We start from the raw sequence: 144,179 nt of genomic DNA on the forward strand, positions 1-144,179 counted from the left end.
TCATGGGAGTCCCTGCTTTAGTCAGAGACAATTTAAAATTGGTGCTGTTGTGTGCATGCTTGAATCTTGACAGGATTGTGCCTTTGGGAGGAGGACTAAGGTGCTATATATCACAAAGAAGTCTTAGTAGTTCTTGTCAGATGATGAAATCAGCACAAAATGCCCAGAACAAACAAAATTCTATAAAATTATGCAGGTTTTAACATCTGCAGGATGAAGTGACTGCAAGGACTGAATAATATATTTGTGAAGAAAACAACAGAAGAGGCACAGGTAAAAATAACCAACCAACCAACCAACCAACCAACCACTAAAACAAAAGACAAACCTTATTTAATGTGGTTTATTCTGTCTGGCTATTGAATTTATATATAGATTTCAATCCAATTAATTTTTCCAGGATTTTTGAATTAAATTAATTTCATTGCAATGTAACATGTTTCCCATTAAACATCATTTATTTACATGGATTTCCAATAAATTCAGAAATTATTTGCAAATATAATAACCAGAGAAAACGGCAGAACCTCTTTTAAATGCTTTCAGAGAATACAGTACAGAATCTTATGATTTTTTTTTTGCATATAAACAAGTAAATATTAGGATACTACTGTACATAAATAAAACCTGTATTTTTTATTATTGACCTATGTCCTTACTTTTATATAACTGCTTCATATGTTTATGTAGCATTTTTAACCCAAAAAATATTTACATAAACTTGTCTACATTTACAGTAAATAACCATAATTGCCTACTGTGCTTTCAGCAGCCAAAAGCTGAATTGGCTATAGAAACATCTGATGAAGATTCTTGGAACAAAGGTATGACTAAATGACATCAACTTGTGTATACTATTACAAAATGTTGAGAGGAATTGAATAGCATTTGTTAATTTACAAAATACAATTTAGTGTTGGATCTGAACTGCTCTAACAGTAGGATAAGCCCTGCAATTACAGTTAAACTACAATTTATGGAATGTACATTCTGCAAAACTACAGTAATTCAGTGTTTGCAGTGGTGTTGATAAAAGCGTATCGATTTCAAACAGGTAGCAAGCCAAATAACCCTTCATGTAGCAAACAAACCTTAGCTAATGCCATCTCCAAAGTCTGCATACATTGACTTCAGGTGTATAGGGCACAGTCACTGAATCACTGAGCTGCTCTCACTGCCTACAGGTCTGAACTGAGTGTATTTAACTGTATCCACTCTAAGATAGCTGGGACAGTTCTAAGCCTCTCTTTTCACAGCTCATACTGGTTTGAGGATGTTTTGCAGTTCTGTGTCAGTGATCAGAGACTCAAATTGTTGTCCAGAAAACACTTTTTGTTGCTAGAACACTGTGTAAGAGAACTTTGCTTGGAGATATTCCAGTAATACATATTTTTCCATTATAAAACAATGGATAAAATAAACAAAAGTGTCTGTATTTACAAATTATTATCCACTATGTTCTTAGTATGCAGTGTTCCATATGTAAAGCAATTTTATGCTGAAGCTCATATAGCACCCAATTTTAAGTGACTGTTACTGAGGCATGATTTTAATAATTAGCTATTAGACATAATTATCCATATAACTATTTTTTGTTGTTCTTTGTTGATACGACTTTTTTGTTATTCTTTATTCTTTGTTGATATGACTTTGTTGGAAGTCATATCAATTCACTAATATAAAAGAAAGAAAATACACTTCACTGAAAATACAAACAAAAGTACCTATCACTAAACCAAACTTCTAAACTCTTAGGGCCCAATCCTGCAGCCTTGGCTCATGCAAAGAATGCTATTTAAATAAAATAATCCAGTTAGAGTTGGGTTTTTTTGTTTGTTTGGGATTTGCTAAAAACCCAATCAACCCCCATCATGCAAGTCCAGATCTACATATGGTACTTATTTTAGTGCATTTACATTTGTCCATGCTGGGTTTGTAATTGAACAAAAACATGTATTTAGGATTTATTTATTCATTTCAGTTCTGTTGATATAGAGACTTGATAAAAGATAATCCAGCTGCATCATGGTTGGGTGGAGATGACTTGCCCTCACCTCTCTATGTACAGGGAATACTGAGAAGAATAAACATCTCCCGTGAGACTCTCAGCAACTTGTTTACTGTAACCTTTTCTACTTTAAAAATCTTTTGTAACAGGTCGTCTGTGAGATGGGGGAAGTGCAAATGAAACTTAGCTGTTGTTCCTTTACCTCTTTCTTCCTAGCTGCTGCAGTGGGCTGTACCTGTCTTGCCTTGACAGTGAATGCTCTTTTGTGGGTCTGAAGGTGGGCTCTTAGCACACCTTCATCTAGAAAGACCAGTCAGACTGAGGAGAAGCAGCTCACATCCCCTTCCTTAAGTTAAAGGGGTTGGGACTGTAAAGCAAAGGGCCATTCCTAAGTAGTCATCGCCACAGAGATGAGAGAGATGAGATGAGATGAGATGAGATGAGATGAGATGAGATGAGATGAGATGAGATGAGATGAGATGAGATGAGATAGGCCCTGCTGGAAATCATGTAGAAAGTCAGGAGCCACCACAGTGGCTCATTCAAAGACCTGTCTGCTGGTAGGATGTTCTGAGGAGACTGGTTATGTGACCTTTCTCAGTCTCAGATGTAAAGAGCAAATTCCAGTATCCTCAGACACGTGAGAAGGAAGGTTCTTGTGCTCTTAGGTGTTTTTTCAACAATACATTTAAACATTGTGACAATTCACATCATATATGTGTCTTTGAATGTCATGTGAGTGCTTGCAAGCTACAGAATTTCTTGCCTTGAAAGTGAAGACCTCCACAGATGCTCTCCATCAGGAGATTGTGATTGCCCCAAAACATCTGACTGAACTCCAGGCTCCTAAATCTCACAGGCACATTTAAAAGGTCCCATTCAGAGGTGTTATGTGATGCAGTTTCTGTGCCCTCTGTACAATTGTCATATTTCACTAAGGACAAAAGAGATACTCAGATGCTGACAGCTGAACATAGTGGGGAAGAGCAGTTTCATAAATAAGAGGGTAGTCCACATCCAACCTATGCTGAAAGTTAAACTATGAGTTAAAATTGTTCTTTTTGTAGACATTAGGAATTGAAAACATCAGCACTGTCTCTTTTTTTTTTTAGCAATAGGATTTGTAAGGTTTAAGCCCCCCTCCCCAATATAACAAGATTTAAAGGACAAGAGTTGGTTATATTGTCTTGTAGTGAACAGGAGGCATTCTGAAATCTCAAATGAAGCATTTTGAAGTCAAGCGATACTTACATACTTTATAAATAATCTAAGCCGGTTGTTGCATTATCATAAACTATAAGAAATAACATGGCTGCTTTCTAAGCAAAACAAAATTTCATTTTGTATTTTCTGTACAAACACATGCCAGTTAAGATTAGCCAATGAATTTGCAGAGACAAAGTCCTTGTCAGACTGTGCTATTATAACAATAAATGAACATCACAAATGAAAGCCAGTATTTAGGAATGTGTATGGCAAGAGAGTACCACATACAGTAGTCAACTGGCTGTGCAATAACAGTGAGCATGTTTACCTTTACAGAATCATCTGTATTTTTAGGCACTTTGCTATCATGTTTGTATGACTGTCCTTCTGGCCAGTTTAAAACAGAAGACCTCCAGAAACAAAACCTCGCAGCTTGAAAAAACAGAACTGTAAGATTTATATTATCCACAGACTGGGCACAGACCAATGGGTATGTAATGCAAAGATAATCTGTGCATTTGCTATGGAAATTGGGGTGCTGGAGCCAAAATATATCTACATTGTGTAGACACTTGCTGACCTTTGGATTATATGTAAATAAAGTTTTATCAATTAATCAGTGGGAACCTTGTATTACAAATAAGTTCTCATCTTTCTGCTGTTCAGGAGAAAAGAACAGTGTCTACTGTATGTGATATCCTAATGCACTCCTGGAAAATCACCACATAGGCAATTAATTTGTTTAATACTTCTTGTAAGCCTTGGATATTTCATGCTGACCCAACCAAGGGGTTTCTCTCTCCTTGAAGAAAGGGAACCCTGTATTTTTAGCTCTGTGATGTTCCATTGGCAGCATTTATCTTTAGCATAACCCTGAACACATGTTGCTTGCTAGCAAGGGATATATATTTTATATTTTTATATATTTTTTCTTTTCTGAGGCTGAGATCTGCTCTGGCAATGTCTTCAGCCACAACCATCCCAGAAGAGATGCTACAAATCAACTTCAGCACCAGGGTATGAAATCATATTAACAGTAATTATGTTCCCTGCTCCCAGGAAGAGACCTGCCCTTGAAAGTCTTCAGCACACCACCAAAGGAGCATCTGTCAGGCCAATCATCTTTCTGCATTCTTCTGTTTTGCAGCAGACTACCACACCAAATTACTCGTGAGGCACGTAAAAGCCTTATTCAGGCATACTCCAACCTCAGTAAATAAAAGTCATCTGAAATAACTGGTTGTTTGCCTGAAAGCAAAAGTCCCTCATTGGAGTGTGGTCCAAATTAAAATGTTTGTTGCAGAAGCAGATTTCTTACAGTCACATGGCAAACAAATGTATATGCACAATAGGAGACAGAATAGAAGTCCTTGAGCTGGGCTATGATGTTTCCAGTCCCGCAGCGCACAGATGAGAGTCGTGTCTCTAGCTGCTTCCAAGCCAAGCTGCCTGGCCTGAATGGCTGCTTTTAAACACCTGTGTCCCAGCCTAGGCAGGCCTGTCACACGTGGTGACTCCACTCTGGCTGCAGTGAGATGAACAAGAGACAGGGCAGCACTGTCAGCTTTTGTAGTCAAGAGTTGCACAGTTAACGCTAAGTTCTGGGAAGCAGACAATACCAGAGAGAGCACTCTGTGTCACAGCTTTACACATCACTTTTCAGAAAGCACATGCAAACCATTTATCCAGCATCTTATAAAAGCACCATTGAAAGGTTGAACAGAGAGCACCGTGTATACGGAATTGTGTTCAAAACAGCAGACAGGAGCTGTTCAGGGAGCCATGGAGAAGCATGCAGCCCAGAAGCATCCCTGCAGGATGGATTCCTTGAAGGCACGATAGATGAAGGCTTGGAGAACAAGGCAGCTGGTCATCAGCCAGTTGAAACTATGGGGATGGCCCAGCTCTGGGCTACTCATGAATCCCCACACCTACTCATCCCTCACTCCATGGATCCTGCTACATGTAAGCAAGCCTGCAATTTATATTAATAGAAAGACTGAAGCAACTAATTGTTCACAGCTGGCATGAACACCACCTCCCTGAATGCTCACTATTGTAAAACTTAGGTTCTTCAAAAGAAGACTAATAATTCTTATTGCAAAGCTTAGTCATCGTAGCTACATAACTGGGCTTTTTAGTGGATGTTTGAATGACTATTGCTATTGTAGGGCTAACTGAGGTCCAGTACATTAAATGTGTCTCTATAAAGATGTTTCCAACTTGGGACAAGTAAACATTGGGGTTGTCCCTTTGTACTTTTGAGTTAAACACTTACAGTATGGAAAAGAGTATGGAAGTACTAGCTACTTTGTAGAAAAGGCACTATAACTGATCTAACTGTGGTAATTAGGTACATGCCTGTGCTACAGGTATCTGCAAAGAAATTATTTCTCTGTGACTGAGAAAGTTACTCTACAGTCATGGTAGAAAAGGATGACTGGTTTACATATTGGATTAGCACTGGTTTAGGTATGTGGTAAGAACAACTCTCACAGGAGACACAAATTCATGAAATGTCTGAACTGCATTTCCTATTTTCTACCAGTTCCTAGAGAGAAATCAAAAAGACCTTTTCACTAGTTACATACACATTACAGCTTCCCTTGGCCTTACCGTGGCAATTTGATGTGAGATCTTATTATACAGTTGTGCCAAAAAAAGGAGGCAAAGAAATAGACTGTAAAGCTTCCCCAGAAAACATCACCAGGTAACAAATACTTCATTTTGGATGTTGACATTTTATTTAGGGATATGGTGAAAGAGTTAAAAAGAGCAGTAAAGAGACAAGTAGAAGAGACTCCCTTTTCTTTACAGTCAGATTAATCTCTTTGGGGATTACTGCTGGAAATATCTTTCCATCGAATACATTAATGAAGAGAAAGCATTGACAACAGCCATAAAGGAACAGATTTTACTTATTGGAAGAGGGAACTAAACCAGAAGCTCAATTCTTTGTCAAGAAATGTAAACATTCACTTAACAACCTTGGACTGAATTCTGAACCATTTTCCTTTAGCATTAGACTACATAATGGAGATTGCAGGGGAGTTATGGACTCCCCTGTACATCCTTATTCAGGAGGGTAATTCTCTTTTGCAGCTCTTAAGTCCAGTGTGTGTGGGTCTCAAGGGTGAGGGCATCCCAAAAGCAGAAGTCCAAAATGTGAACTGCTTCTCCATGAGACTAAGGTCTGATGGACCATTAAAAGGTTGTGACCAGCCTGAGAGACATTTAAACAGGAAGGATTGTGCCACTGCTACAGGACTGCAGACATGGTACCAGCTCCCAGTGCAAGGCTGTATGAGGCAGGTTAAAAACAGAAACCAAAGAAAAAAGAGAGGGGGAGGAAAATTCTTTCATGTTGGAAAGAGGGATGTCTGGGGGATCTCAACAGCAGCTGTCAGAACAGAGGAAAGAAAGGACAGAAGGACTTGTGTCCCTTCCTACAAACCAACATTCTTAATCTGGCTGTGAAAGACAACAGAATGACTGGACAGTCCTCCACCATCCTTTGACCTGCTGGTCTCAATGGAAGCACTTCTAGAGTGATGTTTGCTTTTCTTCTTTTGCACCTTAAAATTTTACAATCAAGAGTTCAGTGCTGTTCTTTGCTATCGCCTGACATATCTCTATCTTTGAATTGGTCTTGAAATTGAAACTAGTGAACATGGCAAACCTCATGTTCCTGCTGTTTCTCCAAAAGCAGTCGTCTATGTAAAGGGATAACTACTACATCTTGAGATGTATTTGGGAATTTCAGGAGCTGAGGTATGCCTGCCACTAAGCTGCAGGAGTCAGACTGAGGACTACATATATATATATATATATATATAAACTGGTACCCCTGAGCAAGGAACAGACAGCAAACACATAGTTAAAGACTAAAGAAATTCTCAAGACTTAGCACAACAGATCTTCTGAAACATGGTGCATCTTATCTTTGGCCTTAAACAGGGTGAAGTAGAAGGAGAGAACAGTCAAAGGTGAACTTAATGAATTCACATTCAAGGAAACAGGAACAAAAACTTTTATAAAGGGAAAAACTCCAGAAAGCAAAACCGAAGTCATCCTTAAAAAGCACTGAAGTGGAAGCAAAGGGTTTACTGGAGCTGTCAAAACATGGCAGCATGGTCAAGAACAGGATGGATGTAGATTGGTCTGAACTGCTTCTCCTCCAAGGAAGAGAGTCATAGACCAAGTGTGCTGCACTGTCGCACAAGGTCAGGATCCATGAAGTTTGAACCACCCTGTGGGCAGAGGCTGCCTGCACACTTGCACTGCTCCTCAGAGCTCTCCTAACAGGAGAGGCTGCTAAATCAGCACACTTCTTTCAGTTATGAAGCGATTTCTAATAAATGTGTGTAACCAGACCTCTGTTTGCTCCTTATAGTACCAAGTCATGTTGAGCCCTGACCAAGGATCCAAGAAGGGCTCAACCTGGTATATCAAAACCCAGCACCAAATGAGCTGAAAGTAAACCTGTTTTGTTTACTACAGAATAAGCCAACCTCAGTTTATGTACTGCTTATTTTGAATTAAAAATAAACTGCTCTTCAAGCACATGCCAGGTATTACATATGTGAATGTTGCCAAGCTTGGACTATAACTTGTACTTGTGTCCAAATTACAAGGGTATGCTTATATACATGGGGATATGTGCACATGCATGTCACACAATGCTGGTTCTCTACTGTTGGACTATTCTTGTACCATTGTACTATTTATTGTACTATTCTTGAAGAAAAAACGTACCAATCTAGTACCTGCTTATTTCATCCAAGCACTGTACTTTGTTTTTCACAGTAACAGAATAATTTGGCATTTTTGAAAAGCCAGTGGCTTTCAAACTGCTTGTCAGAGGCCCAAGAAGGTCTTGGTTGCCCTCCTGCTCCTTTTAGCAGAAGAACAAGGAGGACCAGTGGCTATGACTGACTAAATCCCACTATCTCTTTTTCCTCTTTTTTGCCCTTTGGCAGTGTTCTTTTACATAGACTCCATGATTTTAGCTTAAAAACAGCAAGGCATGTTCCATATCCCTGCTCAAGGAGACAGAAAAAGCCAACAAAACAACCCCAAAGCAATTTTCATTTATCTACTTTTGAAATAGGAAAAAAAAATTAAAAAGAAACCAAATAAGGGCCAAATAAAGAATGGGATTCCTCCTGTTACAAACCCCAGTAAGTTAATCTACAAAAACTTCAAAGATGAAAAATATGTTGTAAAAAATAAAAATACTATCCACTCAACACAGTACCTAATTTTTTCTATATAGGAAACTAGACAAACATACTAAAATATTTAAGTCTTTAAAAAGGGCAAAATTCTGCAAAAAAATTACTCCACACTACTAAGGTTAGACTACACATTATGCCAATGCATTCATTTGCACAACTTTTTTCAACATGACAGTGGTCTGGGGTGTGTATGTGTAGGTGTTTATGTCCATTTGAGGGAAACAGTGCAAGAATGCTAAGGGTGACCGTTGCCATTTTAAAGGGATATTTCACAAATAATCAAACAAAACCCCTACAAATACCAGTACACATCTCAAATACTGCAAGTCACATTCTACAGCCCTTGACATTAAAAAAAAAGAAAAAAGAAAAAGCCAGCACAATTAATTCAAGTACATTTGGAGTCGGTCCCTTGTGAACTACTGTTGTTTGCACTTTAGTTGCAGTGAATGTGGACAGAGCTCCCCAAAAGACACAGAAGTGAGTGCATCTTCCCCAGCCCTGCAAAGTCTGAGTTGAGGTACAATTATCTGTGGTTTGCTCAACATTGCGGATGCCAAAACTTGAATGAAAAATTATGCTTGAAAAACACTTTGAAAAAAATTACATAAAATAATCTCTTAAAATGAGAAGCTAGTTTTGTGTGAAGGCAGTCTTTTTGGTACATAATCCTATCAGAACGACAAGCATGGCACTCCTTCCCGAATTACGTTTGCCTTGGAGCTAATAATAATAAAGAAACCTTTATGTTGTCCTGGTCATCTTTCTGACCTGACGTACCCTTTCCCATGAGCGTTGATCCACCACCCAAAAAAGCCAGCAGGTATCACACCCTGGCTGAAATGTACATTGTTTCTTCACAACTCGTGTTCTAAATGTAGCTTTGTTCCTCAAAAGGAAAAGCACTTCCCTCTCCACGTCTCACTTGTCATTTGAAAGTAACAGTGGGGAAATCTGCTGCCGGAGTAGTTAAAGTCTGGTGAATTCCCTGTGGTGCTGCAAGTCCCCTATGCTCTCATAGTCATTCTCTCCTGAAAGAGCAGTGTGGTTTGTGTTAGGCACGGACAAGGTCCTGTCTTCCTCTTGGCTCACTGACTGGATAGCTTCATAGTCTGGCTCCAGCTCCCCGTTTGGTCTGTCCGCTGACTGAGGCACAGTGGTAGAATTTAGGGTGTTTTCAAAGTCCTTCACACTTGCATAGAGGCCACTGCAAATAGACGGGGACCTCTGAGATGCAATTTCTTGAATACAGGTATAAGGAGAATCCAGTGCCTTGATGGCTTGTCCCGGCTTACTCACCGACGAGTACATGGCTGAGATCTAGGAAAAGGAGATACCAGCTGAGTATCCAAGCATGGCATAAAGCTTGTGCACCAGTCTTGTACTACAAGGATGTTGGTTACTTAAGAAAAGACGGGATCTTCTGATAAAAACATATCCTTTCTAAAACGGTATGTTTTTTTCCTTGAAAAAATATAGAAATTATTTCTTACAAATCCTTCCTTTTCTGGCATGCATTTATAAATCGATCTTCTTTCAAAAAAAGAATGTTTTATAAAGTAAGTTTATAAATGTAAAGCTTCCTTGAATATAAATCCGTGACAAGAAAATTTAACCTGGGTGAAAGGGAATAGCTTTGTGAGCAGGAGCTCTTGTAAGTTTTGCTATGGTCCTGGAGTCAGTTTGGACTCAGGAGGGGGAGAGGCATCAAAGGGAGGATCAGGTTGAACTGCTGTAATGCAGGAGAAGGATGCTGTCTGATCCTTAGGGCTTTTAAAATTATTATTGTTACTATTTCTAATGGTAGTGGCTACTTTTCTGCTTTTAGAGACACTGCAACAGAAGACTAGTTAATGATTGTCTCTATAGGCAGGACTAAATAGGCACGAACACACGTGAAGACAACATTAAAAATCTGTAGATAAATTACTTACACCAGATAACAGCAAATAGTGCCAATACTGATACGCAAGGTCTTCTCTGTTGGCAAGAAGAGCTGCTTCTCAGGCACTGAGTATCTGAACTTTAGCCTGGAGACTGAAACCTCTCAGCTGTAAACACCAGAAAGGGAGCCAGCATTTCATTCCTAACTCTGAAAATCCCCTCTGGTGAGGTGATACACTTCAACAAGTGCATGAAAAGTGGCCCTTCATGAAAAGGTGAGGAGAAGCCCACATCCACACGTGTCCTTCTGCTCAGGGCTTACCTGGGCTGGTGCCAAGCACAGTTACCAGTCTTGATTCCCTCTCCCAGGCCAAATGGATACTAGCCCTTGCACAGGACAGATGGCTGAAATTCCCTGCACTGCTTCTCTGGTACTCAACATCACAATGCAAAATAGCTCTTCTCTTACATTTAAAGTCTTTCCCAAGCATGCAAGGCCACTTTGGGTTTGTATCAATCCAACTGAAAGAGTGGATTGGCATGAAAATGTCCATTACCATTGGGCAACGCAGACTGATGCAGATGAACCAGAACACTTCTGATAATTATGGGATTTATTTTTTTTGTGTGTGTGTGTGTTGGGGGGGGGGATTTGGCTGGTTGGTTTTGGGGTTTTTTTTGTTTGTTTTTTGTTTGGGTTGGGGTTTTTGGGGCTGGTTGGTTTTTGTTTATTTGTTCGTTTTAGAGGGACATCAACTTGGAAATGGCAATACTTCTTACTTTTTACTGATTTCAGCTGACGAAACAAAAAATGGCTTTTCTGCTCATCTATACTTCAACTCTTCTCAGTATTAGATTACATTAACCCAGTTCAAGATCAGTTTATTCATTAATGTCTGGGAATGCTTCTCCCAGCAGAAGGCATTAGCTCACTTAGCTCATTGCCAAGTTTGTGTTTACTTTTTGGTCCAGAGAACATATTTATAAATGGCATGGGTGTACTGGAGATGATCACAAACAGCCTTATTTATGTTTAACTTTTCTCTTTGTTTAACTCTCCTCCATTTATCTGACCAACAGACATTTTAAAGAACAGTTTATATTCCAGTGCTTTTACTGTGCTTCAGTTTACTTCCCAGAGCCCTAAACACTTTGCATGGGGACGGTGGAGCATATATTTCAAAAGGCGACTGGTTATTCTTCTTGCGAAGATCCTGTCATCCAAATCAAGAAATTACCCTAACAATCAACTAATTGTGGCCTCCTAGTGGCCTCCTATTATTTTCTGACACCATTTTTAACCTATGGGCCTGATACAGCCATATGTTAGAGTACTTCTGATTTTAGGAATATGGCAATAGAAACTCTGTGCAGAGAATCTTGGGCTTTCATTTTCCCTTCACACAAGTTTCACCTTTATTAGATTCTGCTTAATCATGCAGACCTGATACTAATTTCTGCCTAAAAACTGGTCTCTAGTTAGTTACTGAATTTCATGCAAGAAACCTACCTCATCTTCTGTAAGAGATGGATCTTCCTCTCGAGACTTATAAGACACTGAACTAAGCCTCTGTAAAGAAGGAAAAAGAAAGAAAGAAAAGGCTCATTACCCATCAACAGTGTGAAATCTGTAACAAAATCCTCCGACTACAATCAATACATTGTATTTTATGGTCATTTGCTCTCAAGTTCCATTATACATAGCTAATATCCCCACTATTCAGAGTACTTTTCTGGAGATAACAGCCCTGAGGTTAGTAAAGCTTTTTAATGTATCTGCTCTTGTTCTGACCTGGAAAGGGTAAAAATAATATAATGGTTAAAACAAACTCTGCACCAGTGTATCCATGCCTTTACACTTCTTATGAAGCGTCTGCAGAGGCTTCTGAACAATTAGAACTCAGCTGTTGGGATACACCAGTTGTCCTTTCACAGGATTTTCAGATATACTTTTAGATGACGAACAACACTCAGCTGACACCTTCCTGATGATTATTATCCTTCATTCTGTAGACCCTGGAAGTGCTGCCCAGGAGCTCTGTGTCCTCCCTACCCCTGGAATGCAGCCCCTGTGCAGAGGTGCTCAGAAGCCTGGCCTCACAACCACTCAGACCTGCTGTAGCCCACCCTGAGCTGGAGCCAGGTCATGCAGCAGAGACACTGAAGGATGGAGGGCTTGGTTTGGTATCAAGTCTAATTTCAAGCACCTAAAGTGTTCTGTGTAAAACAGGTCATGAAACATCAGGGGGAAAGCATTTTGCTCTTATGAAAAATGCCTTCAGACCTTTACAACAAGAAAGATCCTGCAGCTACACAGCAGCCATGGGATGCCTCCTCTCTGGGCAAGAAAGCTTTCCTGGACTCCTGCTCCACAGTGATTCAGAGGGAGCCTTCCAGCACTGTAAAAGGCCGTATTTTGGACTTTCACACAACTTCTCCAACTAAAATACTTCATACCACCTCCAGTACAAGCCAACATGTAAAGACTAGACCTATTTTTAGCACAGTCAATAAAATACCACTTCCAGGCACACAGAACTTGTTTTCTGTTTGTTTTTTTTTTTTAACAGAGGCTCATTATGATAGATTCTTTCCTCCTTCCATTTTCTTGTTGTTTTTACTTCTGGTAAATACCAAACCTCAGGTTCCTGGCCACTTCTGACAGACCCCGGCCCACAGCACACTGAAGTTCTGCCTGCTGCTCCCGAAGAGCTTCCCTCACACAGACTAACTCCCTTGCTTCTTTCTGACGGGAGAACAGTGCTCTTTAACCTGTGGTTTGTTTACTCTTAAAAAAAAGAAAAAGAACAAGGAAAAGTTCAAATATATTTTGGCCTTGTATTAGATCTGCTTCACTACAGCAACTTACTTTAGTCTTTCCTATCTGCAGCATTATTTTTTGTGCTGAGGAATAAGCTACTAATTTCATCCTCACACATTAAGACAAGCATGTACTCATAAAATTCTTCAGCGATTTTTCTGTTATTGAGTGTGTCTACAAGCATCATGTGTCAGGACCCCTTCTACAGTTTCCCACTCAAGTATGATAAATACCCGACAGTGTTTGCCATCCTGTGCTGTTCCCCTGGATATAGCATTCTTTCTTCTAAATGTGAAGCTTGTGACACATCAGTTTTGGAAGATATTGTTATATTGGAAACTTAAAAAAATCCCACTTGCTCTGAAACATTTTGTACCTAGCAACATTATAAACTATGCTGAAATCTCAACAGCAGCAACACAAACAACATGTGTCCTTATTTGCCTTCCACTTTCCTTTCATTCCTCGACAGCACTTGATTTTTTGCTCTTTGGCTCAGCTGCTGCTCCTGACTTGGGCACCAGAACAAGAAGAACATTCTCCTCTGGTGCATTTGTAAGAGATGCTTTGCCTATCCTCAGGCTGTGCAAGGCTGAAATCAGATGGCAGCAGTCAGATGGACACACAGAGAGCATTTCTACCAGTGTTCACTCTGGAAAGACCTGGGTGAAAAAGGAGATCCATGCTTCCTTTTTAAATAAAAGAAGGAACTAAAGAAAATCTATTCTGCTTTTCCAATATTATTAGAAGAACTATGCTCAAATTTTTGCAGGGGATAGAGGCCTGTAAGAGGCCTCATGCTATTAAAGGTGTCTTTCTTCACCAAGTCCTTCCAAAGGATTTGGCTGGGTCACAGCCAATAACCAGTTTATGTAAATTTTCATCCATTTATTGCTCTTAAAAGGATGCTTTGTCCTTTTCATGCTGTTATATATGGGAATGGTCTCTGGCTTGGTCCACCTAGTTCTCTCCCAGATTTTTGTGCTTCAGGAACTGGGTGCACTCTTTCAGATGGTGAGATTGAAACAGCTTAGACACAGTCTATTCTTTCAGTTGGCAGGTACAAGCCTTGGTTACACAGGTGGCCTCCCTGCCTGTCCCTCCTTTGTACCCTCATTGTAGTGAGGGAGACTTGCACGACTTACACACAACCTCTGTCTTCATCAGGGTCAGGGCAGAAGGTTGAAGAGTTTGGGATACAGATGTCATGCTAAACAAAGCAGCTAAGTAGACTCACAGGAGAGGAAGCAAAACCAGAAACACCTATGGGGTCTAACTAAAAGAGTTATCAATATAAACATACATTTCCATAAACATCTTGGTTTTGGTTGCCACATTAAAAAAGCCAGGCATTGCTCTGCATTGCTTCAGGCAGCAAAATAAAGGGAAAAATTATCATCATCACAACAGAAAAACAATCCCACAACCACCTCCCCACACAATGCCAACAATAATGACATTTATATATTCCATCAATTACCATCTCCAACTCTGCTGCAGCTGTAGCTCTCAAGGACAGGACAGGCGCACGCCTCAATGCATAATGCATATACCCGTCAGCGAGCACGGGAATGATCTGATGCTGCCGAAGATTTAACTCGGGGTGGCTTCAGCTCTGAATAAATTTTAATTAGACAAACACCTTTTTTCTGGCACTTAGGGGACTGCATGTGTCATCTCCTGATTAATCCTTCAAAACCTGAACCATTTTAATCAATTCCCACTCCTTGCAGTTACTGACACTGCATACATGGTGTGCTGGGGAGCTACAGAGCAGCACAGGCTTTTCCTTTGTATCGGTGCCTGGGAAATACAATTACTGTCTGCAAGGCTTTTCACACCTGGTAGGAAAAATGTCACTGTTATGCAAAGCTGTTTATCTAAAAGTTTAACTAGAAATTACTTATGGCCTGAATGTGGGAGGAGGGAGTGTTACTGGATTATTGTTGACAATCACATCCTAATTTTTTACTTAACAAGCTCATTATTTGTAAAAATGTGCACTGAAGAGTCCAGCTAAACAATTTTTATATTGTGAGTGGTCTTCATTTTATTCATTTGGACTCTACTGTGCTTTACAAGTTACATGGTTAGTTATTTATTTAACAGGAGATTCTTCTGCCTTCTTCCTGGATTACTGAAATTCTTCAAATAAGAGAACAACCAAAACCAAGTAACAATACCTCAGCTCTGCAGTGATTTTTCAGGTATATGTTTACATTAAAAAGTCACATTGCATCTTGAGAATTTTTTTAAAGTTTTCATCAATACCTACCTAATATTATTTGATGACTCAGACACCAAGAATCTGCTAAACCTACAGTTCTTTGACTCACAATTAATAAAAAGATATGTAAACATTCTGGAAAATGCAAACTCAACAGTTTATGAAAAGTCTCTGCTATGATCTTAAAGGATCCTTAAAATGACTTCCAATAAAAAAGACAAATGGGAAAACAAACTGTTGAAAATGTCGTAATTCTATTTTTCAAGGAATTCACCACAACTCGTTCCTAGGGAGGAAGCATAAACTGCTGAGAAAACGTAACTTTTGGCTCTGATTCCAGCACTTAGAAATTCCCTACTCTGTCTGTATGTGACACACAGAATTTGACAAATATAAAAGCGTACAGCTGTGATCTCTCTTTCTCTATCCCTCTCTCCTACAGCAAAAGACAAGGTGAGTCACTTCGAGCAGGTGCCTAACACTTGCACGGCTAAGTCAAGGTGTCCCAATGAAGGAGGCACATCTAAAGTTAGGATATCCGCCAAGGCTGCCCCCCTGTCCTTTTTGTTAGTTTCATTAGAAAAAAAAGAAGAGAGGGCTTCTGAAGGAAATAATAGATGCTGACAGAGATACTGGACACCCCTTGTAGCTTCCACAAGTATAATACCATCAAACAAAGAAGCAGAGGCCTCCTATGCAATTCCTGGATAATATTTGGGAAAAGCCTTAGGTAGAGCATAACTGCAACAATCAAAAATATGGGCTGCAACAGAATGAGCATATGCCCCTAATACAAAGACTACACTGTACAATATCATATTTCCATTTACAGTCTTGCTTCATCTTGAGCGGGGTTCTTTTCTTATTATTTTTTGTTACTGAAAAATAAAATCCTCTCCCACCCATATGTTCGCTATCATTATTTGGCTGTTTGATGAGGACAAGTATTTGCAGTATTTACCTTTTCTGGTTTACTTGCTCCTTCTGTCACTTCTTCTTCCACTTCTTTTTCTTGCACATTCTCATTTTCATCAAGAAGTTTCATGGGTACTGGAGGGGGAAGCTCATCCTCTACATCTGGTATATTGTCGAGAGGACTGTCTGAATTTGCACTTTGGCGACTCTTCTTATTTCGGTCAACAGATGCATATTCTGCTGACTCAATTCTGCACTCAGGAATCTGATTCTGACCTTCAGAAACTGTCAATGAAGCCTTTGATTTGCTTTTAGAGTTCCCATCCATGCTGACTACTGCTCCAACATCTTTAATTTCCTTCACAGTTTCATACAAGCAGTCTTCAACTATGTTCTCCTGAGAGGAGCTGTCTTTCAAGACTTCATAAGGCCCTTCCATTCCAAGACCTTGATCATTTTCTGCATTTCTAGATGAGATGATAGGTTCCATGGGGTTGTTAGGAGGAATACTGGGTAGTTCCCGGCTCTGGTGACATTTTATAGACTTTCCAAGACTATCTTGTTGATCTAGTAGGTCAGATGTCTGTACTTCTTCATAAGGCTGAATACAGGCGGCTGTACTGTCCTCAGAAAGAACTAAAGAAAATTACAGAGAAGTATTACAAACAAATGCATAACTGAAAGGTGTGATTTGGTACTCTCTACATCACCTTGTTTTTGTGACATGCTGGAAAGGATAAATGACACTAATGCCTAGAAATGCTTAGTGATCAGCATGCTTTTTGCTTATCAAAAGGTTTCAGTTACAGACAGTTCTGCACTCTACTGTTAAAATATCTTTCTCGCAACATCTAAAATAATCTGTACACCCCCAAATCACATTATATGGCAACAGCATTCACTGTGCATGGATATTCAGCTGCCTTGTACTCAGTTTCACTGAATGATTACAGAGTGCTCAGTAGTCTCAGATGGGAAAAAGGTGTGAGGCCTCAAACCAAGATAAAAAAATCCTTGTTATATTTTCCTCTTTGCATTTCCCCATTCTTTGGAATCCAAAGGAAAGCATTCCTACTTCCTCCCTACCATCCCTCAGCTTGTTTAACATGCTGGCCAAATTCTCGTTGGAACTGCACTTTGCTCAGCCCTCCCTGCATGCTACACCAGAAGCTCCCCACCAAAGGCTGTGCCATACTTCTCTTAGTCTCACAGCACATAATGTAGGTTGACAACCTACTAACAAGCTGGCCATATGCACAAGAGAGAAGACTAGACTTCAGAAGGTAATGTTAGGCAGAACATGTTGTTTTAGGTCCCAGAAGCAGGCCACATGTCACTGTCACTAGAGAGTATTAGGGACTGAATCTATGGGGCTTCTCATCTTACACCACACGTGTGATATTTGCATGCATTCATGGGGATATACAAGCACGTTTCATGTAGTGCATGGTACATAACTTTACCTCACACTATTTCTTAAAAAAATCACTTCTGAACAGCTTTACTATTCTTAGTACAGTTCCTATGGCACTATCTCAACAAAAACAACCCATTCTTCTGTGTCCTTCAGTGTGTTTGACATGGTGACAAAAGTGTTGCCAAAGCAATCAGTGCCCTTGATTTGGTGGTTGCCATGGACATTACCTTCTCTTGTGTTCAGGGCATGCAGATGCAGTCAGCACCTGCAGGGAGCCATACCCTGACTGCATAATTCAGGCCAGAACTGGAGGTGTAAGATGGTAATCACTGTCTGAATGGGAGATGGGAGTTTTCCCTTTCTGGTCCTTCATTCTAGGGATTTCTGTGCTGTGCTGAGCACCTTTACAGAACCCAGAGAGCACACACCCCATTCAGCCTGCAAGGGATAATCAAAAGCAATGAGAGCTCAAGTTTCTGTGCTTCTGTGGTTATGGGTAGCAACACAGAAGGGGTTTGTGTAGCTGAAGGGTTGGCATAGGTTGACAATGCTGGCAGGTTGGGTAAGGGAAAAAACCACAGCATTTGATGGTTCTGCTTCCATAGCCCTGCCCCTGCTCAAAAAGCTAGCAGAAACAGTAATAAAAAGAACTATTAACAAAAAAGTGCATAAAGTATAAGTAAGAAATCAAAGCACAGGGGTTTCTGTTATTCAGAAGGGCTGTTATGCACAGTGTCAGCTGAGTATAATATCAGACAGTCTGAAAACTGTCTGCTGGTTGACAGCACACGTTTTAGCAGCAGCTCTGACAGCTGCACATGTGGTGACTCATGGCAGAGAGAAATACTTCCATTCTGCAGGGCTTTGCTCTGCACATCAAGTCCCTCAGGGAACCACACACCTACATACACAGCAAGCCAACGGATGGCAGCAGCAATTAGCTGCAAAAACAAAGTTTAAAAATTACTTTGGATACTTGTCTCTAAGGAGTGAAGTCTGATAGCTTAGCCTCTGTGTGCAGGAGACAAGGAGAGAGCTGAAAGTTGGAGTGCAGCCCCTGGTGTTGGTGTTAGTGTGAAGACAACAGTTGGCTCCCAGTGGCTCTGAGCTGAGGGTGAGTTTATTTTTAGGTTCAGCTGAGTAAAATATTTTCCAGGGATACTCCAGGGTGAATCATTTTGAGTGTTCAGCAAAGCAAAGACTAAGGAAAAAAAAGGAAGCCTATTTATGTTGCCTGTTTTCTAAAATATAAAAATATAAGTGACAGCACACTACAGGACTGTGATCCAAAGCTGCAATCCCTGAAGGAGGACCTGAAATATTTCCACAGCCTCCTGGAGCACTTCTGAAGCTCTGAGGTGCAACTTCATCTTCTGGCTTTATCCCTGTTCCATAGGTTACCAAGATTAGGGAATGTCCCATTCTCTGCCTGATGGCCTTGTCGATCTGCAGGTATGGCTTGGTGGCCCAGACCTGGTGGCCCAGGAGAAGAGCTCAGCACCTCCTAGTATTGGCTGGCACGGAGGATTGGGAGCAGGGGAGTAGGGCTGTGCCAGAGCATGCCCAGTAGGGAAGTGGAGATGCAGCCTAAACCACCAGAATGTCCATGAGGTGATCACCTTCATTGACTTTCCAGCAAGGCAAATGACTTCATGGCATTTTTTAACTTGGTTGTACGTTCTGTGTGATCTGGTGTCAGACCTGCAGAGGTGCACAGAGTATTCAGACAAATGACTTGCCTGTGTGCTGGGAAAGCTGATGGCTAGAAACCTGAAACCTGAGGGATCACCAGGTGCAGCTAAGGTGGGAGCTGTGAGCACTGGGGCGGTGCCGCTGGCTCATCCCACCCGCAGGGGCTGCCACTACTCACCCTCCCCATTGCTGAGTGCTCCGTTCTGTTCGCTGTTTGGGGGAGGCTCCGTAGCCGAACTTGTGATGGAATGGCTGAAAACCTCCTTGTCGGAAGGCTGCAACACAAATCAGTGACCACTGGATCAGAATAATGAATAAACATGCAAGGAATTTCATTCTCATCTCCAGAGCTCTGACTAGCAGGTATTATTGGCAGGAGAGCCAAACCATGCCAACTAGATTCAAAGATTTAAGTGCCTGTGTTTACAGATGTTAAAAAAGATGAATGCAAAGATGTCCAGAGTGATGTCCTTTCCAAGCTTTATGCTAACAGACATTACTGTGGCTTTAACCCGTGAGAAGACAGCAGCTGACAAAGGGTACGCTGCCCTTGGGCTGCAAACGGAGCGAAGGACAGGCAGGAGAGCTGGAGAACAGTGGTGTCAGAAAGGGCACTGAGAAAGTGCAGATTATCAGGATCTACACAAGTTTTCCTCCTCTTCCTGTTCTGCAACTTTTAAAGTTTCCCATGCTCAACCACATCGAAATTCCTGAGCTGTTTTCTAATTTGTGGTATTTTGCAAGGAGCTTGGTACAAACCAACCACAAGACAGACACAAGCTGCCAGAAATAAATACTTACCACATTCATCAGATTTTCATGATCTCCATTCTGATTTTTGGCCTTCTTTTCCCTTAATGAAAAAGGCACATGAATTTTTACTACAAATTATGCTAATATACAAATGCCAATCATTAACAGACTTTACACTCCTGCAGGGAACAGAACTATGTTTCACAATAATATTGAAAATGGAATAACTGAAACTTATTACAGGAACTGGTATGACCTCTGTGTAAGGACACCATTGAGGCAGAATGGAGATAAACATAACTGAAGAGGTACAACAAACACACACAACCCTTCTTCTCACTCAGTGTAAGATCACAGTGAGGACTGACTGATGATAATTACAATATAATGTAAATAATTATGTAGAGATAGGACAAGGGGGAATGGCTTCCAACTGAAAGGGAGTAGGTTTAGATTAAGTATTAGGAAAAAATTCTTTACTGTAAGGGTGGTGAGACACTGGAACAAGTTGCTCAGAGAAGTGACTACTTGTGGCTGCCCCATCCCTGGAAGTGTTCAAGGACAGGCTGGATGGGGCTCTGAGCAACTTGGTCTAGTGAAAGGTGTCCCTGCCCATGACAGGGAACTAGATGATCTTTAAAGTCCCTGCCAACCCAGGCCATTCTGTGATGATAAAAATATTATTATCTTCAATTTAATCATATCTGAAATTCTCAGATACACATTCTGGTGACAGACCACTTGGGAAGTCCCTTAAACTGTGTCATGAGGAATTAGAAAAGGCCAACAAAATCCAGGCCAACTTCCACTAAAAATGCTAGTCAAATTGATAATAAGCATGAGCAGTTCAAAAAGGCCTACAAATGTGATAGCAGCAGAGGCCTACATTTTTAAAGGAATCCTGCTTCCCTGGGTCCTTCACAGGAGTCTAAGTATGGATCACGTTTCCAGTTTTTACCATCTGGGAAATACAGCTCTTATTCAGAATACTGCAATAAAGTATGAGCTTAAAATAATGTTAGTCCTTCCCCTAGATGAAAAGTCAAGTTAATAGGTGAGAAAATATTGACAATATGAATTTTTTACGTCTTGTAAAGTCTGCAGGGAACTGTAGACATTAGCACACTTAAACTTCTACCTAATTGGGAAATAACAAAACAGCAAGTGAGCCTGCACCAATGCAGAGCAGAGAAAGTTAAAAGCTGAATTTTCTCTCTGGAAGTTTTTCCGATTCTGGTATTTTATAAAGAGCAATTATTATTCAGTTTTCTATGTCCTTATCCATTTTTGAAAAGTAAGCCAGGAAGAAATTCTGCATAATTGCATTTATGCATGAACAACCTGCCCTACAGAATGACCTGAAACAAAAGATACTATATCCAAACTAGCAACACATGAATTTATTAAAAAGCATCACCAATGTTCCAGGCAATGTATCTCTGTAACTGCAAAGACTACTCAGTGGTTTGACTCACCTTTCTAGAGATGTTTCAAGGAGTGGTATGTTACAAAAAAACACACAGAATTATAGAATCATTTGGGTTGGAAAAGGCCTTAAAGACGATACACAGTACCTAAATGCAGTATTTGTGGGCCAATGAATATTTAAAATAGTCTTTCTATTTTTAAATCAATTTAAAATGTAACTATTTCTACTATTTTTTATACAGATATCACAGGAAACTGTGACAATAAGAAGATACTGAAGTGTCAACTTACAGTTTATGAAAGTGTTTCTGCTGAATCACATGAAATGACAAGGTCCAACTTAGGCTTTTTAGGGTTTCAACCAACTTCTGGGGCCTGTTTTTGCCCACAACTGCTTTTTGCATGGTGGGCATTAGATAAATCCTGCTGAAAACCAGGGCCTTCCACTGTAGACATATCTTGTGCCAATACAGTGCATTTTATGGCTGCACAGTTTCCTCAGTGCTCTCAAAGCTGAAGGGGTGAAAGCACATGCTCCTTATAGGCATATGCATCCAAACTGAAGATTTTGCTGCTGTACTGGATATTTTTTCCCCCCATATACTTGGCTGATTCAGCTATGCTATCAAAACATGGCAATATGGACCACAGCAGTCCCACTCCTCACAGTGAAGGGTCTGACTGGTCTGGCCAGTGGAAGGGCACCATGGACACCTTCCCTGTGCAGTTAGCAGGGCTCAGCTTACATGTCATGAAGGAGCATGAAACATGCATATACAAAGTCAGTAGAAGTGCCTGTATTGGTGAAATTGAATCCTCTCATGGAGAGGAAAATAAGGATAAGGTGTAAGACATTAATTAGTATCACTATTTGATCCTTACTCATTTTTGTTGGAAAGGCAGGATCAATTCTCTATACTTCAGGAATGGCCAAAGCAAAGCTGAAGTACATAATCACTTCCCTTTCCTTTTTACCTACACTTTTCTTTGTCCTGCTCAGCCCACCTAATGTTCTCAGTTTCAGCTTAGGGGTGTGATCTGCTAACCCTCAGTGTCCACCTGTGCTCCAGGCTTTTGTTTAGGGGAAACCACTGAACAAGCACAATGGTGTATTTCCTTCACAGCAAAAGAAAAAAAAAAATCAACTTTAGAATTAATGGAACTGTTCAAACTCAGGTTTGCTCTGAAAACTGTACCTTTTTTTTTATTTCTGTACCTAAGTCCTCAGTATTTCCTGCTAACTATTTATACATGAAGCTATGTACAAAGTAAATCAAGAACCATTAAGCCCTGGAGCCTTACCCATTGCAGCTGGAGCAAAGGAAGATGAGGAAGGTGAGGAACAACAGTGTTGTCATGGCTGCCAAACTTCCCCACAGGATCATGTGCATCTGTCCACTGCCTAAGAAACCACCCTCTGGCCCCATGGTACTAGCAGGAGCTGGTATCACTTGGGGTTGAAGAGGTTACTCCTTGAAGAAGACTGACATCTGTGCTGCATGCACTTTCTGTTTCTGCAGAAAGAAAAACACCATCAGAGGTTAAGAGAAATTTTGAAGATAATGAATCTGACAGCTACAAGTCTGGCAGGAGAGATTTTCAAATCCAGATCTTACGAAAACCAGTTTCAAGTACAAGCCAGCCAGCCAGCCAAAGAGATTTGCAGTTACATTTCTGACAGCAACATAGAACAGATTTGTCAAATATTAATGGAAGCTGTTACCTATCTACAATCTCAACGTGAATAAAAGGTAGTACAGCATCTCTGTACTTGTATTTTCAGGAAAAGATTTATAAATACACTTTGAGGGACAGAGTAATCTATTTTGTGGTTATATTTGTAAATTTCATTGAAAAGTGAGCTTTCGAAACCATCTACAACTTCTGCCAAGTTAACAAGCCAAAAAGAGAGCAGCAGCAGGTGTTCACCTCATTCCCTCTCAGTCTATCCTGCTTGCACATGATTCAAGGCTTGAAGCGCAGTGACAAATAAGCTAGCTAAGTGTCTGAAAGGAATACCCCAAAAACCTTTCTCACAGCAGGTAAGATCTAGTCTTATTTCTGTGTGATATGCTTATTTTCTTAATAGTATGTCTGGACAGTAACAATATTGAACCTTCTTTTTTAGCTTCTCCCCACCTGAGTCTGAGAAAACAACAGAGCAAAGTAAACAGGGTGTTTTTTGAGAACTTGAATACACACAACTTTCGCTACAGCACAGCAGCCCATGGGGACACATCCTGGGTAAACCCTATTTATGACATATAAGTTTTGGTATACAATATATTCTAAAATTCTGTACATATTTTTAATGTAATACATTGTTGATGTGACAAAATTAAAAAGAAGTTATTAATTCTTCACTGATGAAGGTATCAATTTCTCCATAATTTGGGAACAGGTTATGCAAAGCCTACTTACAGGTTTTCAGCCTGACTTCAAGATTGATAAAAACTGAAATAGAATACGATGGCTAAGAAATGAGCAGATATATTTTGGGAATGAAAAAGTAGCACAAATATAAGATTGAAAAATGTCTAAAGCCGCTAATGACTTACTTTAATGCATATATTTTCATAGATATATGTTTTGTGTAGGAAATATGTATGTACATACATTTATTTCTTTGCAGCAGAAGCATTCTTTGTAAAAACAAATTCAATTAGGTACTAATATTGTACTTGTATATAAAAACATATCACCATCCTGTTATTAAAATCTCATGAGAAAAAAAGATTTATTTTCAGAAAAAGGCCTTGAGATCAAAGAAAATCTGGTGAATCAGAGAAGATACTTAACAACTAAGTTATGTGACTGGGTAGCTCTTACAAGCAACATTTCTGTCCCTGCATAAAATGGGCTCATTGATTTCAACCATGGAGGGTCAGACTTCTGAATGCCTTCCAAGAAGAACCTTACTACGCTATCTACAGTGGATAAAAGCTTCTTTTTTTTTTTGTTGAAAAAAAAATTCTTTTAGATAATAATGGCATTGAAATTGAAATGGGAAGAAACAAACCCAAGATGGAAAAAGTTGCTTATCCTGAAAAGACAAACTTCAAGGTGTAGTTAAATATTTTTAGTTTGGACAAGTAACAAGAAAGGCAGACAATCTGTAACTTCTCCAAACCCCTAAATACAAAGGGAGAATAGGTGCCACACACCTTGGCAGAGCACATACATCTTACTGTTAGTCTTGTCCCCTGACACCCAAGAGCCACTGCTCTTCAGGCATGACCACTGCCAAACAATGTGCCTCTCTGGTTATCTTGGCAGAGCCTGTGAAATTAAACATTTAAAAGCAGTGGCAGATCACTCTAAAATTATGTATATGGCAGATGATACAGCCCTGCCTCATCCTTATTTTAAAGCAAAGTTGGGTTATTTCTATGCTGAGTCATAGTCATTTCACTGACTGTGAAATGGAGAGACCTTAAGAGAAGCTGAATCAGATTTAGTCAGAAGAAAACTTGGTGTAATGCCTGCAAAGACCTCTGTGATGACATGCAAGGGCACTGTGCATTGATATGGATTCCAGTAAAGGTGGTGGACTGTCCTCATTTAGAAAACATTACAAGGCACACTGTGCTGGCTGCCTTAACTAGCTCCAAACCATTGTTAAGAGGGTTGAATAGAAAGTCCTTCCCTTTTAAACTTTTTTTTTTTGGTGAATTTTCAAAGACACTTCCTGCCCGCTAAAACTCAAAAAAAATTCTTAAAAAAATCTTTTCATTTCTTTTGTCCATTACCTTTGCCTTCAAAACCCCCTAATTTTATTTTTTTTCTTGGAAAAAAATGATGAAATGAAAATGGAATGTAAAAACAAAGGAAATTGAACCAAATATCTTTTCAGCATTTTTGTTGTCTTTTCTTCCTTGGTTTTCCCAAGAAATAAAAAGAAAGCAAATGAAAAAAAGAAACTCTTTTTTTTTTCCCCCAAATATTGGTCAAAGAAAAATTTAAGAAAAAGAACGGGGATTTAAAAATCTTTTTCTTAAAACAGAAACACATTTTTATTCTCTTTTAGAGCAGACACAGAGCTGTCTTGAAAGATATGTAAATTATTTCTACTACTAAGTTCATAATTTTGTACCTACTCTGAAGAATGGTACTATACTCTTCTCAGAAGACTAAGTAACATAACTTAAGCTAATACTGTAAAAAAAGCTTTTTTTTTTTTTCTAAAGATATATTCTTAAGGCTCCAGGACTTTATTTAAAGATAATATTTGAGCTAAGGAAAGCTAAGGACACATGGGGAGCAGCCCCATGGAAAAGCTGCGTCTTTGAAGGCTTTAGTACAGAGTTAGGAAGTGTTGGGATGAGCTGGAGCAGATGGAGTTCAGACTGAACTTCAAAAGCAGTGAGATCAGAAACAGTCAGTCAAGGAAGACCTACGTGTGATGTCAGGAGTGAAGCACAAGACTGATGCTACACACGAGGCATCCCACCAGGCAGAAGTTGAAATAGCAAAGGGAATGACCAAGGGCAGAAGATGTAGTTAATTTACAAGAAAAAAGCACGAAATGCTTTGACTGTATGTTGAGAGAAAGAGGTCAGAAACGGACAGAAAAACACAGTGGCACTTGAACCAGGGGAAGCGACTGCTGGAGACACCTGTGCAAGCAGAACAGAGTGATAACTAGGAACAGACTGATGACAGGTGATGCCCTGAATGAAGGAAGCTGAGCAGGCAACATGTGACCAGTAGCTCCTTGAATGGCAAGAGTTTGACGAAAGTGCTAAAGGACCTAGAAGCTGCTCAGCACACAGAACAATCAGAAGTAAATACAATTGTAACACAAAAACATCCCAGCCTTCCAGTACCTAAAGGGGACCTACAAGAAAACTTGTGAGGGACTTTTTAAAAGGGCATGTAGTGATAGAACAAGGGGGAGTGGCTTTAAACTGAGAGTAGGTTTAGATTAGCTATTAGAAAGAAATTTTTTACAGTGAGGGTAGTGAGGCACTGGAACAGGTTGCCCAGAGAAGCTGTGGATGCTCCATCCCTGGAAGTGCTCCAGTTCAGGTGGATGGGACTTTGAGCAACCTCATGTAGTGAAAAGTGTCCCTGCCCTGACAGGTGGGTTGGAACTGGATGATCTTTAATGTCCCTTCCAACCCAGGCCATTATATGATTCTATGGTTCTAGATTCACCCTCTGTGAACCCTTATCATATAGTGACATCAGAGGGCTTGCTCCTTCTGTTTAATGCCTCCCAAAAGATGAGGCTGAAATAATATTCACCCAGGCTGGTGCTTTTAACACAGGAGAGTTTCTGAAATGCCTGAGGCTGGACCAGCCCCCATCAACTGCCCCAACCAGCCCTGGACAGAAACTTGGCAAAGACATACATTGAAAACACAACTGCCTGAACTCCCTCTGCTTCCACTAGGTGAATGCCTGGACACTAAAACATCAATGCCTAATACCTTGAATTTAGGAGCTGCTCCAGAGGCTAGCTTTAAAGAGAAATTTTTTTGAAATCATAATGATGGAACAACAAGCAGCTAATTTCTAAGAGCTCTCTGACTGCTGAAATGTTTAACTCCTGCTTTTACAATAGAAAATTATATTGTGCTGCCCTCTGGTGAAGCTCTCCGTTCGGGGACTGGGAGTTGTGGCTCTTATGAGGGTGCTTCAGAGCTCGGTACAAACTCTGCTGCTACAGATGGAGTTCACATGGGGCTCTTCATCTCTCAGGCTCAAAACAGTCCACCCTTGGAAGGCTGTCAGACTCCAGTAGTTCAACCTTGCAGAGAGACATTGCTGAGACAGAATAATGGTCAGTTGAACTGTTTGGGCTTGTTAAAATGATTTTCCTGTGTGACAATCCTTTAAAGATGAAGATTTCTTTCACTGTACCCTTTCCACAGAACTCTCCACAGAAGTTGTTGGGGATACTGAACTTTAAAAGAGAGTAACAGTGACAGGCCTGGAACACCTGGGTAAGAAACCCGGTTATTTCATCTATGGCAAAATTTAAATGGCAAAATTTAAACAATAGTCTGCATTCCCATTTCAAAGTCACTACCAGTTCAGAACACTAATCTTTACACTATATTGATACAATTTATTTTTCTTGTGGGAACTTCTTGCTTTTCAGACATCAATATTTGCCATTATTGGAACCCATATGATAAATGATGCCTGTAGCCATTCCTCAAAATTGCACTTAAATGCCCAATTATATTTGTGGTTTCAGAATTACAGGTACTTTGTTACATAACCCACACTTTTATGGTGAATAATGTGCTATTTTTGCTTGTGGCTGTTGCAGCGATAAAGCAGAGCTGAGGCAGTTCAGCCTGACTTGATGAGGAGAATGCAATTTTGGTTCCAAAAAGCCTGTATCTGTAGTGAAGCAGATACACAGGCTGCAAATTTGGGGAGCACATGAAGTGTGAATTTTAACTGGTGGGGAAGCTGCTGCAGAAGTTTGGAGTGAGACCCGAACACCTTTGAAGACTAGCATCCAAAAGACCCAGTGCACTTCAGGAGCACGATCTGGCCAGGATTTTCTGAGCAATGTCCTGCCTGAGTTTATGGTGGTGCACGTACAGGGTGTGCTTGCGAGAGGCAGATGCCATGCTCTGGTGTCCTGGCAGGAGATGGCAGCGTGTCCCTCTCCCACCACCTTCCCCCCTTGGCTTCTGGGTTTAGAGCAGTTTCATTCATGTCCTGCTGCAAACAACGCTCAGCCCACACCTTCCAGAGGGAGAAGAGTGGGAAATGTCAACAGCTTCACCTCTCTGGGTTTCTTAATGAATTATAGATGGAGCGTAGGCAAGAGACTAAATTGTTCTGACAACTGAGTGCCTTCGAATGTGAGAAGCCAAACGCGACAGGACAGGAGAGACTCGTGGAGGCTGCGGGGATTGCAGCTCCCTGTCCCGGGCTGTCAGGCTGTGTTCGGCTAACAGGGGCACTGCCCAGGTGCTTCATGGGCTCACCCCCGAGCTTTGTTATAGGGCTCCCTTGTGAACTGCTCAGTCTCCTACTGCTCTCTTCCCCTTGCCACCCCTCTGGCTAACAGTGCTTTCAGTTATCCACTACTAAACTGCAAAACAGATCAGGGAGATGACATGATTTGGAAGATCCCCTCCACTCCACAGCAGAGACAGGGCAAGGAGAGTGGGAAAGAAGGTTGGAATTTTTATATTATATTTTTATTACTCTGGTAGCAAGCCCCCGGAGAGCTGCATTAAACCAGAAAACGGGGAAGTACAAGATATGTGGACCCACAAACTGAGACAGGGGCTGAGAAGTATGAAGCTAATGTCGCCTTGTCGACGTCCAGCTGCAAATGCTGTTATTCAACCACAGAACCAGACCAGAAACCTGGGCTACAACAACCAGGCAACAGCAGAAATTGTCCTGCACGTGACTAACACCTCGCAAGAACCTTTCCTCTTCTGTTCCTCCAAATCCTGAAAACACACTTTCTCTATGAAGTTAGCATCCCACTGGAGACCTGAGGTATGTGACACCCTCAAGAAGGAAAGAAAGAAAACATCTGAAGGCAAGCAATCCACCACTCCTGCACCCACAAAAGCTCACACCGAACTACACACCTCATTTAGAGATGGGGGAGGACATGGCAGATGCACTTTGCTCAGTCCAGAGCCATTTCCATGTCAGAACTGTTCTCTGTATGTAAATACCATGGCGCTGGCAGGAAAACACCATTTGTGCTCCTATACAACCTTATGTGTACCACTATGCTAAACTGTGTTAAGATGAAAATAAAGCACCCTTCCTTCACCCAAACAACCTTCCTTCAAACCTATTGATTTTAAACTGAATGTGTTTTCTGACCTTTTCTGCTATGTGGCCTAACCGAGCTTTAACAGCAGAGAAGCTGGAGGCAGCTCCTGAGTGCCTCCTTTCTGTAACTTGCCACAGTTGGAGGATTCCTGACAGCATAACCTGATATGGCATTACACACACATTTTATGACATCAACAGGGCTGCATTTGTTCTTGTGTGGGCAAAATACTTGGGTCAAACTTTTCATAGGTATCTCCTACTGCAAGTCCTGGTTTGGAGCCTGTCTGCAGAAACCAGTGGGAGTTGTGCTTTGAACATTAATGTTGGGCCCCCTGCATTAAGTTAAACATGCTGGAGATAATTGTCTTGTACAGCCCAAGCCCACAATCTTATACTTTCTTATTCTCCACAGAATGGTGGTTGTATTATCTTCCAGGAGTGGTTCCTGACCAGAGCTAACTCCTGAGTGGTGCATGGGATTGGTTTTGAGAAAGAGCCTTTTGACTGCAACCAAAATTATGCTTCAGGCTGTTCTAACTTGGTAAAACCCCATCTTTTGTGTTTCAGAGTGGGCATCTGATAACAGTGGGTCCTTTGGACCTTAATCCCCCTGTGCTACAGATCCTGCTCTCCGTACTTCTCCACCACAGGACATATCCAACTTTCTAGCCACTCCAGCTCCTCTTTCTCTCTCAGTTCCCAGTTCTCTTTGCTCTCTGAGGCAACCATCTCTGCTATAGGTGACAAAGACTACATTAAGATATCAAAATAGGAATAAGTGTGCATGAGAACTAGTAAAATAAATACAAAGATGTCAAAATTTCATCAAAAAGACACATTTCAGATAATTCTCAGGCATTGCCACATTAAAACAGATGATACTATGGAACAGCCTGAATACACAAACACAATCCTTGCTTTATATTGGTATTAAGTGAATAAGAGCAATTAAATGCTTCTGGAGACAGTAGGCGACAGGATTGCTGTTGGGACTGAAGTGCTGCCTGGCAGAACCTCTCCTAACACCACACTGTCACTGGAGCCAAGATTGTGAAGTTTCTTCAAATGTACTATAAAAAAGTAGTAAAACGTATTTGTAATTGGTCAAATTGCTGCTTCTGCATCTGCAATGCCTTCTTTTGGCCTCTAGCTGTTTAAATGTACTCAACTACACAAACCTTAAGACCAAGATTGCCTTTCTCACACAGTACCTAGTGCATTTTGCTTTTGGGGTTCCTATGCACTAAATCAGGACAAATCCTCTCCTACAACAGGTTAAAGCTCTTGGTGCAGTTGTGTTTTGAGCTGCTTGGCTTGGCAGCACCCATTGAACGAGAACAGTCCAAGACAGACACATCTTACTCCAAGCAGTGAAGACCAGATGTGCACATAATTAAGGCCTGGTCCTGAAAGCCTAATGCTGGAAGGAATTACTGACATGGTCTGAACTGCTCTTGCAGGCTTTCAGATGAGCCTTGCAGAGACTGTGCACACCATAAGCCTTCAAAATAGTTCATGTTTCTGCTTTGCGAAGCAGCAGAATAATGAGGTTCTGATCTAATTCCCCTCTGTACCTACTTCTTCAGAAATCATGGCTGGTTTATCAAAGGATGTGTGTGCTCTATAATGTAAAACTGAACAGTCTCAAACCACTGGTCACTTTTAACCCCTTCTAAGTCTTAACATCTTCTAGAGGGAAACCAAGTCTCTCTGAACCCATCTATCTGTGGCACTGCAGAAAAATTAAAAAGCTTCTTGCAGCAGTAAAAGCTGATCTATGCCACAATCTGCATTCATTCTCCAAGCAACTCATTCATGCCTTGTCAGACCACGTCACCTCAAGGTTAATGTATTCAAAGTTGACCTGACTTCTCCTGCCACTCTTTCCTTTCTATTCCTACTAGAATTTTAGCAAGTCCACACGAGTCTGCAGTGCAGGCAGCCTCTCCTCAGAAAGGAAGGAATTTGGGAAAGTATAAAGAATCAGAAAAGTTTTATGAACAATTAAGTGTGTGAATTCAAGAGCTTGCTTCAAGACAGTGGAATACTTTTCTTAAAATGGTGGAGAATTTCAGAAAATAAGAGATGTCGCTAGCAAGGTTTCCCAGCAGGCTGTGAAACTAGATTTTCAAAGGAAGGTGAGCATAATTGCATGTGAATGTGGTCATGTCCCTGTGAAACAGTCTGCATCCTGGGCTTAATACACATGCATAATTGTGCACCTAACTTGTCACAGAGCCATCACATTTATTTCCCACATTCACAAGGTCTTTCTGTGTATAAATCATACGCTCACAAATCTCTGCCAAAGGCAGCTTCCATTATAAATCAGGCCCTGAGCAGACAGGTTTTTAACCAGTAACTTAAAGCTCACATATTCATTCCACAGTGGCTAATAGGGCTCCCCCATCCCACTACCAGCAGCACAAACGTCCCCAAGCACAAAAAGGGAGAAGGGGAGTGCTGAGGCCACAGCTCTCAAATGCAGAGCACTGGCTGGGCTTGGCCAGCTGCTGAGGAAGAAACCCATAATGAAGCCTCTGTGCAACAGTTCCTAGGAACAGCACCACATATTTTCCCCAGGCTTCAGCAGCCAAATAATGACTGTCTCAAAAGCGACAGCAGAAAAGCTTTATCTGCTGAGTGACCATGCCAAAGATTACAGCTTAATTGTAGCATTATTATGCTCTTTCCCACACCCCCACAATATCCCATATTGCTTTCTGGCTGCAGTGAGGTAATTAGACCACGATTACTGCATACTTTAGAGCATATAGAAATGAAAGCTGTCTTTGTGAAGTGTTTTCCAGCTCTGACACAACTACTTCTGATAGCTTTGCTTTTCCTGGAACTAGATGCTCTTTCATATTAAACAAGGCCTGTTTATAATTGCACTTTGCTGTTTATGTAATTCTACCATGCCAAGTCCCCTTCCAGTTTTTGCAGTGCAACCTCATTTTGAGCAACCCTCTTGCGAACTCAGGTAATAATAATGGAAACTGAGAAATTCCCCCTAGCCTAGGAAGTAGGCACACACACAGAGTTTGCCTCAGTCATCTGACCTAAAAGACCTCTAAAATCCATGGCAATCATTCTTGTTCTCAAACTGGTGTTTGAATCAGGCCCATGAAATACAACAAATAGATGGTACTTTTCCAGAGGCTACTTCCAATTTCCAAAGGACCCCAACCATATAAAATTACAAAAAGATTGCGAAATATGCAGCAGCAAAACACAATGCTTTGATTGTCCCCAATGAAATATTGCCTTTTTTTTTCTAAAAAAAAAAAAAAGAGACTTCTACTTAAAATGAGATTCCACTTCTGTATGTTTACATTTCTAAACCCAGACTTTCATTCACTCAGATGCTATGTACAGGGTCCCACCTGAGAGATCTCACCTCTGTTCTCATCACAGGAGAAGACTAAATGACTTTCACTAGTACTGAATTTTTAGATTGCTCAAATTTTATTACTTATAGTGAGAATAACTCTACCTAAAATGAGAAATTAATAAAATGTCTTGTAGCCAACTGTCAGGACAGTACAGGCTTTTAATGTGCCTCGAGTGAGATGCCCCCCTGCAAAATGAAGCACACGAAGATCATCCCAATTTAAAAAAAATTTAATCAAAATAATTTAAAATCTAAACAGTCCAGATTACTGAGTGCCAATACTATCATAAAATCTATGGATATAAATGTCTGGAAGACAGGAGTGTTCCAGGGATGCAAAGTGATGGTCCTTGGAGGTAGAATACAAATTAAATTGGAAGGGCCTGTTATATTTAAGATTAAGTAATCTTGAAACAAAAGCCCACAGCAAGAGAGGCAGCAGTGACTGAACTTGGTGACAGACCAATTTGAAGAAAACAGCGTTCACCTTACAATGTGCTTTGTAAAGGTAAAAAGCTATTTCAAGCTCAAATTTCATTTCACTTTAACTTATTCAATAAAATAATTTTTAACCTTTTAGCATTTGTATCTCATTAGGAATGTCAGCTTTTCTTAAGTATTTGGCACATACATGCAGAGCCTTCTTCATTGCTGGAGATTGTCCCTGTCTTGAAGAGTTTACTTTTTGTCAAGATAAGACCAACACAGCACACAAGAGAATCCCTGTCTAAAGAACTTCCTTTTCATGAAAAGATGTTTGAGATAAGGAAGGATTTGGTGGTTTTTGAAGGGTTTTTGCAACTTATCCAGATGCCTGGTGTCCCCATTCCGTGCCACCTGTGATCTTTGTTTTCTCCGAGTTGGAAACACAGCCACGTGTTCCTCGAGGGAAGGTGCCACCTTAACTTCACTCATGTACAAATAATCTAAACTGGCTGCCTGTATGCTCTGCATGGTCAGTAAAGACTCACTTCTGCCTGTGGAGAGAAGGGTACCTTCAAAGTTAGCTGAGAAGGTCATACCTCATCTCCTCTGACAGACCAGTGAACTTTCAGACACCTAGAATTAGGAGAGGAGATATCTATAAATCATGGACAAAACCAGGGGGATGAATGTGTGCTGACCCACTGGGAAGGGCCTCAGATGCACTCTTTGGAGCTGACCTCCTTGGCTGACCCATCAGACCAGACAATGTGGGCCTGTGGGCAGCAGGAGCAGCACTGACAGACCACACCTTTTCACAGCCTCACGCTGTGGCACAATTTCATTGCAACTTCTCCCCGAGACCAGCATAATGACATCATTCTGCCCTTTCACTTGGAAGCAGAGCTGGGATAAATGAAAATGCCACTTGCTTTTGACAGTCCAGAATATCCTCTGGATTCACCTCCCCACTGAGCCACGGGTCCTGCTTGGCACCTGCAGCAGCATGGAGTAGGGAGGCAAAATAAACCCAACTCCGTCCTGCCCCCCACACCAACATTGTGACATGTGGTGCATTTTATCTACCTTCTCTCCTGCTCTGGAGAGGGAAATATAAAAACCCTGGGCTTGATCCCAACAGACTGAGGCAGCAGAAACTAATCACGAGTCCTGCAGGAGTGATCTACAAGCTGGGTACCATCCCCCTCAACACACCCAAACCCCTTACTCCCTCATCCTGACACACGGCAAATACAATTATAGGATCTAATCAACTGCAACTAATGTAATTCTGAAAGTCTTCACAGCTAATGAAAACCAGGTCTTCCCCTTCTTGATCTAATTGAGATGTTTGGTTCATACACCGTGGAAAAGAAACCCTCCGTAAAGCTATGTATGAATACTGCATTTACATATCCAGCCTGTCACAGTATTGGGCTCTTTTTCCTGACTGTTGGATATTGCATGGTAGGAAACTATCTGTGAAGGGAAACGGACTACAGAAAATAAATACTTTCTCACGTTGTTTCAAGGGAAATCTCCAGTCTGAATGTCATCTAATAACTACCACTTTGTAGTCTGAACTTGGCATAAAAACCCCCATTTCCTTAACATGAATAAATCATGATCCCTCCTCTTGCATTAAAGCAAGAATCAGAAGACAGAATTTGGCCTATAGCTTGTAAACTCAAATTTGTTAAATAACCAATGACTAAAAAAAAAAAAATACCTTTTCCCCCCTTCCTTCAGGGTGTTCTTCTTGTTGCCTGTTGGCATCAGTTTTTCTGCAGTTTAAGCATCACTAATGCTTCAAGACTTCCCCTGCCTCTGTGCTTCCCCATGTTACTATCATTAGCATTGTTTTTGCAAGAAGCTCTACAATATGGGCAGCACTGCAGAGAGAAAGATAAATACATCATGCCTCCTGCAAAAAGTTTTGCTACTACGTTGAGTTACAAGCTGCCAAAGCATGAGGACAGAGAAGCAATGGCTGGTAGGCAGGATAAGCAGAGCATCACATCACTTCATGCAATCAATAACCAGCTGGGCTTTGCTTCTTTCAGGTTTCTCTGCTGTGCTGACCCAAATCATTACTTTTTCCTCACAGAACATAGTCTTGTTAAGGTTTTGAAAGAGAAGAGTAAGGCTGAGATTTGATGAAAGCCTGTCAGGATACAGGAAAACTGCTCTCCAGGGACAGGAGAGACAGTCAAGACAGACCAGGTAAGAACAGTCTTTCACTAGTGATGTATGAGGGAAGAACAGATAACAAGCTCAAAACCTTTGTACGACTGATCAGCAGTAAGCACGTGTCATTCCCACAGCAACTGAGAAGAGTCTTCCAGCTGGGTAGGTGTGACTACAGCAGGGACATGCACATGCACTGGAGGCCTGGGCTCACATCCACATGCACGCTCACCACAAAAGCAGGTCCTGCCTCTGCTCCTGCATAGCCAGGAAGCCTCCATCCCTGTTGTCTTGCCGCCTCTTGGCACCTTCACCCACGCTCTGCAACACATGGGACCTTGTTCTTCTTTCCACAGCTGCCTCTTCCTCCTTTCTAAAGGCCATGCCAGTGTTGCCACAGTGCCACAGCTCCACAAACTGCCACTGGCTCTGCATTCACCTTGAGGCTTGGTGCTTCCAGCAGAGAGCACAGCCATTCTGGCTATTCACTGAGTATTTCCCACCCTGGGCAGCCTTTTTGGTTCAGCACTTCTCCTTTGAATTATTTTTCTGTCATAATGTACTGATCAAACACCCCTACAAACTCCTTATAAAACTACCAGTGCTGATAACAACATATATTAATTACTTTGGTTATGGCCTATTAGTATCAGGATGCCCAAGTAGTGAATAAAGATAGGGCAGATGCTGAGAAATATATGGAAATATTCTCTCAGAGAAAGAATGAAATTATAGGAATTAGGCAATAGAAGTGCTCACCTAAAATATGCTGAATAACCTTAAGCACTATACCAGACACAAACATACATGATAATGAGAAGTCAGCTGAAGAACATACACAGCTACAACACACCACATCCCACCCAGTCATTCCAACAGCTACTTACTTTTTACAATTTACTGTTGGAACCCTGAGCTCTGAGAATTTCAGCCTTTCAGTGCTGACAGACAGTGATCCTCAGAAGCACACTGCATTTGACCTGAGGCCTTGGGAAAGGCTTCCTAAATTGTGTGATAACACTGCAGTTGTTGCTGTGTAATTAAAAGTTATATCACTGGGTGGAATATGTAAATATGTAGAAAAATTAGGTTTATGCGATATATGTAACAATATGGAGGATTTTGGGTGTGGATTTGTTCTTGTTCTTTTCTCCTTCTTCTTCACAAGTCTAGGTGTTCTGGTATTAGGTCAAAAAACGCGCAGTGCAGATCATGAATAGTTATTGGATTATAAGTAAAACCAAATTAATTGGTATTTCATAATTGGGTGATTTGGACCTTGAAAGACCTTGAAAGTTAGAACTCAGGGCCATTTTTCCACCTTGTTAACTAAGAGGCACATCCCGTGCAGCTGTGCTATAGATAAGAAAATAATAACCATCTAAGTCCAAAGATAAACTCCCTGTCTCCTGCATTTTAATTTGAACTCTGAGTAAAAGAACTCACAAAACAGAGGCAAAGAAGAAAAGAAATAGTAAAAGAGAAAATTAATAACAGGAATTAATATTTACCATTACACCACTGTTTTAACACCCTGTTCAGGTCCGATTTTCCTGAACCAAGCAGTCTGGATTTCATCTGCTTTATTTTTTGAGAAATGTGCCATGCTCAGGCCTCTTGTAATATCTCCTGAACATGGCTCATTTTAAAGGATAACCTAATGCTATATGGTGAAAAAACCTTTTTTATCCTTTTTTCATCACTTAGTAGGGACATAGTTTTATTGCAAAGCAATCAGATTCTGCAGAAGGAAACAGTTTTCAAAGAAACCATTTATAAGTCAAGAGAATGACCATTAGTTATTGAAAGCGGAAACATTTACAGGTTGATTTGATGGCAGTGATACTAAATTAATTTTTCCTTTTGTTGAAAATTTTTCTTGACTACAATGAACACCTGGCAAACTGCCTGAAAAACAAAGGTCATCCAGCTCTGCATTTACTTAGGTTCAATATCAAATTTATGTGCTACTTTCAGGAAAACAACCATGTCATCCTTTTAGAGAGTCCTTTTTGAATTTTCAGCTGACTTGAAACATATGATTGCAGACCTTAGTTTGGGGCAGATGGTAAACTACTTGCTTTGCTATGTATTTCCATGAGTTATTCAACCAACAGGAGAATTGCAAGACTTAGTTCATCTGGAAGAAAGCAAAAACAACAGAAAGACTCATCATGCTACCCCAGTTTCACAAGTATAAAAATAGCAGAAGGTGCTAACAGATATTATGTGGGTAAGAATGAGAACTAGATTGGCACTGGAGAATTTATTCTTAGAAAATCCCTCCTTTTGGAATTGTTACAGACATGCCCTGACCCAAATAGATCATGGCTCCTATCATTCCCTAGTGCATGCAAACAGATAAAATGCTGACATGCACCAAAAAGGTTTGGGGCAAAAAAAAGCAAGCACAATCTGCACGGAAACTGCCAAAAAAAGAAAAAGCACAGCAGCTGGTACACAACTGCTAATAGGCAAAGACAGCACTGCTGGCAAACGCAGGTGAAGCGAAGGAAAGGAAAAGGCAATATGATGTTGGGAAATGATGTCGGCCCAGAGAGATGGAGAAAACAAGCCAGTTACATAGGGTACCTACTGCTGTCTCAGAAAGGCAGTAATCTGAGCCATTTCAGGATACACAGTTGATTCCACTGTGATGGTGCTGCCCAGTGATCAAGCCTCGGGGCCACTGACGTCCCTCTAGTGCAGCTTTCTGACTTGGCTTGATTGCCCAGTGGCCTTTTTGTGGCTATGCAGATAAGGCAGAAGGACTGGGAGACCACAGATCAAATCCACAGCATGTCTCACCAGCTGAGTTACAGAGCATAGCACAGCAGTAACATGTGCAGAACTAGTTTTCTCTCCTTCCATCCTCAGCCCTTCCACAGTTTTTTCATTTTCTCCCGACCAAGTCCCAGGCAGCTCTGCAGGCTCAGTGAGGAGTCACGCTTGTGACAGGATGCGTGGGAGTCAGCCACCCATCATGAGGTGCGTGAGATGCCCAAGTGTGTCTGTGCATGAGTGACGTGTCTGAGCCTCCTGTGTTTCCAGGGGTACCAGGCAATGGAGCCTCATCAAGGATGCAGATAACCAACCCAGGGGGCTGCCATTTAGTTGCCTAAACACTGGCAGCTAGAACCACTGGAGCTGCCTAAAGGCATCCAGGATGTCTGCATATTTATGCAGATACGTCCACAGAGATGAACAACTTGATGCATGAACTGCAGGAGATTTGTGCCCTTCTGGAGTGGCAGATGGAGGCCAAAGGGCACAGTTTATGGCATTTCAAACACCATTCAATTCCCTCTCTTTAGGCAGATGAAACCTGCACCTGGATGTGGTCAGCAGACATGGCACAGGACCGACTCTCACACTTCTCAGATAGCTATTAAGAAACTATGAAAAATGTACCAGGGCACCTCAAATGGCAGCAACTGCTTCTGCATGAGCAACTGAAGGGGGCTCTGATTGCCACTGACTATAATGGGGCCTGAAGGTGCCTTGCAGATACTTGCTTAAATTTAGGAGATTTCACTTGCACTTGAATCTCACACCAGTAACGCCACGCTTCACTATTACACAGGTAAAAACATCTTCCTCTAAAATAATTTCCTACACAAGGCTGAATGCTCTTAGCACTCAATCCTTCTCAGAAAGCCTTAAGGATTTATGCAGGCATGAAAGGTTTTAGTCTAGTATCAGAAAAACACTTTTCTCCAAGTAAAACCATGCCAGAGTATCACACTCTTTCCAGCTGGCAGGACAAAAAATTAGTGTCCAGACTTTCAGAAACGTTCACTATCACAGACCTTGTAATGTTAACTATCTGATGGTGCTTAGGACTCTGGGTAGAAAAGAAAAGAAGCAAATAAAACAACAGAAATCTAGTCATCATATGAATATTTAAGCCCCCTCTGCTGGAGCATCCATGTGTGGGCTCATATCAATGTTGTGTTTAATGTCCCTATGCAGCTACTGAACACGTGTAAGCATAAAATTATCAAACAACTATCAAAAGACCTCTATTCTCCCTTTATGAACATTTTTAAACAAAGTGTTCTTATTTCCTGTAATTTTTCCCCATTAAAATTCTATGTTACTGCAAAGAGATAGCAGGCAGGGAACTTCTGGCCCAATTTGGTTCCCAATGGCTCTTGTATAGTAACTGGAGGCAGAATTTTCTTCTCTCTGTAGAATTATGTACAACTGCAGATTTGCTTTTATTTAATGCAACATTAACATACAGATATACAGACTCAAATATTAAAACTGAATTACAGGCAACACTTCTCCAATTAGCTCATATAAAAGTAGAATAAATAATAAAGCCTCTTACTATCCAGTTAAAGAGACCAGCAACATTTCTAAAGCTACAAGAAAATGCAGAGATGTTAAGAAAAATAAAAAAATATTTCTGCCGCATCAGAAAGTTTCCAGGAATCTCAAAAATTTGAAGTCCAGTCATGGACTTCTTTTGTAGGCTATTCTTGCTTTGTCTTTAATATTGGTGTGCTGTTATTAATAAAATAGCTAGGTGTCCTGCAGTTAGTGCTGAGGATTAATCACTATTTTCTGAAAGTAAGTTGCAACTGAAAATGTCAGCCTTCAAAGTAAATCTGCCATGATCGAGTCTCTTCCCAGAGTAAATCTATTATATGTCAGTAAATAGATGAGATATAAATAAAGTAGGAGCTCTGCAGAGTGTAAAACAGGCATTGCCACCATATTAACAGGCTTATGGCAATGTTACTTAGCAGTATTTCTTTTCAGCAGGCTTGTCCTGCTGAATGTTTTGTGTAAAATCATCTGCTGAACAGACAGAATCGATCTCCAAGTGTGTCCTCCTTGGTTTGTAAATTTACCTACTGTGACTAAGTACATAACTCGTTATTAAAAACAGTCAGACCTGGTCTTTCCTGAGGGTAAACTAATGTTTCTCATCATCCTTAAAAAAACAACACTCAACATGAGATAAGGAATAAGTAAGGCATTTAAATAAGAGCCGTTATTTGAAAGACTCGCTCCTGTGGCCTGAATCAACATGCAAACGTGGACTCCCAATCATCTTCAGAAGATAATTATAATTCATAATTGGCACTTTAAAGCGTTTTCTCCGAGCTGTGCAAATATTGACTAATTAGCCACACCAGAATCCTGTGGGGTAGGCAAGCAGGTACCCTAATCCTCTTTTTATCTGTGCAAATTCCTGGGGAATAAAACCCCAACCCTCGCCTGCTGCAGGGGATGAGAAGGTGGGGAGGTTTCCAGCCCCATTCCCCTCACCCAGCCCACACTGCTCCCACCACTGACATTTTACCTCCTCTAGAGAGGGGATGAGATGAGCTCTATACTAGCAGAGCTCTGGAAATAGTGGATGAACCTCAGTTCATTAGCTAAAGTCCTGTCAAGCATAAGGTCTAGATATTCAAATGTCAAAATAAAGCCTGAGGATTTGATACAAGCACATGCAGTATTTACATGAGGATGTTAGCCTCTTCTGCCAAGGAACACTTAAACAATGATGTACTGCACAATTATGGCTTATTCCTGGAAACAAAATATTACACTGGTACTTGTAACTAAATAGTAGGAAAAGAACTCTATATGTATGGAGTAAGATACTTCTTTACCTAAAATTCAGAGAAATCTTATTATTCACTGTGTGCCCAAGATTAGGGGGAAGAAAGTGTGGTGTCCTTTTAGAGCCTCCAAGAGGCTCTACCTTCACCATACAATAAAACACACCAGGCAGACAATATCTTCAAGATAGGTCTAAAAATGGACTGAAGATCCTTGGAGACCACAGCAGCTAGAAATAAATACTGAATACATCCTCCATTAAATCCAGCTCTTTAATTAAATTGCCTGTAGGAAAGCAACAATTAGTCATTAGTGCCTCAGGTTTTCTGGTTTAAACCTGCAAACACTAATGATGGCTTTATTCTAGAGCTTTGTTACGAATCACCACATTCAGAGGCACTAAGAGGTCTTTTCCAAACAACTGTATTACTACAAGCTTACAATGTACACAAGATATGCAACGTGAACCATTTTTATTTGGTGTAATCCTGCTTTGTCTATTGAAATAATTGGTTATATGTTGTGTCTAATTTCAGCTACAATCTCTTTAGGGCAAAGATTGTGTCCCTGTGGTTTTGTAAAGCCTCATTCACAGTTATAATGGTGTATAAATTAAATAAATAATGAGAAATTATGAACTGTGGGAATTTATTCTGCATTTATCAGGAATTCACAAGTGAGGATTTACATATTTTTAAAATGGATTTTTTTAAAAGATCTTCCAGAGATCTGGTTCTCTCCTCTGTTTTAGAAATTAGAAGATGCCTTTCAACTGCAGTAACTATTTAGGTAAAAATAATAACAGGGAAAATCAGTTTGGTGTGGTGACTGGTTGAATTCAGGATTATTCCACTCTGGAGCTCATTCTTCTGCATGGTTCATGTATAACTGCTTCTGAGACAAGCAGGTTTTTCATCCATGGTAAAGAGCATTAAGATGATGGTATTTTAACTACTGCATTAATTATCTACTCTGAGCAAGGCTAGACAAAACAAATAGTAGGAATAGAACAGAACTCAATGCCTTAGTGAGCAAAATTAATTTAAAAATGCCCAAACCAGAAGAGTACAGATTAGGTGGCTTGGGCTGCAATAAGATAAAAAAAGCTTCTGTGCTTAGAAGGTTTGGAGAATCATGAAACAGTTCAACAAAAATTAGTATTTTATACATTTGGCACTGCTAGCTACTCATCCCACATGAGTCCCCTAAATGCTGGAGCAGGGGCTGGGGGATCATGGCCATAGCAAGAGACACACTGTTGGCAGTAACAAGCCAGTCTTAAGCCAAAGCAAGTCCATGCTAAAGCTCTGCATGGTATACCATTTTGTGTGTGTGTGTGTGTGCACTCATTCTTTTCCTTTCAAGAAGGAAGAGGAGGGTGGGAAAAGCGAGAATTTTTATTTCAATTAAGAAGTATGTTCATGCAAACAAGCATTGAGCCTGCTCTGAGGATTCACTGAGCAACTCAAAGGACCTCAGGAGTCTGCTGGGCTCCCACACCTGGACCTGGCAAGTTAGTGAGAACACAGGGTGACTTGGGTCTGTAAGAATAAAAGACAAACACTAGAGTGAGTGCCTCTTTCCAGGTACCCCAGTGCACACCTACAGTAGGTAAAAGACAGCAATGAAGTAAAATAAGTCAGCTGTGTTATTAAAAATGTTAATTGTCCTGGCTGGCCTTCTGCCCTTAAAGACCTGCAACTTCACAAGCCTGTAAGGTGAGAGGTCTGGTCCCCACAGCCTAAGCATGTAATTACAGGTGGACATTCCCCATCCTTCAAGATGCTAACCCAAACTCATCAAATGCATGATTTTTCTTTTTTTTTCTTTTTTTTTTTTTTTTTGGTTAACAGAAATAAAACCTGCAAAGGGAACAGCATGTGAAGTCAACTCTGTACACCAAGATGGAAAATGCACTGATTTGCACAGAGTTAATAACATACCCTAAAATGGCCATTCACCCTCAAAAGACATTAGCATGTAATAGCAGCTGCTTATCCTCTGAGTGCAGACGAATATTGGAAAGAGGTGCTGAGAGGCTTTGTCCCAGAATTACATGTCACTGGTTTAAACATGATGTGTGGAAATTATTTTAATTGCCCATATTAGTCCAGGGCTGAAATGGTCTGGTATTGTTAGGAGTGGTGCAAATGTCTTTCTCTGGTCAGGGTGTTGTTTGAGAAGAACATGTACATACCTGAATGTCTAGAAAGCCTGACCACAAAATAAAACTAAAAACCAAAAAATCACCTCAATAAAATAGCTTTGAAAAATATTAGCTAGTTAATGACAGTTTTTGACTGTCATATAAAGATCCAGTTTCCTGCAAGTATGAGCACTGAAAGAGCAAGAACCGTTATTTTTGAGATAAATGTTACAGTTCAAATGTCACAGACTATATTAGAGACATTCACAATTGGTTCCGAGATTCAGAAAAAAAGAAAAGACTTACACTGTTGTATGAAGGTTGGCAATGATCACAGTGCTAATGACCATGAGAAAAATACAATATTTTTTTTTTAAGCATCATTATCTAGTGGCCTTGAGTGCTAATCAAAACAAGGACTATAATGCCTGCTTTAATGGGGTTTGTCTCAGTAATGCTCCTAAATGGAATAAACTACATTAAATCCAGCCAAGCTACAAAGAGAGACAAATGGCAAAACAATACACTGAAAACTTAAAGATTATTTTAATCTATTATTAACTGAGTTACCATCCATGACAGTCACAGTTAACTGTGGTTTTGTAATCCATTTGCTGAACTGTACAACTAAAATAAAAATGCTGCTGTCCTTCTGTTTAAAACAACAGATTAAATAAGGCCCAAATTAACCCACAAAATGGCCTGGCAAAGACTGTACTAGAACAGTCTATATATATATCTATATCTATCTATATCAATTTTCTTCTTTAAAATCCAGGAAAGCAACTCCTCTGGAGCTTTTTCTCAAAGTAGAGGGAATCTGACCCCACCAAGGTAGAGGCAGTTCCGCACATAAGCTGAGCCTCTGTGCACAAAGGATGCCCTGGGAAGACAAAGGATCCCACACTCTCCCTCCTTGACCCAGTGCTGCAGGGACAGACAGTAACTGATATCCACAGGCTTTGGGTCATCCTCCTAATATTTACAGGAAGAGGCACTGAATGCCAGGAAGATGAATTCATTGCCACCCTCCTCCTCCCTCCTTGTTCCTTTGGCCTTGCTCATCCCTCCTCTGCATATGCTGACCCAATGCACAGACATACTGAATTTCTTCAGCTTGATACCGCAAGGATCAGTTACATTTGAATTCCTCAAAAGCAAGTAAATAGGTTTTCTGATGCATCTATTTTGCTGTATTTCTCACACTGCGATGAGAGGATCCACAACAGCTGAAGGGGAATGCAGATTATAGCATTTTGGGCAGATCCTTCAGGAAGAGGTGACAATTTAGTGATAAAATGACAGCCAAGGTACAGAGGTAGTGACACTATTATGTTCATTTAGATGCAAGAGTGAAATACTTCCAGGGGTCCAGTCTTAAAAGGATGGATTAGCTCTTTGTTCATGGTATACACAAAATATAGGATCATGCATCTTATCTTGAAGAAATTTTCAATAAAGGTCTTTACAAACTGAAGCTGTAGCTTAGGGAACATAAAATTCATTCTGTAATTAATGAGTTTCCCCCAGTGTTACAGAGAAAAAATTCCAATAGTTTTATTGCTTTTGTAAAATACTTTACTTGGCTCTGAAGGGACTGTGAAAGGTCAGAGGTGTTGAATATACATGATTTATAAAGTACTCTGGGATGAGATGTGCTGTGTAAATATAAAATATTATTAGAGCATACTCTCTTTAATTCACATACACTGGAAGGGAATTGGCTGTGCCACAAGAGCAAAACTAAGAACCCAAGTCAGTGTGATGACAGCAGATTGTCCAAGGCTACTGATAGTCCAAACAGCACAAGTGTAAATTCATTTCACAGACATTTACCTAATGCTGAAAGTTATTGCTGTTCATCTGGAACTGGTTATATGTAGATATGTATGTGAAGACTGTGTTACATAGAAATGACTGAATAGGCAAAGAGAGTGACTGCTCTGTACCACAATGAAAAAGTGGCTTCTGACAAAGCTGCAGGCACAGGAGCAGCCCATGTAGCCCACCCACCTTCTGCAGAAACTCTGCCTTACACAAGTCTGTTCTCAAGTGTATGCCAGAGGTGCTTGGGATGCCACGGCCCCCACGTGCTTTGTAAAGTCACACTCAGGCGGCACTTTCAGCCTCAAAATATGCATCCTATTTACCCCTGGCTTTGACCTTCCAAGTTTCCCTTGCAGATTCGAAGCTTAAGATTTGTTCACTTCCAGCTATATGTATCCAAAGAGGCTTCCTAAAAACCAGTCTCTCAGAGAACTGGGTTGGAATGAGCTGAACTGGACTAACAGTGCCATTCCCTCCCAGGGAAGCATAAATTATGTTTCGACCCACTTTTTGGGATTGATTCCAATTTCTCTTTTTCTCTGTCCACAATAGTCTATATTTTAACACTGCAATAAATAATCAGTTTGAAGTAGATTTCAAAATATTTTAACAGCTGGAGCAATGACATTCTTACTTGACTTTACTGTAAATGGAAAAATTCCCATTCCCCTCCTCAAAGAGAGAGATCACAGATCATATTCTGAATTCTTTTCAAAACCTTGGCCAAAAGATATCACCAGCACAGTCTGTTCCTCTTCACATTATTATTCCCACTCTCATAGATTCTTTTATCTAATTCCCTTCCGCCCTGAAGTTGACAATCTCCGTCCAAAAATTTTTCAACTGCACTTCCCTTCTCTTAAATTCCGTCTCTATCAGCTTTCAAATAATGTGACGTTATCTTAGAAAAATGATGCTGTGAATTCAGCACTACAGAGCAATCTGTTCCTACCTTTTCCCCTGTGCTAAAACATAAAATCTAATTTTAGATGCTTTTTTTTTTTTTAAAGGGTGCAATACAACCCTTTAGCAAAAGTATATGAGCTTCCTGCTCATAAAGGAAAAAAAAATGAAGTTCTTACTTTTGACTGTATTCATGCTTTCCCATGAAAATTGATACATCTATCTGGGAGATAAAGGAGATTTGGATTATCTGTATTCAAGAGAATAATTACAAGAAGTTATTGCACAAAATTATTAGATTTTCTAGCAACACAAGTTTGATTCTGTGATAGTGTTAAAGTTATTCTCATCAATGCAAAACACTTCTCATCCACACAAGAAGGGCTCTTAATTTCCTCTGTACTGAAAAAAATCCCATTGCATTTTCTCTTCACTGATGACATTTAATATTTGGCTTCTCCTACTTTCTTTAGATAATTTAATAGATTTGCTCATTTGGCTATAGTTAAATTGCTGTAGTAGTGGCAGACAATGACACTTTTAAGGCTACACTATACATGATTAATCTTTGCTCCAACTGAGAGCATTTATCATCTGGGGGCTACCCTTCCCCTTTGTCTTTTCCTTGTGTTTTCAGTTCTCCTTTCCTATCAAGGAGAACAACAAAAATAATTTTGGGTTTTTAACCTAGGGAATGACATTTTTAGCTCTAAGGCCTATGTGTAAATGTAAATTTCCAGCTGTTAGAACAAAGAAATAGCAAATGTGAGGCAGATGTTAATATATTATCCATTGTTGGTAATACAAGCAAAAATCAACTTTGAAAAATCCCCCAGCTATTCCAGTAATGAAAGCTTACTTGCTTGGGCATTTACACGTACCTGTGGCTTCAGAAATAAGATCTAACTAGTTTCTTGCAATCCACAGAGTCTAGACAAATCCTCTGAGTCGTTTCTTCCTCTTCTGACATTAACAATTCATGGACTAGAACATACAGCCAATGAAATCCTCTCCAGATGTTTCTTCTGCTTAACAATCTGATGATCACCCAAAGACCATTTACTGCACAATGAAGTCAAGTGGAATCTGGGAGGATTCTGGATTCTATGCTGCTTTTCAGGACCACATTCAGTACCAAAAGTTAAGCCACGTGCTTGGTTTCTATCAAGCACCACTTGAACATAAGTCTTCACGTACTTATGAATCCAGTTTAGGCAGACCTAATGAGCAACCACTCTGAGCTCCCTAAGAACTCTGCTTTCCTTTCATCTACCAGCTGAAAAACCACAGGACATCTGTGAATGCAATAAGGTGCTTCTTGCTGTATCTAGTATATTTGTTGCTTCTACCATCTTCTGACCCTTGAAAAACTTCTGAATTGACTGCCCTGGCATGGTGAACACAACTCATAGTCAGGGGCATGGAGAAGCATCGATATTCAGACCACATTTACAAGTTTACGCTTCCCTCCAGAGAGTCTCCAGCCTTTGTTTAGCCCTCACCATAGCACATCATCTTATCTCTCATCTCCCATCATCCTCCCCACAGACCTCGGATCCCCATGAATCCTGAAAAGTCCTTCATTCTAAGATTAATACAGCAGCAACTTCTGAATGCCTTGTGTCAAGCACATTTGTGTTTGTAATTCCTTTCACACTAGGCAATTCATTAAGGGCTCTGTTTTGATTACCAAAATGTGTGAACACAATTTTGTATCTCATCTATACAGGGTCACTCTTATGTCAGCTCATTTCTGACTGTGACAGCCTTTTCCCATCCTAAAGGCAAAACAGTGTTTACATTTGGTTAGTTAAAATATTTACATTACACATTCAAATGATGCATTTTCCCAGTGACAGGGCTCTCCGTGGTATTTCCTCCTCTACCTACTATGCAGCGGAAATGATTAAGATGAATATTCTGGGTGTCTCTAAACAAGCAGATTAAGGAAACATGCAGCACAGCTATACTATACTAACATTGCTGGACTTTGTAATATGCATGCAGGCTGTGTGAACTGCCTAGCACTGCATGAAAGCCTGTCTTTTAGGACTCCAAATCAGAAGAGTTCCACATTTTCTCATCAATATATTTCAAATAGATTCTTCATTTATTGACAATTTATTTGGTCACTCAGTGCGTGAGGTAGAGTGAAACACATGCCCTGTGAGTGGAGGTAGGAATAGTGCTGTTTGTTGATCATCAGTCTGCCTGTGGATAAAAGCCTCGAGTGCACCGTGTCTGCAGGGGAACAGAGAAGATGGGGGCTGCTACCAGACAGAGAAGAGTGGGGAAGAAAAGGTGACACTGAAGCTGGCAGGGAAAGGCCATGGAGTGACGGTATTTCTGGGAATCAGAAAACACACCGCACGCTCCTGTTTTAATGTAACACTACCAACATGAATAAAACAGAGCGAGTGATGCTGCACCAAGAGGTCCTCCAGCCACACAGCATGAGCCTTTCCCCAGAGGGACAGTTTGAGGCTCGTAGGAGAGAAACTGAAATTCAACATCATTTAAGACATACCATCATCTACACAGTAAATGGTTAGTCTTCCTCATTTATTTGTTACTACCGAACAACAGAGGACCACACACAAGTCTCTCTGAGAAGAAATTAGATACAGAGTGTAGCAACTTCTCACACAGAAACTCTGTAGCAATGCAAAATTAAGAACTAAACACACTTAAGGTGTATTCCTTACCTTATAACATCCCCCGCACAGGTCTTCATACAGGCTCTCCCACTGAGGAAGCAAAAGCTTCTGGGTTGAAAAAACAATGAAGCACTGGTTAAGACATTGTCTCAAAACCCCTGCCTGTGCTTATCCATCCCAAACTCTGCTGCATCTTTTTGTTTACAGAAACATATACAATAGACTGAAGTCGACTTTGCAAGCAAAAGCTATTTATTTTAAATTGACCCTGCCCCCTTAGTGTCATATACTCTGGAGGAAATGGGTTATAGAAGTCTCTGTGTGAGGCATGCAACATCTAGCAAATAAATATTATGCGGGATTATTTTGTGTGGGACATGTATTTACTCCACTTTTCTAAACTAACAGCAATTGAAACTTTTTTTGCCAGTTAAAACCCACCAGTAAAAGAAAAATAACAGGCTCTACACCAGTTTAAAGCAGCAGTGTATTAAAAATAATAAACAACCAATTTTGATTTAACCTAAACCACATTTATCCATTTATATTTTTATTTCCTGATACTTGCCTTTAGTAAAGCATCCACTGAAAAAACTGTTGGAAATTGAAACCCTCCTAATTATTCTGGTTTCATGTTTTTGCTTACGCAGACAAGCTCTGACTTGGGATTTCCACACTTGCTTGTCCCCGACAAGCTTAAGAAAATCATTGAAAGACAGAGGATCTAATATAGGGTCTCACTTGTTTCTCTCATGGAGGCAATGCCCATAAATATCCCTCATTCAATAGGTTAAAAACCTATTAGGCATGTCTAAATATGCTTACTATTACTTTAAAATGTCCTTCTTTACTGTAGCAGGTGTTGTCTGGAACCTGTCTCCCTGATGCAAAGGGTACCATTAAAATGCTGATGCCCAAATGGCAGGATCTGGAATCCAGCATCATCCAAGCCTGCTGCCCAACCAAGGAAGCTGAGGACTGGGGACACTGGGAACCCTCAGTTTCCCTCTCCCTCAGTGAGGAGAGGCAGAGAAAGCCTGCATGGAGGGAGTGAGCAGGCTCATTACCTGCCCGCCTGGTGCCGACCCAGCCCCACTGCCAAGCAGCCTGAGGGGTGCGTAGGGATTAGTGGGCAGGACACTCCTGCAGAAAGGAGATGCCCCAAATCCCTGGCTTGAGCGGGCCAGGATAAACACAGATTCTGCATTTTGAGCCAGCAGCTAGCAGCATCACAGCTTTAATTCAGCACTTTGAAACGTGATTTCCTTTGGCCATCCTAGGGAATACAGAGTTTGCAGCTCCCAGCCTTTGGCTGGCAAGCTCACAAAGCCCCACCACTTTTGGCAGAGGAACGTCCAGGATGATGGGCAGCGGCTGCCGCTGTCACTGGCAGGATGTTTCCTGGAGCTTCTCCTACAAGGCAATGTGTTTATTCTTTGAAACAGTTGCTCCCTAAAGATTAAAATTGAACAGGAGCACAAAAGCAGCATGTGTCCTTTGGGGCTGCTAGGTGCCATTGGGCAAACAGGAGGTACAAGCTGTGTTCTCCCAAATTGCACAGAAAAAACAGTGCTGCACAGGCAGAACTGAGTAAAGTTCTTCAGTTCAAACAAACTGCACTCTCCTCCTTTCAACCTCTTCTTAGCAAAAACCTTTCAAACACCACTTGTGTTATTAAGAGCTCCAGATCTAGAGTTCTGTGTGGTCTTCAATGCAGCTGAGCCCGTTAGCCCCAAAAACTTGTCAGCCTGGGCACACAAAATGAGCAACAGCCACAAGGCTTGTGCTTTTAAGACCATGTTCGTTATCATCCCCAAATAGTCGTACACATTCTCAAAAACAGACTTAACAACCACAAAGAACAGACAGCAATATGAACGGCACACACTCGGACAAAATATATCTTTACTTAGAAACTACAAAAAAATAGACATTTAAAACCCACTAAAAATAGGATCGAAGTACTAAGAGCACATGAGAAATACCAGCACAACAATGTAAATCTGTTTGGCACAGTCTGTGTAATCATAGCTATTGCGAAGTGGCTGGAAAAACAAATGCAACAATGATTTTTCTTTCTGCTGAGATATATGGAACAAATGTTAATTTTTTTACCACTGTACAGGATGCTTTTTACTCCAGGGAGTACCCTGAGGGGTGATGAACTGTCTCTGATAATAGGAAGAAGTATTTACCTTGCCTAATGGCTATATGTCAATGTATTTCTATTAGCAGAACTAATTTAATATTGCATATAAATAGTAACTTTTGGCTTAAAAAGTAAGATGGAGAAGGAAACTAAATAGTCTTTTCTTCCTCTGATGGGAATACATAGAGATTTTCTTATTACTGGTAATGCAAACTAAGCCCACATAAAGGAGAACAGACAAACTTCAATAACCCTCAGCACGATGCCGCCATGAAGCTTTATTCTCCCAAGGAGTACAGAGGACTTCGTAACTTTCCTCCCTGTTGTATCACTCTTATTTTAACAACCAACCAATAGCAGCAATTGCCACTATCTTATGCTACTCTAAAGATAAAAATATTACCTTTGATTAACAAGGACTCCTCATCCTAGACCCTCTTTGCATTGTGCAGAAGATACCAGGAGAAGCTGTTTTAGTAGGGCTCTGAAACTCCCTCCGGGTGTTAATGCAGCAGCTCCGGGCGCTCCGGCCCTGTCCGGCCGCTCCCCGATTCCGTATGCAGGGCGCAGATCCCACCTTCCCCGGCTGCCAGGCCGGGCACAGCCTGCGAACAATGCCGCCTCTGTCAGCCCGCCGAACGAGCAGTGCCACAAAGGCACGCTCATCCGCACTTCTCTTTTTTTGTTCTTCTTCTTCTTGGAGTACAGGGTGACGAGAACGAATGGGAGAAAAACGCTTATGTCTTTATGATTAGCCAAAGCTCCGCTGTGTCCAGGAGTGAGACAGTGTCAGCGCACGACGGGCACCCGGGCGCCTGGAGGGGAGATGGAATCTGCACTGGTAAGAGCACTCCCTGCCTCGCTTCACACATTTTTGTTTCGGATCCGTGGGTGGTTGCATGAGCAAGCAGCCGGAATAGGGGAGGAGTTAGACAAAATGCAATTTAGGACTTGGAAGCCTTGTCTGCCTTTCCGAGAGCAAGACGAAGAGGCGAAATCGCAGTGCGCTGACAGAGCAACATGCCCTTCCCACCCCGCCTGCTGCCACCTGCCTCTCCAAACTTCCCAGGAAAGCGCCTCTGCCTGCCTGGGCGTGATTCCCGGGACGGAGCACAGATACAGCAGCTGCTCTCGACCCCCCGGTAACCGCACTCAAGAGCCTCTGAGCATGCTGGCTCTTCGCTCCTGTCCCTCAGCATCACCAGTTTAATTTTCAAGGAGGCACGATGCTTCACGATCTTCATGAGCAACAAAGAGGATGAGACAATAAACTACATCCTCAGCAGATGTTTACAGCTGTCAGTAGGCAGAGGAGAAGACAGCAGCAGCTTAAATCTCAGTTTTCTGCAAAGCTTTCCTTGGAAATCAGAGAGGCAAAAGCCCTTTTAAAATCAGATGGCCATAGTTTTCTTGTTTTGAAAGTACTGTCATGTGCATATATTTCATGCAACTTCAGATTTGTTTTCTTTCCTATGAGAAAATGAGAAGCAATGTCTGGCTCAAGATGAGACAGTGATGAACCCTGCTGAAACCAATTAGAATACTACAATTTAACTCCAATATTCCCAAGCCAAGCTGTTTGATAGATGTGAGATGTTTCATGTTCCTCCACATTAATTATAGTTCAGATCTTAAAACACTGCAACTGAATGGAGCAGCAAGCAACATTGTGTTTTCTTCTTGAAGTAAATACCAAGGGACACACAGCCCTTGGGTGCAGCACAGCTGTGAATCCATTCCAGTCCCTGAATGAACCATCGCAGCCTTACAGTATTTTCCCATGCAATTAGTATTAATTGGTGACTTACTGGCAATCTCCCAGGAGCCCTATCTCACCCTTTTAGCCAGTCCTACCAGGTCAGCCTTGAGATGATCATCAGGGCTAGACAGTCATCCTGTTGCCCCACCTCTCAGGGCTCTTTCTTGCTCTTAAATTTTTGGGGACTTTGGCAAAGGTTATCTTGAGTAATGAACAATCAAAGACACACCTCTTCCAAATTGACATATTTGAGTTTGTAACATGAAACAGCAAAGTAAGAGGGTGACTTCTAGAGGGAATTTATAAGCATTTTTAGAAAATACGTTGTTTCAAAGCATTTCAACTGAAGCTAAACCCCGAAATAATTTTCAGAAGAACTGAACATCAGTGCTCAGTTCAGTGTCTGGATAGTAACAGACCAGTAAAACTCTTTATTTTGTACTCAAAATTAAGCTGATATAAGAAAGCTATAAATGAGCCATCACCTCTTCTTTTAATAACAATTCTTAAGGATACTATTTCCTTTTATCTAATAATAAGATAAAATTTGTCTTAGGCATCTTGTCAAATGGACTTAAGCAGGATCAAGAGTGCTTTGTATCAGCAGAGACCCACAACTCCATGGCAATAAATAAAATCGGATGTTTTTGACTGAACATTGTAAACATCTAGAACATATTTCAGAGTAGCTTCCAGGGCCAGTATCACAGTATGAACCTCTTTTTGCAGAATTACGTAAGTCATCTCAAAAGTCCATATACCACTATTCTTTAAAAACCAGCGCTGAGGTGGTTATTCAGGGTCAAAAGGATGCCTGAAAAGAGAACTGTGCAGGGGTCAGCCTACACATGCCATTCAAGATCTAGTACAAGATGGAACATCTAATGGTAAAATACATTAGGAAATGCTTGTGGCCAGAGGCAAGCAGAACTACTTTGACAAAACAGGTCAAGTATAATCAAGAGCAATGTCCAACAGGCCAGCTTTATTCCTCCTCCCTTTTCTACTTCTCGTAAGTTTCCAGTCCACATAAATCCTTGGCATTACTCTTCTCATATCACTTTTCTCTTTTATTGTACAACATTTAGAAACCACAAAATAACATCAATAGATGCCTAAAAAATGGTGTATTTTGGCTTAGAGGTAGTTAAGAACACAAGATAGTTATTCCTCTTGGAAATCTTGAGTCTGCGGTGGAGGAGCCTGCCTGTGCCATCTCACTTCATCTCTAACAAGTCATACCTTTAGATTTTACTTAGGGGATCATGTACTTAGCGTACACAAACTCAAATGTGAAGGCCGAAACTCATAGTCTGTACACTGGTCAACAGATGTAGAGAGATTTATCACTTACATGTAAGTGGTTTATATGACACGGTTTATTGATTTTTTTCCTTGGAGATCCTTCTCTTTCTGAATCTTTGTGATCCTACTTGATTTTCATTTTTTAAAGGCCTTACTGTCTTTTTTTCCCACATCTACGGCAAGTAAAGATCCGAACATTATTTGTCAGGGCCACATGAAAAATGAATACTTTCAGACTATTCTCACAAATATTTTAGAAGTACAGAAGAAAACCTCACTTTCACTGGTGTAATTTCACAGCAATTCCATTAACTTGCAGTATCTTTGGATGTACACCATCCATCTGAGACAGCCCTCACCTCTATCTCACCCATCCTTAGCTCTCAAAGTGTATAAAACCACAAGGATATTACTCAGGGCAGTTTGGGTGCCAGAAGAATTTTGTCATTCAGTGGAGGGATGGATTAACGAACCACAGAATGAAAGTTTCAGAGAAGATCTTTTCCATAAAATCATGCAAGAGGAAGGAGCACAGCACACATGCTCTGGCAGGGACAGGAAGATGCCATATGTGTGTCTTTGGAGGTGTAGAAAAACTATTAGATTTCTTAGTATGATGCTATTCTGAAAAATCTGGTTTGCTTACAGGATTGTAAAACACACACATGTTCAGACTCCCACTTTATATCTACAACTAAGAGAAAGAAGGACACAACATTCAGTTTTCTGAAAACACAAGGCCAAGAGATTCTTTCTCCAAAGAAGTATGCCAAGACTTAGTCACTGCCAGTCTAATACCCTGATAGCAAATTCAATCTTTACAAATACAAAGCAAACATCTTTAAGCAAATTATGAACATCTCTGGCCATACAGATAAGACTTACACTTGTAAATTACTTCTCTAAATAGGTGTTATATCAAATCTCCACCGAGTCTAGGATTGATGTGTTCAGCCTGCATTAGGTGATAATGAAGCCTGAACCCGAGAGATCTTAGTTAAATTTGGATTAGCTGTTGATGAAAACCAATTTGATAACACTGCTTATTCTAGACCTCCCTCAATTACAGTTTTTCCAGTCAAACTTGTCACTGCTATTACTTCTTTCTAAGAGCATTACTTTCAGTCGCAGTTTTGTTTGTAGTGTTACATGGCGTTGGTACATGCACCTCATCAGGTCCTTCCACTTGCCTGAGACAAATGCTGGATCATAGCAGGTCCTCTCCATCTATGGGAGACTAAACACAAAATTACACTTAATCCAGCATCACCTCTTGCTCTGGCTGGGAGCCTGTCAGAGCTGGAAAGTGCGTATCTCCTATGCATGCTGAAGACAAACACACACCAGACTGCCCCCACTGCTAAGAGGTCTGTATTTCACCTTGAGCTACTGATCAAACTCTAGTATTTTACTTGGATACAGATCATTTGGGTCAATGCTCTGTTCTCTGCTAAAAGCTCTTTAACTCTTGACTAACTCAGGTCATGTGGATTTTTAACTTGGCATAATTTGCACGTGTCCAAAGCCCCTTCTCAGAGCAGTCAAGTCAAAGCCTTACAAAGATCTGAAGTATACCAATACAATCTCATATTCTGTACTACAAGAATGCAAATAATTTTCTTAAATATTTTTTCTTATGGAAGTTGGTTTGCAACATTACAGTAATGATGAACTACTACACATCCGGCAAAGTATTTAAGAATAACGGATGTCATTTGCAGATTTATTTCTCACCTGTCTGGTAAGCACTGATAGTGGAACTGAAACTTTCACCTCATCTGAGGTGAAAGCATTTGAGCATGGCTCTTTGGTTTCCATTTGTAGCAAACAGAATTTCCAACTGCTTTTTCACCCATGTACTTGATAGATTTGGGCTTGTTTTGTCCAGACAAGACCAAATGTATTCAATCCATTACAGTCAAGACTAAATACTTACATATGGTTTCCTAATGTTACTCATTAGGACATAGATGGCTACAAATGTGCTTCCTTCGACTTCAGCTGTCTTTTATTCTTCCCTGCAGCTTGCTCATTTTTCTTAAAAATGAAGAAAGAAGTCAAATTACTGAGTTTTCATTTTCTACTCTTCCTAATTTTCAAATTTATGTCATTTATAAGGCTCAACTATTCTGTGACAAGAGCTTTTTACACCATTTAACAGGACCAAAATCTTGAATGAACAGAGATTGTCTTTTTTGTTTTCTGATTTTCCTCTCCTACATCCACCCACTTTTCCTATTTTCCACTCCTTAATTAAATTTCAGGTCAGAGATCTTTCTGACTCAAGATATCCAAATGTTTTCAGATTTCGTTAAAAAATTGTGCAAATCCATTATCCTATATTGTCATATCCAACCAGGAGAAACTCCCCTGAATTATTTGAATATATGGACAAGATCTGATTATCTAAATCAAATTGCTAATCTCTAATGCACAAGGGAATATATTTTTCTTTAAAAAAGTCAAATATGATTATAGTATGCTCAAAATAATCAGACTATAAGATACTAGTGGGCAGAGGTTCTGGGAATGGAAGTGACACCACTCTAATCAGGAAAACAGCCACCAGAAGATATACATCTATTTATGAGGGTTTAATTTTGAGATTATAAGTGCAAGAGACAAATAATTACATTCTCCTGTCATTTGCTGACAAGCTGTGATAGAGAGAAGCTTTGTCACTACTTCATCACCATCCTCAACTGCTCTGCATCTTGCCTCCAATGCCTGACTTGCATTTCTGAGTCCTGATCCTGTCAGACCTGTTCGAATTATCCCAGTTTTTCCTGCCATGAGTGGTGGCATCCTACTCAGCAAAAGCATACCAGATAAAAATGTTGGTGCTCAGGAAATTGCATTACATGAAAAGTAATTATTAAGATGTGATTTTCTCTGTACAAGCATTTGCACAAACTATACAAGTCCTCTTACCACAGCCACTGCCATGTAGAAACTGTGGAAGCACATTTAAGTATTGTATCAGTGATAAAAGTGTCCACACCATTTATTTATTCATAAAAGAAGGAACATGAAAAAAAAAAAAAGAAAAGAAAAAAAGAAAAAATCCCCACTCTTAGAAACCTTTGTATAAGTACAGTGAATTGAATTGAGATAGTGTTAATATTCAAAGTTTAATTTCAGGAAAAACAGGATGGGATGTAGACTGTCAGCTCACAGTTCTAGGTCTCTGATTATCACTGTATCTTTCACAGTGAAAACTGGTTTAAAAATCAGGAAAAACAAGATGGACAACCTTAGACCCATTCCAAACAAGAAGCTGGTTAATGACATCAAACATTTCTTAATGCAACTAAAGCTCTTTGTGCTCTCCTCCTAAGTACCCACAGGACAGAACAGTGAGCTGGCTGCCCCTGCACCTGCTTCATGTGACACTAGACTGAAATCTATCAGTATTGCCCAGAGTTTGACCTATGTTTCTGGTATGAAAGAAAAAAAATCTGAAAGGATCTGCTGGCCTCTCAGATTCACACAGCTTTTGAAGCAGGTGAACAACAGATCAGTAAGAGATGGTGTTTCCACCTTTTTTCTGCTATTGTTGTGGGATTTTATGCTTTTTGCCAGGACTCCACACTACCTGTGAGAGATCAGACCTGGTTTTTTATCTAATACTGTCCTTCAATACTTTGTTCTCCCTTGGAGATACGTGTTGTGGATGGACTGGCACATATCTGAAAGCCTCACCCAAGCTTAGTTCACAAGGCTGAACTGAAAGAATTTAGAGACTAATTAAAAAGGAACTTAAAAGAGCAAATCTTTCAAGTGTCTGATAATGCCAGTCTTACGCAAGGGTGCTGCAAAACCGGGCCCTGCCCTGACTTTAAAGCACACCTTAAACAATCACTTCTGAGAGTGAAGTGGCCCAATAAGCCAGAGGTATCTGCCCACCAGGGGAGTGCCGTAAAAGCTCTCAAAGTATCTGCTAATAAAGGCTTTGCCCTGGTCACACGGCAAGGCTGTGACAGAAGCTGGTTGGCTTAGGTTTTTTTAAATAACTAATATCAACATAGTGAAAGCTATCCTGAGCATAAAGAATAAATTCCAGCTAGCAAGTAGAGGCCCTGGCATGCCCCTACTCCACCAGCCTTTGGTACATGAAAGCCACCTGCAAGGGAGACTTGACCCTGTAACATCAAGGCTCTACAGGAGCATGGCTCAGTAAAGCAGGCACTGCCAAATGGGGGGTGCTGAGGCAGACCACCACTGGCCAGCCTTCCCCTGCATTTCAGTGGGTGAGTTTTGCAGGTAGCTGTCTTTTGGCTGCCACCACCTACCACGCTCCTCCTGTGCACGGGAGGTGACATGTGGACTGGACTGATGGACGGAGAATGCAGAGCATCACTGCTCTGACCAGTGTCCCAACAAGGACTTCCCAGAACATTTGTATGTCTCTCCTTTTTGAAAATGACCTTTTAAATCACTCTGCCAGTGAAAACTGAATGTGATGTTCAAAGGAAACCTGCAGTAACTTGTGGATGATAAGATTTTTTTTAACTCTTTGAATGTGGCTTCTTCATTTACATGAGTGGCTGAGACAGTCAGAGTGTTAGTGTGCATATTCACCACCTCCAGACTCCATGCTGGACAAAATGTACTGGAGAAGACAGTAAACAGAATTTCCTATGCCAACTCACTGAGCTGGGAGAGATGCTAGCATAAAACCCTAAATCCCAGAAATGGGATTTGCTTAATCAAGCAAGCTTTGCCAGAAGATGTAATCACACACCGCAGAAGATTACATTAGCCTTTTAGAAAAAAACCCACACTTAACCAACTCCTGAAATTCTGCTTTGGTATTTGCATTAAATCCATGCAAATGGTATGGGCTTCAGCATGTGTTTTCTCCCACACCAAAGCAGCCAGATGGACAGCCAGGGATGTGAGAAAAATATTTTCTGCTAAGCCTGAGGGGAGATGAACAAGAAAAGAAGCCCCCATGTGCTTCCCCCCAAGTCCAGTGCATACATTCCACCCCCCATACTGTGAGCCTGGTTTTCACAGAGCTTCCTTCTTTTGACTGTGGAGAAAGCAGTGGCCTGGCAGCCAGTGGGCAGTACTCCTGCCAGCACCTCAACCACAGCCAGGAAGTGCACCTGGGGTGCTCTGTGCTGTGTCAGAGCAGGAAAAAGCCTGGGCTTCCCCACCTTCACTGCCCTGCCACCCAGCAAGGCCCTGGGAAGAGGGGTCACCCTGCAGCACAGCCATCGATTCTTGCAACACAGAAGGTGGCTTTGTATAAATAGCTTTTGTTCCACTAAAATTCATTTACACGAGCTTGCTTCCTTCCTAACAGTTGTTAATGGATTTCATTACAGTTTTTCTCCTCTTTCATGTACATTCCTCCCTCCATGAAGAAGGCTTTGGAGCAGCTGCAGCCAGCTGTGGCTTCCCCACTGGGACCCTGACTGCTGCCTCTGAGACACCAGTGACAGTCCTGTGATGATGGAGAGCATCTTAACTGCAGACAAGATTGTTTGCTGCTGCCATGGGAATCCGGGCAGCAAAGCGCTGCTCACATTCCAGCCAGGGACAAGATGAGTGTGCCTTACACACTGCAAGAAGGAGAAGCACTTCATTTGAATTCAGTGGGGCAGAAGAAACAAATTCATCACATAGAATGTTTAGGAAAGCCTCACCCCCTCTGAAGTGTTTCAGGAATAATGTTCAAAAAATGGTAATTGTACCCTCCCCATCTTTGTTTTTTCTAACTGACGAAGGGAAAGACAAAACATTCATTGTCCTTTTCCATCATTTTTAAAATCCAATTTTTGGGTGGCTCTTAGCATCCTCTCTGCATTAAATACCAGATTTCACCATGAGTCAAAGCCTGATTATCTTTGCTTGGACCAATCTCCTAGAACATCAGCCTGGAAAGCATGCCCTGGGAAACAAATCAGTACTTCCTGACACGTGAAGCATCTCAGCTGATAATCCCAATCAGGCCAACTAATGTGGATTTCTTCACTGTTTTACTTTCCTAATTTTATAGAACACAAAGAAAGGACACTCAAATAAGGGTATTTCACATGTGCACGTCTGGCATTTCACATGCGCAGACACTTCAAAACTAAACCCCAGATGTTAAGAATGTGAAATACCAGACATATACAGATATTCTCCAAGTGATCCTATTAGGACAGAGATATAATTGGGCTGGCAGATACACTTTCAAAAATTACAGGTCTTGTACAAACAGAGAAATCTCCTCGCCTCTCTCCATCAGGCAGCTTTTACTGCTTGGTTAGCTGGTGTTTTTTAAGTTCAATCAATTCCAAATCCTGATAAAACTAAGTTTATTTTCCTTGGTCATAAGCTCATAAAACAGAAGAAGAGCTTAATGCAAAAATGTGAATAAGTTAGGGAGTCATTTAGATATTTGCTCATTTAAATAGGGGGCATTCTTTGCACTAATTTAATGTCATCAAGTAAGCATGGGAGGCGTCAAATGCTTTGGCTTTTATGTTGCTCCTTACTGATATAATAATAATTGCCACTAGCTCCTTTAAAAAAACCCCACCAAAACCAAAACACACTCACCATGCTATTTGGGAGTTTACAAAAATTTAACAGAGGGGAGAGCATAAAAGGATAAGGGCCTGAAGTCATGCCTCCAGGCAAAGTACATATTTACCACCCACTATAAACTATGTGCAAAACCACTGTTCATGGATACAAAGACAAGACCAGTCAAGGTCTGCTGTTACCTGTGACCTACCTTCTCCAAATTCTGCTCCGTGCTCCTGTTCTTCAACTACCTCTTTGCTGCAGCTGCATCCCTGTCCTCCCCCTGCCTGCTGCTCCAGCCCCTCTCCTCCTCTGACAGCATTAGCAGTACCTCTCAGAACTGCATATTGCCTGCTTGATTCATCACTGAATCAACACAACATAAATCCCCCAGGTACACCACAGCACTGCTACATGAATGCTTCATCTATGCTGCAAGAGCATCTTTTAAAATGCCTAGAAAATTGTTTTAGAAGACCACGGTTTTGTTCTTGCAGCACTCTAGCCAGGAGGTGGTTAAAACAAAGGCAAAAGAACCCAGCAAATAATCTGAAAGACTGTATTCCCATCATGTTTGCCACTTCCAATCCTATTTTTTCCTATACAAATCTTTGTGCAGTTGCTCTGTTGAAATCATTAGGAAGGCTCTGGCTTTCTGCAGGTGGAAAAGGCCAGAACCTGATCCTGAGTGCAAGAGCAACACCTCTTCACCCACCGTGAGCCTGCGGTGCCGCGTCAGTCCTTTATTTCTCCAGACACGCCTGCTTAGGAAGAAGCTTTTACAGGAATTGTTTCAAATACATTCTGTCCCACACAATCATGCAGCCAAAAAAGTTTAAACCCTGCTCTTGACATAGCCTTTTTCAATACAGATGGCAGTTCATTTGAACCATTTGTCTTTCACATTTGTGTTTTCAGCTTCACAATTTCCATTTGCTCAAGACCTCTTATCACATCTCATTCTTGTTTTAGCACTAGCCCTAAAAGTTACAGAGTTGATTATTTTGATTCAGCATCATGCCCTATTGTCAATTTGCCTTAACATGAGAAAGACAAAAGAAACAGCCCTACCCCTCCATATAATTTTATGTTCTCACTAATAGTGTCTGAAGGGTGGATAAACGTGTGAAAACAAAACAGAGCTGCACACGTACAAGGGGAAAGATTCCTATCACTGCTGAGAGCCCATCTTCTGTGTTTTCCTGACTTGGCAGTAAACTAGAGACACTCCCAAATGGTGACAATGAACAAGGAAGTTTGCTTTGCAAACAATTCCCTTTAAAAAAGCCTTTCAAGGAACTATTTGGTCGTGTTAAAGTTTTTGTCCCTTAAACATGCAATTCTCTACTGAAAGCAGATAATGTTAAGTAAAGTACCGGAAAATGAAGTGGCTTAAGATTATACACAGTCAGTTGGGCTTTCTCTAAAGAAACACTACACAGACCTTTACAGCCTGTGAAGCTGAGTTTCTAGAAGCCAAAAGAAGCAGAATGGAGTAACTGAAGGCTTGTGTCAAAGGACAGCAGCAGGCAGGACCCCACACAATGGGTCTGCATTGCAACCGAACTAATACCCTTGTTGCATAACAGGGCAGGAGCAATAAATAGGAATTAAAGGGAAGATTAATTCCCCGTGAGTTTTACAGCTAAGAGGCATATTATTGGGGCAGCAACACCAGCCAGGAAGTTTTGATCCTTATGGCTAGCCTGGTTACCACACCAAACCAACCTTGACTCTGCGACGCCACAAGCAGGACACCCTGTGAACGATACAGATGAGGGGGCTTCGGAGAGCTAATGTGGAAAACACGTAACAGAGCATGTCTCATTCAAATAACCTCATTCATGGCTTTAGCTTCTGAAAGGAACAAAAATAAAAGCGAAGAAATGACACTAGCAATGCTTGCCTTCACTGTCAAGAAGTGGAACCTACTATAAAAGCTGAAAAATTATAAATACAAGAGTTTAGGAGTGTAGAAAGAACTAGGTGAAATCAGAGCAAAAATGTGCTTGCAACAAAGCTACGAAGAGAGTAACAAATAGAACTGGCAAAAATACTGGTACATTCAAAAAAAAATTGAAATCATGAAGTTCAAATTAAAGCTACTTAAGACTTAGTTACAGGTATGACAAGAAATACACCTACAATGAAGAAAATAAAGCAAAATGGACTTAACAAGAAATGAAATTATACTAAAATGAAGCCACATTAAATTCTGTGCAAGTTGTGAAAGAGTCTTTACCGTCCCCCCCTCCCCCCCTTTTTTTTTTTTTACTAAACAGTAGAGCTCACCATCTGTTTGTGGACAGCACACAACAAGAGTCTTGAAGCCCTGAAAAAATCTGTACCAGGAAACCTCCATTCTCACTCTAGTATCCCATAGCACAGCCACACCAAGTTCAGCTCTCCGTATGTCGCTGAAAGTGTTTCAAGCAAACCAAGCAGCTCTGTGTGGAGAGTTGCAGGATCCCTGCAGAGCTCGCCTGTCTCCACCAACATCATGCTCCCCACAAACCCCAGCACCCAAGGAACAAATCCTTTTGGCACTAAGCTCACCTAGGGCCTTAACAAAACCATCCCCACTGTCCTGTAGCAATGGATGTCCCCCTGGGTGTGACCCCATGGCGCGGTGTCTCACGGACAGCCCACCATCCCCTGGCCTGCTTCTGGGGGCTGCCTGCCTGGGAGGGCCTGCTGAAGGGGTAAAGCCAAAACATGCAGAGAAACTGAGACAAAAGTTCTTTTCTCATTCCACCCTGTGCAAGGATCTGAATCTTCAGCTTTTCTGGCAAATCGTCACCTTTCAAGCTTTTATCCTCTCCACCCCAAGCACTGCTACTGAGAGTACTTCCAGGCTGAGGAGACTGCCACTACATCAATATTCATCAAGGAGATCCTGAAGAAAGTTCATTTATTTTTCAGAATTATTACAGTTAATTGGAAACATCTGCTACAACTATCTGCATGCCAGAAACATCCCGATCTACTAGGCAGTCTCTGCAGGAATACCCACTCTGTCCTTTCTGGATAGGTTTTGCCATCGGCATCTTCGTTGTCAAAGAAGAGACACCATAAGACTAATCGGCCAAATGCAGAGTTTAAATTGTCTCTGCTCATTTTCACACAAAGCAGTAACATATGTTGTGCTGTCACAGCTGTGAAAGATATTTTCATCTCCATGTTGGCTTTTAATTGCTTTCTTGCAGTGAACCAGGTCAAAGAGTTTTGGGAACAGTACTCCCCTCTGATACCCAGTAGCATCCTTAACCTAATAGAGTGCTGCAGTGAGAATATCCAAGCACAAGAAATCAACATTTCACATTTGTATTGAGATTAATGCCAATATATTACATGAATGTAAGTACATTATTTAATGTAACGTGAATGTTGAATATTTGTTGAAGTATTTATGTGAATAAAGGATAACTATTTGAATGTCCAGTGGGAAAACGTTCCTGTGGGGATAGAATACAGCCTAACTATGAAGCATTTGCGAATTCCAATAAATATTCACTGAGAGCTAGTGAAAATCTGGGCTGGAACTTACAAACATAGAATTTCTAAACAGGTTGTCAATCATAATGAAAAATGCATGTGCAAACTGGACTTTCTAAGTTATTATTAGCCTTCTGTCTGACTCCATTGTAATTTTCTTTCTAATAGGCTGAAGCATGAGGCATGATCATTTTTAGTAAAAAGATTCTGTCAAAATTGTGAATGATTAATGAAAACCACAATGCCAAATTTATTTTTTTAAGGAAAAAGATGAACAAGACATTCATATTAAGGAGTGAAGCACTGACGAAGTGAGATGAATGTTTATACTACAGACTTGCTCATAACAGCTGGAGACTTCTTACTGGCTGTATGAGGCAACATGATGAAAAAACTAGTTTAAAAGGTATGGGGTAATAACTCAGAACCTCCAAAGACATCTTTGAAGCAGATGCTCTTCCCTAAGATGCCAGACTAGGAAACCTTGATCAGGGAGAGGAAAAAAAAAAAGCAAATTAAAAAAAAAAAAAGGGAAAGAAAAAAAAAGAAAAGCTGGTATTTCAAGCCAGATTTTTTTAAAAATTAAATTACTATGGGTAAAATTTTCACACAGATGGTCACTATGAATTCTCATCCCAAACCAGATTAGAAAAATATTTTCTTTTTACATGAAGAGCAGAAATCAATCTTCTGTAATATAATCTTCTTAGGTCCTTGCCTACCCCAAGGGTAAGAACCACCACAAATTTCTTGTTTAACGGTGTGGGAATGTACAATTGTTTGTCAACACCATTAAGAAGTTTCAAATCATGGTGAAAGAACTTGCACACATCAACAGGCAGAAAAATGAACTGTGAAAAGCAAGAAGATCATGTAATGTCTGGATACATATTTTCATTTGGCAGAATTGTGATGCTGATAGTAATAATGCAAAAATAATAAGGCCTCTGACTGAAAGAGCAAGTATTCCCTTATCGCCTAGAACAGAGTAGTTCCCACACTATATTATAACTGCAGCAATAATTAGGATGTGAACTTCCAGTTTTCTTCCTTTCATATAATGAGGTTATGAGGACCTTCATCACTTCATCTCATGAGTTTGAACCAACTGGTTTGTATTTTTTTCTGCCTTCCTCAAGAAGAGGCAATGATAAGGCAGACAGTGATTATCAGTGAATATCAAGAGATATTAAGTGAATAAATGCATGAACATCAGTGTTCAGGTTAAAGGTCAATGCCAGTTAAGAAGTATTCTTGAACCCTGATGATACTGCTATATAAAAATAATACAACTGCTCTGCAATTTTAAGGCATAATCAAGTAGAAAATTATAGAGTGAAGTGTATGGTCCCTGAGCACATTCATAGGTCTTTAGACCATGAAAAATAAAATCCTTTCACTCATTTGGACTGTGAAGCAGCTTTTTCTTAGAGAAACTGTGGTCACTGGACAGTGCCACAGCTTCCTCTATCCCCTTGGGGAAAGCCCTGATCAAACTTTTCTGGATTCACTGCAGAAATGCAGAAGCTGTACTCACAGGGAAGTGGGAGATGTGCCATTTCTGTTGCTATTAAACAGAACTAGATGATGGAAAGAAAATCACACATTCTCGTCTGTAGCATCAAGTTACTCTTGCTTCTCATGTTTGTTGGCTTGCCATGCTGCACGTCTGACACAAAAGACAATCTTACTCTCAAAGCACAGCAAATCAGCAAGTAAAATTCTTGGAATAACAACACTGAAATCTGTCCAATACTTTCCTAAAAATGCATATTAAATCTGCTTCAGCCATGGAAACTTGATTAATGTGTTTAATATATTTGGAAGAAATAATAATTCATGTCAAGGGTAAACAATGCAAGCATGGAAACTGGGTGAGAATAATATGAAGAGGAAAAAAAACCCCAGCATATGCTTCAGGATACAATCCCACTACCGATAACCATTGTCATGTCAAATTCAAAAAGCAAGCTTTACGTGCCCTAACTGGAGTAAACTGTCATCTCCACTCATTCCCAGTGTGATAGTTAAGGCAAAACAAGCATTAGCATATGAATAAATGAAACTAATGGCTGGATCTTCTGTGAAATCTTAAACTCTACTTTTTCAAGATTAAGGAGAACAGAAATTGTGACACATGCTTTCTCCTGAAATCCACAGAGCCCAACAAACCTCAAGTGAACACATGCAAGGAGGGAAGATGAGCAGCAACAAGACCACGGAGGAAGCAGCACCTGCTCCGACCCAACCAAGCACCACAAGCTCCAGCGCAGAGCTGCTGCCCGTACAGCTGCAGGCTGATCCTGGGGCCCAGCAAAGCACCCACCACATCCTCCTCTGACACTCAAGCTGCTCCTCACTGCCCCAAGGTCCCCTCCCAATGGCAGTATCCAAGCAGCAGAGAAGCCATGCCTTCCCCAGAGCACAGTGACAGTACCTAAGGGTACCTGTAAGTGCCTGCCCTTGGCATGGTGTGCTGCTGGAAGGCGGCACAGCAGAGCTCATACTCGCTCGTAGTGTGCCTGGCATGGAAAGTCAACTCGATCGAACAATTTATGAAGAGCTGCAACCTGCCTTTGGGAACTACAGAAGTGTGAGACACAGCACTTACCATCAGGACACAGCTCTCTCTTGTCTTCCAGGAGCAAAACTTACGTGCTGTAAAAATGGATTTTTTCTATTTCTCCGCAGGCAGGCCAATATTTAGGTTGTGCTTATGAGCAGTGATGGTTTATCATCCAAAGAGGAGCAGAAACTCAGCACATACCCACAGCAGCAAAGGGCCTGGGATAAGCGCATTTGACTGACAACCACCCCTCCAGAAGCTGCAGAGTTTGCTCTCTCTTAAGTCTTCCCCTCTCCTGCTGTGCTGCAGCTGCATGCACAAGAACACATCATCCTTCCTGCTGCTCACAGTGCACAGACACAGACACCACTGGGAAATGCTTCAAACACGTGGAAGCAGCTAGCAATTTAATTAAAACATCCACACACAGAGAGGCACACGCACATCCCATTCCTCAAGAGAAACACCTCAAATAAATACAGGAGCACAGAACTGCAAGGCAACTCACAAGTCCCTTCTATGAACTCCATGATGCTCCATCCTAAAGCTGCTCTTTATTTTTACCTCTGCTACACCTGGAGAAGTCTGTTAATGAACCTCAGAGATAATCATTAACTGATTTTTATTACCTGGCCTCACTTTATTCAGAGTAAAAAGCACAGCCTTGCACTTTGCACCATTACATTTCATGTCGTATCTATCACACCAACTCAGAAGAAAACATCCTTGTATGATACTATGATCCTCTTCTGAAATGCCAGTGACTCTTACCTTTGAGTCACCTATAAATTCGTAAGAATTCTGTCACCTGTCAAATTCATAAGCATACTACTGCTTATTTATGACAGTGATAGGAAAATATTAAACATATTTCACCTCCTTTGAGGAATTTAATTAGCAGATTCCCTTTGGCCTAACACTCCCATTTTAAGCCGAATATTTACATCTCTTTATTCATGTCTCTACATATTTAAAATCTATGAATTTTCTTTTTCTCTTGCCATATTGATAGATCTCCATGTGGGTACCACATTCAAATTCTTTATCAAGATTGCGATGAACACATCTATTGCTTTTATTCAGCAACAGAACTGAAGAAGATGAAACAGCTAACCTTAGTACAAAAATATTTATTAATAATTTTTAATTTTATCCCATTTTCCACTAGCTTGCCTGACTTTATCATCTCGTTCAACATTTGTTTTAAAATATTATGTACTCTAGAGGTTGGACTAACAGGCTGTTATTTTCCCAAATCCACTTCCCCTGGCACCATCTCAGAATCTGAAGTTTACATTTTGTATTTCTCATTCACATGCCCCAGTGTTCAATGTAGTCATTAGAAAGTCTGCAATCTCATGTAACAAAAAATGGCTTCCCAGGGAGGAGCAAAAATGCTTTTTAGAAGTAAAATCTGACGACCTCTCACTGCAGGCCTCTGGAAAAGAAGTGATGGATATTGTTTCTCTGCCTTGTCCCTGAAACTGCGCTGCTGTTTTAATGCTGCACTAATAGCTAATGTTTCTTTAATAGCTAATATGGGAAACGTGGTTCCTTTTAAAAGGGCCTCCCAAATCAAACCTATAATCAAATACCTCCCCATAACTTAATTTAATGGGTTAAAAAGGTCAAGAGTCTCTTCACCACCAAAGTACTTGTCCAATTCTCAATAGGAAATTTAACTTCTGTCATCTGGAGCAAATATGTATAATGCAAATGGCATTCAGAAACTGTATTGCACTTTGAAACTAAACCCACTTTTTGCAGCTGCTGCTTTAAACATCATCAGTCTGGAAATGAAACAAAGCCTTGTCTCACTGGCATATTCCTGCATTAACATGAACTCCAGCAAGTGAGTTAAGTGGGTTTGGCCACCAACTGTGGAGCTCTGCTGTACATTCCACTGTATACTAGCCTACAACCTAATTAACAGCCCTGCAAATATTCCAGATATCTGCTAATATTATGCACAAAGACGTAATTAGAAGTGTGTGTGAACACAGATATGTTTGGAAAAAAAAGAGAACAAATGTGCAGCTCCAACTGATATCTTTATTAACTCATTCTTAGTGGCAGTATCATACACCGGGGTAGTGTAAGGTTAATGCACACCCCACACTGTGACCTTTCTGACTGAATTTAATTGCATCCCTACCAAGGATATAGCAAAATGATAAGGTGCATCCTGATTGATTTTCTTCCTTGCAGACCACAAGAGTTCATTTCAACCAAATCTTGCCATTAAATTTACAGCACAACTGAAAAGGAGTTTTAAATTATATACACCCTAATCTAATATTTGAAGCTGTTATATCAAAGACTCTCTCCATTATTAGCTGCAAAATCCCTATTTGCCTCTTCTGTAAACCCACTACACTACGTACAGCATTATCCTTCAATTGTTAGCGTACTTAAAATGTGTGTCTAACACTGTCAGAGCCATGCTGGCAAGCATTAAAGAGCACTTTTAGGCATTCTGCTCCTGTAATCCTTGGGGACTTCAGTAACTACAAGTCAGGGGAAAATCAAAGTGAAGAGAAAAGACAGGTCATCATGAACCTAAGTGCAATGTAATCTCATGATAGACATTTCTACTCTACGTGCACAACACATTTAGGTTCTATAAGAATTTTACTATCCTTGCTTTAGTAAAGCTGGGACGAGTATCTTTGTTAAGGTACCAGTGCACGGTGAACTACCTGAACTGGAAAATTTTGTCAGAATATTTCATACACTGTGATTACTCTATAAAGTATTACATGCCTCATTATAGCAGGGTTTATTCAAGGCTTAAGTTTCTTTTGTTTGATACCAAATCAGATTTTTTGTGAATTTTTCATTATTCTTTGAAATAAATTTTTTGTGATATTTTCAGATATTCAATACTAAGACTATATACTCCATTAAAAATGCCCATGGGAACCTCTGAGATACGTGTCTGTTTTAAGCAGTTTCCACTCACAGTGGATCAAAGCAACAGCAAACCATGATGGGATTTCAGGGTTTTTTTTAAGGAGGTGATGGCAGGAATATTTTGTAATTACTGTATAGGAGTTTTAGCTACTGCAGTCATCATCATGGTCAGAATGGCTCATCTACATTAAAGTTCTGAAGAGCACTGTGCACAGCTGAACCATCACTTAGATCACCTGTGTTTAGAGGAACAGAAACTTGGACGAGCCCCAAATTATGGCAGACCTAATGTCTCATTTGCCAGCAAATCATCTGTATCAGAAATTACTTTAAATGACAATACTAAAATTGAATTTGTCCCATGTTTAACATGCCCATTAAAAGGAAATCCTTCAATGCCATTCACTGAGGCTCAGATGCAGGGAGTCAGATGCCCATGTGGTTGCCCAGAGCCCACCCTGACTTTGATAACCTGTAAAAGCTGTGGAGTCAAGGACGAACTTCCCACTCAAAAACTCTCACCTTTACAGGTGTTCAATTTTCACAAGTCTCTGATGCACACTTACTGAGAGTGCTATCACGAGACTCAGAAAACAACACTCTGGGGAGACAGGGATAGTCTGGCCTACAAGAGATTTTGTCTCTTTACCAAGACTCTATTTTAATTTCACAGCAAGGCCGTACCCAAACCCATGCTGGAGCCTCCTGAAACCTTCAACCACCCCTAGCTTCCCTCGGATGACCCTCAGGAAAGAGAGCACAGTGGCAGCAGAAGGTTGGGGTGGACCTGAGGCTGGGTGAGTTTCACAGAGATTTGAGCAAAGTCAGTGCTCTAACAAAGCAACCTCCTGAGAGATCACTGTGAACCTGAACTCCTAATTTCTCATTCAATTCATCAGAATGCAAGTGCAGTGTGAACGACTCCACCAAGGCAAAGACAGAATTAGCCTCATCATACATGCAGCAGCATATGTCTCTTTCAACATGCACTGCAAAACAGATACTGCATGGAAAACAGATGATTTTTAACTTCCTATTCTGTCTACCGGTAAAAAAAAAAAAAAATCTCAAAACCCTGCATATCTTCATGTAAATTACTGTATTGCAAAGATAAATATCAAAGTTATGCAAAATGCTACATAAGTAGAAAGACTTTAAAGAAGAAGAAAGAAATAAAAACACCTACAAAATCTCCAAAGACAAAAACCAACAGTTTATTTGTGTTCCCAGGAAAGTCCAAAGCCAAATATTAGCATTTTCCTCTGGAGGCAACTTTCTGCATATTGAGAGCCAGCCTAAATAAACGGCTGGCTTTTCTTCTTAGAGTATCTGGGGAGTCCGCAAATTTTTTTCTCCTTTGAGAAAATAAACATGAAAAACAATGCACGAACAACTTCACTCAAGAGTAGTGAAGAAAAATTCACATACCTAGTTATAATTATAAATGAAATTTTGACCATGCAAAATCCATACAAAATCCTGTCAGATGGAATGTTTGCCAGCCACTCTTCAGAGCAACAATCACAGAAATCTACCCTTGTGACCTCCTTGTTGATCTCCTTTCCCCACTCTTCATTTATGCAATATGTGGCTTTTTTGTTTTATTCCCACATTTCTCTCTTAGTCTCACCTTAGTCCATTCCCTGCTAGATCCCCGGGTTCTTCTTTGGTATCCCAAAATCTCAGCTGAGGACTTGCTGGTATCTACCATTAGAGGTTCAGAGGCTCCAGTCAGCTTTAAGCTGCAGTAATTTTTTCTACTCTGTAAAGCCTAAAAGGATAGTACTTTTCCTTCCTTGCTAAATAGTAAACATTCCCCTTCCAGTGGGCAAAGAAATTATCTTCTGTTCTTTGTAAAGACATTCAAACAACGCCCTTGTTTACCTTTATAAATGCCTTTGTGCTATCCGTAGTCTAGCTCAGGGAACTGAGCCGAAGGTGGTGCAGCTGACATACAGCAGACAGGATTAAAGGCCTCAACACCCAGAGAAATCTCTGCCCAGCAAAGTACAGAAACAGTCACTCTCAAGTCTGACTTTGGGCTAAGAGAGCAGCAGCAAACTGGATCTCAAGACAGTAAGTATATTTAGTGAGCAAATTAATTTTACTCATCAACTCAGCAGAAACATGTTCTTCTGCCTCCAGGGAAGGGTGCAACGTGTACTCATTAATGACTGTTTATACAGATCAACACTACTGCTGTATTAATTCCCCACCACCACCACCACCTTACATGAGGTATTTCGTGATCAAAGTGTTGTAATCAACACTGCCAAAGCAACATTATTTGAGCAGTCAAGTTAAGCACACGCACATTTTAAGGATCAGAACTTAATAAGGTTTTTTGGTTGTTTTTTTGGCATGAATACAACAAACACTTCAACACAAATATAACTCTGCCCGTGCAAAGTACAGAACTCTGCTCATGCAATTAGGATCTACAAGCACAAGTAACTGTTTGTAAGAATCAAACAAGTCATTAAATATTATTAGCTTATTTCACAAATAGACTAGTTATTTCTGAAATAGCTGCTTTCTTAAACTACATGGCCAATATGTAATCTGTTAACCTTCATTTACCAGTTTTCATTTAAATGAATCCTACAAATCTGACCCAACTTCATGAAAACCAACAAATCTTTGCACATGGAACTCAACGCATCCAAATGAAAACCAGTCTACTGCCATTCCAGTCAACAAGGCTGAGGACAAACCACTACCTGCAACTCAGTCACCACAACCTCAACTGTGTGATGTGCCTCAGCATACACATTAGAAAATATAAAGCCTGTTAACTCGTTGGGTCCTTCTGAAAATCTGAACACATCCACTGCTCACACTGCTTTGCTAAAAAGCTGGTTCTAAATTTATCAAATACAGTTTGAAACTGAAGGTGACTGAAATGTTTTGCACTACTATGTCATTTCCTAAGAAAGCTGATGTTAGAAATATTTCCCAGATGTGGGTTACGATTTCCAGATGAGTAGAGAGAGCAGGAGAAAGCAGGAGATGCAGGCTCCAGACCAAAAGCCACTGATGGTCCGCATTAAACAGCACTTGCCCAGGATGTGTCAGACAAGAGACCTGAGGCTGGGTTCCTGATGCTACAGGAAAGTGCCTGGACAAAATACTTGGCTGCTCTGGCAAGAGTTTCTCTCCATATTGTTTCATTAATGTTTCCAAAAGTTTTGCTTCTGTATGGAAAAAAACCCCAACCCTGCAAGTTTCAGATCTCTCACTCTACACCAAAATAAATTGTGGGGTTTGACCAGTCACACCCACAGACAACCAGACTTCCAGTGCATCTCCTGGACTACCAGTGCACAACAGAAACTTAATATGAAATTTTAATAACATTTAATATAAAAACTTACCTAAATATCTCCTCCAAACTCGGATTACTGTCTGCCATACTCAGATTATTTTTGCTTTTTCTGTGCATTTTCCACATTCAGAAACATTTTTACGGTTTTAGGGTTTTTTATGGCATCAATAAGCTACATGAGGAATGAGACAGACAAAACCAAAATGTAACACAAAAGGTCTCTAAAAAATGCTGTAATGTTGTCAGCTACAGACAGTAACTACAGAAACATCATGGAAATAATACAGGCAATAAATTGAAGCTATGTGAATATTTATTTTTATTTTCAAGACAACTCCTGAAATTATGAGATCAATTTGGCCTTGTTTTTCTCTCATCACTTTTCAAACTTGTCAGAAGGAAGTGTAAAAACACTGCAATCAATACTCTCTCTCTTGCTAGCCTGGATTAATAGATTTATGTTAATTGCAGGCATCTACATTAAAAATACCTCTTAGTATCTTCTTCCATAGGACTTCTACTGAGGACGAAATTCTGACCAGACAAATAAAGTAAAAAGAAATTTTTTACTTTATCTTTTTTTTTTTTAAGGAAAAACTTACCTTGTAGCACATTTTCAGCAAGTGTCATGAAAAGGTCTGATTGCTTCCAAAGGCTTTGATCTTGCTATCACACAGCAGCTCCTGACTGAAACAAGTGACCTTGGGGAGACTCTGAGGGAATGGGGATCACTCATCTTAGAAAGAGTCTCCTCACATCAGACATGCTTTTTCACGCTCTCTTTACTTCCAGGCTGGACTGCATGAAGTACCAAATCTCTGCAGCTCCAGCTAATGGGATGGGAGTTATCAGCTCCTCAAAGGTTCACACTTCTCGGCTGTGGACAGGACAGCAAGACACCTGCTCCCACTGAGACCTGCTGAGTCTGGTGGGGTGCTGCTCAACTTCACTTTGGTTCTGTGAAGAGCATCCAAAAGTAAAATAACAGACAGACAACTAGCCATCACTCACAGCTTTCAGCCAGGGAGAAAACCAGCAGAAAAAGCCTTAGCCAATGTATGGGGATTTTGCAGCATTTGACATTTCTTTCAACAGCATGAACTAAGCCCTAGTAAGAGTCAAGTGAAGAATGAGATGCTTGTCCTGGCTAAGCACTGAGCTTAGATAGTGGGATATAAACTAACAAGAAAAATCATTGAAAATGCAGCATCTGTTGACATTTTACAGCATGCACTGACCTTTCCAGTACTATTACATTTGGCTTTGCAGCACAATTACAGTTACAGCTCTATGTATCAGTAAGATCCTCATTATCTGAATTCTATCAAAATCTTTACACTTCTCAAGAGAGCAGAGAAAAAGGTGTGTCTGAAACAATATTCAGTTTGGTGACACCAAAAAGACCCCCACTCAGCTGCTGGGGTTAATTGTCCACACCACTGCACTGTGACCTAGCCAGGTAAGTAGGGAGAAGAGGCTGACAACTAATGTGAGGATGATTCCTCATGACAGTGACAAGAGTAGGTAGCTAAAGAGCACAAAATGCAATATTCAAGGACAGGGCCTAGAAAACGACCCTTGCAATCACAAGCTCACCTGCAAACCAGAAATCATTTCATGGTATGTGAGAAGAGTTCAAGTTAATTTGTCTCTCTGACCTCAGAACCGCGTACTATCCCTTGTTTAAGTCAACTTATGAGGTTACAATGGCTAGTCTTGTTTCAAGCAAACCTACGAACTTGTCTTCTTTCACTTCTCCTCCTCCACTTACACTTATTTCATATGCAAAGGTAATCCATTTTATTACAGAAATAAGGAAGATCTGCATTAAGTCATGTCTGCTTCAGAACTCAACTGACTCCCCACCAGCTGGAATCTATTATTTGATTAAAAATGTTGTTGTGCCAGCTGCCATGTAGCACGTTTCACTACTCTGATTCCAGGTGGAATTCAATCCGTACTGAAAATGTAGTCTAGCATGAATCAACCTCTTCTCAATAGTAATGCATACCTGGAAAATAAAAGCATTAAAAACTGCCACAAACCTAGCCCTCCTAGACCTGGCCACCCCAATCTCTAAAGCAGAAGGTGTTCAGTGGGGAAGAACTTCAAATTTAACATAGCATAAAGTAGTAATTTCATAAAGCAATGTCCTAATAACACCTTCAGGTTTGTTTTAAAAACTGATCTTTCTTATCATAAAAACCAACCTAACTCCTCTTCCACCAGAGCCAGTCCTGAAATAAAAGACAATTGCTGAGTTTAAAAAATCAAAAGCTTTTGTACCTCCCTGATACAGTGAAGTATTTACTAGTGGAGGTTAATTATTAGAGAATGTGCCCAGAGTAAAAAATAATTTATAGTTAAGTCTGTTACTACTAATTCAGTTAGAATGAGACTGTATTGGGCAAAAAGCCCATTTAATTTGAGGGGGATTTCTGCCTGGTGGGGACTGCAGGAATACATGCCAGGAGTATATACTGTGAATCAGCACTGAAAATGTTGCTTAGCTTCTTGCAGTGCAAGAATGTTAAGAGCTTTAAGGCAATTATTTGCAAATGCATACTTACAAGGCCTCTCAATAGAAATACAGCAGTGGCATGTTGATAGGTCTGATTCTTACTATTCTCTTTTTCTGTTACCTCAAAACAAGTTGCAGATTACAGCTTCAGTAGCTCTGAAAAAAGTCCACAGTTAGCTCTGAAGAAAGTTTATATTCAATGGATGTTTTCAGCTTTCTCTGTTCAATGGATGGTCATAAAGTTAAAAAGTTAAAAGGTTTTGATGGCTTCAGACAAGATACAGTCTCTTAATATGCAGACGTAAGAACATACAGAGGTAGTGCTGAAAGCTGAAGCCCACATCCTTTCCTGGTGGTGTCAAGGCAGGGTGCTCAACTTATTTTCAACTTATTTAGAAGAACTAGGTAAATATCACGTGGATATTTCACGATTAAACTGATAAACAACAGTCAATCTAAATTCCCAAGTGGCAGTTATGCCATGTATAAAATAGCTCAAGTAGAATACAGCAGTCTTTAGTCACAGCACTGAACATAACTGAGGGGTCAAATCCCTGCTGGCCCAAGCTGCTGTGACGTGATGTTTGCTTAAACTGAACGGATGCTCTGAGCACAGCAGAGCAGCCCAGTGTGTGCACTACAGAAAGTGCCACGGTGATGGGCAGCTTTGCTGACAGTGTCTGCAGGGAAGTGAGCCCCTGCAGCTGGAGCCCCACAAGTACTGAACTCCTCTTCAACCCTGAACAGGGATGCCCCATTCAGAATCTCCAGAGAAACGAAAATAAATGAAATTTGTTGCATCTTAGAAATCTTCCTTTCAAATATATTTTAATTCAGTTTGGGAAAGTTTGACCTAATACTTCTAATTTTGTGGGTTTAAATTATTTCAATTTCCAGACCAATTATACGACTCCCTCAATAAGCAAGAAATGTCTTATTTAATCTATTTTTAAAGGCTGAGCTTTGTGTACTTTTTCATTCTACATCCTCTTTCACACCAATACAAAGAATCATAGTGTAGCCCTTTCTACACTTGTTTAAGCACCAATTAGAAATGTAGTATGCATGCACATATTGACAAACACCCCATAAATACAGAAGACATGAAAATAATGTTTATGTACCTCTCCCATTCACTAGCTTTTCTGGCAGCATAAGCCAGCAACCTCAATCCACCATCGTCAAATGAGTGAACTCGCCACGGATGCATTCTTCTTGCCTGTCATGCAAAATGGAGATACTCTCCATGCCAAAGACACAAGCTTCCAGCAGTACCTGCTTTACTGAGAGAGAACAACAGCTCCTCTAAAGGATTTACACCACTGGAAAGGAACTTTAGTTTCTCCTGGGGATACTTGTTTCACAAGTGTCAAAGACAGTGACATTTAAAACCATGATGCTCGTATACACATAATAAAAGGCATACATTGAGATTTAGCATGATTTCATGCGTATGTATATTTCTATTTATATTTCAATACCACTGGTGCAAAATCCTCCATATATCTTGCAGGTGAGGAGAAACCTTTTGTGATTCCAGTGCAAAACCACCCGGCTCTGTCCAGGCTGATGCTCTCCCGAGAGGTGTGGCAACACATAGAGCCCATGACTGCCACACACACGTACCTGAATGTGGCAAAACCCACAATGCCCTGACAGCCCAGCTGCTGATACCTGCAGTCCTGCCTCAGCCTGCCCTTGCAGCCCAAGCACACACCATGCCCTCACATGAAAGCTGGTGGTCTACACAGTGGAGCAGGTGAAGGCTCCTATATTACTAATTTTCTGAGTATTGCCAGCCCATAGGATTGTGTTCCCTTTCTTCCATAATCTGCAAGGCAAAAACTCACCACCACAGGAGACATGAGAAAGCGTTAGGATTAAACTGGTAACACAGGTTCTGGCAAAGAGCTCCTACACATGCCTGGGAAAACACTGAGTAAATGTCCCATCCACACTCAAACCTCCATTTCACAAGCTCCTGATGTGCAGCAGTGCTCAACATACACCTGCAAATGGAAGCTCCAAGACATCTGAAATACTAAGGAATGCCACAAGCCCTTCTTTTCTTAAAAAAAAAAAAAAATAAAAGACATCTGTATTTCAGCTCAGATATTCATAACTATTAGAAATATTTTAAGAATACTCCTTATTAAGGACATATGCCGTAATTTTTCACCTTTACCATGTGATAACATCTGTTTTCCTCATATGGTGCTGTAAAAAAGTCCATGGCAGTTGTGAAGCATTGAGCCATCCCAGTTATTTTCTCTTCACTGTGTTATGGTAACATGGAATCATAGAATGGCCTGGGTTGGAAGGAACCTTAAAGATGATCTAGTTCCATTCCCCTGCCATGTGTAGGGATACCTTCCACTATACCAGGCTGCTCAGAGCCCCATCCAACATGGCTTAGGACACTTCCAGGGATGGGACAACTTCTCTGGGCAACCTGTTTCACTGTCTCACCACCCTCACAAGAAAGAATTTTTCCCTGATATCTAATCTAAACCTACTCTCTTCCAGTTTGAAGCCATTCCCCCTTGTCCTGCCACTACACGCTCGTGTAAAATTCCCTCTCCATCTTTTTTGCAGGTTCCCTTAAGGTACTGGAAGGTCAGAATTAAGTCACCCTGAAGCATTCCTTCTCTTACAGGCTGAACAATCCCAATTCTCTTAGCTTCTCCTCCTAAGAAAGGTGCTTCATCTCCCTAATCAACTTGGTAGCCCCTCCTCTGGATTCACTCCGACAGGTTCATGTCCTTTTTGTGCTGGGGACCTCATCTAGCAGTCCCAGGCAGGGCAGAAGCACACTGGAGGCTGTGCTCAGCGAGAACAAAAAAGATAATTCTCACCTGGAAAGCCACATTTAAACATCAAAAAAAAAAAAAAGTCCAATAAGTGGATATGGATCGTTGACAAGGAAGTAGGAGGAAACAAAGAGACCGCATCAGTCAACAAGAGGCAGTGGCTGTAACACATCCCTAACCTACTTTTTTTTTTTTTTTTTTTTTTTTTGCAGGGATTATGGCAGAGGAGACTCTAAGAAGGGATTTAAAAGGAGAAAATGAGGTTAAGTGTGTTGATGTCTGTCCACAGCTCATCCTTAACTTCAGCATAGCAATGAATAAAGCCTGCAGATGCTGGTTTGAATACACAGCAGGTCAGTGACAAAGCTGGTATTGCAAATAAACTGGAGGGCTGTTTGGATGGATGGGCCAGAAGGGCTTTGGATATGAAATCAGACTGCTTCTTTCTACCATTATTATGAGATAAATACATGAACATCACAAACACTCACAAGAAAACAAATCTCTTTTAATAGCAGGTTTGAACAAGGTAAAAGCTGCACAGGCTATACGTGGACCACGCTTGACAATGGACTGAAGGATGGCATTGTTTCATGGCCACAGGCATCCCTGGGGCTGGCTGCTAAACATGTTTCAGTCATAGACATCTCTGGAGGAAGAAACATGCCTTATTCAACAACTTTCATGGCTCATTTTTTAAGATCAGGACATCATTAACTATGTTGGTTGCTATAAGGAGTTACTATCTTCTAATGACTCCCAAAATATCTGTACACGACAGTTGGAAACTTCTGCATTCCATGACTAATTTTGTCTTTTATAAACCGATTTACAAATGTACTTGCTGTTCAATTCTGCTGGAAAATATTTAAGGCAGTATTTTTTTGTCACCCCCTTAGCTCAGCCATTTACCATGTTGAAAGAGGAGTGGCTAAGGGGCCCATTTGAGCTCAGCAGCACACCCTGGTCTTAAAACACATTTGCCTCTCAGTAGATGATAGCCTCAACAGCAGTGCAGCCTTTTATCCCACTGACCCATGAGATGGACTAGTGTTTGCCATCCCCTTACTAAGCCTCTGAAAATACCTGTTTGTTTGGTAAGGCTAGGTGTTTTGCCAAAGATATGCTGACATTAGGTAAATCATTGAAACAAGAAGATAAGAAATAGAAAATGGCAACAGACATCATCTTCCCATACAAGGCCTTTTTAACAGTGGTTTACAAATCAACCACTTTTCATCAAAGGTTCCAGCAAAGCATCAGAAGAAAGCAATTTCAGGAACACAACAATATCACAAAGTTAAGAGAGTTCTTTCTGCTGTGCTGCACTGTATTCATGCAAACCTTAGCAACAAAATGCCTGTTAAAAATGTGGAGTATCCTTGATTATTTTGCTTAGTACTCTTCACCGTGTCCTTTAAAAACTAGTAAGAATCAACGCCCAAAAGGAAAGCCAGGAGGTAGCATAGTAGCTAGCTATGTACCAGTGTTACAAATCACTACAGATTGGAAAAGCACACCAGCTGGAGTCCAGCATCCTGATAACACGAATACTGTGTCATGTCCAGCCCAGTCTTTCATCCATTGTGAGGGATTCCACCAAGCAGAGCCTGGCTCAGCGAGACCAGCAGTGCTTTCCAGGCTCCGCCGGACACAGGGATAACATCCCCACTGACTCCAAGGGAGATGCTGTGCTCACATGAAGACCCAGCTGCTCAGAGAGGAACTCGACATGTGTGTGCCAGCCTGAAACTGAACTCCATCCCACAACTGGGTCCTTACACTCAGACTACAGCATCCTGTAAGGTTTTTGTATGACACAACTCACTGTACAATAAAATAAGCCTGCAAAATATGTTAAATGAACCATGTCCTAAGAGTAGCCACTTCTCTGCACTGACTAGAGCTGGACCTTGGGTGAACAGCTCTGGTGCACACATCCTCTGCCTGAGTGTCCTGAAGAGCACTCCAGGCCGGTGAAGCAGAAAATGCGTGTATTCGTGTTTTAGTGCTTTATCTGGGGTGGTTTCTCTTCTGCTGTCAAAAGCCAAGAGTTATGTTCCTGACAACAGTAAGGACAGGACTAAATTAAGAAAAGAGTTCAGAGAGGCAGAGAAATGCAGCTGAGCTTTTGATGAACAAACCTCATTAACTGACTGGCTACCAGCTATCCAAATAGATAAAAAAAAATTATTATTACAGCTGTAGTTTAACAGTTTGGAAAAGTGACATTTAAAAGTCACTACATAACACTGTCACCTGTAATGCTATGCTGCAAATTTGTTATTTAAAACCTACTTGTAAATACACAGCAACTCTTGCAAGTTATTGGCAGCATTCAAAAGTACTGGAAAGAGCAAATAAAAATGCATCAATTCGGGGAAAATTAAGTATTCTTACGACTTCATGTTCTCATCAGATAGCAAGCATTAAGAACATGCCCACTGCAATGTGTACAACAGCCCAGAAAACTGTTGGGTTTGCTACACTTTCTTCAGATTGAGTCAACTGAAATTGGGTTTTCAAATCCATGAAAGACAGGAATAGTAAAACACTGTAGTGCTTTCCCAATGACATCACATGCCAGAACACCGTATCTTAAAGTTCATGCATTTGATTTCCTAGAAGATACCACTTTTCCCTTCTTTTCAAAACCATACCCTGTCCCAGGGAAAAAATACAAATGTGTGTATGTTTCAGGCACTCTTCCTTGTTCTGGATGCATGCAGATTATGCTGTCCCAGCTGAGTGACGTAAAATTGCATTTATTGTGATTCTTCATGACTGAAGAGGTAAAAGCCTTCGCTAGGGAAAACAACTATAAGGTGTTCTGCAGACCAGTTTAAGGAATACATGTGAACTTCTTAGCTTCCAAAGGTTAATGAGTGACCTGGTATCACTGTAACTAACACAACCTTCTTATTAACCAAGAGAAAGACAACAATTGTCATGTCTATAGAACAGAAATTAATTTTCTTACATTTCCCCTCCCCCCTCAAAATATGCAAAGCAAATTTTGAAATTCCCAATTCAATATATATCAAAGAAGAAAAAGGTTCAAAGTCAAGTCCTAGAAAGTCAAGAAATGCCAGAACAAATTTAGTTTGGCTCCCTTGTGCTTATACGTAAAGATGAAATATTTAATTACACGATGACAGGCTATTTTTTGACTGCATTATCTGTGTTTTAAAGAACAAGAAACAAATTCCATAGTGGCCTGACTGGACCAGATGTTTAGATGTTCATCACACTTCAAATATAATACTTCAGTAGTTATTTATCTTATTGAGAGAGGTATAAGGTCAGTTGAAAATTTTCCTAAGATTACCTGATCATTTGATTTTTTTTTAGTAGAAAAAACATTACTGGAAATGAAATATATCTTTCACCAGCAAATACTGCTTGATAGTATGCTGTGATCTAGTTTTGAATGAACAAAACCAGAACAAATCTCATTTGGCCTGATTTTTTTTTCAAACAGGTCTGTCACAATGACTAACTTATCAAAATATTTCAACTCACATTCTAAAAATACCAGCTATTTATTATTTTACTCTGCTGTACAGACATCAGTCTAACGCTCAATTAGAGTAAGTGGCAATGAATCATGCACATTTTAGGAATGTCTTGGCTCTCTGAACAACGTTGGGGTTCTAAATCTTTATTGATGGAAATATCTTACTTCCAACAGAAATTTACATACAAATGTGCAAACCAGGGCTAGAGCAGCAAGCCTGTGTTGTGGCTAAGAGGTGTCTGGGCTTGGCGAGCTGCCTTCAGTGCCTACTTCCACCTTGGCTCGGATAATTGGAATAAAGATGAATGAAAATTTAGGCCTGCAGTTTTAATAGTAACTATTTGTTATTTAAATTTCCTGTTCCACACTAAATGATTGCAAGAATATGTGCTCAGAATGAAAAGGCTGCTCTTTAGCATCAGCACATTGATTTCTTGGGGTCCTTGCAAAGCTTTTCACATTGTTTCTGGACTATAGCTCTACACCCCTCTAAATGCCTGTCAGACATCATTTCTGCTTTATGAATAAATAATATGATGCCCAGGGGAAATGTTGGGCTAAGACAAAAAAATCAATATGTGTCTAGCACGTATTAGGCAGTTGTTCAGCTGAAGTCTGTCTCAAATATGTGGAGTAATTTTAATAACAAAACAAATTCTTTCTACACTGAGCTTAAAAGAGGGTTATTAAGAAAGCACTAGCACTATATAACCGTGTACCCTATTTGAAGATTAATAACATTAATCTCCTAAAATGTGAATAAATGTTCTGATTGCAAAGTATTTGGTGATTATTTGTCTACAAATTTCAAATATTCATGCTACAGAGAAATGTAGCAAGTGATTTTTTATTCTGTTCCTCTTAGAGTGGTGCTGGTGCACATCTGCGTAGTAAAGCTGTTATTACAACTGAATTGTTTGTTATTTTAAAAACATCTTCCAAAGTTGCCTTTTTTTTTTTTCCCCAGAGGACCCGGGATCAAAAGTGAAACAAAAGCAGGGTAAATTAATCATTCATGCAGCTCTGTAATCGTCTTAGTCGTTCCTGCAACGTAAGCCTATTTTTGCAGTCGGCGCAGTTCCTGGTTCAGCCGCCCACCATGCCCAGATGCAAACCCGTCACAGGAGTATTTGAATCGCTCCACTTCTACAGGACCTGTCTAAATAAACAGGCCTAACTCCTGCCACGGGGCAGTTCTTAAATTCCTTTGTATTATGCCCAAGAGGGGCTGGTTATGTTAATTGTACCATACAGCAAGCAGCATTGTAGGAACCGCTGCTCACTTGCTCTCCCACAGCTTATTGAAGGTGAACAAGCTTGACTCATACACCTCCTTCCTTCCATGTGTTCTTCAGCACCAGGAAAGCTCAGGCTGTGCCAGGCAGCAGCACTCAGCCCCTGCTGACAGCACATCACCCGCCCTCAGCACATCCCCCCCCTCCCAGTTCACTGATGGCCAGCAGGGCTGAAGTCTCCATCACCGCCTGTTCAAAAATGTTGCCTTCCCACCGTGTTCCTTGAAAACATAGATCTCATGCTGGAAAGCAATGAGGAGATGGACAGGTTATTCTGGGACAAGGGGCAAGCTGCCAGTGCTCCTAGGAGCCCTCATGAAAGCCACAGGCACTCCAGGTTCAGCAGCATGGCCAGGCAAAGAGAGAAAGCAAAGAGGTAAAGACAAACTAGCAAGCTGCAGTCAGACCCACGGATGACCTCTGAGATCCCTGACTCCGAGCCACCAACATTCAGCTCAGAGACATTGCTCTCAAAGGGGGTTTTTTCAGTCCCCTGCTGTTAGGCAGACCTTTTAGTGCAAATCCTCCCCATGGGAGCTTGCTGACAAGGTGGCTCCTCCTGTTAAATTCAGTATAATGAAAAGCACAAACTTCATGTATTTATGACCCTTTCAGATTGAGGAGCTGCAGCTGAGTGCCCTTGCCTGGGGGTGCTTACTCCTGCAGGAGAGCCGGCCATCTGGAAGGGCAACCTAAAGAAAGCAAAGGGAAAACCTGACATGCCAGGCAAAGAAACCTGCAGACCTGCAGATGCTACTGCTGATGGTGGCGGAGCTACAAGGTATCTTGAAGCTCACACCAGCAAACATGGTGGAGCCCATTAACACCAGCACTGATAGAAAATGCTTTTGCCAACTCAGAGAAAGTGAAATGATAAAGACAAGAAGAGGGGACTTCTAAGTCCAAAAAAAAAAAAAAAAAAAAAAAAAAAAAGAGCAAACAAAATCCCCCCAACAAACTCAACCTAAAAAAAGCCCATTAACAAACAAAAAAACCCTCACAACCCCTCCTCAAAACCCACACAGGCAAAAAGGAGAAGCCTCAGGCTGAAGCTTGTACGGATTTCTATTGATTATGAATACCTACAAACCCCAATCCCCGGTGCTTGCAGCAAAACAGCCAGAAAGGAAACTGAAAGCAGAACAGTGATTTCCAACAGAGGCAAGCTGTCAGCTGTAAGCACTAAACCATGTATCCTGTGCAAAGTCACTCTGAGAGAAGCACCCCTTCATCCCTTCTTGCTGCCTTTTTGGTGAGGGGCACAGCCAGGTCCCTGGCAGCGCTCCCATGCCAGCAAGTCCTCTCCAGCTAGCACCTGGCTCACATGCTCTCCTTCAGCCACTGGCCTTGCACCTCTGCCATGCCAACACCAGGCCAGACAACCCAGAGCAGAGACACTGGGAACATGGGCAGTCCAGTGTGATGTCAAGCTGTACCACCACACACATGAAACAAACAGTCCTGCATGGTCTTTGCAAGATGCAAGTTACAGGGGATGACCTGAGAACACCTCTGCTGTCCTGCTACGGAGACCTACCCAAGAGACCCCCACCCTGCTCTTCACCCCTCACATGTCCCTCATCCCACCTACCACAGGGAGTCTGTGCTAGATACCATTCCTGTGCTTCTACAAAAATGACTGCACAACATGTATTTCTGCCAGCCCCAGGAGACAGGACCACTTGACCTTGGACACCTGAAACATGACCACTCGACTTGCACTTTCTTATCCTTTCAATGCTATTTAAATTAATAATTACGCTTCCTAAAACTGACACTGGCTATAACCTCTCGATGTTGCCTTTGAAAGCCACAGAGGAGAAAACCTCAGGGAGGAACCTCTCAGTGAAACACCACACCTGTCTGTGTGTGCAGTGCCTGGAGATGTGGTTCCTGACTGGCTGAACAAAGTCCTGAGTTCAGCGACCTCCTTTATCACCTGTCACACTTGCCTTCTCCACCTCCATCTGAAGGTACTCCAAACCACACCCATCAAGTGATCCATGGAGGGGTCACTTGCTCTCTTAACACAGCCCAAAATCTGCCAGGCTGAAGATTGATACTATTTTACCACCAACACAACTGGTTGAAAAAAGATCCTGTCCTCACCTTCCAGCCTCGCTCACAGCCAAACAGCTGTTTCTGGGCTGTACTATTAATCAGAGAAGTACATCCAGATTTCGGAAAGACCCTAGAATAAACCTTTTTTTTTTTCCCCAGCTCTAAGGTTCCCAGTTTTTAACTGAAATGATAATGCTCTGGACCTACAGTTGCCCTCAGACGGCACTGTGTTGCTGTCTAATGTTGATGGAGGATATTATGGCATCATAATATCTGTTCACAAGTTCTGATTTCCTGTGCAAGCGTTGAGATTATGCAGGTCCGTCAGACACGCTTCAGAGTCATCAACACATTTTTATTGCAAACAGAATTTCCAAAATGATGAGCTACTCAACAGAGAAGAGAGAGAGAAAACCCTCAACTTTCAGATGTTTCATTTCCTGATCTGAGTATCTTTCACAGAAAATGAGAGTTCAGAAGTAAAATGCTTAATCTTTGACAGATTTAAAGACAACTATCACAGACCTCTAGCTTCCACAACGTAAGACACCAGAAGCATGAGTGGTAATAAATTGATTTTACATTAATTTCATCTCTAAGGTGTCTATACACGCTCATGGATTTCTATGTTCATTTTAAAGACAACTATTTCCAAGAAGCAACGATTGTATGAATCATACTTATGTTGTATTTATTTATGCCTTTCTCATGAGCTCAAAATCTGGGACTGAAGCATTTCTGTCCTATGTAGAGGTAACAAAAAGAGACAGAGAGGGAGAGTATTCACACAAAGTCATACAACCAGTCCCTGTAGCTTAGGAGGTACCTGGTCAGACAAGCTGTGGTAACCAAGTATATTATCAGAGAAGTGCACTCCATTTTGCAAAAGAGAAGTTAAACTTGTCTAGGGTTAAAAAAGTTAAGCTTGTCTGACAATCCAACTTTCCTTTAGGAAAAGCTAGGAACATGCAGCAGGTCAGTTAGCACTGTGGGGTTACCCTGAAAGGTTTTGTTTGCAATAGTACCAATATGCAGTAAGTAAAGACCACCTACTTGGTATGCAGTAGCAAAGCACTGATTCCTTGTAATGTTTCAAGGCTCTTACTGCACTAAGAAAGGGACTTGAAATCTTGCCAGTATTTCTCAGCTCAGGCACAAATTGTGTGCATTACATACAATCAAGTCAAGTCCAGTCTGCTACCATACCGTCACGTACTAGTAACAGCCACCCAGCAAGGGCTGGGACACTTGAAATTAAAATTAACTTCAGTGCTTGAAATTTACCCTTTGGCAGGTGCTGCGAAACATTATTTAAGAGGCAACCCAATATAAACCTGGTGTTGCTCAAATCTCATCAGACCTCCAGTAATGAATGTAAGCAGCACCAGCCTGCCTACTGAAGGTTGGTCTCCATGCAGAGGTACCAACTCTGCTCTGCATGCCCACACCAACTTCCTAACCACAATATTCTTTTCTGCACCCCGCGCAGTGGGAGAGCTTTGTCACTTGAGCATGAAATACGAACCCCCAGCAGTCTATTTTGTTCAGTTGCTGTCCACACCCATGGTGACCTCATTGCTATGCTTTCAAACAGGCTTTGAGACAATCAAATTGATGTATAGATCTGCAGCATTTACCACAACTGCAACAGCAGAAACAGCTTTTATCAACTTGGCAAAGCGAGCTAAGACTGATTTCTGATGAGGTGGTCATCGCTTTGCTTGACCAAAACATTTACACTGACCAAAGCTGCCTTCCTGCGGCAGGAAAGCCTGTGTCAGCACTGAAAGGACACGTGATGCCTCTCACACAGCTCCAGGAAGAAAACCAGCTAGAAGTCTGGATGCTGATGGGTATGGAACAACTTTCTGAATGACCACACACAAGCCCATATTCAGCAGATTTTACCTTTCAGCTGGGACTGGTACTGCTGCTTCTTAACACACAAAAACAAGAAGTGCATTTTCAAAATGTATCACATCTTTATTTTATACACACACGCTGGCAATCTCACACAGCCCACCATGGATCAGAAGCTGTAAGCAACAGTTTCTGTAAAAGCTACTTGTAACATTCCTGCTAACCAGTTCAGTTGCTTCGCGCTGGCACCTTCATAAATTACAGGGGCCTTCAGAAAATGAGTTAAAGCCAAGCTGACCACCACAGGAAACAGAAAGCAGTTGCAGAAACCATTACCTTGTAGTCTCTGTAGGGCTTGATGTTCAAGTGAGATACAGTATTGACAAACGTTTCCACCTAGGCAGAAAATAAAATTCAAAAAAATATTCACAAGTCCAAATTCAATTATGCCACACTCTAAGAATATGACAATATACCTTACATTCTCTGGTTCATCAAATTTAAAATCATATCCAGAGAAAAGCACCTTAGGAAAAGGTTTTCTTACTGTATTTAAAATACCCAAGAGTAACTAATACAGTCTTCAAATTCCATTTTATTATTTTTGTCTTTTGGCTTTTAAAGATCTGATACAATTAGGCTGAGAATTAGGACATTTCTACTTTCTCACCTATGCAATGTTGCCACTAATACAGATTTCATAGACCAAATCAGAATTAAAGGCTCCTGTATGTAAAGTTGGGGTAGTTTATACTCATACAGTGACAGTATCTTTAGAGAGATTTCTGTAACTGCTTGGGTTTGATAAGTAGAAACTCATTGTCACTCAGCAATTGAATTGGTTTAATATCTAAAGAAAGGGCATCCAGGTCAGTGATGAGAGATTTACCAGAAACAGAGAGAGGTAAAGTGGTTGCAGATTTTCCCTTGGCACCAGGCTTGGAACACATACTTTTGTTTACGGGATAACAGAGGGGCCATATGGTGGCAATTTGTCCTGCAATGCCTACATAATAAAAATGACTAACTTTGGAATTTGTTTTTTCCCCACTGCCTACATGAAAAATTAACTAACTTGGTTTGTAAATTGACTTAGCTAGAAGAAAAGTACGTTTCATTCCTTGGACATTTATTTCAGATTTAAAGGGTCTTACACTGTTAACTTTGTAGGGGACTAGCTCACTAAGGTATTTAAGAATAGTTTAAACCGAAGTTAGAGCAATAAATAAATCAGGCTCTGCAATACTAACCTGTAAGATTAGGAAACATAATTAACATCAAAGTAAGGAGAAAAAGATATAAAATAGACTGTTTCCGAAGGAACATGCCATTTCTTCTACACCATTAATTTTCAGAAGAGACTCAAGGTACTAAAGCAGCTTAAGAAATCAGAGATACTGTCAGGCTATCTGCTTTTTCAGACCACAGAAGGATATATTGATTCAATTACTTTCTTTTGATGTAAATCCAAATTAAAATCGGTATAAGCACATATTACAACTCAAACTTGGTGCACGAAGAATTTCTTTTTCTTTTTAGTAATCATTAACCAGTTGTTTTACTCATTCATACTCATGTGTGTTTGTCCCACCCCCTCACCTTACTGGTGTACTCTACTAAAAATAAAGCAGTGCCTGCTCCTGGAGAACTGTTGCTTAGCTACATTCTCAATTATCACAATGCTGGCCTTACTCATTCAGTGACAAGGTCAAAGCAATTGTTTCTTTACTTTAAAGATGAAGTATCCTGTTTATAAAAATCTTATCTGTTTCCTACTTGGTAAAATATTGCACATTTCAGTCAATCATTGCTGGCAAGTCCCCAGAGAGATACAGTGTGAGAACATAACCAGTAGTGTTCATGTTTGCCCTTAACACAGAGGGCTTTTTTTCCCCAACCCCACCCTGAATGTCAACTACCTCACGCTGACACACAGGCAACCAATTATACCAAGATTTGTTTTCCTTCTCTGCTGTGGCCAGGCAAATATGGCAGAAATGCAGTAGTCGTATATTTATTCTTATTCTTCCCCTCCATCCAATAACAAGCATAAGTAAAGTGGCAATTTTTAATTAGCTACCTATAGTCAGTACTGTGGGAAAGCTAAAGAAAAGAAGGAATTTCCCCATCACTTTTAAACACAAGAACTTTTTGGTTTTTCTTTGCCTTTGAGGGCAGGTGTTCAGCTGCAAAGACTGCAATTCTCCCCCAGCTAGTCCAGGCTGCTGAATATTTCATAGCCCCTGAGAAACGCAGCTGTAATCAACTTGCAAATAATGAAATGGGCAGCAATAATAAAGCAGAGGTAAAGTGCACCATTAGAAAGCATCAGTGCTTTGACTGCTGCTGCAGTCTTGCTGTACCAATTTATCAGGTTATTTGATAAAATAATAATGCTAACAACTATGAAACAAAAATTAATGTTATGCCAAAAAAAAAAAAATCAAAGTGTCTCAGGTGGCCAACATGAATAGCAAACAGAAAAAAGTCAGAAAGTGTGCTAAAGGAGTCACATTCAAGACTGAAACTCCATTAAATGTATTAATCACATGCCAATTACACACAGCTATATTAGGGTATTAATAGAAAAGTAAATTTACAGAAGTTACTTAACTCAGGAAAAGTTTCATAAATACTAAAATAAAACAGAGAAAATATTTAGGAAATAATAAACATGTTCATCTTAATCATATCTTGTAGAGTAACCTGTCTACTGTCTTAACTTTTTTGTAACAGGATCTTGAGGTTTGACACTCAGAACTTCAACAGTTTATGGTGTCCCACCTCTACTGTTCGGTGCTGGTAAACACCAAAAGACAGCAAAAACCAGCAATGGCATTACTACAACAGCATTTCCGGAAGGTATGATGTGAGCTAAGATTAAAAGTTCATCCTGGAAAACAGGATCGAGCAAGTAGTAGTGATACAGGTTGTAACTGGGTGGATATCAAGATGTACCTGTGAATTATGCAGGGAGGCTCCACAGAAAGTAGTTCTTCACCTCATTTCAGAAACCCAGCCCAAAAACCTGACTGTTCCTGATCTGCCCCAGGCTTCTGAGGAACAAAGCACAGACTGCTTGTACAAACATAAGTTAATGCCACCACTGAGGCTACAGTGGTTATGTGGGAAAAGAGGCAAGTTCATACACAGTGATCCACACCGATGGACAGTGAGACAACCTACCTGAGTATTTTTTATCAAGAAGAAGATCTCTAAACATCTTTATGAATTTGGATGGAGGGTGTGACTTAAGACACAAACTGTCTACCCTGATCTGCATTGATAAGCATGGATAGGTTAGGAAATGTATTTCTTACATGTAGGAAAGGGCTCAAATAACCTCCTTCAGAGCAAAAGGAGTGGTGACTGAGGTAAGTATGGTCTCGGGCATGGTTTTTGCTAACCTCATGGTCTGCTGTGTATCATTAGCACAGGTTAATTCCACTCCAGTGTCCAGACTTTAAAATATTCAAACAGAACTGAATATTTCAATTGAAAGGACCTACAACGATCACAAAGTCCATCTACCTGACCAGTTCAGGGCTGACTAAAAGTTAAGGGCATTGACCAAGTGTCTCCTAGACACTGACAGGCCTGGGGCACCAACCACCTCTCTAGGAAGCCTGTTCCAGTCTTTGACCACCCTCTTGGTAAAGAAATGCTTCCTATATCTAGTCTGATCTCCCTTGACACAGCTTTGAACCATTTCCCATGCATCCTATAACTGAACACCAGGTAGAAGAAGTCCCACCTCCTTCTCCACTTCCCCTGCTCAGAAAGTTGTAGAGAACAGTGAGGTTGCCCCGCAGCCTCCTTTTCTCCAAACTAGACAAACCCAAAGTCCTTAGCTGCTCCTCATGGCACACTCCTTCCAGCCTTTTCACCAGCAAACAGCTGGTGGAAAAGCTGTATTTCAAGTGATTCTGTGATGTGCAGCTGTGGGGAAAAGCAGCTGAAAAACAAGCAGAGGCTGAAGAATAAACATAGTGCTCCAGTCTTGCCTCCTGGAAACACAGCAATCTCCTGAAAGTGCCATGCAGCAGGTGGCTGCTCCTCCTATGGACCAGAACATGCCCCAGTGCAGAAAAGGGCAGACACTGTCTTCCCCAGGCCACATTTCCCCAGGTACCATAGGACACCCTGCTGAATCACAACTCCCATGGGTGCACAGCCCTTTCTCATCCTCCCTCCAAGCAAGGGCTGACACTCAGAGCTGCCTCCTGAGAGACACACAGAAGTGACACGCCCAAGCTGTAAGCAATTCGCCGAAGGCTGTCTGTGCCTTCATTAGTTAACTCCTGATACTCACAAGAATATATTGAATGCAATTCCTTGGAGTTAAAGGAAGGCCTGGATGCAGGACATGTTGGTAGGTTCACATGCAACACAGCACGTTGCAAAGAGAAGTCTTGACGGAGGCGTGAAGTTGCACAAACACCTGCGCAAGCAGATATGTAACAGCAGTGGGAAATAAAAATTGCTAAATGCTCTGAGAAAGAATCTCTCCATGCAGGAATTTTTCAATTTATGTCAATCTAATCATCTCTTACACGTTTCAAAAAGTAATTCATAGGGACTCGAAGAACCTAAGCAGATTGTGAAAGAAATAAAATTGAAAAACACACTCTCTTCCTTCAGTCCCTTTGTACTTGTTATGTTCTCTACAAGGATACAATGTATTTTCATTTCTTTCCTCACCAGCAACAGATACAGATTGTGGACAGGCTCAATACTGCCAGAGAAAATGTGATGTACACGTGTTCACTGCAGCAGGGGGAAATGAGTTCTCTCTAACATCCCAGAAACACATCACCTGTCACTCTGAAAGGAAGTGGTGTCTCAGGGGGATACTGCCCTGTCGTAATTCCCATGCTTCGATAATTAAAGTACTCCTCTTAATGTTATCTTCCATCTGCTGGAGAAGAGATCACACAGACAGACCTTCCAGCCACATGGAGCCACCAAAAATTCTCTTCAGCTATCAGAAAGCACAGACATAACTAAGATGCCCTCATTCATATTCTCCTACACTCCCTCCTGCAAATACTCCAAGATAAATTACTCAGATAAAGTCCAATTTGGACTTTAAATGTCACAGGCAAATCTTATGTAGCTCATTTCTCCTTTCACTTTTTTCCCCAGGATGAAAGAATTATTATTAACTACCTGGGGATCGTGTCGTCACTCTGCTGTGAAAAAGTACATGATAGACAGAGACAGACCTTGAACAGTATAAGGCTGGTGGAACTGCTCTACAAGTTTACCCATTCAAAATTCAAATATCTATTTCAATAGCTGTGTATTTTCTGTCATATCACCGATCCTCTTCCAGATATCAGCATCCCAGTCTGGCCCTTCTATGAAACGGTAAGACTATGGTGATACAGGCAGCTGTAATTGGTGAGGTGTCTTATTTTTTTGATTTACATATATAGAACTAGTCTTAGAGGAAGGATGATTAGGAGATTCACACACACACATGCAGTTCTACCATCAAAGGGCTCACAAACCGTGCCCAGCTCCTAAGTGGGGCTCTCACTCCTCAACTAACTCTTATAAAGCAGCAAGGCAGGCAGCAGTTCACTGCTCATGTGTAACCTCCTCCTTGGGAAACTGACTCTACTGGGAGCCCTGTAAAATTTGCAGGATCATATTAAATCTTTCCAAGACTACGCATTTGCCAATATGTTGTGAAAAAGGAGACTTTGAACATATTCAAAGTCAAATTGGCATTTTGTGATGATAACTTACAGGAGGGTGAGGCTAGCAGTGGTGCTGCCTGTTACAGCTGTTGGCCCATTTCCCCTTTCCAGATAATTTTCAATTGTAAAAAAATGCAGCTTCATGCTAAATGTAATTTTGGGTATCTCCACTAAAACAATGCATATGTTTCTGAAAATAAAGCCAAAGTAAAGCACTTTTCACTGCACAAGTTAAAAGGTCTTGGCATACTTTTCCTTTGAGAAGTTCAAGTATCTCTACTCCTTGAAGACAGGACTTGACAAGACCCAGGAAAAAGCTTTATGTCAGAGAGACGCTTTTACTGCCTTCTGAAATGAGATAGATGTACTCCTGTGAAGGAAAAAGGAGGAAAACTGGGATTGAGGGATGTGTGGGCAAGATGATAGATAAGAATAGGCAAGGAAGTTTGGCTGGGGTTAGGGAGAAAAGCAAGATAAAAGAGGGCAAGGGAGTAAGGAGGAAAGACCGCGAGAGTCAGTCAATCTAGGCAAAATCCAAGGAGAAAAAAATGGGTGAAAAAGGAGAGTGAAATCAGGAGATATTTGGATGAGAACAGGGTGAACTGAGACCCATCCAACATGCAGCTGGTACAAGGGGAGACTGGCCCCGACTCAGCAGAGACAGGAGGACACAGGGCTAAGGAGGCAGCAGCACAGACCTGGAAGGCTGGATGGGAGACTGGCAACAACGAGGTGTCAAATGAATGACAGGAAAGTAACTTAAGGCCTTTGGGACAAAAAGTGAACACATACAACAGATTGTTAAGATGGGAAGAGTGGCTGCAGGGAGAAATAGGAGAGCTCTAAGTGCGAGGAAAACATGCAAGAATAAGGCTTAGGAGAAGGCAAGGAACACACAAGTAGAAAGAAACAGGTCTAAGTCAAAAGCAGAAGGTCCGAAGAGACCATCTTTTGGCAGAACTAGACAAAAGAGTCTGTATCACTAAAGCATATTCCTCTCCAGAGCCAGGCCCATGACTGAGTGCAGCTATGCAGCCACAGTAACACATACACTTTAGGGACAACGGGGCTAGAACACATTTTTTGCTTTACCTCATTTCTCATCTCTGCTGGCACCAGTAGCACAAAGTATAGAGCAATAAATGAACAGATATTACAGGATAGTTCTTTCAAACTGTGAAATGGTAACACTCTGCCTGTTAAGGATGTGACATCAATCTACATGAGCTATGGATTTTGTTCAAACTGACTTCTTTAAATATGCCAGCGGCTCAAGGGTCTGCCATAGGGCCCCTACTGTCAGTGGAAAACCAGGCTGGCCTGCCCTGTGATCTCTCATACCCAGCATCAGCAGGAGGCTGTGAGGAGCCAGCTAAAGCTCAGTAGGGCACTGATACCTCCCATCCTTGAAGTGCCTCCAGCATAGCTAGTGCTTTCCAAGTACAACTGCAGGGTTTGAAAAAAAACATGACCCTCTGCTTCTGCTAGACAAGAGAGGGACACAACTGGCAAACTGCATGAAATGGGTGGCCAGATCTTTTTAGTGCTTGTGATGGAAGGAGAAAAAACACCCACCTAAGTAAACAAATGCCCAAAACTTGCCAGAAATACTCAGGTGCTCGTTTCACTACAGCTCTTTCCAGATTTCCAGAGGCTGTCAGGCAAAGCAGGGGTGTAGGGGGCTCCCTTGGAACCCCACATTCAGACTCTATTCCTGCAGAAACCATGATGCAATGAATGGAGAGACAAGAAGTGCCAGGACACCTGTCTCAGTTTCACTCTGATGGGTCACACACACTGTATACCCAGATCTGGTACTCATGGGCCCACTGGTCTAAGTGAGCCCTTAATTATCACTACAGTAACTGGTAGGTACACAACCACCCCCTTATGCTGTATTCTTTGTCCATTTAATACATAATGTGTAGAGCCCTGGAAAAAATGATGGTGACATTTATTTCTTTATTGAAAGAGCCTTGCCTCTTACTCCTAACACTGACCAGTACAACACACCATTAACAGCGGTGTGTAATTGATGCATTTTTTAGAATAAATCAGAATAAGCTTGCAAAAGCTTTCTCCCAGAATTTCTCCCATTTCTGCAGAAATGGAAGAAATGGCAGAGTACACACCAAGTCCAAACACCATCACGTGATCTGGTTCACAGCTCCCGAGCCAAACAGGCGAGGTTCCTGTCCTGTATCTCCAGAAACCTTTCTGTAGCAATATCCCAGTAAATTCACACCACCTGGGGCTGCACAGCTTACTTCTGAAACAAAGACATCAACTTCAAAAGATCCAGTAATTTTAGGCATGTTTTATATTAACTGGGGATTAGATGATTTCCTGCAGATTTAGAAATACTGTTGCTGCAGCTTTTACCATTTTTTGTTATTTTTTCCTTTTCCCAAAGGCCATCTGCTACCTCAGGCTGCTCCTTTGCTTACACAGTCCCAATGAGATGGCAATAAATATGAAAGACTAAAGGTCTCCATGTTCTTCTGTAGTAATCCACCACACTGACTGAATTTTAGAAGAAAATACTGGACAGAACTCTATTCATCCCAGAGGGATTCGTGGGCTGCAAATTATTTCCTTAAAAGTGAGATACAGCAAGAGGCAACTAAGAGAACAGCTAGTGGCACAACACCCAAAGTGCTCTCTTCCCCATTAGTCTAGACCCAACTGCAAGGCATCAAGGGTATGGGATGTATCTAAAAATACTTCCCCCCCCCTCAGTTTTCTGTACCATCCTCCTAAAGGCCCAGCACAGAGCAGTGCTAAGCTGCCTGTGGAACAGGGAGCACAGCAGATCATTGTCACATGCTGGGATCTTAGCAGACTTGCCTCTAATCAGGCAGCACAGTCCAGAGCCAGTTCAAAAAAGGCACCACTAAGAAAATACCCTGAGCCTCAGGCACAGAGGGCTTGCTTTGGGAAATCTGTGGACAAAGCTGAAAAGGTAGCAATTTAAAACAGCAAAATGGGACAGTAAGAGCATTTACCTTTTATCTAAACATGATTCATGAGGCAGCCCTACAAAGTGACAGACAACAACAAAGCAGTTCATCTACTATTGATAACCCAGCATTCCTAAGCCATCAATAGCCATTTGAGTACTCCCAAAGTAAATTTAGCTTCATCTTCATTATTTTCTGTATTGAAAGACCAAGGACATATTCATGGATGTTTATGCAATGGCAAGAGAGCACAATATTGTATGTTTTATTACACTACCAAAGCAGAATCTCCTTCAGACACTGCTAGCGTATAATTTCTGTCTCTCTCAAAGCTGGAAGGCAATCATTAGCATGTTGAATCTGGCAAGTTCCTATTATCTATCTGGTAATTATAGAAAGATGGAGAAGCCTTCAAAAAATACCCTCCAACTTCTGCATTTACTATGTGTCTGATCAAAATACTATCCCCATTACCTAAATTAACAGGTATTTCCCATAAACCATTACTCAGAACACATTAACATTAGTATAAAAAGCATGAAATAATTATTAGAGGCCATACACACTATTAACTTATCTTCCCTTCCAACTTCAGAAATATAAAACCGTGCAATGACAACCTGAATGCAGGAAAACATCTTACTGAAGGTGATGACAAGCTAGGCTGCATGGTCATTTGTCAGGCATTACTAGCCCAAATGAACACTACAACACAGCTCTAGGTTTTCAAAATACATATACCATTGCTCAATGCTATTCACATTGTGGCAGCAAAAATATGCTAAATACACACTAAAAGATAATCCCATCCTCCAGAGACTGCTGTAGAAAAGGACAGAAGGATGAGAGACAAGGCAGTGGGTGAGGCCATACAAATGCATACGTATACAAAGTAATTGGGGAAATTGGCCTGTGCCTCATTATCTCAGTTATTCATGCTTCAGGTACAGGGGAAAGAGGAGGTGCCAGGAAAAGCAGGGAAGCTGGGACAAGATTGGTACAAAAGGAGCTGGAAGAACAGAAAGAAATCAGAGCAAGGAAAGTGAGGCCAGGGAGACAAGACCCTGAGACCATGAATGTAAGAGGATCAGCCAAAACCAGTGATTAGGGGTAAAAAAACCCAAACAAATGCATGGGGAGCAGAGGAATGCAGGAAAAGTCTGTGAGATACTTTGGTTGCTCTGTTCTCAGGCAGGGGCTTCACACACAGTCTGGCACCTCAGAGGCCCCATCAAGCCCCATGTCACAGCCTGAATGACACAAACCAAAGTGGCAGAGCTCCCTATCTCCCTGGCTCATGCACCATTCTAATCACACTGCTTGCCCAGGCCCTGGGTGGGTTGTCCCCGGGGCGGAGGGGGGCAGCTTCCTGGCTCAGGACCAGGACAGATAACCAGGATGTCCCCAGGGAGCCCCCCAGCTCTTGTCCCAGCCCCTGCCTGAGCTGCAGCACTGTCAACCCCCATCCCAATGCTTGCCTCTTGTTTTCTTCGAAGAAGCCTCCTGATCAGGTAAGGATACAAAGGCTGCAGCAAAAGAGTGTCAGTATATGCACCTGTTGGGGTTTTAGTTTAGTCTTAGTTTTTTTTCCTGTTAAAGGAATTTTCTCCCATATGCATGTTGCTAGGGGACAAATAGCTGTACTTAAGAAAGACAAAAAGGGGAGTGGGGCGGGCCTGGCTACTCCTTTGTCTACACCTGGGTGTGGGGTCAGTTCGCTCGGAGCGTCCGGAGAGAGAAGCTGCAGAGAAAGGAGCTGCTGCTTCCTTCTTTTTGGCCGTTCTTTCTTCCTGCTGGAAACAACGCCGGGACCCCAAAAGCCGCTTTCCCTGCCCTGCTGGAGACCGGGCTGTGGCTGCCCTGCCCCGCTGCTGCTTCGAGCTTTCGCTACGCTGTAGCCCTGCTCACCCTGCCTGCCTGGGCCTCCGTGGGGTTCTCCCATCTGGATACATCTCGTCTGCCACCCGGGATTTGCGTTCGTCCCTGCCGTTCCAGCCTGCTGTTCCTGAGAGCCCGGGATCAACTGCCCAGGGGTTTGTGAAGCCTTTGTTCCATCCCTTCCCGGGATCCCAGAGCACCAGAGCCGCGGGTTTCCCGAGCTCGCTCCGGAGCGCCCCCTGCAGCCGCGGGGGAACCATCGCACCTGCCCTGCTCACCGGGAGCCGCCAGCGCCCCTGCCGGCTGCGAGCGGAACTGCACCCGAGGGGAAAGGGCCCGACAGCCGAGAAGGCTGGGACTGGGTTTGTGATTGCTGTTACTGCCATAGTTGTTGTTGTTTTGTTTGACTGGTTATATACATATATATATATAGAGTAAAGAACTGTTATTCCTATTTCCCACATCTTTGCCTAAAGGCCCTTGATTTCAAAATATAATAACTTGGAGGGAAAAGGGGTTATATCTGCCACTTCAAGGGGGGCCTCTGCCTTCCTTAGCAGACACCTGTCTTTCAAAACCGAGACAGCACCTCACTCCCCACTAATTCCCAAAACTATAGCAACAAACAAATAGATTCAATTACCAAGATAGACACTAGCCCAATTCAAGGGGATTGGTACATCCATTACAAGAAGGTGCTGGAGCTGCAGCCCGGTCACATTTACATGAACAAATCATTTTATGCAAATCTCTCATCCACGGGTGAAGGCTGTACAGGAGAGGAGAAACAGCACTGTACGGAGATTCATGATGCATGGCAGATAGGCAATCTAAGGTAAATCACACAGTTCAGTTACACAAGACATATAACCTGGGGAGAAAGTGTGTGGCTCCAAAGTCATAAATTATTTACAAATAATACAGCCTTCTCATGAAATATCCAGAAGGCCAAGCACCCATTTTTCACATTATTTTTCTCCATTTCCACAAATCACAGAGAAACTGAGGATGAATATCTTATCAAGAATGAGCTAGGTTTGGAGGAGGATGGACATAGAGGGTGGAGCTAGGTAGGAGCTTGCAGGCAGGACGGCAGGAACAGAAGGCACCAGGACTGCCGTGCTCACCCACCCGGAAGGGAAGAATCAGAAGTCAAAAGGAGGAAGCTGGAGTGGGCTGAGGAATTGTCCACCTGGTAACTCATTGCCTCCCAGGACTGTCACTACCAGTCTGTTCAAAATCACCACCTAATTTCCATCAAATATTTCAGGATTTTTCAAATGAAATCCAGTCCTCATATTCACAAATCACAGCTGTGGCATCCACATGTGTGGTGTATTTTCTGTCAGCAGTGATGCCTCTTCAGAGTGTTGGCCTTGCTCTGTACAACACAAGGTCACACCTCTGTATTTAATTTTCAATTCTTCAGCTTCCTTTAGCATTTCTGCTGTGGTACCTCAGCAGTTTGACACCTTCTCATCTTTGTTACTCAACACAAAACCTGCCCAAATTCTCCTGCAATGACCAGTTCAACTGAGTTATTTTTTCTGATGTCCTGCCTGGTGACCCTGCACGCCTTCCAGTGCTCTTACAGGTATCAACCTTTTGATAGATATATACACAGTTCATCATTTTCTTTTATGTTGCAGACTCTTTACTCTTCAAAGTCTTTTTCAGATCTTCATGCTCAGCTTGCATCCGATTGAACACAGTCTGGCTGGGTTTTTTTTGTTGGAATCATTAGGGGCAGATACCCATCTGCTCGAGGATATTTCTGTAGTCTGAGCACTCCTAACATTTGTGCTTTCAGCAGACCACTGTTTCTGCTTGCTTATATACAGATGCCTTAAGTGACTTTTACCATGTGCTTAAGCAGCCTCCCAAGCTAAGCCCAAGGATACTAGTTTTCTCTCTTCTGACTTCCAACTGATCTGCTGTTATTTGTGTGTGGGACAAATACTTCAGTGTATAAAAAGCCCTTGAGGTTAAAAGATACATTTTTACACACTAATTCAGCATTTTCCTGAAACTCTTCAAAGTCTTGGAGTGCATTTTCTTTGTATTACAGGTTTGCCTAAATGCAACAGCAGAGTTATTCTTGAGTTCACTGCTTGTGTCACATGTGCAGTCACATAAGGCAAATAAAATATATAGAAGAAAAAAAACCCAGATTTATTTTCTTATTAACTGCAGATATTAGTATCTCTCACTTGTATCAATTAGTTGCAATAAAAAGACAGAAATACCAAAATATTTCTTTTAAGCTGCAGCATTTTTACATGACCAAAACTAAAAATAAATGTACCTCTTGTATAATAAAGAGCAAATGCAGCACCAAGTGTCACTTCATCCATGCAGTTACCTCTCTGCACCAGGGGTTTGTGTGTGTATTCCCTCCAAAGCCATAACAGGGCATAAAATGCAAATCACAAAGTGACATGAAATCTACATTTTCACTTATCATGGAAATCTTCTCAGTAGTTATTGCTCACATAAACCTATGCCTGTCAACATTTGCAACCTTGTTGTTAACAAAAAAGTCTGTTTCTGAACATTCCTAAATATTTTTAAATGAACTAAAATACCATATGAACACCAGTCCTCTCAAGCATTTTTCTTCCTATATGATACACTTTAGGTACCAAAGCCAAAGAACAAAATCTCTTTTCTGGAGGAAGGGATATTTCTCTTGGCTAAACTTGTTCCTGCCTAAGTCTACATCCACTTCCTAGGTCAGATGGAAAAAGAAGAAGTTGTCACCCATTTTGCAGCTCCACCACTGTCACACATGCAGCTGTTTCTCTTTTGAAGTCGTTGCTATTGCAAGTATATTCAAATCTTAAATGGTACATAAGCTCTTGTGAATGCCTTTAACCGAGGAAGACCTATGTAAAGGCTTGGATTTCATACTATCCTAAAATGGGATCGCTCCTTCTCCTTTGGGAGAATCACACAACTTATGGTAAGACTGCTCCTCTTTTGCCTCAAAAAACTATTCCTGACCTGGAAAGCCTACCATGGTCTCCAAGGACTGCACTAGAGCAGTAATACTTACACTGAGAAGGCAGCACCTGTATGTCTAAGATCAGGCTCTCTGTGAATTTTAAAAATCATGAATACAAAATAAATTTATATGCAAAATGCTTCAGTCCTAATTTTTCATACAGAGTCAGGAGAGAAAGACAAATTGATCAGCAGTCAAAGGGTAACACTACTGTTGCTATCCTGTTGACAAAGATTAAAGCTATGCCTGTAATTAATACAAAATTAGCTTGCAAGGCAAAGCGAGAAGGCTGAGGTCACAGATAACAGCTCCACTGCTCCCACGTGCATCAAAAGCAGCACATTTGGTAGGGTTTGTTTCCAGCGGTGTTAACTCACCAGGACGAGGGAACATGCAGTGGCTCACCTAACCACTGTGGGTTACAAAAGCCCTGTCTGTAGGCTTGTGCTGAGAGAAGTCTCCTGCCTTGAGTCTTGGATGTGATACTGCTAAAGGCCTATTAATATGACAGCTAAGCTCAGCACCTCATCTGCTATGCTGTGAAGGCACACGGGACATGATGCCAGCTACAAATGGCTTGGAAACAAAGCAAGAACCCGGCTTTAAAGGAAAGGATACACTTCAAAAAACCAAGACAAGGGGTTTGCACAATAAGCATTATTTATTTGTCCAACATTTACAGGCTCAAGTCTCTGCAAAGAATGGGATTTTCCCTTATTTTTCACCTGCATATTCAAAACAGCAATGAAGTAACTGCTCTCTTGCACACATCCTGCAGGAACAGGAGACAGCAGATACTGCACCCCTGCTTTGCAACCCAGGGAACATGTTAAGAGATTTTACCTTTTAAAAACTAAAGGTGAAGAAGCAGGAGCAAACTGAGAAGTAGCCATAAGGTACCAAGAATACATCACTCTCCTTTTTTTCAGCGAGAATGGAGAACCTTTTCCAAATGTTTAAAAAAGAAACTAGAGAACTGTTATTTTAGAACAGGCTCTCTTAAAAAACCTCTGTCTGCAAAGAAGGAGGCACAGAGGTAGTCCCTACCACCCATCCAGAACAGCTGCTAAAGCATAAAGAGTGAGGTGGGAAGAGGCCTTTGGAGCTCACCTGATCCAACACCCCTGCTCAACTAGGGCCTCCCAGAGCCCGTTGCCCAGGACCATGTCCAGGTGGGTTTTGAATACCAAGGATGGAGACTCCACAGCCCCCCAGGGAAACCTGTGCCAGTACTCTGCCACCCCTACAGTGAAAAAAAAGTGTTTCTGGATGTTCAGAAGGAACATCATTTCCTGTATTTCTGGTTTTGCCCACTGCCTGTCTTGTCACTGGGCACCACTGAACACAGCCTGGCTCTGCCCTGTTAGGACCCGCCCTTCAGGTATTTCTACAAATTGACAACATTCTCCCTGAGCCTTCTCTTCTCTGGGCTGAATAGTCCCAGATCTCTCAGCCTCTCCTCACATGAGAGATGCTCCAGTCACTTCATCATCTTCATGGCCCTTTGTGGGACTCCCTCCAGCATGTCTATTTCTCTTCAGTACTGGGGATCTCAGAACTAGTGTGGCCTCACGAGTGCCTAGAAGAGGGGCAGAAATCACCTCCCACCACTTGCTGTCAATATTTTGTCTAATGCAGCCCAGCACACAGTTTAACTTCTTTGCCACAAGGGCTCATTTGCCAGCTCATGTTCAACCTGATGTCCACCAGAACTCCTGCACCTTTTTTCTGCCTTCCGAATGGTCATACCCCTGCACATACTGCTGCCTGGGACTGTACTCCTCATGGGAAGGACTCTGCACTTCCCCTTGCTCCCAGTACCTACCACTCAGAAGCTCAGCTTTGGATGAGGGATAACTCCTAGCTGCTCTCTGCAGCAGAGCAGAAAGTGGCATCCCCTGGACACAGCACTGATCAGCTGGGGCCAGCCACAGGTAGGGCAGCCCCAACAGAAGCCAGACTCTGGTCAGCACGTAAACGACCTGTGATCCTTGATCCCATGTTGGCTATATGCCCCAGCAGGACCCACTTTACAGGCTGCACTGTATCAGCATCTCCTCATTTAAACCTCCAGAGGCACTGAATTGCCAAGCTGTGTTTTTGGAAGTTAACTCTTTCCTGTACCAAACACCATCACTCCGGGGGCTGAGGGACAAAAGTCCACTGGAGAGGATCTTGCAGGAGGGTGAGAAAACGCAAGTTTAAGTTTCACCCCCAGCACTCCTCTACTGCTAAACTGAAACATCAGATACAGGACAGAAGAGAAAGCAGCACTGAGCTTCTCCCTGACACCAAAACCTCACTCTTTACCATACAACTGACTTAACAGCACTAATTTTTTTCAAGAGCTTGTTCCTATCTGCACGCAATCAGGCTGATGCACACACGTGCCGAGCTACCGGAGTGTTAATAAAACCACATAGCCAGGTGTTTAAAAGGTGTCAGTCTCACAGCTCTTGTCCTGATCATTTACCCACAGCAATCTTCACACTTATTTTTTTTCTGAATTCAGTCTTTTTACGTGCCAGCTGCTGATGAACTGCAGGGAGCATAATTTTTATTAAATGATGAACACTAAAACATTAGAGTTATACCTCAGAAAATCAATTTCCTATTGTCTGCAGACAAGGCTTAAACCCAGAAATTCCCAAGGGTTTTCTGTGTGTGCTTTTATGGTTGGTTTTGGGGGTTTGGATTTTTTTTATTTGGTTGGGGTTTTTCCTCCTTTCTCTAGAATACAATGAAAGAAAGCCCTCTCTGTTTAAAGTGGTTGCTTTTTTTTAAGCACCAGTGTAATTAATTATACAAGCTAATACTTAATATAGGAAATACAACTGCTCTGTGGAGCAAGGCACACATCATGCTGGCTGGAACATGGAAACTGCCAAGACTTTGAAATTCTGCTTCTCAGGGAATCACACCACTGCAATGTATAATTTCTGCCTAGCTCAAAAAGCCAAGAGAACACAAGTTTTCTTGTTTACTGTGTTTCCTGAATAAAATATTTACTGCTGATTAAAACTAACAACTTGTGCTAATTTTTACCACTGTCCAAGAACTAATATTTCAGTAATTCCCACAGCTGGGAGAAGCAAAAAGTGACAAACAATCAACCAAGGGTTCCTAGGTACCCAGACTGCCATGAGGTCCAAAGCTCCAGGGTTCTGATGTCACAGGGTAGCTACAACCAGCTCCTTGGGCCACCCCTACAGGAGATTAGAAATTCCATCACCCATTTCACAGACTGGGCTTCTCCTCCCAGATCAGCTCAGATGCTGATGTGCCTGTTGAGAACCAACTGCATCATGTTACCTGTGCACACTGTGCCTGAGGGCTGAGTAAACATGAAACACAGAAATGCTGAGTTATTTGCTGCCTGCCTGCTTTGCCAAGTAAATAATATAGCTAATTTCGTCATAATAATGACTTTCCTTTTTGGTGGGAAACCAATCCTCTGCTTCTAGTTTGCTTTCTCTAGTTCTTCTCAAGGGGTGGTTTTAGCCAAACCTGTTGAGGAGGATGATAATGGGATCACCTGGAAACCACCATCCATTAATTCAGCGTAACTGGTCAGGCCCAACACCAGACCCAGATATCACCTCCTTCCCAATCATTCACCTGACTGTTAATGCTAATCAGTTCCTGGTGTATTAGATTTCTAGGAATGAGATGGACTTGTCAAGCAAAATTAAAGATGGACTCACAAGTGAGTAAGAGCTTCAGGATTCACTCACACAAATTAAATATACAATTGATACCAAAATGTAAATCAAGAGTATGAAATTGAATCTTCAAGAATCAAAAAAAAAATAAATTAATTCCTTCTTGCACTCCAGTCAATATAATTGACTGGAACAATTTAAAAGACTTAACAGACTGTTCACCAAGATAGCCTGGAAAACCAAACTGCTGTACCTCTACATTACTAGCATAAAACCATTTCCCACTGAACTGGCAAATTTCATGGACTAAATTGCCAGGAATATTTTCTTCCAAATTCAGTTATACCTATAAACACCAAAAAGTGACTAGATGTTTGCATGGCTTTTGATTACCAAGGACATAGTTAAGAAAACAGATAAAAGGTAAAGAAAATCATATTAAGTCGAAGTGCATTAACAGATAATATTTGAGGTACACATTCAGTATAGGTGGTCTATAGGTAACTGTTTACCTCAGGTCCACATGCATAATGTCACATGCTGCTGCTCCCTTGAGTGATTAATTAACCCAAGGAGAAAAGCTCTGTGGCAAGTCACTTCACAAGTCACGAAATGGAGGTCACTGTGCCAGCCAGCAAATGACACATTAAAAAGAGGAAAAAAAGGCAGAAAATGCTCTTTATTTTTTCCACTTCAGTATGAACATGAGGAACTTATTTCACTAATCTACGGCTGGCAGTGTCAGGGCTACTCAGAGCTGCAGAGACAGAGAGAAATACCCAATTTTCAAATCCCCTCCAGCTTCATGAAGGTAAAAAAGAAGAGCACGTCTGCCCCCACAGAACTGTTATTGCACCACTGCCAACATGATCTCCTGAAAAGGCTGAGCTAGGGGAAGGGACAGCCCCTCCTATAATTAGGGGAGTCCATTAAGATGGCCAAGATAGTTCCAAAATATACCTTTTTACAGTGTGCTCGTTTGTAGTTTATTTTGCCTGTCCAATTACAACATTACATTCCTATAAGAAGAGTGTGAGGGGAACTGCACGAGTGACCTTGCCTACACAAATATGAGCTTACTCAGACTATTTAAACATGAGGTCACAATTTACCCTTCTGGGAGCAAAGTAGTGTTCTTTCTTACAAAGTGTACTAAAAATCAGGCAATATTTGACAGCACATCAAAGTGTGAGACAGAATACACATGCATCTAGTTTGGCCCTTCTGTATTTCCTTCTTCTTTTTCCTTAGGCAAGCAAATCTATAAAGCCTCTCATTTAATGTGTTAGATTAATAAATGATGATGCTACAAACAAGAGAGCCTGAACCTTCCATGATGTGTGTTCAATTATTTTGCATTTCACAAGAGTAAAGGAAAACTAATTTAATCTCTGTAATTGCCAAACTAAATAACACAACCCTGCCTATTATAACAGATCAAATCAATATACTTACATTTACCAAGTTGTTATAAAAACTGTAATTTTTACTCTGAATATCTTTTTTCAAGCATTACCTTCCATTTGTGGAAAAGTAACTACCAAATGTTGCATTAGAGGCCATGGAAACTGTGCTTTTCCCCACAACTAGGCTCAGGATCAGAGCTATTCTTAAGCTGAGCTCTATGACAGCATTTCAAAAGAAAGTATTTTGAAATGTGCTTGGTGAATATTCCAGACTAAAGTAAGTCTGCAGCCCCAGGATTTCTAGTTTGCAGGCTCTAACAGTCTGAATGTTGGTCTATGCACTCCACTAGGAGGAAAAGTAGCTGCTATTTATTGAAGGAAGAAACTTCTTGGAGACAGTGCAGTTTGTTAGGAAATCACCCTCAACACCATCAGTAGCAAGTTCCTCAGCAACCTCTTCACCAATGTCTTCCTGTCTCTCCCTTGCACTCCAGTCTCCCAAAGTAGCGTGCCTGGGTGGCAGCCTGAGCAGTGGCAGGTGTCAGAGTGTGGCGTAGGCACCAATGCTCCTCTGCACCCCTCATTCCCAAACCCGAACCCCTCTTCCACGGCTCTTAACTCCTACTCTTACTGACCTCCTCATTAACTCTCCCCCACCACAGTGTGATCCCTAGAAGAGGGCTTCAGGTCATCCTTCTCTGTGTACCTTTTCCAATCTGAAATCACCTTGCTTGGACGTGAGGAAGAGCCCACTGTGAGCAGCACCCCAGGTAAGCTTTCCCTGCAGCCCTTTGCTGTGGCACGAGCCCTTTCAGTCACTGGAAATAGCCTGCCTGAGGCAACTGAACAGTTTCCTCTGCCATTTTTTGTGGGCACACCCCAGCGGTGGCTCACAGCTGTGTGGCAACAAGCATATCCAGGGCTTTCTCTCCTTCAGTCACTTGTGAACGACGAGGCTCTAATCCCTTTGGCTTCAACTGCAAAATTCCCATTGATTGATAATGGATTTTCCACTGATGTAGAATCAGGCACTTCGACTACACCACTACGAATTAACAGAAGAGAGCTCTGTTAATCCTTTATAAGCAAGCTTAATCTTGTGGTTTAGAGAAGGAGCAAAGGCTCTGTTCTCTCCAGTATCAGCCAGAATGTGATTACGATTTCAGCAAATCTTCCTCATTTTCTTTGATTGATCCAATATTTCTTTAGAAGACACAAATCCAGACACCACCACAGATGCATACTTCCGCCAAGTGAAAAAGGAAGAGTTTGAGCTATGAATCCTGAAGCTGAAAGCTGGGATCAGCACTCTAGGACTTCCAGTCAGTCCACTGAAAATGCCGTCATCTGGAAACAGCAGTCTGACAAAGCCTTTATAGCGTTCACCTTTCAATTAAAAAGAGTAACATCTGAAACCTCACATTATAGTAGCTGTAAGATTTGTTAGGGTTCTCTCTCAATGATGTGATTTGAACATTTTCTGTACATTAGCAATAGTTAGGGCTATTAAATGCAAGCAAGTATTAGCACTTTTAAAGACTGTGACAGACCTGGCTAATAACTCTGAAGCAATCAAGTCATCAAAAAGATAAACTGAACTTACATTAAGACAATTTTTCCATTAAAATGCAATTTTGTAAGATCAACTCAGACTTTAAGTGAGTGGACACAAAACAGTTCTTTTTTTGCAGCAAAGGAAATTCGTCATTATGCATCAATTTCTGGTAAATAGGAACTCACTCCTGCTCCAGTGAGAAAGCACTGCTCACCACAACTTGTCCAATTTTTAGCAAACAGTCTGAGCAAGGATACTTAATGGTATCCTTAGCAGTAAAATCATGAAAGATCAAGCCCAAATATTACAGCTGTAATTGGTACTGCACAGCAAACGGCCCTTAATTTGACGTCCTGTCCTGCAGCACACCAGATGCAAACATTCCACTGATTTAGTAATTCATCATACCCACTGCTTCTATACTAGGATGCAAAGAAATCTTAAATACAGCAGCTTAGTGGTTCCTCTAGAACACTGGAATGCCACATATCTCCATGAAATGTTTATCTTTGTCAAGGATTTCACTGCCACTGCTTAGCTGGATGACCTTTGGAAGGAGCAGCAGAGGCTGACGCACACCTTCATTAAAGCAGCGCCTCCTTCTTCCCCCGCCTGCGAGAACAATGAGCACGGGAGGGAAAGAGGTGAGCAATCCACGGGGTAATGAAGAGATTTTGTTTCAGAGGGTTATCAATTATTTATGAGCAAATCCCCAGATGAACACATCCGAAGCTGAACAGTTTTTAATACATTTCACTTCTGTACACACAGCACAACGCAACCGGATGCAAGCTAAACTGGACTGGTCTGACTATTCGAGGTGTCAAACATGGAGTTCAGTCTGGACATGAGTAAGTTTCCATTAGGTTCTTCAAAGTACAATGGTCTCCTAGACTGAAATCTCTTTCACAAAACTCCTCTAACACTCACAGAAATAATTCTTTACGGTATTTCCCATTCATCAAGATCTCAGCAAAGAAAAATGTCATCCTGAAGAATTTCTGTAATTATGCTGACATAGTTGTCTAAATAGTCTAATACTCAAATTCCTATATGCCCAGCTGTGAATGGAATTTTATTCCACAATGCAATTAAATGGATCTGAACTCTTCCTATTAAGAAAAGACCAAGTAAAGGTCTTTTTCTCCAGAACAGGGTTTATCCTTTTTAAAACAAAGACTTGTTTTTAAAGTAAAATTGTTTTACAACTGTGCTTTTTAAAGAGAAGATCTGAAGACTCTTTCCATGATATGGGAAGGACAGACATTACATGTTCTTCACAAACAAGGGCAGTGAAACCAAACAGTTGTATGTGCAAGACACACTTTGCACAAAAAGTCATTAATCTGTTTACAAATGCTACCACTGAAAACAGTCATCCTGCAAGTCTCGAAATTACACCCAATCCACTGGCACGCAGTGAATGCCCAGATCTGCAAAACTGTTCTTTGAGCTCCAGTTTCCCACAGCTTCCAACCAACAAGATGCTGCCAAGGTCACCACCACCACTGCAGTCACACTTCAGTGACTGTGTCTATGGCAGCTGTCATGACGGCCCCGAGGCCACCTTTAACACCCAGCTCAGGTACTCTGAGTCAGGGCCCTGCCTGGGGCACCGCCAGGACGTGTCCTGCTGACCAAGCCCCACAGTCAGGTTTGCACCTGACCAAGCAGTGGCACACCATGCACACATGGCCCCAGAGGAAGGCAGCCAGTCATCCTGAGCTTGGGGGGCTTTCTTGGTGCAGCCTGGGCTGAGCACAGACAAGGGGGAATAGACAGCAGGCCCTGCAGGTTCCCCTGCCTCTTGGAGCCTTGTCTGCAAGCTGCCTTCCAAAGGGAAGTGTCTGGGGAGACACTCATCAAATAATACATTTTGAACTACACATGGAATGAACACTTCCTGCCTTTATTGCACAAAACCGCAGAAGAGCCAGGTCTCTCACATCCCCACTGCCCTTTCCCCTTTAGACCAGCATTCACCTTAGCATCTGCACAGCTCCAGGAGCAAGCTCCATTCCTGGTCTAGCCTGGGTAGACTAAACTGTTCTGATATCAGGAAAACAAAACAAAAAAAAAGCCACTTAGAAATCCATTTTAGATTTGCTTGCATTACTTTAAAGGGTTTACTATGTATTTGGATGAAAGGAGCCCATTAAGTACATCTATATTTACTTCATTACAGTGTGGCTCTTGAAGTTAGATGAAAAGATTTACCCTGGCCAAGTTTGTTTATTCATCAACATCAGCTACATATATTTTCAAAGGCTCATCCTCATCGCATTTACATGAAAGCACACAGATTTTGTTTTTCTTCCAAGAGTTGTAAGGCATTCTGAGAGCTGGGAAAGGGCAAAAGAAACTTCAGTGAGAATTACAAAATCAAGGAACAGGAGAGGCACAATTCCTATCATTTCCGCTTATTTATGGGAGTGGAAACCCACTCTTTCCCACCTGGAGTCACTCTTCTCCCCATGCAGATGCATCAACAGCAACAAACTGCAGCTGGATGCTCAGTCCCCAGGACTCAAGCCCCGATAAAGGCTCCTGGCACACTGCTTACCCACGAACACCACAAAGGAAGTGTTAACCCCTCCTGAAGCTCAAGAGCTTAAACAAACATAACCTCCCAAGTTTATAAAGCTTTTCTCTGCACTTTGACAAGAAAAATTAGAATTGTTTTTCCACAGGTGGCTCTGAAGATGAGCTCTTCATTACTGCTAGCAAAGTATTAAGTAGAAGCACAGCCAATGATTGAAGCCAACTGAACAACTCCTAGTTATCTTTGACAGGAACCCAAACATAACTTGGTACTTGCATGCCTTTATTATCAAAATTTTATCCTCAAGTTATTTACATATTTAAATGACATTTATGGGCACTATCTTTCCTCATGAGTTTACACTTTCCCACGGAAGACTTCCAGAGTGATTAACAATGCTGATCTTTATCCTTCACACTGACTATTCATTCATCCTTTCTAAAACGAATACTGCTTACATACGACCCAAGAGGGCTGTAACAAGGCAGTATTTATCTACCCTAATAATCTGCTGTGGCTGCTTTAATTAAAACTTGGTAATATCACATCCATGAAGCACAGGCACACCTCCTGCCACTCGTCATCTCCACCTCACAGCTGTGCTTGGTGCACCTTTTCAGGAGCAAGCTTTGGAAGTCCCACCACCTGCAGCTTGCCCACCCCTGCCCAGGTAACTGTGGGCACAGTGGTGCCAAAAAAACTGCTTCACCACAGGAGAGAAGCAGAATTAAAGTGCAGAGGGTTTGCAGTTTGGGGCCTTGAGTGAGTGACTTAACACCTGCAGGCTGCCACTCACCCCAGTTCACAAGCAGGGCAGCACTGCTGGGATGGCACATGGGGATTTTGGGAGGTGAGGGACCAGGGGGAAGGAGCGACTGATGGAGAACCTGTGGAACAGCACAGCAATTCAGAGCATGAGGGATACCAGGATGCAGACGGGGGAACAGCAACCAAGGACATCTCAACCACCTGCAGTAAATTTGCAGCCAAATCAGGATTCAGCTTCCTCATCTGTGTTGCAGCTTTCACAGGTCCTCCATGAGCCCAAGTGATTGCATAGTGATTTCAAAATTTAGAGTTTACTGCTAGTAGTATTGCACAAATGAGTGTGCACTGCTTGCCCTTTCCATGTTTCCCCCCATGCAAGCAGTATCTTATCATATGAACATTTACAAATGGACTATTTTCCCAAGGAAGAAGCTTGAGCTTCTTCCCTCACCAGAATTTTTTTGGCATTATTATACACAGTATAATAATAATAATAATAATAATGATGATGTTATTATTATAACTGATACAAGTAACTGATGGCATCCGTGGGATGCCGGGATGGGCAGCAAGCAGCCAGGGGAGCCTGTCTGCAGGCTACAGGCCGTGCAGCCAGGCTCTCATCCAGCACCTCTCCCCTGCTGGCTCCATGCAGGGCCTGGGCCAGCAGTTGCCATACATTCAGCAAACCCTCAAGTATGGGAGGGGGCCACTCCCCTTCTCAGCGTAGCAACCTGGGGATAAGGGTGAGTGTCAGCCTCTGCACCCCTTTGCCCTGCTTGGGCTCCCTCCCAGCCACAGCACAGCCACCAGACTACAGGACACCCCACTGCTGCTCCAGGGCTGAGCTACCCTCGCATCCTGTGCCTCAAACCTGCTCCATTCTCAAGATCTGGAAGCAGAGGCATTGTTGTAGGGGCCTGGGTAATGTTATTTAAATGATTTATTGTTTTAATTAAGTGTAACATGTTTTTGAGTCTTCTTGGTCTATTAATCTTATTCTTGCATTATATTTTGCAGTTACAAATGATATGGGTTTGGAACTAGTTTGAAAAAGCCCCTCAGTTCTCTATCCCCATCCTTACTGGAAGGAAAATAACTGTCCTGTTCCAGCCATTGAACTCTACAGCACTTTACCATGGGCATCAATGAGCTGATAAACACATTTAATTCATTAGTGTGTCAATGAAGTTCCCAGTGCCCTGGGAAGGAGGGTTCCTTAACTAAATGCCACTGCACATCCAGCAAGAAAAACTTGATTACTTTTCTTGTGGAATCCTCAGTGCTCCCTAAAATATAAATTAACTCTAAGATCATCAATAATTTCTGGTTTAGGACTTGGAATCCAGTTGCCACTTTCTGATCAATATAACTTTAATAGCTGTATAAATTCAGAACTTAAGTTATCTAGTAGTACTCATTGGTATACATGATCTAAAGCCACAACCACTTGCAAATGCCTGGCAATGAGGCTTATGGGGAGCACTGCATCTTAAAACACAATGGATTACCCATTTCTTTTCCTCGTTAAATGACATATCATAAAGGGAGCCAAACAAAAGATAGGTGAGCTTGATGACAGTCATATCCCACAACTCTTCTTCATGCGAGCAATGTGTTGCCTTCAGATCAGGTTCTCATTTGGAAGTTGCAGATCCCCATTGCTGACCTGAATATTGATTTTATGTTAATAAAATTCTGTGTTGAAATGCTAGTTAAATATAAAACTGCTCTTGTACTTCAGGCCTTCAAGGTGTTACACATGCTGGACTATTTTCTTTTTCAATGAGTGCAAAAGATACACACCCCTTACAGGAGATGCCCCACCGGCTGAAGAATTCGGCCTTTGTTAAATAAGCTAAGACCTGAATTAATCACTTTTCCAATTAGGGGAGGCACTTTTGTCATAATGAAGCTGTGCACCTGCAAAATTTTTAAAGATGTAAAATAAAACCCCCTGGAATTTGAAATGTCTTGTGTATTGCCTAAGAGAAACAAATGCAATGACAATGTACTTCCATTTACCTACTGGGTATCTTTAGCAGTGTTTGCTTCTACAAATTCTCATAACAGATGCTGCTCCGATCATCACTTATTTGCAACACAGACAGACTTTGAGAGGGCTAAAGAGGATTTGCTTCTGGTTTCACACAGTGTGCTTGTGTTTTTGAAGTTTAATTTAAAAAATAAGAGCCCTGGATAAAACTTAAGCACAGCTGCTAGGCTTTCTAGGCTGCTAAAAAGGTGGAAAATATTTTCTGCCAAAATTTTATCTTTGCTCTTTCTCTGTCTCACTCTTTTTCTGCATTTATTGCTTAATGGCTCAGTATTATTTCAAAGGCCATTCCTTTTATAAATGTAATCAACTCGTGTATTCAGCACCACAGATGATATATTACTCTCCTTAAAACCAAATCCCTGAAGCATAGATTAGAAAGAAAGGTTAAAGAGCTCTATCGTTCAAAACACTATAGTTCAGACACCTATAAATCACTATGTTTGTTTATTTAGATAATTTGCCCATTAGCGTCTGTAATATCTCAAGCTACACAACTTTCTGGTGTGACCGTGTGCCAGTTCCTCCTTTCCCTCTCCGGAGCACTAAGAGAGCGACAGCTCCGCGCAGCACACCCGGCACTCGATGCGTTAGGGACAATCTGCGCTTGCAGCTCTGTTCGAGGAGCAGCCCCCGCTCGCCCCAGCGACCCCTTCCTCCTAAACACTGCCCAAGCCCAAGAGCAGATGCCACTGTGAAACAAACTGGAGCCTGCCACTGCGTAAGAGGATTTCAATGGAAATACGGCTACGGGGCTGGCTGGCAGCGGCGAGAGCGGGGAGGCGCGGTAACCCCGCTCCGCGGAGATCCGCGCAGCTGACCCCGCCGGGGCCGTGCCCTGCCCCTGTGACCGCTCCTGCCGCGATCACCCCCGCAGCACCCACCGCCCGTGCGCCGCGCCTGCCCGCAGCGCGGACCGCGGCCAGGCAGGGGCAGCCCTGCGGCGGCCCCGCCACCGGCCCCCGCGGCGACTGCACCAGCACCCCCCAGAATACACACACGGCAAACTTCGCGCACCGCCCCCAACTCACCGGGAGGCGCCGGCCCCGCGGAGCGCTGCGCCCCTGGATGCCGCCTCCCGCGGAGCGCAGCCCGCAGGGCCGGGCAGCGGCGCGGCCAGGGAAAGGAGGGAGGAGCGGCAGCAACTTGCGGCGCGTCTCTCGCCTCTCTTCTTCTCCTCTCCTCTTCTTTTCTCTCCCCTCCCGTCTCCTCCTCCTCCCCTCTCTCCCTCCCCCTCCTCCGCCCGGCGGGAGGGTCGGGGGAGGCGGCGGAGGGGCCGGAGCGCGGCCGCGGAGCGCGGCGCGGGCAGGCGCGGGCACTGCGCATGTCCCCGCGCCCGCCGGGAGCCGGCAGCGGAGCGATGGATGCGGCGGCGGCGCCGCGGGCCGGCAGCGAGCGCAGCGCGGCGCGGCCCCTGCGGAGGCTGCGGGCGCACGGCCGCCGCCGCAGCGCCTCGCTCCGCTGCCCACCTTGCGGCACTGCCGCGGCCCCGGGGGGTCTTGGCCGCCCCCGAGCAGCGGGGAGCAGCTGGGGCCGGGCCGGCGCTGCGGCGGCGGATGCTGGGGCCGCCGCCCCGATTGCTGCACAGGGGGCTGCGCGGCTGGAGGATGCTCCGGTGGCCGGCCTGGAAAGGAGAAGAAAAGGAGGAATCGAAGCATCCTGGTTTTGGTTGTGTTTGTTTGTTTGTTTTTTCCCCTCGTTAAGTGAGCATGACTAATGAAGGCAGGTATTTTGGCAAAAGGGACCTCGGCATAGTTTCTGGTGGCTTTTTAATGTTATACCAAGGTCTTTAAGCGAAAGAAATAATCATATTTCTATGTGATGTAGGGAAGCGCAAGGACTGCAAGTGAAAAGCAGTTTAAGAGCAAAGGCAGGAAAGGCTGCAAAAGCAAAATACCTAACTGAGCTCTCTGGGGACTTTTTTAGGGAAATTGCACAATTACTACAAGTTTCCACCCATATGTAAGGACTGATTTAACACCCAGTGAGCTCTTACTTCCTGAGAATAAGTTCAAACCCCATATGCCATTCTGCAGTAGCACTGCTGTCAGATGCGTGGCTGGCTCAAGGTTTGAGCCTGGATCTGCATTTGGTGTTTTCCAAGCAAGGATTTGCTTATGCAGGAAAGTGCTGGTTTGTTGCTTGGTTGGTTGCTTGTTTGGTTTTTTTTTTTTAATCCAAATACAGCAATACCACCAGCATTTTCATTTTCACCTAATCTTTGGCAGGATTATAGCTCAATTTATTATCTCCATGCATATCCATCCAATGAATCCTGAGAGCTGATCCTTTCTTCATACTGCCTTTCATTATTGCCAGCTGTTAGGTTCCTGTTGATTTGTTACCTTTTTTATTTTTTAATTTTTTTTTTGAACCTTCTTTGAGCCCTTTATCCAACAACTTCTGTCTGCACTGCACATAGTCCATGTTTAGCAGAGCCCAGCCTGTCTCAGTTTGTCCACATGGCCCCTGCAACAAAATGCTTATTATTCTAGCATGTAACCGGCCAGTTCTTGTAATATCCAGCTGATGGTTGTCATTTTACCAGTCTGGTGTTGCTTTTCTTCTCTGTTCCTAACATGCCACTATACTGGCACACTGTAGCTGACCTAATGATGTTTTTCTCAGACTTCGTTCTCTGGTTTCTTTTACCCACAGTTCCTGCAGAAAGTGCCCATCTCCTGCTCTGCTCAAGCCTTGTAGATGTCCTATAAAGAGCAGTAGGCCATCATAGCCATTTGGTGCCTCTGTAGTGTTTTCAGGTTAAAGTATGAATTGTGAAATTGTGATTTGTAGGAAATTTTGGAGGCTAACAGTAGTCTGTAGGTCCAAAAAGACTGGAAACAAATGTTCTAGCAGCTACTCCCCTTCAGCTGTATCTTTTGGCACAGTTCGATGTCATCAGCAAAATCCGGTTTCTGTTGAGTCTTCACAAGGGATGTACAAAGCGTGCCAGTAGACTGAAACCTAGAGGAACTTCCCATCTCTTTAACCCTACTCTAGCCATTCCCGGTTGCTCCAGATAGTTAGTTTATTTGGATTTAATTAGTTGAAAATAACCTTTCAAAAATCATAAGCTGAATCAAGTCCATATATTTGCTTTTGAACAAGAGTCACTACATATGGTATAAAAGGGTATTACCATAGCAGTTTGGGCTCTCACCTTAACCTGTACACCTCTTAAAATGGAAACAAAGCCAATGACAGTTCCAAAGAAGAGAGGTGGCTTTTGCTTGCCTCTTCCTTTCTTCTCTCCCACCTCTCTTCTCCCCTTTGCTCTCCAGCTCCAAATACCTTTTGGTTTAATTTACCTGCCTTTGCTTTTAGAAAGAAGACAACTATTCGATGTTTCTCTTTTAAATCTTGAGAAGTGGAGTTTGTTCATTACCTAACCTTTATTTGCAGCCCTAGTCAGCAAACAGGCTGGCCAGGAAGGTCAGGGAGGTCAGAAAGGGGAAATGCAGAGAATGAGGCAGAGGAGCCTGCGATCTCTTGACGAAAGGGAAGGATCAGCCATGGAGTCAAAACAGAGGAGTAAGAGGGGAGTATAGATGTAACGGGCAGCTGGTAGAGATGGAGGGATAGGAACTGCATAGGCAATAGGCAAAGATGAAGTCCTTCGAGAAGGCTGGCAAAAACCAAGCACTCTTAGACATGATTAATTCTGCACTCCGCAAGAGAGAAACTATTCCCTCCTGTAATTTCTGGGACAGGCGCTCCCAAAGGCCCCCACTGCTGCTAGAGCTCCATTATCTGAGGCATTGCAGTGGCACACCAGTGACGCACTCTCTGCCACAAGGGCCTTACAGTTTAGCATGACCCAAAATGCAACAAAGGAGCGTAAAAAAATATTGTAAGAGAGTGGGAGAGGAAGGACAACTGGACTCTTGGAAGCCTACATTGCATTTTACATTATGTAATGTCACGGTTATAGTCAGAAGTAAATAACATACAAGTAATGTACACACATAGTAGCGACCCACTGTCCATCTCAGCCATTTCCACTGTCTTTTTCCTTTTCCCATTCAAGAATGAGGAAATGCCAAGCATCCAATTTAACCTCTTGTCCAAGGGCTTGTTGTTGGCAGTAGTTAGGGCAGAAGGCTAACAGAGGCGCAGCTGAAGCACAGTATGTGCTGCTAGAGGTCACAGCCTTTGACTTGTAGCGTTCTGTGAGAGCAGCAGTAAGGAGCAGCTAGACACGTACAAGCTTTGCTCTGACTCAGCCTAGAATAGCCCATCTCTGTCCCTTGTTCTGCCCTGCATCGTCCCCTCACAGCTCTTGGTAAATGAGCTGGATACGGAAGTTACTTTTGAGCTGGATTGGTTCCCAGCCTAGCTCCCGGGGAAGGCATGCAAAGATCCTGCCAGCCAGTGCGGGAAGAGTGTCAGGGGCAGGCAGGGGGGCAGCAGGGCTTGTAGACGCTGCTGGAGATGTTCTGCTCCAGAGGCACAGGACTGGCCTCAGCTGTGCTTGTGCAAAGCAGGTTGTTTTACTAAACTGCATTTTCAGATGCCTAAAATGGATTTTGGTACTCAAGTTGAATACCTGAGGTTTCATTTTTCTAGGATGGTAATCACAAAGCCAGCAGTTCACCTCCACCAGAGTGAGGAGGCCCCGTTCCCAGCCATGCAATCCCATCATCTCTCTTTTGTCACCCTTGCTACCTGTGAATGAATGAAGCCCTTCAGTCACCAGTGTTGGTCACTAACCAAGCAGAAATGTGACCCTGAAAGAAACAGGTGCCTGGTTTTCTGCTGTGTCATTCAGTTGTATCAGCTCACAGGCAAGTCAAATAAGCTCCAGAGCCACCACAAGTGAGGAGGCAGGCTCTTTGGCTGGGAAGAAGTTTGGGTTAGAGGAGAAGGAAAAGGAGAAGGAACAAGACTTCCCCCTTATGGCAAGATCAAGCCACTGGATATGCTTAGGTCCTCACAGGTGCAGCTTTAGAGGTCAATTTACACGTGTTACCAGGAATACACAAACTGTGCAGGAGCTGGCAGTGCTGCAGTTTGCTGCAATCCCTAGCATGGTCCTAGTTCCACATCTCTTATTCACGTAGAAATACTCATTAAAGAAGTTTTAGTAAATAAGTGGAAAAAAATAAGTTCTCAGCCTGAAGGCTTCTGCGCTTTGAGGAAACAAGTATCTTTTGAAGATATGTTGAGGTACATCCCCTAATTATCATTTGTATATAGTATAAGCAAAACTCATTATAAAGAGAATGCAACTTTAAACCACACAAGTGAAAATTTCCCATGAGTTCCTAATGCTGAGCAGTACCATGGTTTCAGTAAGCCTTTTCAGTGTCCCTCACTGCTGCCAGTTCCTGTGATAAAGTGTGCCCTACCTGCCTTAAGACAGGGAAGATGTTCATCCTTGCTAAGCTCCCTCTTGCTGCACAGTGGAAAAAAAGTTCAAATAGACCGACGTGCTTCTTTCTTCATGCCAGCCCCGTGTCACTCCTAACTGCTCATCCCTGTAGCATGGATTTTGTCCTCATTTAACAGAGCGTATTGTGACAAGGCCTGGAGCTACCCACAAAGATAGCAATTACTCCTCTATACAACAACTCATTGTTGGCCTGGTTTTCAAGAGGTCTGAGCAGTCCTACTTCTTCAAGGAGAAAAAGGGCCTGAGGATACCATCACCTCTGGAAATCAAGCCATTAGGGATAGGAAGGAGACGTGAAAGAAGACATGGGTGGCTCATAGGAAAGCATTGCTTCCATTCAAAGAGCACATCAGTAAGGAGCTGCCATAGTCAAGGGGACGGAGTAAATAATCTAATAGAACTTTCTTACAGGCCAAAAAATCCTCTGAAGGCCTGCATGGCTGCATGCCGCATCTCTGAAACCAGTGACAAATCACATTATGGTTGAGGCATGTAAAATAGTTCTGTCAAAGCAATGGCTCCTGGTGTGGCCGATGTGACTGAGTGAGACAGTCGTCGTTAGTGCTGCTGCCTGGTTAATGCTGAGGCCCTGAGGGCAAGTAAACTATCTTCTGACTGAAGTGTTGGGCCTAGGCTTCCTCCAAAGGAGAGAAATTTATCAAATGGACAAAGTCATTCCTTGTCATGGGGGTAGCTCTCTTCCATACTTTTCACCAAGGAGGAAGGAGAGAAGACCAAAGTACTTGCTATATCTGCTGGACCCACGATCAGCCTTAGCAAATAACTGGTCCTCCCACTGTGGGCCCCAGCTGTGGCTTCCAACTCACCTTGCCAGCCTTGGAGTGCCTTGACTTGGCTGTGATTACTTCTCAGCAGCACAGCTACAGGGCAGCAGAGCAAGGGCTGCAGTACATCTGCCCGCCACTTTTTCACACACAGCTTTCCACCCAGGAATCCTATTGTCATGAGACATTAGATGTTTTAGGCTCATTAATTCTGGTGGCAGAATCCAGAAATGTATTTTTAGAGGGAGTGAGCAGGTGTCCCTGGCAGCATTTTTGCTGACAGTGCTGCAAAATTGCTATTCAGGAGTACTTGGTTGTTCTTTGTATCTTGATTTGTTATTCTTAATATTTTACCTCTTCTCAGCTTCAGGAATGGCCTGGATGAGACAAAGGGAAACACTTGCACACTTGAATGGACTTTCATCCATCAGACTTTCACTAGTAAACTTGAGAAGTGGTACTAATGATTCATCTGTAGTATTGATTGTAGATGATGGTTGGGAAAGAGACCGAAAATAAGAAATTAAAACTAATGACTGTACCAGATTGAGAAAATATTTTGGTTCAGAAAATTACATCAAAATCATGCTTTTTTTCACACAAGTATCAGAAATCTGCATAAAAATTATTCAGTCAGAAAATTGGTTGCTAGTATTAAAAATAATGGCTATCTATATTCACAGTTACAAACTGTTTTCATTAATGTATTTTTCTTTGCATAAATACCTTAAGTAAAATCTTTAAGCCTGCTGTAATATAATCCTCCATCAATATTTTTAAAGTGCTGGACAAGAATATGTAGGATCGCAGAGCTCATTTTCTAGGAGAAACAATACAGTAAGTGAGTATGACCCAAATCCATCTGAATGTAATTACTAGGATGGCAAACTGGCTTCTAATGACAGTCACAAGCATCATGCTTGAATCTGCAAATTATTTAGTTTATCTGAGCTCCCGCTCTTTGTATTTATATACGTACCTCTAAATTTTAGTTTGCAGCAGCGAAGTTCAGGACATTCTGCTGGCCTTGGGAAATTAAGGATCTATTTCCCACTGCTAAATATGAACAGAGATGCTGCTGTGTAGAGGCTGAAGTGATCTTTAAAAACATACCAAAAACCCTGTCAAGAAATACATTACCACAGAGGAGCCCATTACAAATATGTGGCCTGACCGCAGGGCAGGTATTTGGAAGCAAATCAAAACTGAGTACAAAAACAGATTTTTCAAATTCACTAATACTCAATTCAATTAATAGCCCACCTGCTAAGTGTAATGAACCTGAACATATTGTGACCATTAATGTTCTAAAGTAGCCTTTTGTCAAAAAAAACCCAAACCAAAACCGAAACAACATTGAAAGGCAAATCAATGCCATTACCTCAGTATGTGAGAGTGGCAAAAGGTTGATTCTTGCAAAGGCTAAAAAAAATTCCTTGCCTTTAGGCTAAGAATGATTAATTATTACTCACAAAGACACCAGAAAAATATGGAGAGCAGGAAGGAGGAGTGCTGAGGTCTTAGTCCAGAGCAAGAGCTGTGGTGGTGCATGAAGAGAATTACATTTCTCAAGATGAACATTGTCCTAATCTGAGACCAGAAATTAGTGGGCAAGGTAACCCACTCCCATCCCAAATAGGAAAGGGCGAGGTCTGTCTGAGTGGTTCAAGGACTGGGCAAGTAAGGGCTCAGGTCACAGTGGGGAGGAAGGGTTAGTGAAAGGAGTCCAGGCAAACGCTCCATTTGAATGACAAATGCTTCACCAGTATGACTCCTTTTCACAGCTGACTGCGTTTAGGAAGAGGTTCGAAGGATTACAGCCTGAAGTGGTTGACCTTTCCCACCTCCCATGCCCGGAAGCTGGAGGTCAAATAAAAGGTTCGGAGTTCCATGGCACGCTAAACACCACGTGTGGGGTGGGGTCTCATGGCTGTCTGCCTGAAAGGAAGCACCATCACAAGGGCTGCAGGTGGGGGGAGTGATCACAGGGGCATCAGCTCTTCGGAAAGCAGCTGCAGCCCGAGGGAAGTGAGCTGGTGCACAGCTGTGATACCATGAGTCCAGCTCCATACAGTCTATTTACCTTTGAATTCTGCGATAGGTTTTCTTTCAGCTTCTTAAATGGCTTTGAATTGTCAGGCAATCAGAAGTGAAGCTTGGAAGACCTGAAAAAAAATAATAAATTTTTTGAACCTCATGAATGATTTTTATGGGTATGTATATCTCCCATCTCTGTTGATGTCTTACAAATAAGAATAAAGGATTTTTAAAAATAACATTGAAGTTAATTTTTAATACAGGAATCATAATTAATTAAAACTGCAGAAATTAATTTTGAGCTAAATGTATACCTCAAGTCCCCCAAGACAGGGATGTATTTAAAATGACAAGCAAACAAAATCCATTATATAGACAGAAATTACAGACAGAATAAAACTTAAACAAGTAGTTATTTGAAATGCAAAAATGTAATCTATATGTTTTAAAATAAGTTAGATGAATTATTTTTCCACTTTCTTTTCCCACCTTTCGAAATCTTGTGGAAGGACACATGCCTCAGGCAAACTCTGGAACTATTTCCTTTTTGATAAAAGGGTCTTTCTGTTTCAAAGGCTATCTGCTCAGTAATATAGCTAAAGCTATTTCACATTCAGGAAGAGTAAATCTTTTGATTTAGTACAGTGTTAATGTTAGGAAAGATGCTTAATCCTCAATTTTCTGAAGTGTCTTTAAACTACTGTCAGATATTACCCTATATCAGTATGCAACATTCACTCTCAAAAATGTCTGCTACCTTTTTTTTTCTTTTTGTAGCAAGTAAATATAAAATAAATAAGCCAAGTTATTTTCTTGGTTAGTATTAGCTCACTTCCAAGGGACCTGTTAGAGGGGGATCAGTTGTGGTGTGTTGGCTGAACAATCCTGGTATACAACCCCTTTTGTTTTGACATCTTCAGACACTCTTTTCTTCTGGGGCTTCCAGGCTGCATAGCCTGCTCCTGCATTTGCCACCTTACATGCTCCGTGGGGTACTCATCTGGGATACTTTTTGGGCATTGTTGTGTGGGTGTTTCAACTCCAGTAAAATCTGATTTCCCCATTTCTAACTACAAGATAGGGTAACAGAAGAAAAACGTGGAGAAACTCCTATAACTCTGTAATCTAGTTGGCATATACCACGGTTGTTCCCCTCTGTCTTATCTGCCTAACACCTCTCCTATGCCAGCAGATAAATTCCCATGCAGCATTAGTTAGGACAGGGCCTGGAAACAATGGAAGAGGAGCAGAGGGAGAGAAAACCTTCCCTCTTCCACAGAGTTGGTGGTCCTATCCACAGCAATGGGGACACAGCAACAGAGGTTTTCCCTCTAGTTGCAGCAAGCCACAGCAGTGCTGAAACACTCTGCTCCCTTATTCAGTGCTGTGCTGGTGCCACCGCTTTTTGACTTACCATAGCATTTGTATCAATGAGCCCCAATCATAATTTTTAAAAATGTGATTATTTTACTGTCCTCAATTCCTCGAACTGGTGACCAGATCTTAAGAGCTGATGAAGAAACAATACGGAATTCTCTGTGTATCTGTTAAACTACAGTGTAACAGCTGCATTGCTGACTTGTGTCTTTTTTTCTTCACTAGATCCTTTTCCTCCCCTTTCCCACTGGCTGCACTGTATAACCATACCACAGAGATGTTAATGTAATTACTGGGCAAGACAAATCAATGCGGGCTTTTAACTGCCTGGGTGTTATGTTCATGCCCTCTTTTCGGGGGCAGCCCTTGTACAGCCCGTGCAGGGAAGCAGAAATGTGCTCTCTAATCACCAGGTCCTCAAAGGACTAAAGCAATGCAGGAGATCATTTTACCATTATAGTGGTGGTGATACAGCAGTTACGCTATCCGTGCAAGATTCTGCTGTAAAAAAACATACTTCAGGAGTTCCCAATGCAGCTGCAGAAAATGTTGTTCCACTTTTTGCTTGAGGCTGATATTATGAAATCAGAAGCAAATCCTTAAAGAGCTTAAGATAATAATCTGTTTGGGTTTAATTTATGAGAAGTCTTTCTTGTGTTTAAGAGAGTGATTAAGGATTTGCTTTGTATAAGGTCACACATCTCTGTCTGCTGGCATCAGAGTCAGGTATTGCTTTGTCTTTTTTTTAGAGTGAGAAGCTTGTGTCTCCAGGCCTGGTGCCCTGCACCACCTTGTTTGACAGCATCCACCTACCATGGTGTCCTGGGTTGCAGTGTATTCTATTACCAGCCTCAGGAGCTGTTGAAATCAGGTGGGGCAGTGTTTCCTTGCCTCCTCCCCCCAGACTATCTTTCTGTTAATGGCCCATCATTGTCCTGCTGCATGACTCAGAGATAACTCCCTCTGGACTATCTTCTGTTAATGAGCCTCATCAACACTTGGCCTCATGACTCATTACCCCATTGTGAGATGCTCCACCCAGAGGGAGGAACCAAGCATCCCATCGTGGATATAAACTGGGACTCTGAACACTAGAGACAACCCTTTCCACTGGATTTCCAGTGGACAGGAGCTACATAGCCACCACTGGACCTTCTGAGGAAGAGCAGACCCTTTTTTCTACAGGATCACTGCTTCAGAGGACTGTAGCCATCATTCTACCAAACTGCTACCACCACCCTGCCTAACAGGGACTCAGGTTGTATCTTGACTCTGTCAGTTTGAACCAATGTTCTCTTTTAGTTTCTTTTCTTTCCTTTTCTTTAATTTCCCCATTAAATTGTTATTCTGACTTGGTGCCTCCCACTGGTTTGTTTTCAAACTAGTACACAGGGGCATAGATGCAAAGGTGGAAAGTGCCAAACATGTCTGTCCTGGTCTTTTACCACCTTCCTCTTGGGCTGGTAAGTATTCCAACACCACCTTCCTGAGAAGCTGCCTTAGCAGGGAGCAAGGGCTATGGAGAAAGCTGGTGTTATTTTAACCTCAAGAATTAGTATACTCAACTGAGATAGACTGTGGTATCCAACATTTAGCTGGTTTAATTTTATATACACATAATCCTGGGTTTAGTGGCGCTGCTATTTTGCATGAAGAAAGGAAAAAAAAAAAAAGGAGGATCTTCCAGTAACTTTTTTACAGAAAGAAGAAGAGCAGCAGAAGGTCATCAAAGATTGTAACATATCTGGGGCTGCAGAGAGTGCCCTTTGAGGCAAATTCCTGTTGGGCATTTCCATGTCAGCTCATTCCTTGTTTGTACTTGTTATGAAAACTATTCTTGTTTTTCCCAATACTGAGATTTCAAATTCCATTTTGTGACTTACTTCTGTATTTTTGCCGTTTCAGAAGATACTATATTCCTGTAAAACATTACAGTTTTATGGTGCTGAAATGCCAGAAGGATTTGTAGTGACTTTAACCAAACCACCTGAAAAGTAGGTCAGTAGCTATACAAGTTCGAGAGAATTGCAATGCTACAGCAGAAACTAAGTTAATCCTGATGTATATGATGAATATACCTCCTAACCTCGCTGCAGGGGACAGTGTGAACATAAATATATCTTCATTAATCTTTTTTCAACTGGTTATTTCCAAAGGGGAGGGCCTCATGACATTTTCTTTTTCATTAGATACCATGGGGCAAAATCTGTTGAGCTTGTTTGTTCAAACAGAGGCATCTAAATCCAGATTTAGCCCATAAACTCTCATGAGGGGAAAGTAAAATTTCATGGTACAGAAGAATATGTAATAAAACATAGTTTAAATTAATTTATATCTGAAATTACTCTTCCCAAAGTAAACCTGCAATTAGGTATACTCAGATAAAGGACAAACTTCTCATGGTGATGGTTCAGCTAAATGTGTAGATTTAGGTCTAAACAGCTACACAAAGTCACTGTTAAAACCCTGCAGGAAAGCCCTGGCGTATTCTGACTTAGTGAGTTTCCCTAGAGCAGTTCTTCCCTGCTGTATTTCATTTCAGCCTTGGTTTGTTGCTTTTAAATAGCTATTTTTGAAATTCTGAAGTCTCTTTATAGCTGGCAGACAGAAAGCGTAGGCTGCAAGCAGAGAAATGGGTAGGGAAAAGGAGGGAAGGAGGGAGAGCAGATCTGAAGTATGTCAGAATGAATGCAAACATTCCATTATATAATGTAACATGTAAACACTTCTAGAACAATGTTAAAGCCTTTTTAGACTGAACTGACACCAGAGAACAGCGCAGGGATAAGCACACTAAGCTCACGTATATTGCGTGGAATCACACCCAGAACAGCTCCCATTGAGCTATAAACCCTTGGACTAATGGGATGAAAAAAAGGCAAATTGTGTCAATAACTTAAAATAAAATTAGAAATATCCAAGTAACTATAGGTTGCCTCAGATGGGGACTGATGGGGAGAGGAGGGATTATACAGAGGATTTTGGTGGCCTCTTAGGTGGTAGGTAAACATGAGCTCCTGGTGGGATGTGTGGCTTCAAAGGACATGACAGGACAAAGCAGGAGATGACAGGAAGAAGCACAGCAGTAACCAACTCACTACTGAAATAACATCCAGCCTTCAAAGGCTGGGCATCAGAAGAGTGGTGGGAAAATGGCAACCAGAGCCATTGCTGGTGCTGCTGGGATGATCAGCAGAGCGGGCTGTGCTGAGGGCTGTGACAGTCTGATGGCCCTGAAAGGTCTTGTCCTGATGAAGAGGGGACTGCACTGGTGAGAAGCAGCTTCTGTGCAGATCAGATGATACTGCAGAGAGGTAGAGGCATGAGTGAGAGGACCACAGCTGTCCTCCAGGGCTTTTCTTTGGGTGAGAGAGCTAGAAATATCTATAAAAAATCTAATTAGCTTGTAAATGAGGAGATAGCTGAAGTGATCTGTCACAGGCTATAAATAAAACAGTTCTGAAAAAAAGTTCTAACAAAGACTTTGAGTGGAAGCTGGAGCTGGGTAAGTTCGAGCTAAAAATAAAATGTAGATCTTGACCAGTGAAACACCTTATGACAGGATGTGGTTAGCTTCTCTCCCACATTAAATCTTTAAATCAGGATTAGATTTCCTTCCTTAAAAAAATTCTCACATTCAGTCAGCAGAGAGGAGTTCAGCACTGTGTTCCCAGGGTAAAGGGTAAAATCCTAGAGAGTTATGCTGCAGCCTGCAATGATGCACCCTGAGCTTAAAATCTGTGACTTTAGAATAACCACCCTTGAGCAATATGTGATTAGAAGGGTTGAAAATGTGTGTTAATTAACACTGAAAAGCTAATCAAAGTGGGTTGGTAAATCAGGCAACCATAAAGGACAAACTATAAAAATAAGTTTCAGCACTAGAAAATAAGTGGGGAAGAAAAGCGTTTCCAGAGAGGAATATTTCTCCTTCAAAGCATCTGTAAGATAATTAATTTATTGTAGGCTTTTTGTGGCTAATGCATACTTGGATGTTCCTCACTTGTGCCTAGGTACATGAACTGCAAGAAGTCCATGGAATGTAGGCCTGCGTGGGGTTACAGAATTGCCATCAGGCTGTGTATTTTCAGCACAGTCTCACACTGAAAGCAGAGATGAGACTTGGGTCCTTCTTCACAGCAGTGAAGGATGAGTGGAGGATGTCAGTTTCTGTGAGACATAGCTGAATGGCTCCAGCTTTGCCCAGCTGAGAAAGGCTGCAGATGAATTTGCTATAGGAAAGTAAACCTTAGAAGCACGTAGATGCTTGTGAAATCCTCTTGGGATTTCATCCCTAGTGTCTTAACGCGTCTGGTTAATTGTCAAGTGCCAAGTTTACATTCATCAATTAAATGAGAATGATTACAAACTGTCTCACCCATTGTCATAGAGGCAAAGGTTCCTTTCAACGCTAATAAATTAAATTAAATTGGCTCAAACCCTGCAACCCCAGACAGATTGGCTTTATGTTGAGAGGCATTAGTTTGATTGACAGCTGTCTGGTTGACTGAGAATGGATACCAGAATGAATAGCACCAGACAATGGGGTTTTGTGTATTATGGGAGGGATTTTACATGAATAGCCACAACATCAGCTGGTGGATGAAGCACCTGGGAGAAGCATCCAACCAGTAGCATTAGTGGGTTTAGGTTAGAATAAAAAGGGATTCTTATGAAGCCCTGAACATGTGGCTAAATACGTGTAAATATTATCATTGTAGCTCTCTCTAGCTAATTCCAGGTATTGAGCAGGAAACCCTGTGTATTTGCAGAGATCGACAATTCAGTGACAAAATGTATTTCACTTATGAGATTTTCTCCCCAATTCTTGCCAGTTAGCAAACACTGGGATGACCATCAACACCTAGAGTTTAACTTTGTTGTCAGGAAGAGGATTTAACTGATCTTTACCTGTGTGTTTTAAAAAGTCTTTTACACCATTAACAGCTGCCTGCTCACCAGATCTTCCTGGTTTTTAATAGTTTCATCAGATCACTGTCTGCAAGTGCAAGCCCCTACACAGTGTCACTGGTAAGTTATCTTTGCTAAACCTCATCTACCCTGCACTTACTGTAAGGAAATGCTGCAACCTTGCATTCGCTATAGGAAGCTGTACTGCCACACCAAATGCCACATAATCATGTTCTGGCAGCAGATGGTTGCATAGAATAAGAAAATGGTTTGGGTTGGAAGGGATTTAAGATCATCGAGTTCCAAACCCCCTGATTTGGACAGGGACACCTTTCACTAGACCAGGTTGCTCAGAGTTTCATCCAGCCAGGTATTGAACTCTTCCAGGGATGGGACACCCGCAACACCTTTAGGAAACCTGTGCAGTAAGTAGTTGTCTGGGAGCAGTTCAGCATCAGTGTTGCCAGTTTGGCTACCCAGCTAGTACAAATCAAGATGGTTCTGCTTAATCTGTTAAGCATTCTTTCTCCTGAGGCTCTGGCATGTTGGACTTTTGAGAGGAATGGGAAAAGCTTGAAGAAAGATGCACACATTTTAAAAACTTACTCAACTGTTTTAAAGGTGCCTTTTGCTAAGGTGTTGTGTAGTTGAATTACACATCTGTGTAATTCAAAATGCAATTAAGCTGGCTGCAGTTTTGCAAACATTTAAAATTGAGGGTAGATAGCAAGGGAACTGAATGTCTCTGGTTTTAGGCAAATCATATCCTAACTGTGTAAGAAAGGCCTAACGTTCTGACTTGCTCTTATAAATTTAGGTACAAAAGAATTCAAAGTGATAATAATCAAAAAACAGGTAACTGAGGAGGAATATACCATTAATTTCATCATGCAAACATAAGTGATTGACAGCTAAATGCATTTAGCATTGTGTTTTCTGGGCTAGTCCATGTAGGTTACCTCATCCTGAGAAACATTCAGTCAAATTTAATTGCAGCACTGTTTTCTGGCCTCTGTTTCTAGAATCCCTACTCGAGCAGTGTCACTTCTGTCTTCCTTCCTTCCAATGCTTTTGATGTGGTTCTCACAGCAGAGGCACAGGTGGGTGTAGCCATCAGCAAACGCCTCCAGTGAGGGAACAGAAGCAGCCTGTGCAGGCGGTTTCACCAGGCTTGGTGGCAGATGGGGGTGAGGGTGCATAATGGCGCTTGTGGTTTTTCTTACTCTGAAGATAAGGGCTCTTTCTTATCAATTTCTGTTTCTCTTCTCAGTGATGCAAGCACAGCAGATTTCAGTGATTTGCTGCTGACTTGTCCATGTGCTGTAGACGGTCATATCAATCAGTAAGAATGATTTGTACAGCAAAGCAGCTGGTGCTGGAGATCCTGTATCTATATCACATGAAGAAGCTGTATTTTTCCATAGTTTATGATATGATTATGTAATGACACCAGAAGCTTATGTCTTGGGTCCAGGGTGATGTTTGGAAGACACTACCTTCAAAGTTTCCTTTTGAGGCTGAAAGATGAAAAACCCAATGGAGACAGAAGTGGCTTGGGTCCAGAGTATGTCTCGTTGAGGAGAAGCCGTGCCCTAGCGGTTGGTAAGATGATATGTCTGTTCTGACAAGGGTGAGGGTTTTGACATCTCTATGTTAGGAATTCTTTTTTGTGGGTAGCATAGGACACAGAGAACTAGTGCCATTTTTACCTTCCCAGACTAAGCCATGGATAGAAATTATGAAGTATATGCTTTTCTTATTCTATTAGCACAGGCATGGCTCTCCCACAGATGAAACTGTATAACAAGACATTAATTCAGTTTTTGCATATTAAGTTTGTGACAGCAAGGATGGAAGAATAGCTCCTGACAGTGCCACCACCTAGAAGCAAAGAGATGATCAAAATATTTTTCTAATTTTCAGTATCTAGCATGCTCCACACATTGCTATTCAATACTACATCTCTGCTGTCATTCATAAATTATTTCAGCTGTATTCCCTCCTTTAATGATAAAGGCACGCTCCTTAATAAAAGCAGTGTATTCCATTTTGAATCAATTAATTTTATGTGTACATCTTGGCCCACAATAAAATGTGGAATAATTCTCTGCTGTAACACCCAAAGTAATTAAAACTACATGAGGACAGTTTTGACAATGTACTTTATCTTCAGGACTTATTTTCCTGTCACACACTCAGAGGGCAATTTGATGACCGTGTAAACAATTAATCACCTAGGAATGAATAAGGAAAACTTTCTCAACAGTCCAGAGGTTTAATTTCTGTAGCAAGCCCATCAGTACATAACAGCAGGTAAGTACAGATGTCACGTGGGAGATGTTGGTTGGGAGAGGAGCAGAAGAATATGGCTCCCCTTTTTCCCCAAAAAAACCTGTCGGTTGCTCTGCTCAACCATCTGAATCAAGGAGCAAAAGTGGTGAGTTGCATCATGCAACACAAGTTGCTACCAGACACCCACGAAGACAAGTTTTTAATCCATCAGGCCAATGTTATTTGATGACATGAATGTCCGAAGTAGCTGATGTGCCAAGTTGGACATATCAAGCATCTGCCTTGGTATGAAGATGCACATGCACTTGACTTGGCTTCACCAACAAGGTGACATTTGCCTCCTTCTTGTCCTCCTATCAGCAGCCCCTGTCTCATGCAGTGCAGTAGCAATCTCCCCCTCCATGTCCTCACCTGGCCCTCAATGCTGCATATGTTCACAAAAAGGCGAAGAAAGCAGTGCTCCTTTTTTGACTCTTACATGCAGTGTCTGCTCCATAAAAAGACTTCTCTCGAGACTATGAAGAGTGAGAAAGATAGGGTGAACTATTCAAACTGAAATCTAAATGTAGAGCAGGTCTCTACTTTTGGAATCTTGAAGGATCCACATACTTGTGCCTTGTATCTGGACTGATGATCAGGAAGACAGCAAATGCATTAAAGTTTAATGCATACGAGTCAGGACACAGATGCGCCCTGAAGGGAGGTTGTGCTGCCTGTCCTGTGGCACACCTGCAGCAGTGTTGTGGTGGGGGAGGAATTTCAACCTGCAATAAATCTGCTAGAGATGTAAAGCCGTACATAGGAACCTGATCCTCTGCAGAACTTTGACAACTGTGTAGGGATCCTCCTGCTGCAATAAGGGAGGTCTTTAGTATTGCAGCCAGAGCACAGAAACTTTGGTCCTGGATTGTCTAAACTTAATGAAAACATGTCCTGGATTTGGGGTAGAAAATCACAATTCTTTCTCTTGAGTTTCTCCCATTCCTGCCACTGTCAGAGAAGCACTACAGGGAGTAAAATAGGGAACAGGTCCCTGAAGGGCCTGGGATAAACAGAGCTCTAATGACAGAGAAAGAGACTTGGAGAACACTGTGTACAAATTCATCTTTACCCTTGAAGATCAAGACTGGAAACTATTGAGTAGTGAGATGCAAAAGACTAGACGTAAAAGAGCTTTGTTTTGTTTAGAAAAATGCATTTCAGCAGAGATAAGCAGAAAGCCAGTATGTAGCACTGGAATGAAATTACCAAAGATAATTGCTACCTTTTCAAAGACAGAAATTCACAAAATTGTACTGGTGTTTCAGCTTTTGTGGTTTGGTTGGGTTTTTTTAATTGGATGCCCAGATAAAATACCTGCATCTAAGGACTGATCCTCTGAATTCCTGGTTCTCAGCTCAGCTGATGGATTATGGACCTTCCTTTTTAAAAGTTCTGACTAATTGCACTGTGGATAGTTTAAAACACAAAGCTATGCAGAAATCTGCTGAAGCAGAATTTGTAACAGAGGTCTTTGCTGCTACAGCAGCAGTTAGCAGGAGTTGAGTGAGCTTTACCCAGTCTGGCAGTGTTTCTGTGGACAGTGACTGCAATGCAGACATACTCAGAGCAGCAAAAGAGGAGTGGCTGCGAACGGTGAAGAAGTTAGAGTCTATCCCACATGCCAGAGATTTACTATGATGCTAGGCAATTAATTGCTTAAAACCCAGTATTTTCTGAGGTGTTTCCCCAACATATTCCTCATTTTTACACACTGAAGACAGCTGGCTTTTTTGTCCCTTTCTGAGCTAGACAGCAGCGGATGGGCTCTGGCAGGGTACAATGTGTCCCTGCTGGGTGCATCTAATCCAGCCTGGAGAGGGGCCAAGCAGAAGTGATAGCTGAGGGCTCAGGGAGCTTGAGTAGAAGGCAGGTTTCTGTGTCTAGCTGAGTCTCTGCAGGCTCCACTGCTGTTTTATTAATTGGCTGTGTAAAGGGGTGTCCTGTTTGGAAAGGGTTGAAGGAGATCTAGAGTAATCTTGGTCTGCCTTGAGAAGAAGCTCAGCTACTTTAAAGTTCTGGTTGTCCTGGTTTAGTCTGGGATAGAGTTAATTTTCTTCTTAGTAGATAGAGTGCTGTGTTTCGGATTTAAGATGAGAATAACGTTGATAACACACTGATGTTTTGGTTGTTGCTGAGCAGTGCTTACACTAAGTCAAGGACTTTTCAGCTTCTCATTCTGCCCTGCCAGCGAGGAGACTGGGAGGCACAAGAGGCTGGGACACATGACCCCAAATGGCAAGAAGGACATTCCATATCATACGGCATCATGCTGAGTGATAAAACTGGAGGGAGTTGGCTGGAGGTGACCCCCTGCTTGGGGACTGGTTGGGCATTGTTTCAGTGGGTGGTGAGCAATTGCATTATGCATCATTTTTTTGTGTATGTTCTTTTATCAGTATTACTATTTTCGCTTCCTTTGCTGTTCTGTTAAACTGTTTATCTCAACTCACAAGTCTTAGCTTTATTTCCTTTTCTCTCCCCCCATCTCACTGGTGGGGAGTGAGCAAGCAGCTGGGAGGTGTTTGGCTGCCTGCCGGGTTAAACCAATAAACCACCATAAATAAGCAAAACAGAATAGGGAAGCAAAGCCCTTCTTCCCCATCCCTGCTGATGAGGCCACTGAGGTCAGAAACTAACTGCCTGAAAGAGAATTACCAGAGAAGTGTGAGGGGTTTTATATCTATGGAAAAAAAAAAAAAAAACGCCAAACACTGATTTATATTGTTAAAATCCTAACACACACAAATAAGAGATCAGAATGCTCTCCAGTTGTAAAGGTTTTCTGTGTCTTTTAGGGCTGAAACCCCAGACCTTTGTTTAGAATAATACAGCAGAAAAGCAAAGATCCAAGAATTAATTATTTCTTTATGAGGATTTGTTAATTAATTCTTAATTAAGATGCAGTGTTAAAAGAGTTTGCTCTGTACCCATATCATTTATTTACTGGAGGCTGCTTCCCTAGTTGAAAATGGCACGGCAAAGCCATTTATATAGTCACAGTCTTACAACTCCTTATGTGTGACTTGTCTTGACTGACAGGATCACTGTACCTTATCCAAACAATAAGAAATCAGTTGTTCATCATCTCTTGGAAGACAGAGCTTCCTTTTCTTTACAGAGAACCATTCTGGGTAGAAAAAGAAACATTCATTGCAATTTATAAATAAAAGCCAGATATTTTCTGCAGGGATCATTGTGTTTAGATGCAAATGCAGCCTTTGGATCAAGCTCCATTAAATGTACAGGGTAGTGCTTCTGAAAGGATATTGCTGATTTCTGCAATATTTGATTTATATATTATGAATTAAAAAGAACTCCACAGCACAGCCAATATTTTGGTGTTCTAGGCATTTAAACTCGCTGCTAGATGCCTTCTTTTGAATTCAGTTTGTGTACTCCACTGGGCCCACAGAATGAAGAGATCTAAAGTATACGTGTACAGTAGAGGAGAACTGTTCACTTTGTGTAGATGTCTTTGATTCACAGCAAAAATTATTTTCTGACTTACTTGCAATTGTAAAGCTCAGTCTCTTTGCCAGCTAATTGCTACACTAGCTTATGCTTCACACCATACAGAAACACCCTTTTAAATATGCAAAGAAAAAAAGCTAAAAATAAATCACAGCTGCTGTTAGATGGGGGTTGAAAGATACAGCCAAGGCAGGGAAAAAAAAAAGAAGAAAGGAACTGTCTCGGTTTAAATACAGCTAAACCATTTTTAATATTGGGAAGTTCTTTTTCTGTTCTCCAAATCAATATTCATTAATAGTATTCAGAACAGAGAACTTTGAATATAAAACACTGAGATAACACCAGTAATTACAACATGTGGTTTCGTAGCTGTAATATTTTTGTACTCTGAGTTGCTTTAATGATTGCTGTTATAATTTGTATTTGGCTTACGAGGACTGATTTATATTAACATATTTCTTACTGGTATGTTCAATTTAAGTCCAAACCTTGATCTTAACTTATAACAACACAGAGCTCTGTAGGTGGAAATGAGTTTTCTCTTTGCAGCAGTAATTGCTCCTGACCAGCAATGGTAGCTTGACCTCACCCACACAGGATCAAGTGAATATATTGAGCCCTGATATGTTATCTCTGATTTCCTACAATCAGCAAAGTGGAAATCTGAGAAACATTTCACTGTGCTGTGCACGTTATCCAGATCTATGATAGAAATCTGTAATTTATTGCACAGTCACAGGTATTCTGCATAATTACTCTTCGTCCAAACAGCCTTTTTTTTTCCATGTCAGATCTGTGGGTACCCACAGCACAGGAGTGTCAGTGAGCACAGGGAAAGTAAAACCTTTTCCCTCCCACCTTTCACCTTAAATTGCCGTAAAACTTCAATGTTTGTCTCACTTGAGGGGTCTAAACCAAACATCAGCATAACCTTCATTTAACTCATGGTCTTTGCAGGACTTCCCATCCCTCTTTGTAAGAATGGAAAGTAGGGGATGGACCTTGCCTGCTCCTTCCCATTGGTGGCAGCAGGGCTGGCTCAGCCCAGAGCCCACTGTGGCTCCCCTGCTGCCAGAGAAAGGAGGGAAGAGGGGCTGGGCCAGGAGGAGGCTGGCACAGCTGCAGGGGACACCAGAGCAGGCACCTGTGTGTGTGCACTGACTGTGAAGGCAGCCTTGGTCATGCTGTCAGGTAGGACACTGTGGTGTGGCAGAAAAGGTCACACTAGGAAAAGGTTCTGTTTTAATGCTGATCATTTCTCTGGTCCATATGTCTGTCTGGTCCACTAGGACCTGTGGTGACACTGCTGAGGGGACGGTGGGGCTAAGATTGAGAGGGAGAAGAGGGAACTAGTTACCACAGCCTCACCATGGAGAAATTAGTCTGGGAGCCTGTATCCTCAGTCATTCTGCTCTTCCCCATTCTCTTTTTTGAGGCCCAGTTGATACTGCTGGAAAACATAAAGCACTCCCCTCACAGCAGTAAAAGAGAGACCTGTTCTGGAAGCTGTCTTAGCAGTTAAAGAGGGGCAGCAGCATGTTCCAGATTAATGACAAATGTGTGCAAGTTCATCGTGGGGACAACCTGGTGATAACAGATCAGACTCTCATGCAAATACCTGCCTTAATCAGTAACAAAACTTACATTACTATCTGCCTCCATCCAGTGTACCACCAAGAGAAATTTTAAAACGTAGAGTTTTTCACTATTTCAACAGTTTTTGTGTGTTTGGAGCAGTCTTCAAAGTCAAATTGCCTGCTTACTGCAGAAAGCAGTGATGGACTAGAGCCACCACCGTCTGAGACAGGCTTCACCTCTCAGAGAAAAACTAGTGAAGCAGCAGGGTTACAGACCTGAAAGATCACCTGCAAAAAATGTCAGGTGTATTACTGAAATGATAAAAGATTGCTGGTTAGTAGAGTCCCCCAGGATGCACGTCTGATTGTCAGACCTGGAAGCTGAAGCAGGAGTACGTGAGAAAAATTTGCTGTTTTCAGTATCAGACTTTCCTCTTGAAGTGAAGCTCAGGATTAATTAGCTGCTTCAGCTGTATTTTGTCCCTTGTGAAACAGACACCTATGACTAAGGCTGGCTGCCTGCTCAATTCACAGCTTTAAAACCTTCATGTTTCCAGCTGGATTGTAATGAATGATTTTCCAAAGTAGTCTCTATCCATTACTTCTCCTTACTTAGTAAGTACTTTCTAGTCTCACTCCTGAGCTGTGTCTGTGCTCAGCCCCCCACCAGGTGTGACTTCCTTCCTTGCCCCAGCCATCTCCATACAGACATATGTGGTGGTCCATGGGCTGCACCTGAGCCTGTCACCATTACTGGCCATGCCCCAGTGTCCTCACTGGGCAAAAGGGAACAGAACCCCAACAGTGCAACACTGCCTGGCCAGCTGGGATATCTCTGCTCCAGGCAGTGCCATTCCCTCTCTTTCTCTGCAGGACCACTGTGGATGCTGTCCTCTGGAAAGATCTGTGTTGCTATCAGTGTCAGCAAAGAGGGTTTCAATCAATGCATCCCTGATTCTGTTAGAGCTCTGTGCATCCCTCCCTGCCAGAACTGGCATCAGTTACCAACTGTGGTGGTTGCTCACTTCAGATCCGTTCTAGTACCAGAAAAGAAATAATAAAAGCCTTGCTCTGGCAGGCATCAACCAGAGCTAGAAAGCATATGTGCAGCTTGTTCCAGAGACTCCTCCACAACTACAGCAAATGGTTTTATTCTGTCTTTAAGGATTTTCTTCATCCAAGGCATTGTGCAAGCCATGACAAATGAGTCACTTCTTAACTTAACAACTCCTTAATTTGTATCAATTAATGATACTTCATACTGACAAGCCTCTGGGCTCTGCTGGTTATTTGATGGTTTTTAATTATGCCTTCAGACACACTTGGTCTTTTCTGATGGGGAGAGATGACCACTGGGGCAGGCGTTTTTCCCACTTGCTTTTCTTGTAGTGATTCCGCACGATGCTGGCATGAGCATGACTGCCAGCTGAGTCTCCTTCCAGCTATCATGTAGGATCTTCCCTGGCCCCTGCAACCAAATTAGCCAAGCAGCCTACAGGAGTCCCTATTCCCGACCATAACTAGCCCTCAGGTCCAAACTGCTGCTACTGTAATGCAGGGCAGGCATGTCAGATTTTGGGGATCATATTCTTGTGTCCCTACTCCCACAGTGCAGTTTGTCTGTTACTTCTCAGCCTTCTGACATGGCAAACTAATGCACTCCAGCTGTGAGCTCTCCTCATTTTCCACCAATGAATTTAATCATATAGAGCAGTAAACTGAAAAACTTCTCAATTATGCAAATATGGATGCAAATGAAGGATATGAAACTTGGCAAACATCCTTAGAGTACAGCAGAAGGTGGGGCATGCCATAACACAGAGGCCATTCGGGAGAATGCATGGAGACTGCTGACGCACGCTGCAGCCTCTCTGGGTGTTCTCTGCATTCCCCAGGTCACAGGGAGAAGGACAGGCTTAAGCACAGACTCCTGCTTCTCTGTTGTAGGACAAAAGGATTGCAGGGGGAATGTGGATTGCCAGGCCCTGTTCTCTGCCCTCACAGGTATGTTGAGCTGTTCTTTTGAACTCAAGAAACACTATGTAAAAATCCCTTCCTTTATGTCATCCTTGCTTTACTTGAGTAGCTACGCCAGAGCAGACTGGTTTAGAGAAGAGGAACATCTTTTAATTCCCAGCCTACCTGTACTTATTCTAGCATGCAAACATTGGCTTGTGCTGACTGTCCCTTTCCCAAAGTGTTCCTGCTTCACCTCCATTGTACAATTACTGACAAGTGTGCTACATTTTCTACTCTTCCTCATTATTAGGATGGCCAAGTTAAGAGCCACCAGCCTTCTCTCACAGGAGAGACTGCCCCTTCCCCTGCCCCTCCTGCCACTACAACATGCTCTCCTGACCAGTGACGAGCCCAGTAGGCAGGACTCTTCGGAACACCCTGTTGCTGCAGACATGTCCTGCAGCCACATTTGCTTTTCACATGATTGCCTCTCGTGGTGGTTCATTCTCCAGTCTGTAATCACATGCCTTCCTCTCTGGATGGCAACAGTAAGGGCCTTGCTGTCACATGAGTTATGGTATTCTCAAATACATAATCTTTCGTTTTATTGGCATTCATCCTATCTCTACTACTGTATTACTGAAGTTATCTACTAATAGGATATCCAAGCCTCCTCTCTTTTCCTGTTACCATACAGGTTCAGGACTTTAACAATTCTCACCAACACTGCTCTTATTTATCACATTGAAATCACTAATGGAAATACTAAAGAAGATGGGTATTAAGACTGAGGAGTTTCTCACTACTAACCTCTCCTTCATTTAATGTTTTGCAGTGCCTCCTGCTCCATTTACTCCACAGACCTTAGATGGCAAGAACTAACAGAAGAGCACAGAGAGCACTAACTCATGGAGCTGTGCAAAAATGCAGCTCCAGCCCAGGAAGATTGCAGCTGGGATCTGCAGGTGATGGCTTTATTACAAGCCAGCATCAAGTCATTCTGATGGCAGCCAGTGACCAATTGATTAGTGAGAGTAGAGGTGGGAGTTTGTGAGGTGATTAATTAAGTGTCGTGCCTGCAGAATGTTTGGTTTTCCTATCACCCCTGCAGTGAGAGCCCTCTTGGGGAGAGGACAGTCCCCAGGTGCTAGTGATAGCATTTACAAATGTTCCTTTCTTATATGGACAGTCCTTTATACATACATACAAAGACTCTGTGGACAAATCAGAGTGAAAGAGTAACACCACTGAGAATGGCTTATTTGACCAGGTGGGCAAAACCGGCTGCTGCTGTGTGAGCAGTTTCAAGCATGTCCAGCATGCCCAGCACAGCTCCCAGTATCTCTCCTGGTAAACCATTAGACCCATCCCTGGCCAGTGCCTGGCCCATGGCAGCGAGCACACTTCTGAGCAGTGCCTGAGCACAGTCAGAGCAGTGTGGGTGGTTTGCTTGCAGCAACCCTGCTTGGGAGGATGAGGCACTTTGTTAGCATAGATGTAAGCCAGTTGGCCCCAGCACCTGGGAGCATTCCTAGGCACATCTAATTTATTGTTATAGGCACAGTCTTTGTGAATACCTCTGTGGGATACCTTGGCAGTGTGCACGGTACTATGTGGCCCAGATCTATTTGAATATGAAAGCATCTTTTTGCCTTTAAAAATATGAGTACCTGCTGTTATATCGGGGGGGTCAGTGTACCCTCTACTAGTCTGGCTGATGAGGCCATTCCCTGCTGTGAGAGCACCTGGCAGGAGATGGCTCAGCTGTGCACTGATCTGCTGCTTAATGGAAGCAGAACCAGTTTTAGATGAACTGAAAGCAAAATGGACACTACCTGTAACTCAGCTGAGATGCCAGGAAGCCTGGTGCTCTTCAAAGTAGTGGAGTGGGAGGTAAATGGTACAATATTTACAAGGATAATGCAAAGAGCTTTCATTGGCATGGGCTTAGAGCACCATCAGTTTGCAGGCCTGGCACAGGCAACTAAACAGCTCATCTGTCATCACTGGGAGCAGTCCAGAAGAGGTAGGCATTGCAAGGGCTTCGTGTGCCTGGAGCTTTGTGTGGCAAGCAGCAGTGCACAGTGAAACAGGGTAAGGAAATGTGATGCTGCATTACTTTGTCACATCCGTGCCAACTGGCAACTGCTTTATGCAATTTTGAGATCTATTAAAAGTTTGGATGAGTCTGCCTGTTTCTTGTGTTTCCTTAAGTACTTACCTGCCAGAGTATGGAACTATGGTCTTTATTAAAGCAAGTATAGGATGTTTAAATAGAATGAAATTACTTTGTTTAGAACTAAGCAGACAGCAAGCAAAGTTTGCAAATGTCAGCAAAGTGCCTGTGATGCTGTCTGTGGAGAGGATCCCAGCCCCGTGCATCACTCTCCAGTGATGGGGTTACATGATAACCAGTATTTCTGTCCTTCCCCTTACTGTTGCAGTGGCCCAAGCCCCTGCCAGTGTCCGTGTCCTGATGGACCCCTGCCCACCACAGTGTTTTCCAGGGGGTTTCTCAGGTTGGAGTGCAATAGTAAAGAACTGGTAGTGGAGCTGGAGATCTGCTGCATAGTCCCCTCTGCTCATGCTTCCTCTCCCTTCAGCCACACGTGGTGCTCTGATACCACCTTACCCTCTCTGGCCATCTGCAATCTGTCTGTCCCTGTCTCCTCTAGCTCCTTGTTCACGGAAGTCACTGAGCTCAGACTCAACCTCTACGTTCTTGTTTCTTTGTTTTCCTCCTCTCCCCTGGGGGTTGAGGTCCTCTTCCCCAAAGTCTTCAGTGGCTGTTGTAGTCTAGGAAAAGTGCAAGTCCTATTTTCAGGAATCACAGTATTTTCTTTGTCCTGGAGAAGTAATAAAATAAAATACCTCTTCGTAATCTTTCCTACAGCAAGATCACAGCTAGATACCTGTGACAGTTCACTATGCCCTTTTTTCGTCTTTCAATGTGTGTCTATCAGAAGTTTTTGCCACCTAAGTTATTTGATAGTAAAAAACAATAGCAATGTTTTAAGATTTCAGTTATATTTATAAAAATTAAGAAAATAATTTTTAGCTTGGCAGAAGGCCTGGTCAAGATTCAAACATGACCTCTTCTACCAGTTATGATCTTCATATCATAGTGCATCCAGGTTTTAATTTGTTGCAGATGCTAAGTGTGAAAAGGCAATATTTTTTCAGCTCTCACATAAAAGTATTTCTGTGCTAAAAAGCCTTTTGTCATTTGGTGGCGGAGTAGCAAATCAGTGGGTGAAGAAAGACTGCAAGTTACAAGAGGGAGTAAAAATTACAGTGACATTGGTCTTGATCAGCCAAGAACAGAAAAAATAAGCAAATATAAACAGGATGATGAACAGTCGTGCAGAAGCCTGTTCACAAGAGTTGTCTTCTGTTTCAACCCCCATGCTCAGGGTGCACATGGAGGGACCTGCTATTCCTCCAGTGACTCTTCCAGTCAGCACAGTCAACAGAGTTCATAACAGAGACCACCCAGGACCCCATCTGAATGATAGTAATAGTGTCCTAAACTCAGTGAATATTGGGCACAGACAGAATACAGATGTTCAGTCACTTCTGCTGTCTGCCATTTTAAATACTGAAAATGCAGTATTTCATTAAAGACCAGTAGAAAAAAAAATCCCTAGCTGCAGGCTTGGATAATAGCTCTCCATCTGGGATTGCTCTTGCTAGTGATGGCAGAGGAAGACATTACTTCTTCCCTTGACTGAGACAAAAGCCATCCCATAGCAAACAGAAGCTACCAAAATAACTTCAATCACTGGTTATGGGATTACATGGAATATTTCTCCAGGCAACATCAACTTGGCATCATCTGTGACCCCAGTGCTGATGACATCCCTGCCTTCTCTGCTTTGTTCTTAAATTTTACTCAAATGGCCCAGAAGACTAGGATCCAATGCTTCCTCTGCTGTCTGAGTTTTAGGACTGCTACTAGTCTCATCCCCAGTTAAAACTGCAGGTAGCCTCCAACAGCCATCAAATATGTCTGTGGGACCCATGCTGGATGAAGCCTTTGGCAAGCTTGTGTTAGGGAAATTATCCCTGATGTCTTAGGTTGCAGGCAGAGTCTGAAATAGGAGCCTGGAACAAAGTCTATGTTTATAGGATGGTATAGTGCAGTGTGGGTAAAAGCCAAACGAAAGCCCATGGTAACACTACAAATAACCCAATGTGGACAGGGGAGCTACTTGTCATAGTGCTTTCACAAGATTTTAGGTCTATTTTCCCACACAGCATGCCTCTGCTTTGCCACCCTTCTAGGCCTACCACACCTGTGCAGTCAGGTGCAAGGGCTCTGAGGAAAGCTTGTGTTGTGGGGAGTGAAAGACACCTGCAGAGCTCTTTACATCATGTGTGTGCACAAATGCCTCCTGTCCAACAGGCTGTTTCTACCACAGGGAGGGGGGAAGAAGGTGCCTACTTAGTCACACACAAACATAGTTAAATCACTGGCCACAGGAAAAAACACCTCTTCCTCAATGGGACATGGGGAGGACTGACAGCATTAAGGAACTGGAACTGATAGGAGCTTATTGTAGGATACATAAGCATCAATCTGATCTCAGCCCATGTGGCATGCTTTGTTTTAGGGCACCAAGGGCAGCCTTGTAATGCCACGGTAACACCACTTGAGTTTATGAGTTTTCATTAAAGCAGAGGGGGAACGTAACTGCTCATGTGGTTGAGATGAGTCTGATTCTCTTCTCCCTACCTAAACTTAGGTAAGAAGCTGTTCTTTGGGAGAAAAAACAGGATTGCATTACTACGTGTGAGAATTTAAGAATCAGACTTGTCAGTCCGGGCTTTCCCTCCATGAGTCATACAGTGGTACAGTCAGTAATGGATGTAAGCTGGCATATGACCAGGATTTCTCAGTTTGTCTAGGAGAACTTCTTCATTGCCATTTTGGCCAGAATATATCACTGAAATGCTGCTAAGTGTGCCAGCATAGCTCTGTGCATGGCTTAGCACTCCTGAGTAAAACTGGCTCTGCTTCTGTGCAGTATTTCCCTGATCAATTTACACTTAAGCATGGAAAATCAAGAAAAGTGTCAATAGTGGTATTTTTCTGACTGGTTGTAGCTAGTGCCTTCTCTGCTTTTCACTTATGGCCTGGGAAGAATGGTTTTGCTACCATTGAACCATGAGGGGAAGAGAGGAAAGGTGCAGAACAGCTGGGTTTAATGAGCTGGAACAGATGTAGGTATTAAAGCTGTGTGTACACTTGTCATGCAGAGAGGACTTACATGTATATAAATGACAAGCAATTTAAACCAAGACTTCAGTTACAGAGTTTACAACTGACATTACACCCTGAAAAAGACTCAAAACTTGGTGTCTTAAATTCTATCATTTAAAACAAGCAAATCCAAAGCAACTTAAGTTACGGGGGTATAAACTATCAATCTATATTTTATTATGTGGTGACCTTTTCATTTTGGACTATGTCATGGTTTACTTTTACAGCTATCTGTTCTTCTTCTCTTGAATTTTATGTTAGTTCTATGTAGGTGTTTCCAAGGCAAATTCCTAGAGTGCCAGTTGAGCAACCATTTATTCTTTCAAAGACTACTCCAGAGGTGATACATCAACATTTTTGAGTCTTTGTGTAGCATTTAGGTGCAGCTGGAAAGGAAAAAAAAAAAATCTTAAATCCACTGAAGATAAATGTGATAGTTTTATAATTTCAGTGAAAGCATTAAAAATAAATTGTATTTTAAGAGGATCTCCATACTTCAAGACTAATGCAATCTTAAATGACAGGATCTGGTATTGGGAATAGGGACTTTTCTCTGTGGGATTAAAAGTGTCGATTTATATTTATGCAAATAAATTAAACTGCTTAATTTTAGACTAAGATTAACTATTTTTCATGCTGATAGCTTGATGGTTTCCAGTATTTAAATGAGACTGGGATGAAAGCATGATGGAAAAAATTTCAATCTGTAATCTATTCTTTAAATCAATGCAAACAGTTAGTACTAAGGCTAGAAATTTAATAAAGCATAAGGATTATTAAAGTGGCTTAGAGGAAATTAAGTGTCCCAAAAAGGTGTTGCTTTTGCAATGATGACAATATCTGTGTTTAAAATTTGAAAGAGCTTTTCCTAATTACCCATGAAAAATTACTATCTCACTTTCATGGATTCAGTCCATAGAAGTCTCCCCCTACCATCAGCCACCTGGAGACAGGTAGGCAGCAAGCATCACTAGCAACCCAGGTCAGTGAAATCACATCTCTCCAGAGGGGATTCAGCCTCAGAGAACTAGGCTGGTCTGTTTTGTCGAGTGGCTGGTGCTTGACTGGTGTTTGTAAGGTGTCTCCTGCCAAAAACTCCTCCCAGCAGATGGTAACAGCTGGGTTATGCCTGACTTCAGAAAACTACAGAAGGAACCCTTGTGAAGGGCCTATTGTGTGATCCCAATGGCTTTTCCTTGTGAGAGGGCTTTTGTTGTACAAGGCATAATTTACTCAGGGTGTTCGGGAGGACACGGGTTGAGGGACCTGCCTTGGTACAGCAGAGTTTTGGGCTGGATCCTGTGATACAGGATACATCCTAGTGATTCAAATGGAACCTGACCTTTGTGAGTGTGAAATATATTCCTTCAAGTAAATGAAGTCTCTTCTTACTGCTGGTGTTGAAAATATTTGTGACACTGGATATTTTTAATTGCTGTAAGAGAGGCCATTCAGACACTGTAAGGCTATATAAGGAAAAGCAGAGGAGTGCCTGGACTCTCTGTGGTAGTCTTTTTATTAATGGGTGGACCTATGCCACACAATGCTCCATACAACAGATGACTATGTAAATTACTTATCTCACTCCATATGTACATTGCAAATTATCAGTTTAAGCTTAAATAGTACAAAAATATGTTTTGATTAGGTGTATAAATAAATTGCCTTTTTTTTTTCTTTTCTAGCAATCCTATTTTACTCATATTATGCTGTCAATTAATTTTTGAGGGTTCTCTGGAGTAACCTGGAGCCTAATTAGCAGGTCTGTAATGGCTTATCAAGCTGTATTTTCAAGTCCTGGTTGACATCCAATACTTAAGAATCCAAACCAAGTCAGTTTTTTCCTGACTGCACCTTGAGCACAAATCAAAGCTGTAGCATGTGCCAGTTTCTGCACACTTTAAAAAATTCTAGTTAAAAGGAGTTGTGGATACAATATTGCTGTTAGCAAGAATTTTTCCTGCTCTTTTCTAAGTCTGTGAGAGACTTTTCTCTCTCACAGAAGATATTTGCAGAGTTTTGTAAACCATGAACATCTGCAACCTTGAAAAAGCCTTGTTTATAGTACAGTAGAAAAATATTTTGACAATGGATGTTTTAGGATTTTAGCCAATCACCCCCAAGGGGTGGCTGATCCTTTGTCCACTTAGACTATGAAGAAAAAAGTCTATAAAAGAGTTTGTAAAATAATTAAATAAATCAATCTTGCTGCACAATTCCTGCCTGCTGGATCTTCTCTCCTCCCTACCACTGCGGGACACAATAATATCGACAGCGGAAATGAGGAGTTGACTGCAACTTTTCTTCTTTATTCAGAGATAAACTACTGCACACTAAATCACAGTTGTTTAAAGCAGATAAAAAAGGAGAAAGTTCTGCAGGGACAGAGATTTGTGTTATCTCATGTTAGCATCAACACAGGGAGTGTCTGGCCTGAGGCCAGATCCTGAATTTTTAGGGCAGTTCTGATGCTTACATGCAACAGTCAAAATACAGTTCTTATATGACATTTTAACTCACTTTAGCTTAGAAATGCAGTTCTGATGTTCCTGTTGTCTTCATGTGGGGCCTGTCTGCCTGTAATCCCCCATCTTTTTATATTGAATGCAGTGCCCAGTTAGAAGCACACAGGACAGATAATTATTTAAATCCATATGAGTTTAATGGAGATAAGCAGCAGGATGGGGGGTACAAGCTGCTCTTAGCCTTACTACAGGAATGACTTAACCATGAAGAGTATAACTGTATTGCTAATTTAGAAAGTCCACACAAAGAAATGTTACATCTGCCTCACGTGCAGAAGATACTTGATAGATATTTTTATATCTTGTTAAACATGAGGAAATTAATACCATTAGCTCTGCTGCTCAAAGAACTATTTGCTTAGTTGTGCTGAATACCAAAAGACCCACCAGTCCCACCTAGCAGTGACTAGGACAAATGGATGCAAACCACCAGGCA

The 144,179-nt window shown here is 41.8% G+C and overlaps 1 protein-coding gene across 5 annotated transcripts; it reads right to left on the bottom strand.

The window, feature by feature from the left end:
- Nucleotides 1-328: 328 nt before the first annotated feature.
- Nucleotides 329-113,383, bottom strand: PAG1 (phosphoprotein membrane anchor with glycosphingolipid microdomains 1). Of its 5 annotated transcripts, XM_039549707.1 has the most exons (9): nucleotides 113,141-113,383; nucleotides 86,910-86,969; nucleotides 48,524-48,583; nucleotides 22,891-23,102; nucleotides 20,209-20,260; nucleotides 19,586-19,682; nucleotides 16,345-16,934; nucleotides 11,846-11,905; nucleotides 9,421-9,771 (listed from the first exon to the last, which is right to left on the bottom strand). In XM_039549707.1, the coding sequence occupies exons 4-9, from the start codon at nucleotides 23,013-23,015 to the stop codon at nucleotides 9,421-9,423; spliced, it is 1,275 nt and encodes a 424-aa protein (XP_039405641.1). In that variant the 5' UTR covers nucleotides 23,016-23,102; nucleotides 48,524-48,583; nucleotides 86,910-86,969; nucleotides 113,141-113,383. The 5 variants fall into 5 exon arrangements, with proteins under 5 accessions (XP_010403352.1, XP_039405641.1, XP_039405642.1 ...); XM_010405050.4 differs by lacking the exons at nucleotides 86,910-86,969; nucleotides 113,141-113,383 and adding an exon at nucleotides 51,028-51,653 and having other exon boundaries at nucleotides 329-9,771; XM_039549708.1 differs by lacking the exon at nucleotides 86,910-86,969.
- Nucleotides 113,384-144,179: the final 30,796 nt, after the last annotated feature.

The sequence above is a fragment of the Corvus cornix genome, chromosome 2 (genome assembly GCF_000738735.6).
Source record: "Corvus cornix cornix isolate S_Up_H32 chromosome 2, ASM73873v5, whole genome shotgun sequence".
Classification (NCBI taxonomy): Eukaryota; Metazoa; Chordata; class Aves; order Passeriformes; family Corvidae; genus Corvus; species Corvus cornix.

Coding starts and splice junctions, on each gene's coding strand:
- PAG1 (XM_010405050.4), bottom strand. CDS start 23,015: ATGGGGCCAGAGGGTGGTTTCTTAGGCAGTGGACAGATGCACATGATC. Junction 16,935..19,585: donor AGCACTCAGCAATGGGGAGG/GTGAGTAGTGGC, acceptor AATTTTCTTTAG/TTCTTTCTGAGGACAGTACA. Junction 11,906..16,344: donor GAGCAAGTAAACCAGAAAAG/GTAAATACTGCA, acceptor CCTTCTTTACAG/AGGCTTAGTTCAGTGTCTTA.